Source organism: Pristis pectinata, chromosome 5 (assembly GCF_009764475.1).
Source record: "Pristis pectinata isolate sPriPec2 chromosome 5, sPriPec2.1.pri, whole genome shotgun sequence".
NCBI classification, from domain to species: domain Eukaryota; kingdom Metazoa; phylum Chordata; class Chondrichthyes; order Rhinopristiformes; family Pristidae; genus Pristis; species Pristis pectinata.
This window is the reverse complement of record NC_067409.1, coordinates 100875606-101019784: the sequence shown is the minus strand read 5'-3', so window position 1 is coordinate 101019784 and position 144179 is coordinate 100875606. Positions and strand designations below refer to the sequence as shown.

The window sequence follows — 144179 nt, the reverse complement described above, 5'->3', positions numbered from 1 at the left end:
TATCTCATCCCCTGATATTTAATTTGCTGAGTAAGATTTATTACATTTTTTTTCCCTCTGTAGGGAATTCATGTTGTCCTTTCTGCTTGGCTGTAGAAATTTGGATATATCTGCTCATTCCATTTTTGCTTTACGTAGGATCTGTTGATTTGAAAAATATAATTGCAGTAGAATGTGGTTCCACTTTAGTGGGGGGAAAATCCTATGCTATTTAATAAAATATATAATTTGTGTTCTAAGTTTATATCAAGAGCCTGAGTCACAACTGCAAGCCAGGCAGAAATAAAGCTGGGTGTTGTTGTTGCATTGATATTCTTGTAATGCTAGACTGACCTTTATGTTAACAGTGAACATCATGGAAAGCTTGGTCAGACACGAGCAACGCAGCTTGGGGATGAAGGCAGAGCAAAAAATTTAGGAAGCGAACAGTTGGATTGTGGAATTAAACAGATAAGGAACTACCAGCAAAGTGAAGAGCCTGTCAATATAACTGTAAAAGCTGTTGAACAGGTCTTCAAAGAACCAGATTCATCAGAGCTGAAAGATAACCTCTTCAACAATGAAGTAGCTATTGCTACAAATACTGATGCGCATGTGGGCTACAGTCAGGAAGGAAATGATGGGTATGTTGCAAATTGTATTTTACTTCTCCATTTACCAGGGTACAAACCTCTGAAAACTTTCCATGTTGACTCCAAATAGAGGTAATCTTTTTGAATAACACAGCATTGAATTCAATGAACATTCTTGTTTATGGTAAAACAAATATATAAAACAAAGTCTTGATACATCTTGAACTCTATCTTAATGGTAACTGTTTGCAAGTTTCCTTGGCAGATGAAAATGGATCAGCAATGAGTCTGTGCTGCAAGGAGAAGAAGCGTAATCATTCTTTCTTCATGAATGTATTCATTCTTCATGTTTACAGTTAATGCTAAACCTGTTGCATTTTGTTTTAATTTGCTGTGCAGTGGAATGGTTCCTGACATTCATTTGATTTCCCACACTTTGGAATATTGCTGTCCTGTCTTGACTGTCAACTAACTTGATGTACAAGTGACTACCCCTGATCTTCATTTGATATAGATACAAATAGTATTTTGAGAAAAAAATTGACAATGCATTTATTAACAACGAATGGTTACTAATGCACAGAAATTGTTTACAACATGCAGTGAGTTCCAAAGTGGGAGCAGATGGGAAAAGAAATAGCATTTGTGTGCTGCATATCTCTGTTCTATGGATGGAAAGTGACAGAAAACATTTCCAGTTGAGGGAATGAAAAGAGAAAGCGAACGGAAAATCTTCTCTGCTGTTATGAATGTTCAGTAAAGATTTCCATTTATTCATGGAACAGGGAAAGTTGACCCTCGAAATTGTGGTAGGAGTAAGTTATGGTCATCGTGAATTGAAATCTTGAACATGTGTTCTAGTTGAGGTAGAAACATACCAGGAAATAGGGAATGAGGAAAACTGAAGGACTGAGGCTTTGAAGAAGGGATTTGTTTGGTTTTTCCCCCTCATTCTCACTTTCTCGTTCATGGAAACACCTGGTATTTGTACCTATTCTCAATAGCTGTGATACAAATCACAAATTGGGATTCTCAAGCTTTTAAAGATGTATATAATAATATTTATACTAGTTTTGTCATGTGATTCAATTCATGGTCCATAGTCACATGGGAGATGCTTTGTGGTCAGAACATCGATCAAACCTATTTTTTAAAAAAATCACTGAATTTTCTTTTTGTTTGAACCATTTCACCAGTAAATCAGGTGCTGCTGAGCTGCTGATGGCTCTCCTATATTGCTCTCCTTCCCTCAGCACTGCAGATATTAGTAGCAGAAAAAACAAAAAGCCTCAAAAGGGTCTTCTGATCATCGTGTCTCCCTTGCCCTTCCCACTCCCCACTAGTTTGGCTAACATCTGTCAGGGCTCTACAATAGTCACTCGTATCTGTGATGTTTGCCAATTCACTATATCTCATTTTTGCTGAGTGGCAAGAGTACAAAGAAAGAATAATTGACAGGTGGGATATGACTATTGGTGTTTCACAACCATTCAACGTGTTTATCTCCTCATGTAACTAGTTTACAGAGGGCAGTGAATCCAAGATTTCCTATGATACAAGGGAGTCAGCAATGTAAACAGTATAGTTTGAACAATTAAGCTGAATTAGGCTGCAGAAATTAGTAGGTAAGCAAATGAACAAAACTGTGGCAAATAAAAGGATCTGGACCTTGGCAGCTAATAGCGATGAGGAGGCGTACAGGAGTGAGATAGATCGGCGGGTTGAGTGGTGTCACAACAACAACCTCACTCAACATTAATGAGACCAAGTAATTGATTGTGGACTTCAAGAAGGGGAAGTCAGGAGAATACACACCAGACCTCATTGGTGGGGGGGGGAGGTGGTCAGTCTTGGAAAGGGTGAGCAAATTCAAGTTCCTGGGCATTAACATCTTGGAGCATCTATCTTGGGCCTAACATATTGGTGCAATCACAAAGAAGGCATGACAGTGGCTTTACTTCATTAGGCGCTTGAGATTTGGTATGTCACCAAAGACTTGAAAATTTCTATAGATGTATGGTGGAGAGCATTCTGACTGGTTGCATCACTGCCTGGTATGGAGTATCCAATGCTCAGGATCAAATGAGGCTGCGGAGGGTTGTAGACTCAGCCAGCTCCACCACTGGCACAATCCTCCCTGCCATCGAGGACATCTTCCAGAGGTGGTGCCTCAAGAAGGTGGCATCATCATTAAGGACCCTCACCATCCGGGACATGCCACCTTCGCGTTACTACCATTGGGGAGGAGGTATAGGAGCCTGAAGACCCACATTCGTTTCGGGAACAACTTTTTTTCCCTCCACCGTCAGATTTCTGGATGGTCCATGAACACTACCTTGTTATTCCTCTTTTGCACTATTTATTTTTGTAACTTATAGTATTTTTATGTCTGTCTTGCACTGTACTGCTGCTGCAAAACAACAAATTTCATGACATATGTCAGTGATAATGAACTGATTCTGAGCTGATAGGAGTGGAAGTACTAAGAGATCTAAAGACCACTACATTTTTGTAGATTGTTAAAATGTCATGGAAATGTACAAACAAAAATCAAGAAAGCTAATGGAATACTGACCTCTATCTCTGACCTTGAATATTCAAGGGTGTGGAAAGTTATGCTACAGCTGTACAAAGCCTTGGTTAGAGCAAGTTATGAGCATTTTAAACTGGATTATATATCTTTATATGAAGGGAATGCAGTTTTATCAGATCGATAATCAAAAACACTGCAGATGTTGAAAATTGGAAATAAAAACAGAAAATGCTGGAAACTTGGCAGATTTGGTGGTTTCTGACAGTCTCAGACCTGAAATGTTAACTGTTTTTGCACTGATGCTGCCTGAGCTGCTCAGTGTTTCCAGCATTTTCTGTTTTTATCAGAACACTGCCTAGTTTTCAAGTGTTAAAGTTGAAGAATTTGGAAGGTTAAGGGATGATTTGATCGATGTTTTAGAGATAGTAAGGAAAACTGGAGAGAATCTATCCCTGTTAAGAGGGAGAAGCAAGGAAAAGGGAGTTATGATAACAATTGGGGCCAGATCTTTTGGGAGTGAAGTTAGAAAACGCCTCTAAGTAACAGGTGGTTGAAGTTTGGAACTTTGGTTAGGAAAACATTCACAGGATTTAAATGCAAGTCCTAGCATCAACTGACATTTGCAAATTTATTAAGGGTTATGAAGGAACATGAAGTTAGGTTACAGACTGGCAGTGAGCTTTTTGAATAATGGGCACTTTATACTTCTAGCTTTGTACAGCCTGTTTGGCTCATCCAATTTACTGTGCATATGATAACCATTTTGTAAGTATGCAGGACTGCAAATAGAGAATATGTGGTGCATAGATTAAAGGTTTTGTTTTATTAAGCTACCTTTTGAACGGGATTGGGTCTAACGGTAACTGAGGCAATGTAACTTATTCTAAGCTCTTTGAGCTATCTAATTGTACCAGATCATATTTGATTTCCTTAAGCACTTTTTATTTACAATGAAACCCTACATTTTATGAACTGAAAGCAAAATAGCAGTTTAACCCTTTTTGTTCTTAAGTGGTGATTTTAGTTAAGTATTCACTTTGAAAGATGCATAACTAGTTAACCTGTCTTTACTTGCTACCCATCCAACTCTAGTTTATATTTTTCTGTTGCTTGTTTAATTTTGTTTACCATGTTTTACTTTGAAGCTCTACCTTAAAAGAATAAATTTCCAAAGGTAGTAAATTAAAACACAGAAATGTAACCAAAATTTTTAGCCAAAAAAAACACCAGCATCTTTGATAACTCCACTAATTACCTAAATATGTTCCTTTCTTTCAACGTTGGTGTTTGGAATAAGCACCTTGCGCAAAAAAAAAACCTTTTTTTGCGCAATGTTATGGTAGCTGTTCCTTCTATAAAAGACGCATTGTCCATTAGTACTTTTTATTCAGTGTTTTCTGTAGAATTATCATATTTTCAGGGATCCCTAAAGTTCCTAGAATCATTACAGCAAAGGGGATGGCCATTTGGCTCTTCAAGCACAAATTTTCTATAGTCCAATCAGTCCCATACTTCAGCTCTTTCCCTACAGCTCTGCAAATATTATTCCCTCATGTATTGATCAGACACCTTTTTGAAAGTGATGATTGAATCTGCTTCCCCTATCTTTTTGGGCAGTGAATTCCAGACAATGACTACCTGCTGTACATGAATATCTTCCCTCATGTCGCCCCAGGTTCTCTTGCTAGTCACCTTTAAATGTATAATCTCTGGTTCAAAGCTGTTCGGAAAATGGAAACTGTTTCCCTTTACTCACTTTATTTAGACTTCTGATGACTTTGAACACCTATCATGTCTCTTTTCAACTTTCTCTGTTCTTGGGAGAACAATCTCTTCAGTCTATCCACATTATTTAAAGTCTCTCATTCTTGGTAACCTACTACTGAATTTTTTTTCCCTGCATTTTACAGAAAGATCTTCCAATCCCCCTTATAATATAGTGGCCAGAATTGGACATGATGTTTGTGGCTCAGCTATTATTTTGTAGTTGTTCAACATGACCTTCTGGTTTATACTATATACCTTTTTATAAAAGGCCAGGATTCTGTATGCTCTTTAAGTATTTTTTCCTCTGTGCTGCTATCTTCAAAGAGTTGTACAGATCTGCACCCGGTTCTGTTTTCCTGAAGCCACTTTAGTACTTTTTTATATTATTGCTCTGCCTCATTTCTTCCTAATGAAATGCATCAGACTTCTGTGTGAAGTTTTGTGTAGTTTTTTTTCCCAGCCTGTCTATGGCTCATTGAAGTCAATCGAAGGCTGCATGATGAAAGCCACACACAGTTTTGATTCATCTCCAGATTTTGAAATGGTGCTCTGTGCACCCATGTCCTGTTTTAAACAATTGTTTGGCCACAGCTGGAGTACCACAGCCAATCCAAGACATTATTATGTTACACGAAAAACTTTTGGGGAACACGACGGAATACCTAGCTTGCATATAGGGCACCCAGGCAACATTAGAAATGGGGGAGGGAGGGTACAGAAAATGCATATCTTATATAGCTGATTAATGAATCTTTCAAGCTATGTAATTAAAATGCCACTGAATATGGAACAAATTATTTGATCTTCTCTTGTAGAGAGGAAGACCTTTACCGTGATGAAGATGAAATAGAGAAAGATAAATCTCAAAGGCTGCTTGATGAAAGCCAGTTTGCAGGTAATCTTGTTTCTTGCAATGAACTGCTTCCCCCACAATTATTATTTTTTTTTTTGCTGCAAATTTCCTTGTCCCAATTAATTTAGCAAGAATCGAAAATCATAGAACATTACAACACAGTATAGGCCCTTCAGCCCACGATGTTGTGCCGACATTTTATCCTGCTCTAAGATCAATCTAACCATTCACTCCCACATACCCCTTCACTTTTCTACAATTCATGTGCCAAATGTATCTGCCTCTACCAGCACCCCGGCAGCGTGTTTCACGCACCCACCACTCTGTATAAAAAAAAAACTTGTCTCTGATATTTTCCCACTGTACTTTTCTCCAATCACCTTAAAAATTATGTCCCCTCATGTTAGCCATTTCCACCCTGGGAAAAAGTCTCTGGCTGTCCACTTAATCTATGCCTTCTAATCAGCTTGTACTCCACTATCAAGTCACCTATCATTCTCCTTCGCTCCAAAGAGAAAAGAATCTAGCTCTCTCAACCTATCCTCATAAGACATGCTCTCCATTCCTGGCAATATCCTGGTAAATATCCTCTGCACCCTTTCTAAAGTTTCCACATCCTTCCTATAATGAGGCGACCAGAACTGAACACAATACTCCAAGTGTGGTCTAACCAGGGCTTTATAGAACTGCAACATTATCTAATAGCTCTTGAACTCAGTCCCCTGACTAATGAAGGCCAACACGCCATATGCCTTCTTAACAACCCTATCAACTTGCATGGCAACTTTGAGGGATCTATGGACTTGAACTCTAAGATCCCTCTGTTCCTCCACACTGCTAAGAATTCTGCCAATTCTTCCTTCAAATTCAACCTTCCAAATTGAATCACTTCACACTTTTCTGGGTTGATCTCCATCTACCACTTCTCAGCCCAGCTTTGCATCCTATCAATGCCCCCTTGTAACTCTGGACAACATTCTACACTATTCACAACACTACCAACCTTCATGTCATCTGCAAACTTACTAATCTACCCTTCCACTTCCTCATCCAAGTCTTTTATAAAAATCACAAAGAGCAGGGGTCCCAGAACAGGTCCCTGCAGAACACCACTGGTCACTGACCTCCAAGCAAAATACAGTCCATCTACAACCATCCTCTGCCTTCTATGGACAAGCCAATTCTGAATCCACATAGCCAAGTTTCCCTGGATCCCATGCCTCCTGACTTTCTGAATGAGCCTTCAGTAAGGAACCTTATCAAACGCTTTACTAAAAGTCCATGTACACCACATCCACTGCTCTACCCTCATCAATGTGTCTTGACACATCCTCAAAGGATTCTGTCAGGCTCATGAGGTATGACCTACCCCTCAAAAAGCCATGCTGACTATCCCTAATCAGACTATGCTTCTCCAAATGCTCATAATTCGTGTCCCTAAGAATCTTTTCCAATAATTTGCCCACCGCTGAAGTAAGACTCACTGGTCTATAATTTCCAGGGTTATCCATACTCCCTTTCTTGAACAAAGGAATAACATTTGCCACCATCCAATCATCTGGTACTACTCCTGTGGCCAGTGAGGACGCAAAGATCATCACCAAAGGCGCAGCAATCTCTTCCCTCACTTCCCGTAATAACCTTGGATATATCCCATCTGGCCCCGGTGACTTATCTATCCTAATGTTTTTCAAAAGTTCCAGCACATCCTCTTTCCTGATGTTGACATGCTCTACCATATTAGCCTGTCGTATGCCATCCTCACAAATGTCAAGGTCTCTCTCACTGGTGAATACTGAAGCAAAGTATTCATTAAGGACCTCCCCTACCTCTTCCAACTCCAGGCACATGTTTCCTCTTTTATCCCCGATCAGTCCTACCCGCACTCTAGTCATCCTCCTATTCTTCACATATGTCTAGAATGACTTAGGGTTTTCCTTAATCCTACTTGCCAAGGCCTTCTCATACCCCCTTCTAGTTCTCCTAAGTCCATTCTTAATCTCCCTCCTGGCTACCTCTCCAGAGCCCTGTCTGATCCTTGCTTTCTGAACCTTGGCTTTTTTCTTCCTCTTGACAAGATATTCTATATCTCGTGTCAACCATGGTTCCTTCACTCTGCCATCCTTACCCTGCCTCAATGGGACAAACCTATCCAGAAGCCTATGCAAGTGATCTCCAAACAACCTCCACATTTCCATTGTACATTTCCCTGTGTACATCTGCTCCCAATCTACACTCCCAAATTCCTGCCTAATAGCATCATAATTCCCCCTCTTTCCCCCCCCACCCCAATTAAATACTTTCCCATACCATCTGCTCCTATCTCTCTCCAAAGCAAGGGTAAAGGTCAGGGAGTTGTCACTGTCTCCGAAATGCTCACCCACCGAGAGATCTGATACCTGACCAGGTTCATTGCCTAGTACCAGATCCAGAATGGCCTTAGCCATTCTACATGTTGTTGTGTCAGGAATTCTTCCTGGACACACGTAACAAATTCCACCCCATCCAAACCTTTTACATTAAGGAGGTGCCAATCAATATTAGGGAAGTTGAAATCACCCATGACAACAACTGTGGTTTTTTTTCTGCACCTTCACTTTTTTTCACATTGGCTTTAATTTTACTAAGATGCCTTAATGCCACACTAGTCAAATGTTGCCCTGATGTTGAGGGCAGTCATTGTCACTACATCCCTGGACTTGAGCTCTTTTGTCGATTTTTGCACCAAGCTGTAATGAGAATCTCAGCTAATTGGTTGAAGTGGAATCCAACTGAATATTTGTAAGCAAATTATTGGTGAATAAATGAAGCTTTATTAACTCTTTTCAACGACTTTCATTATACTGATTGTTTGGATGATATTTAAAAGGATGGGAATTGTCCTGTTTTGTCGGGCAGAGTTGATGTGGGCTATTTTCCTCATTTTAATGAATATACTTGTGTTGTAACTGTCCTGGAGTTTAGCTAGAAGTGCATCTCGTTCAAGAGCTCAACACTGGGTTGTTGCTGAGTTTTTGCTTTGTTTCTTGACCTTTGGTGTATCCAGTGCTATTTCTTTGTACCATGTGGGATGAATCAAATTAGCTTCTGTGATGGGGGAGGGGGACTTGAAGAGGTGTCATTATTTTGGTGCAGTGGAAGAGATTTTTATGGTGGTAATTAACTGAGCTTGGTGTGTCTTGGTGGACAGAATAAACTGGTATTTTTCAGTTTTGCGTTGACATCTTTTGGAATAAAATGAAACACTTTGGCTTAAGAGAACAGTCAATAATGAGGCTGCTTCTTCAACATAGCTAGGGTGTTGTCAGGGCCTGCAGCCTTTACTGTGCCCAATGTGGTCCTTGGATTTGCTCTGAAGTTTATATTGTCTAGATATTGGAATCTATGATGATGAGACCCTTGGCGTTCAATTTCCCCTAATGTTTTTATTCTACCTTGGGAGATCTGATACTTGAGATTTTTGTAGTGAGAATACACCTCACAAAAATAACGCTTCCAATTACAGAAGATGAGTATTTTGACAAAGTGATTGCACAGGACATTGTAATGCTTTTTTAAAAATAAAAGAAGAAAATTTCCTGACATTCAGCCTTTTTGTGTCTTTAGGGTTTCCCAAAGTGCTTAACATGCAATTATGTACAGACAAAAGCTATATTTGCATTGTAATAAAGTGGTTAGTTAATCTTGTTTGAGGGGTGCATGGTGATGAGCTCACAGGATAGAATGCTGTATTCTTAAACATTCAGCTAGAGGTGTGTAGAGATTCAATTCAAGGTAACAGCCAAAAGGTGGCACCTCAAAGATGGAAGTCTCAGCCTGGTTTGACTGCTTGACCTGAAGGAGGATTTGGTTATGGGGGTTAGTCATGGATATGTGTTACATGCTGAGGATTTAGTAGACGTGATACTGTGTTCTTTGTAAGATTATCACATTTCTGATTTGGTATTCCAGTTCATGTATTTTACTGAGGAGAGATGACTTTCTCTCAAATGGCTTTTTCTTACAGTGGGTGCCACAGAGAGATCCACTATTGAACCCAACATGGCCATTTTGGAGTATTGTGCCAGAGAGTGGAAAGGAAACACAGCAAAAGCACAGCTGATGAGAAAGGTGGATAACAACTAGTTTTTATATAAATGTCTTTGTTTTCAGGATATTTTTGTCCATCACAAAATCTGCTCTGAGTTTCTGACTGTTTCTCCTGGCCACTGTCTGAAGTTGAACCACATGATTTGCAAACAAATTGCTGTATTTGAACTACTGAGCATTCAATTATATATGCAGTCTGCCTGTGGCTTAGTTTATTTTCAGCTAAATCCATCGCCAATCTCTATTACTTCACTCCAATACTGTTGTTTCTACCACACTCCAAAAGGAATTGATCTGCTGCTGTTTCTCATACCTTGTGCCATTCCATTCACCGATGTCATCACTGATGTGCACGTTCCAGCTACGAGAGCAGCTCAATTATTACATTCTTATTGTTTCCAAGCCCCTCTGTACATAGCCTTGCCCTCCCTGTATCTGTAATAATACTCAGGCCAACAGCTATCCAAGATCTTGGTCCTGCTCCACTTCTAAACTCTAGTATATCTCCTGTTTTAATTGCTCCACCATTAGTGACTGTGACTTCAACTGACTGAGTGCTAAGCTCCACCTTTCTTCTGTAAAACTACCCCTTTGCTCAAACTTCTGTGTGTCTCAAACTTTGAAATCTAATACCAAATTATGCTCATACTGCACTGGTGAAGTAATTTCAGATGTTTTGTACTATTAGCAGAACCATATCAATGCAAGATGTATTTTTCCACAATCAGCTTGGGTTGTTATGATGCAGAGTGTTTTGAAGATTTTGTGAACCTATGAGATTATGCCTTGGGGAAACTCCTCAATGGTCCTCTTGAATGATAGTCTGAGTTTGCTGAGTAAATTTTCTCATGGGTATTTTGCCATTGGTGTTATTAAAAAAATTTATAGTATTTTTCTAGTGTGTAATGCGATGGTTACTGCATTCAGCAGATTCACATTCTCTGAACTCTGTGTGTGCAGGTGTTCCTGCTGTGCTCCAGGAACTAGACATTGTTGCCTAGTGATCCTGCTAATCAACCCTTTGAATATGCTCATGTAATTCAAATTTGCCTTTCAAAACCAGGAACGAACGTGAAGTTAAAACAAAAAATTGGGACTTTTATTTTAAACAGGCCTATGAAGCTGTATGTGAAAATTTCAATTCTATACGTAGAGTTCGTGGTGATAATTACTGTGCTCTGAGAGCCACACTATTTCAAGCATTGAATAATGTTGAACAACTTCCCTGCCTGCAACAGGATGATCTAGACCAGGTATTTCTGCATATACAATTATAATTCTGTCTATCTCTTCACTTTTTCTGTGTCCTGAGCTGGAATTTTTCTGAAATGAAGTTATTGTTATGTAATTAGAGTTTTGTGTTTTATCATATGAAATTAGATTTGAAAGCACACTGGTTGATGAATGAAAGATTTGAAATACCCTTTTAGATTCATAGAATTTACTCAGTATTACAATATTGCGGGGAACCATCTGCGCCGACATTTTCACTAAGCAATCCCACTACTCTGCTCTTGTCTCTATCCATGCAATAATTTTGTCCAAATATTTGAAAGTTAAGATTAAATCTGTGTCTGGTATCCTTCACGCAGTGTACCCAAATCCTAACCACTCATTAAGGAAAATCACATTTTTATTTTTAATGTGTGCTCTACTCCTTTTTGTCTCCTGTTTATTGGCCCTTCTGCTACTGGAAACAGTGTCTCCAAATTTGCTTTTATGATTTTCTTATTTTAAGTTTTATTCATTCACTAAATGTGGATGTTGCTGGCAGTATTACCATTTATTGTCCATCACTAATTGCTTCAGAATTCTGGCAGTTAGAAGTCAACTGCATCAGTAGGGCTGGAGTCAAACATAGCGTAAACCAGGCCAGATTAGCAGATGTCCTTCCTGAGCCACATTAGGATAGGATAAGATATCTTTATTAGTCACATGTACATCGAAACGCACAGTGAAATGCATCTTGTTGCATGGAGTGTTCTGGGGGCAGCCCGCAAGTGTCACCACGCTTCCGGCACCATATAGTATGCCCACAACTTCCTAACCTGTATGTCTTTGGAACGTAGGAGGAAACCAGAGCGCCTGGAGGAAACCCACGCAAACACTGGGAGAATGTACAAACTCCTTACAGACAGTGGCCAGAATTGAACCCGGGTCGCTGGTGCTGTAATAACGTTACACTAACCGCTACCTACCATGCCTGCCCAATCAATATTAACTTAGATTTCAGTCCTGCAACATTTTAATTACTAAGGAGAGGGCAAATGGGGCTGATGTGATTGCTCCTCTGGGAGTTGGCATGGATCTGATTGGCCTCCTGTCACATAATAAATAAGAAAGAAAGTTGGTCCCATTCACGTGCTCTTTCCCAAAAGCTCTGCAAATTAATTTTCCTCGGTGTCTATCCAATTCCCTTTTTGAATTCCTTGATTAACTGTTTCCACAAGCAATGTTCCAGATCATAATTATATTCTACATTAAAGAAAAATTGCTCATCTACCTGTATCCCTTGCCAGTCATTTAAAACAGTGTCTCCTGGACTTAAACCACCCACAAATGGGAGCAGATTCCCTCTACCTGTCCTAACTAAAGCTATTATGATCTCTTGTACCTCCTACCGAATCTCTTCCCAAAATTCTTTCTCCAAAGAGAGCAACCTTAGCTTTTTGGTTTAACCTTGCAGCTGAAATACCTCATCTTGAAACCATTCCAGTAAATCTTTTCTGTGACTCCTTTTGGGTTCTTCCAATCCTTCCTAAAGTGTGGTGACTTGGTTTTAACACAAGTTCAGTGTAACTTTCCTGTTTCTGAACACCATGTCTCTAATGAAGTCGGGGTTTCTGTATGTTTTACTTGCTGTTCTCCTGCCATGCCCTTCCACTTTCATGGATTTAACGTGCAGATACACTTCCCTTTAGAACTGTGCAATTTTATTTTGTGCTTTCTCTTCTTATTATTTGTGTCAAAATGTATCACTTTACACTTTTCTGTAATACATTTCATCTGTCACCTTACTGCCCATTCCCTTAGCCTATGTCCTCTTACAGTCTGTTACTATCCCTTTTTTAACTGCTGAACACGATTCCAAGTTTTGGCATCTGAAATTTTTTTTTAAATTTGGCGTTGCGCACGCACATCAGAATTGCTGATATCTATCAGTAGGAGTTATGGTCTGAGCAGCAATCCTTTGAGGAGCATCAACTGTCATCCTCCAACCTGAGAAACAGCCATTCATCACAATTCTTTGCTTTCTAATCCTTGAACTAATTTATTCATACTGCTGCTGAGCCATTGTGAGTGGTAAAGTAGGAATGTGAGGAATAATGAGGATGCCAAGAGACTTCAAGGGAATGTAGATAAACTCAGTGAGTGGGTAATAACAGAGTACAGTGTGGAAAAATGTGAAGTTATCCACTTGAGTAGAAAAATGAGAAATGCTGTCTTTGTGTAAACTGTGAAAGTCTAGGACATGCTAATGTTCAAGGGGACTCTGGTGTTCTTTTGCACATCAGTGAAAACTAATGTGCATGTGCAGCAGACAGTTAGGAAGGCAAATGTTTTGTTGGCTTTTATTGCAAGAGGATTTGGGTACAACAGTAATGATGTCTTACTACAATTATAAGGGCCTTGATGAGACCATATCTGGAGCATTGTGTGCAGTTTTAATCTTGCCAAAAAATGAATTTATACTTTCATTACACTATGCTGTGTAGAGAAAAGATTCACCAGACTGAGTGCTGGGATGGCTGGTCATGTAAGAGGAGTTTGAGTAGGTTAGATCTCTTCAGAAACAGAAAAAGAAGTAGCTCTCTTCTCTAGAGTTTTAAAGAATGGGGGGGGGGGGGGTAATCTCATTGAAACATCTAAAATTCTTAGAGGGCTAGAATGAGGAGAGGATGTCTCCACCGGCTGAGGAGTCCAGAACCAACCCACAAGTCATTGCATTCAAAACTGAGCTCGATAGACTTCCAGATATTAAAGGATGTGGGGATTATGCAAGAAAGTGGCGTCTGCGATATTTTTAAGTGTCCTATTTCTAATGTTCAATAAGCCTCTGCTTTGCTAATCGGCCTTTTATGTGGGACTTTAACATATTCTGAAAGTTGTATAAATGGTTACTGTATTCCTTTCATCAACTCCTTTGCTAGATTGGATGGGGGCGAGAGACGTTTATGTGAATCTTGCTGCAGGAGTGAACAAATGTTGATTTCATTCAACTTGATATCTGCTCGTATAAAGATGTGTAAGATTGTGGATGGCCTGGAACATATCCCTTGACATATAGGGGTTGACCTATGAGATTAAGCATACTAGGCCTCTAAACTCAAAGTAGAAGAATGTGAGAGAAACTCGTAGAAACATAACATTCTGAAGGAGATTGACAAGGTAGATGCAGGGATGATGCTTCGCTTGGTTGGGATGTCTGCAAACAATGATCACTGTGTCAGAATAGTGGGACAGCCATTTGTTACTGATAGGAGAAGAAATTTCTTTCCCCAGCAGGTAGAGAATCTTTTGGAATTCTCAGGGGACCATGGAGACCCAGTCATTGAGTATATTTGTGGCAGATCAATAGGTTTTCAAATATTAAGGGAGTTGAGGGATATGGAGTTCAAGGGATATTAGTGCAGGTGAATGGTAAAAGATCAGCCATGATATTAATGAATTTTGAATAAGGTGTGGAATGGCCTACACCTATCTCTTACATTCTTGAGAGTAGCAGGAGTTTGGAGCTCGCTGCCTGGAAGGATGGTACAGGCAGAAAACCACATCACATTCAGAAAACTATTTGAATGAGCATTTGAAGTGTAATAACCCACAAATCTTTGGATTGGGAGCTGGAAAGTCGCATTAGCTAGCAGGCACGTGATGGCCTGTGTGATATCCAATGCTGTCATCTTCTTTGATTCTATGATGGTGCTTTTGCTAGAATATCTAAATCATTTGAAAATGATATTGAAATTGAAATAACTAATTATTGTTTAATTGCAAGACTCTGTAGTAATTCAGTAACTCTCTTTTCCAGCTTCCAGATAAGCTCATTGAGACAAGCTATGTCTGGATTAATCAGTGGCATTTTGGCATTGAAGACTCTGGGAATGAAAATCCTGTAAAAGTCCTGAAGGGATATTTGACAGCACTGAAGGAAAAGGTGCATTTTGTTGTCAATTCATGCAGTAGGATACAAGCTCAATGTTAACTAAAATTTTAAAATGTCTGTCACCATTGCTGTTACAAATGCCTATATTAATAAAAACACTTGAAAGTTAATGGACAGCTCCAAAAGTTTGACAGTTCACAAGTTAAACTAAATAATTAAGATGGCACTGTAGTGCAGCAGACTATGCTGCTGCCGCACAGAAACCCGGGTTTGATTCTGACCTCCAGTGTTGCTTGTGGAGTTTGCTCTCTCTCCCCGAGACCATATAGGTTTCTCCAGAGTCCTCTGGTTTCCTTCCATTTTCCAATGATTTGCTGATGGGTTAATTGGTGACTCTAAATTACCTTGACTGTAGGTGGGTTGCAAAAGAATTGGGGGAAATTGATGGGCATGCAAGAGGGAATGGATTATGGGGAAATATGTGGGAGAGCGGGACTGATGGGTATGCTCAGAGCTAGCATAGACTCAATGCGCTGAATGGCTTCTTCCTATTTTGTAAGGAACTAAGTTTAAATTGACTCTTAATGTTCATCGTTCCCCTGGAATGGGGTTTCGTAATTTCCTGCAAGAAAACTTTTAACAGGAGGTTGGCAGGGATGTTGGTAAAATGTCCATATGCATTCATTCCTGAGGTGTCTGCCAGTATTACAGTTGGAGATGTGAAGAATATCCATGGAAGTTCTAACCCAGTGTGGCACTCCTTGACTCAAGGGAGAATTTCTTGGCATTTAAATCCTGGATGGAAGCTGTGCTTAGCCTATGTTCCACACCCCCCATGAACAAATTCTTCATTTAAAGAGTTTATATAAGGTACATATTAGGTGTGTGCCCCTCCATGATGTGCTGGAGAAAAATATTTTGGTTTTGGTGGCCACTTTTGCTCACGGATGCTAATTAATTCAATGTAATGCCAACCTTCAGAACAAGTCCAAAGCGATACTACAATTTAGCAACCAAAATTTCAACGTTTTGCTGTTTTCAGGAGACAGTCAACAAAACTATGTCCACTAAATGCCTCCTGCAGTCAAGAATATTCATAAGCAGTTAAATGCAGGGGTAGCCAAACAGTGAGGGAAGATAATCAGAGAGCAATAGAAATGGATTAGGATGAGAAAAGCTCCATTTTTGAGCTGTCTTAAATTGGAGAGCTTATTTTCCTCTTGGTCACCTGTTTCAAAGGACAAATAAGAGTTTGTGCCTATGTTTCACCGTCCCGACCCCAACTCCACCACTTGCCTCTAGAATTGGTCAACTCTCCATTTGCAGTGTGTTTGTATTTCGCATTGCTGCATCGGACACCTAGCTGAAAATTATTGTGGAGAGAGGTGCAGTGTTGAATGGTGCAAGGTTTGTCCATTCATTCTTTTCATTATTACTGGCAGGAAGAGAAAAATCAAAGTCATCCTTGGCAATATTAGGCAATTCAGCCCCTTGGCCGTGTTCTGCCATTCAGTTATAATGTGGCCTTTCACCCCAGACTTGATCTACCCACCTTGCTTCTGTGATCCTTAATGCTTGTGTTTGAATTTTCAATTGATCCAGCCTCAGTGATGTTTTGATGGAGAGTTTTTCCAGATTTGCACTATTCTTTGCAGAGGTGAAAATAAACTGCTCCAAGTCAGTTTGGCATAGTCAATTTTAAAAAGTGGCTAACGTGATTGCAAATGGATTAACTTGGCAGTGACTGCATCTGCTAGTAAATGAAGTTACTTTTACCCGTGTCTTTTTGTGAAGAAATGCTTCTTGACACCACTCCTGGGAACTTAGCTCCAATTTCTGATGACAGATCTTCTTCAACTTGAAACATTAACTCTGTTTCTTTCCACCAGGATACTATCTGACCTGCTGAGTGCTTCCGACACTTTTTTTATTTATCCATCTCTGATTTTGAGCATGTGCAGTTTTTGATTTTTCTAATTTTCATATCACATCTACTTTTTCTGACATTTCCATCAGAGTAACTTTTCTCTAATACCATGTTATTCCTTTAATTATCTATGGCATTTTTAGATCGTGCTATAATCAATATATTTGAGGAATTACAAACCTATGCAATCTGTTATCCATAATTTAAATCTCTTTTGGCCCACAAGTAAGGTCGAGGGCAGTGCTGTTTACGCCTTCCTGCTTTCTGTTTGTGTCCTTGAATCCCGGTTGTGAACAGTGTGGAGATATCAAACAGGACCAGGATTTTAAACATCAATGATGCCAATCTTATCATTTGTTAATGAAATGGTAAAACTAAATTACATGAAAACCAAATAATTTTTTTTAAAAAAGTGAGGTTGGAAATACTCCAGCAGGTCAAACAACAACTGGAGAGAGAATTATTCTGCATTGCACCTCCTCTTGTGGTTTGTTATCTTGCACTATCACCTTTGTTTTTTGCCATTTGATCTCTGCTGCCCTCCCTATTACAGACCTTTTCTGATTCTCCCTCCCCATCTCCCTCAATTGCTTAACTGTTCCCGGTTTTAATACAAGGCCATCAACCTGATATTGACCCTGTTTCTCTGCCTGACTGCAATTGCTGAGTATTGCAGGTGTTTCCTGTATTGTTTCAACTGAATTATTAAGTTGTAGTTATTCATCATAACGTTCATTAATGTAATGTGTTCTTGTGCATTAGTGTAGCTACCAATAGGATGCCTGTGAGACAAGGGGAGAGGAAGTGGTAGCTGAGGCCCTTTAAGGGAAAACCATCTTGGTGAGAACCAGATCAGGTTTGAGGTGACGCTGGGAGTCACCAATGTTATGATGTGCTTCACAGATGAATTCTTGAGTGAATTTTTTTCTACCATGTGGCTGTTTAATGGACTTTGTTGAATTGATGCTGCAGTATACTGAGAGACAAATGCTTATTTTGTGCTTTTTTTGTTGTTGTTTTCAAAAGTTCATGCATGTTTTTAAGCAAAGCTTCCATGAGACCTAAGACACAATGGTTAGTATGTTAATATATGTTAATATATTAACATATTTTAATACTTCAGCAAAATTCTGTTCTATCACCTCCTAGATAAACAATTCAGAAATTTTAATTTGTGTGAGATACAGAACTGAGTTCAGTGTGTTTTTTATATATACAACCAAAAATACAGGTAAAATCGCATTAGGCATTGTTTGAGCAATCCTGATTTACTAGTTTATCAGCAGTAGCATGGCTTTGGTAAAGGTTTCATGGTTGAATAATATTTACCTAATGGATCTGAAGGGCCTTGTGTACTCTTAACAGTTGTGAATTTTTAACACTTATAAACATTGCATGTGTTTTTGAAAAATGTTCTATCCAACTTTGATGATTCAATGGTAGATGAGGAAGTAAGTTTGTGAGGAGAACACCAGATGAGTGTAAAGTGATGCATTTACATGGGCAAAAATATGGAATATAATGTGTGGAAAGCTTTCAATTTTGGTAGGAAGAATAAAAAGGCAGAATATTATTTTGGAAGCCATGCAATTTTTGCATAGTGATATTTGGAATGATCTGAGTATCCTCATACAAGGAACAATTAGGAAAGTAAATAGTTTTTTTTTATTGCAACAAGGATAGACTACAAAAATAGATGGTCTTGCTTCAGCTGTTTAGGACTTTGGTGTGATGACACTTGGGGTAAGCTTGCTGCTTACAGTTTTGGTTCCTTAAAAGGACATGTTCCTTCGAGGCAGTGTCAGGAAGGTTCACCTGATTGATTTTTTTTTTGGGAGGAAGGGTTGTTTTATGCAGAGCAGTTTAGCCTCTGCTTTCTGGAATTTGGGAGAGTGGGAGGTGATTTCATAAGAATGTAAGATTCTGAGGGAACTTACCAGGATAGATGCACCCCTAATGGGGTACTCCAGAATTGGGGGGGGGGGGGGGGGGGGGGGAGGGGTACATGCTCCTCCATTTAAAACAGATGAAGCTGAAAATCTCTGAAATTCTGCACTCGAGAGCTGTCAACGGAGACTCATTAGGTATATTCAAGGCTCAGGTAGATTTTTGGACTATATGGAAATTAAAGAAAATTAGAGGTGGAGGTCAACAATTGGACAGTCATGTTCTTACAGAACAAATTTGAGCATTTGGCTTACTGTCCCTTCTCATATGTAATTATTGTGCATGTGTATAATTTGCTATTAATTTTAAAATGTTGACAACTGGAATTTGCAAAACTATCTGATAGCAGAATGGATGTGTTGTAACTCTAACTTTCCTCTCTGCCTTGCCCCACCTCCACCATTAGTATATGCATTTATGTGAAATGAATTCTGGGGAAGAAAGAGAGGCTGCCTGTGAAGAGCTGTTCAGAACTGATACAGAGGAATACAGGATGTACGAAGCTGTGAAAATCATGATGTTGGCTAAGGCTATTGAACTTGACTGCGATAAAGTGCAAGAAAAAGAAGTCCCTCTCTTCTGCTGGCTGATGTTTGCTCGTGATACTTCTACTGACCCTTACCAGTTCATGAAAAATCACTTGAATCATGTTGGCAACACTGGTGGATTGGATCAGGTAAGAGATTACAATAACCATCTTGAAATAATACCAAAAACTCGAAGTTCTACTTCATCAGGAGTCCAAAATTGCCATTTCACTCCTCAGTTTTCATGAGTGCTTGTTCACTCTGTACTTCAGAGCACAGTGACACCAGTCCCTTTCATTTCATTAAAATGCCATCTTATTTTCTTATTGGCTATGCACAAAACAAACTGAATGTGGACATTGAACTGTGATGTACCTCAATTAAGCTCCAAGCAGATGGAAGTAGATTTGGTCATCAAATAAAATTTTGTGGAAGGTTAAGCCCACTTAAATGGTGGGCTCTTGGAATTTGGGTTTCTGCCCAAAAAAAATTAGTTTACATTTATTAATTATTTTATCCTTAATATAAAGGTGCTCTTAGCACAAACAGGCATTTACTACCTAACTCTTAGCTTAGGAAGCTGACTGATTGCCAGGTCAGTAGGCAACTGATGAGCCACATTGGTGAGGGGCTGGAATTCATGTAAATGTGATGACTCGATGATAAGATATCTTTATTAGTCACATGTACATCGAAACACACAGTGAAATGCATCTTTTGCGTAGTGTGTTCTGGGGGCAGCCTGCAAGTGTCACTACACTTCCGGCACCAACACAGCATGCCCACAACTTCCTAACCCGTACGTCTTTGGAGTGTGGGAGGAAATCTGAGCACGTTTACTTGTCTACATGAGAGCCAGTTAGTTCCTTGCAACACTCCTGGTACACTCTTATTAAATGCATGTTCCAAAAGCCAAGTTCAACTTTTCATTGCTTGGTTGGAAATTTGAACTCCTGTTCTCTGGTTTAATTAGCTGGCACCACAGCCAGTACTCTGAGCCTGCTTTTGAAGTTTTGGAAGTTAAATAAACTGTTGAATTTCAGCTAGCATTCCAAAGGAATTCTGAACATATGCTTTGTGATTTTAACTTCTATGCTAATTTAGAACAACACTTTTTTTTCCCTATTTTGGTACAAGTAATCATTGAATGTCTCCTTTTGTGTTAGTCTTGAGCTTGGTATTAAGTAGCATCTTCCTCAGCTGGCTCAACTGAAACAAAAATTTTTAAGGAATGAAGAGCATTTTATTCATGGCTCTAGATTGCTGGCACCTCAAGTGTTATTGCACTGTACCTTACAAAAAGTTGATCTTCAATAGTTGGATATCTTTGTTCACTATTTTGTACCAGTAGTGATCTTGTGAAAAGCTTTGAGGACCAGGAAGTTGACATAAGGAAGTGCACAAGTGCAAACTGTCAATGTGAAGTGCAGGCTATACATCACATTTGTGCCAATTTAATAGTAATTGTGAGATTACTTTAGAATCCTCAGGAATAGAAGATTAATCTGGGAGAATTGGTAACTCTGGACAAGCACAATGATTGCAGGACTTTTGTCCAAGAGAAATTGGCTTCATGCAGCGTGTGCATCACTATAGTGATGAAGTTAAGCATACATGGGTTTCTATTTGCTACCCAAAGGTACACTTGTACCTCACAGCACTGTTAAGTTTAAGAGTTGTAGCAAACTCAAAGCTGGCTGGGTGCAAGTGGAGGGTGTGCTTCATCCTCTGTGCGTGGGATCAGGCGGATGTCAGTCAATGTTTCTGTTTTGGCATATAGCCTTAAAAACTGTCTTCTGTTTCTGGGTAAGAGTCAACGTTTGCAATCTGCAGTGCAACGGACTTCATGTCATTTTTATGGGAAATCCGTGCCATTGTACGGATCTGTTGTGCAAGCACTTGCCAGCAGCCTTGCCTTTGCTTGCAGCGCAGTAACTGGTCATTAACTGCTGCCATAACTGGAAGCAGGGATTCTCACAAGATCATTCACTCCAGACCATAAGAAATAGTCAGGAATTAGCCTTTTGGCTCCTCAAATCTGTTTTGCCATTCAGTTACATCACGGCTGCACTGATCTTGACCTTTCCTGCCTTCTCTCCATAATCTGTGACCTGAAAATCTAGTTCTAATTTCTGCCATGGCTGTGTTGTATGTGCTCACTGGGGAAGGAAAAGGATGGATGATTCTACTATACCTTTCTCCCTTTTTGCTCACAGCATTGCCCAGAAGGTTTATGATTTATTCCTGGAGACTTCTGGGGAAAATATGGAAAGCTGTTAACTATAATCATCTGTTCTGAATTCTGGAGGCAAGTCTATTCATGGAGGTCTGACTGGGGTCTTAAGAACTAAAACTCTGTTTACTTTTATTTATTGTTCTGACAAACTGAGGGGCTATCTCTTAACGTTTTATGAGCCCGTACCCACTCCTCCTCATCACCCTCTTTCACAGCACCAGTCTTTATTCTTTATACTCTAAAATGTACCATTTCTCAATGGACTTCATCAGCTACTTGTCAGCCCATTTCCCCCAGTTTGTCTCAGTCACTAGCTGTTTTGTGTTGAGTCAGAAGGTGTTAGGTGCATCCCACTCCAGATATTTGAGCACAAAATTCTAAACTTGAAATTCTAATGCAGAGCTGAGAGAGTGCATACTATTGGGAGTGCTTTATTTTGGGTATGATGTTAAATTGAGGTGCTGTGTGCACTTTCTCGTGGGCATAAAAGATTCCATAGCACTCTTTCAAAGAACAGAGGAAGTTACCCTGATGACATGACCAATATTTATCCCTCGATTGGGATAACTAAACCATGACTGGTTTAGCTATCCCGATAATTAACTAAACATGTGGGAGCATGCTTTGGACAAGTTGATTGCCATATTTCCTTAAATATTTCACAATATGTCACAATTAAAAAGGGAAATGAAAGGTGCTAAAGAAATGCAAGTGTGTCTTTTTATATTTGTATCTCATTGCAATTCCCTTTTTGATTTTCTGAAGAATTAGCTTTACCCCAAATTTGGTGTAATCTGAAAACATTGACACCTCTCTAAGACATTGGGCTAGAAATGGCTTATTTACCCAACTCAACTTGGAGTGGATCAATGCTTTATCCAGAGCGGAAACAACTTATTTTTCACTTTTTTGGCATCTAGGCATTGCTGGCAAGACCAGCATTGATTGCCCTTCAGAAGTTAATAGTGAGGTGTAACATAGAACATTACAGCACAGCACAGTACAGGCCCTTCAGCCCACAATGTTGTGCCGACATTTTATCCTGCTCTAAGATCCATCTAACCCTTCCCTCCCACATAGCCCTCCATTTCGCTATCGTTCATGTGTCTATCTAAGAGTCTCTTAAATGTCCCTAATGAATCTGCCCCCACATCCTCTGCCGGCAATGCGTTTCTCTCACTCACCACTGTATGTGTGTGTGTGTGTGTGTGTGTTATATACACATAATATATATAAATATATAATGTGTGTGTGTGTGTATATATATATATATTACACACACACACACACACACACACACACACACAGATATAGATATATATATAAATAAAAAATGTACTCCTGACATCCCCCTTATACCTTCCTCCAATCACCTTAAAACTATGTCCCCTCGTGTTAGCCATTGTTGCTCTGGGAAAAAGGTCTCTAACTGTCCACTTGATCTATGCCTCTTATCATCTTGTACACCTCTATCAACTCACTTCTCATCCTCCCTCTCTCCAAAGAGAAGAGCCCTAGTTCACTCAACCTATCCTCATAAGACATGCTCTCCAATCCAGGCAGCATCCTGGTAAATCTCCTCTGCATCCTCTCTAAAGCTTCCACATCCTTCTTATAATGAGGCGACCAGAACTGAACACAATACACAAAACTTTGAACTATTGCTATCCTTTTTCCAAAGGTACTCCCACAGTGCTGAAATGTTTGTTTTAAAGCATCAGTTGACATTCAGAGAGAGCACCAAGTATCTGATGTCTAATGTCACACAATTGCACCCAGGGTATCTGAAATTCACCCGAATTCATTCCTCATCCCTAAAGGTAATGGGATAAGTAAAGCAGTGTAGTCTGGGTTGATTTAGGTTCACTGACCCTTGCAGTACTAGAAGCATACAGAAGATTCAGGTGAGTTTAGGGCAAGGGAGTGTGAAGGTGTGCAGTATCGGTCTATGGATGCATATCTTTCCTTCTGCAATGCCTGGGAATTGTAATTCTTTGAAGACACTTGCACTGGTATTCCTAAAGGATTTCATTCCTATCCACCAATTTTATAATGGCAAAAGTGTTTCCTTGCCCAGTGTTTAAAGTTTGACATTTTAGGTTGTATAAATAGTAGAGGATTTAGGTAGAGACAAGAGACAAGAGAAAAGATCCATTTTACACATTCTGCTGACTGGCTGATTTTTTTTTCTTGATGGCAGTAGAAACCTTGTTAATCTTGGAGGCTTTTTAACCAGATTTTCCTACTGCACATTCACCACTTGCCTCATAGAGGGCAGTGCTGCATAGAGGAGTAAATAGGCAAAAGTAACACCATATATCTGGCTTGGCACTTCCTCCATGAGTCATTTGTGAAGGAGCGAGAGTAACTCGTCAGTAACTGGCCACCCACACCAGATGGCAGTATTGCAAATTGCTGCAAGTTTCTGAAAGTGCCTTTGTAACCTCTGAAATTAATTTGCATCACTTGTTTTCTGCATAGAACGTAAATGTTCGATCCTTTTCAGAATTTAACTTGTTAAACAACATTAACAGATTTGCAAAATTCACCGATTTTATGATTCAATGCTAAATTGTCCAATGCAATAATTTTGATGTTTTAAGTAATATAAATAGCAGAGAATTATTAGAAAGCTGTTGAAATTTCCAACTCTGCTGTGTTGAATTTATTGTCATTTCTGTTAATACAAATATTGAGTTCTTGGAATATGGGACTATTTACCCATGAGCCATTTTAATGTTTACACAAGAACAAAAGAAAATAGGATCAGGAGTAGGCCAGCTGTCCCCTCAAGCCTGCCCTACTATTCATTATGTTTGTAGCCAATCTCTCCCTGGCCTCAACCCTGTGCCAGATCCTCGGGGCCCCTCAATTCCCCAATCTTACAAATATCTACCTCCTTTTTAATTACCTCCTGACTGCACAGTCCTCTGGGTTGCAGAATTCCAGAGATTTACCATCCTCTGTGGGTGGAATTTCCGAAGCACCTTGGTTTTAAGTATTTTCCCCATATCTTGTGACTGTGCCTTCTTGTTTGAGACACTCCAGCTAATGGAAACATCTCAACACCTACCTTATCAAGCCCACCTTAAATGTTTCAATAAGCTCACATCTTTTTTCTAAACTTCAGAGTATGCAAATCTAGGATTGAAACGAGGAGAAATTTGTTGACACAAAGGGTTGCAAAGCTTTTGAATTCTCTGAACAGAAGGGCGGTAGGTGTTCGGTTGTTGAGTGTTTTCAATACTGGCACTGATAAATTTTTGGACCCTAGTGGAATCAAGGATATGGGGATAGTGTGGCAAAGTGTACTTGAGACATCAGATCAGCTGTGTTACTGAATGGCAGAGTAGGCTCAAGAGGTCATGCATTCCTACTTCTGTTTTTGTGTTCTAATGTGGTGAGTCATGAGGCATGTGGGTTTAGTTACATGAGTAATTAAGTCTTGCTGCAATTGTCAAGGGTCTTTGAGAAAGCACCTGGAGTAATGTGTACAGTTTTGGTCTTTGTCAAAGAAAGGGTGTAATTGCCATTGATGGAGTGCAACAAAGATTCAGTAGTCTAGTTGCAGAATGGTAGGTTTGTTGTATGAAGAGTGGAGGATCAGTCATGATCTTGATGAATAACAGGATGTGCTCATGGCCGACTCCTGTTCCTATTTTTTTTGTTCTTGTTCTGTCATACAGCAAGGCTCATTCACATGACAAAAGTCCAGGCAACAAAAGGGAATCCAACTACCCACCTCTGATAGTCAATGGCATTACCAACATCATTATCCTAGGGGTCAACATTAGCCAGAAGCTCAACTGGACCACCAAATAAATACCATGGCTACAAGAATAGTTTAGATGCAGGGTATCCTCCAGTGAGTGACTCGCCTCCTGACACCCCAAGGCACAAATCGTGAATGTAATGGAATTTTCTCCACCTTGCCTGGACATGTGCAGTGCCAACAGTTCATAAGAAGCTCAACACCATCCAGAATAAAACAGCCCGCTTGATGGTCAACTATCTTAAACAACTGTTCTCTCTGCCACCAGTGTACAGTAGCTGCAGTGTGTAGCATCTACAAAATGCACTATAGTTATTGCCAAGGATACTCCCAAACCCACATCCTCTACCACCAAGGTACATGGGAATGCCACCACCCACAGGTTCTGCTCCAAGCTGGACACTATTCCAACTTTGACATGTTAACACTGGTCTCTCATGATTACTGGGTCTAAATTCTGGAAACTCCTACCCAACAGCCCTGTGCAGAATCTTCACCAGAAGAACTTAAACCATTCAAGAATATAGCTCAACCCTATCCACTGATGGATAATTAAGGATAGGCAATAAATGCTGGCCAGCCAGTGATGCCCAGCTTCTGAAAATGAATGTATAAATGTGCTTGTTAATATTTTCAATGACTGATTTTATCAGGAGCAACATGATGGGTTAGAATATTGCTTCTGATTTTTAAATGCAACAACTTCATCAAAATTTCCAGTACCTTTGTCTGTTCCTCATTTATTTTTGTTACTTTACTCGCTCATTGTTAATCCTCACAGAAACAGGAATTTGTAAGCTTTCCTTGAAATACGGTTCAGGGCCTTCATCTATCTTGTAGGTGTGATGGGGCTCATGTGTAGGTTCTAGATATAAGTAACCTGGAAAAATGTTTTGGTTGCATAAATAATGGGTACCTTTTTAATCAGCTTGACATTTGACTTGAGTTATCAGTCAATGTGTTGAGTTATCGTATTCAACATTAAGTAGCTGTTAACAAACCATTTTTTTTAAACTCAGGTGGAAATGTTTCTTCTGGGATACTCCTTACAGTTGACTATCAGAGTTTTCAGGCTCTACAAATTTGGAACTGATGAGTTTATCACCTACTATCCTGATGATCACAAGGATGACTGGCCAATGGTTACTCTAATAACAGAGGATGACAGACATTATAATGTACCTGTGAAAGATACTCAAGTGACCACTTTATAAGGTGAATTTTATGGGACTTAACTGCCAATTTATATCCCGAAAGCAATCGTAACTTGAAGTTCTTCTGATATTTTTAAGATGCATAACTTGAAGCTTAAGAATTTATCAAACATTAATATAAAAGGTTGAGTATATGATTTATAGGCATGAGAGAATGCAGAACAAATTTGAGTGGGCACAGTTGCTGTTCCAGACTTTGTGTCCTGTTGATATTTTGTAAAATTATTGATTTGTACATAAATGGGGAAAAACTGCCTTCGTAATGCTTGGACATGCTATAAATAAACATTAATTGCAAGTGTCACTATCGAGATGTCTAATGATTTAATTTATAAACCTCCCGAGTACTTGAATGGCTGCAGATTTGGCATTTCTACCTTGAGATCATATTGCAACTTCTTTGGTGTACTCGAACATTGCTCTGTGCCGCAAAAAATCATGAAATTGGTCGATAATGAGTCCGCCGGGATTAGTTTTTTTTTGATCCAGAAAGAAGCACTAAAAGGCAATGGCACTACTCTCGAGGGGACCTGTTCTCAATATCAGATGGGTGTCATTCTTTAAAGATGCACTCCCCATGGTGGCCAGATATCAAAATGTGGCTGCCATGGAAAATCTAGAAGCTGCAGGTGAGAGAACGAGAGAGAGAACGAGAGAACCTAGAATCACAAAAGGGGACGTTAAAGAACTGGTAAAGGAGATGCATGCCAGAAGCAAGGTCCCATGTGCTGGGAGTACTGGAGACGCCAAAAGGCCTTCAGAAGAATGGCCTCAAAGGAGATGACTACTCATGCAACGGAGCAACATTGCACAAAATTTGATGGCCTTTCAAGATGTGTCAGGGTGAGTCACGGTCCACTAAGCTTACTGTTCTTTCATAAAGACACTTTTCTATGTTCACAATGATTATTATGTGCACCACAAGTTCTCTCAAACCCATCCACCTTCCAACATTTAGTCCCAGCAACCTCCTCCACAGGTCAAGCCTCCAAATTTGGAATCGTGAAAAGGGATTCAATGTTTTTCCTTTCCATTTAGGCTAAAACAGCAAGGACCAGGAGGGAGGTCACCCAAACAGGAGGTATCACTCCTGAGTGCAATGCCTCACCAGAATGGAGGAGACAGCTCTCCACCTTCTGTGGATGGAGAAGCTATTGAGACACAAACCATCTCAGGAGTCAAGGTTGTATTAAATCTTCCAAGTGTGTTCTGTAACAATGTTTCATTGTGATTAATACACTCCCTTTTGTATCGATCAATCATATACGTAAATCTTCATCACCATGTACGCTAGTAATGTTATGTTTCATCACCTTAAGGTATGTTTTGGGTGCAGCTTGTACCTACATTTCTCTTCTGGTTTGCCTTCCCAGGCTTTGACGAGAGGGAGGCCCCTTATTTTCCTCCTCACCACAGCCTGACGATACTGAGCAGAAAGAACGTAAGATGCAGGAAGGAAGAGTAGAGCAAAAGGAGGAAGCTGATGTTGAACAGTGCGTCATTGTGTCTGAAACCCTCCAGAACCACCTTGGGGACCGGCACTGCGAGAGCTGAGCAAATAAGGTTAGAGGGATGAACATAACGGGAAATACTCCAGGTATTGATGGTGTGCAGTCTGGTGTGAGGCGTTGGGTATCTGGTGCAGGGTCTGACTTGAGGGAAGGTCAGTTCATCCGTTCTGCACCAGGAGATGGACAAGGATTTTGATTGGGATGCTTTCATGATACATGTTGCTAGGCAGAGTGCAGGAGGTGACAAGCAGTGTGGACAGTGTCTGCCTCCCGGTTCCTGCAGGAGGTTGTGTGGAGCCAGGAGCCTCGGGTCATGTACTCTTCACTGCAAAGACTTGGTGAGAATCCCATTATACAGCAGTTCCTTCAATTTGTTCTTTCAATTATCTTTGTTGCATCCAATCAATAGATCAATACAGGCCCAGAAAACCCAGTATTGCAATTCTTTTTCTTGCAAACTAAATTAAACCCAGCTGACTTAATAACATTTACCTCAAGGTCAGTGTAATTACAAAAACATTTGAATTTTTAAGTTGTCTCATTTTCTATTATATGGGTCACTTTAAGTGTGCAATGTCGTCAGCAAATGCTAACAATGTACACGTAATTGATTTGCCTTTTGGAATAACCTTTGTTGTCGAAGTGGGAAGGAGGGTATGGAGGATCACCCTGTTTCAGAGTTGTTTTGGTAAATTCTTGTCTTTAGGTCACTGAGTGGGAACATAAATGTCACCAGTAAAATTGATATGATGCATACAGATCGCACGGTGACCAAGTGATTATGGCAATTGGCTTTTGTCCAACTGAATCAAAGGTCTTGGCTGAATCTAAAATAAAACAACTGCCAGATTGCTTCTCTTCTTTTATGCACCTTTAATTATATTGTTCAGGAAGGTTATGTTCTTATTGGAACCTTTAAATGTCAAGAGTTCAAAGTAATTGCTATCGATAATCTCCTTGATGCTATTTTTGTGAAAGTATGCAATAAAATTAAGCCAACTATCCTTTTCCTCTACACTGCACAACTTTGCCTAATGGCTCATTTTAACATTCTCAAGGGTCTTTCCATACAGTAATATCAGTATGAGCTTGGACAATATTTGGCATCACATTTACTCATGTCATCTAATTTTATTTTATCTGGGCCTGGGGACACTTTTTGAAAAAGCTACCAGAATCTTCCCTGATTTTGGCTTATCAATAGGTTTAAGTATCTCCTCATTGCTTACTTGCCTTAAATATGAACTAACTATATTAGTATCTAAATTATTATTGCTTATAGTAAGTTTCAATTTATAATAATGCTCCAGTTGCCAGAATGGATAAACTAAACTTTCCTCCCTGCAATCAAAATTGTCTTATTAATTGCTCTTTATTTGTATGAGATTTGTGCTGCCCTATATTGCCTTTTATTGGCATTAATTCAAGCACTAAGTTGAACTAAAACGGGCTCTATGCATTCTGTTATCATTTTTTAAAAGATCACTTGTTGAATATTGATCAAGCTGAAGTGTAAAACACTTGCCTGTTAATGCCTGCAGTTCCAGCAAGGAAATTGCATTTTGTGCAGAGGTTGGAGAGCTTTAAGCAAAGTGGTATTCATCAGCAAACACTGAGACGCTGTGCCAAGACATTTAAGTAATAGGAATGTGTTGTAAGCAATAGCAGGACAGGACTACCTGCAGAGTAACACCTGATAGACTTTTGTCATCTGGGTGCTCTTGGCTATTTCATTGCTAGAAATATGAGGGTGGTAATAAATAAATGGAATATGGTGAGTTTCATTTGTTCTGCAGGTAAACAATGATCATGGAAGATGTTCATGAGATTCGTTCGTCTATAAGTAAATCCTTCTTTGGCCATCCAGACATTACCTCTTCCTTATGCTCCCTCATATGCAAGATGATAAAGCTCCTGTTCTGCAGGAATATTCCTGTTGAGACTTCATCCTCTTCCTCCTTTTGGCTGAGCTTCTGGTTTGTAGCCCTGATGCTGCAGGTCCATTAGCTGCTCTTCCCCATGCAATGACTCTCGTCTCCTGTTGACCACATTATGCAGCATACTACAGTGGAATCTCCAGAGTAATTTGCATACTGGACTGATGAAAACACTTAAGTCTCATTTTTGGGAGACAGATGGCATTTTGAATTGCCGTTTCTTGTTCTAGAGCTGTCATTTGTAGGGATACTCGGCTGGAGCCCTGGGGATGCAAACAGTGGTGAATAGCTGTAGCAGTAGAAGCTAGCCCTTATCCATCCTTCAAGGCAGTGCAGGATCCTTAAGTGTGAAGGAGTTGTGGGAACTGCACAAAACATGGTATTGACCACAAAGTTGTTTCCATAATCAGCGATAACCTATAGTGTTTAGGGAGTTAGAGTCCTTTTTATTTATGGAGAGATCAAGGTAGGTGACTGGCTTGAAGAATTGGGTGTGGGGGGTGTCTGTGTTAATGGGCAAGTGAGAGACTATAAAATTGATGGGCCAAATGGCCTCCTATATCATAAGGAAGTGTGAAACTAGATAGATTGAAGTTAATGGCTGTCTGCACCGTGGAAGCCAGCAATACTGGCAAATCCCAGTGCATAAGATGTTGCCATGTTCTAACTAAAATCGATAAAGCTGTTCCACTGCGTTGCAAAGCTGCCTTACACTATAGTAAACAGTAAATATGGCATTTTGGTTGGCCTGGACAAGTTGGGCTAGAGGCCCTGTTTCTGTGCTGTGTAACTCCAACATTATGGCAGTGAACAATGACTGTCTCATACAATCCAGAAGCCAGGAAACTGAGAATTACCATTGCCTTGAATGCCACAGAGACAGCATGTAAGCATCTAGTGAATGTTTCTCTTTCAGCAGTTTGGAACAGTAATGAGCATTCCCGGCTTGTACGAGAACACTCCAAGGGACTCGGAAAGTGTTTCAGGAGCCTGCAGTCAGCTCTGGAGCAATCTTGTAAGGTGCCCTTTAAATTTTGGTAAAATGAAGCATTGTACTATTTGTTCTCCTGCCCGCAGTTCATTTGTGGTCGTCTTATGGAGCTTTGAGCTCTTGTTTATATCAGAAAGGATGACAGTGTGAGTGTATGGTGATTACTCTCATTAGATGTGCAGTAGATGCTGGGAGAAAGTCAAACTCGGTATTGTGGATCACAGCTGGAAATCCCTGCTCCATTTCTGTGGATTTGGGGATGATCACTAACCTACTTAAACCAGGTAAAATCAATTTTGGATTGCATAGAGCTAGTTTAAAAAAAAAAGCCACATGATCCAATTTGTAGATGTTCCTTTCTCTATTATCCTTAAAGTTTTAATGTTTACCTCGCTATTCTACTTGCTGACCTCCATTGTTCAAGGTTATCTTTCTGAGTTGCTTTAGATACTTTTTGAAATACACTGTTATTTTCTAACAGTAAACTTTTGAGAAGATGGTCTGTTTTGATGTCCCATTGTGCAAGCTAAGATTACTATGGCATGTACAATATGTGAATTCCACTTAAAGGCTATTACATTTAAAGATCTCTTCAGTAATCCCTAACATTTGTTTCTGCAATTCTATTCACTGATGTTACTCAGGTTCCTGATTTAATCCTTTGATTTATGGTGTGATCTTCTGAGATCTTTTGAAGGGTATTTAACAAAGTTAGCAAATGAATTTAAAGGAATGGTTAAGATCTTGGCTGAAGAACAGAAAACAGATTGTTGGAATAATGTTCACAAAGGGATGTACAGAATGAGGTGTTATAAGGGCTTGAAGTTAAGTATACAGTTGTCTAATTTATCTGAGTAAGTCAGTCAAAACAAGAAGATAAGGTTAGGGAAGAAGAAACAGAGGAATAATACAACCTATTGCTCAAAGGAAAATATTTACCCCGGGAAAGCATTGATAACCAGCAAGTCTCTCTGGTAACCATTACTCTTATAACATGTGAAAGGTGGTTAGCTTTCAATAAAGGGGGACTTTCTTTTGTGAAAAGAATTCAGATATTTGTCTAACATTGAATATTAAAATTACATACAGCTTCTCATTGACTATATGTCAAAATTAGTAATACATCGCTGTGAATCTTCTGGTTAAATTTAGGTGCTCTTTAGTCATCAGGAGATGAAAAAAGAAAAACAAATGGTGCGGTCAATTTGCATAGACTGGAGATAACACAGAAATTGCATCCAAACTCTTATTGCTGCAATCTGTATTTTAAATTGGAAGTGAAAGATCTGCTTCCTTTCCAACAGAGAAGGCACCTCTTTGATTTACAGATAGCCAAAAATTCATGCATGTTATTCTGGTTTAGTTCATTATCTGTAGTTCAGTTACGTCTGTCCTTTGAATGTTGTATTTTATGTTGGACAGTTATAACAATGATTATCACAGCAGTTGGATGCACTTTGAAATCGCTGAACTTGTCTATGTGAGACTGGGAATTATTTTTTTCTTGATTTCCCAATTTGCGTCAAACAACTTGCCCCTCACACCTTCAGTTTCCTTTGTTTAGATGATTAATACAATATTCTATCATTATTGTAACTAATTCCATGGCCTCTTTTACAACAAGATTAATAATTTAAGATCTAGTACAATTAAGGGTTGTCTGTCTGTTCCCTGATCAGTTCCTCAAGGTACTGATCCAGAAATCCATCTCGCGTACATTCCAGGAAATCATACTCTTCATGACTCACTGTCCACTACACCTCCAATCTTAGTGTCATCCGCAAATTTACTAATCCAATTTACCACATTATCTTCTAGATCATTGATATATACAACAAACAACAGTGGCCCCAACACAGATCCCTGAGGCACACCACTAGTAAATCATACTCTCCTTAGCCACGGGTGCGGTGCCAGTGGACTGGAGGATAGCTCATGTTGTTCCATTGTTTAAGAAAGGCCCGAAGAGTAAACCAGTGAGGCCAGTGAGCCTGACATCAGTAGTGGGTAAATTATTGGAAGGTGTTCTGAGAGATAGGACTTCTAAGTATTTGGACAGCCAAGGATTGATTAAGGATAGTCAACATGGCGCTGTGCGTGGTAGATTGTGTTTAACGAATCTTGTGGAGTTTTTTTGAGGTCACTAAAAGTAGATGAAGGTAAGGCTGTGGATGTTGTCTACATGGACTTTAGTAAGGCCCTTGACAAGGTCCCACATGGGAGATTAGTTCAGAAGGTTCAGTCAATGGGTATCCATGGAAAGGCTGTAAACTGGATTTGAAATTGGCTGAGTGGGAGAAGACAGAGAGTGGTTGTAGATAGTTGTTTCTCAGATTGGAGGCCTGTGACTAGTGGTGTGCCTCAGGGATCTGTGTTGGGGCCACTGTTGTTTGTTGTATCTATCAATGATCTAGAAGATAATGTGGTAAATTGGATTAGTAAATTTGCGGATGACATTAAGATTGGAGGCGTAGTGGACAGTGAGGAAGGCTTTCAAAGCTTGCAGAGGGATCTGGACCAACTGGAAAAATGGTCCAGAAAATGGCAGATGGAATTTAATGCAGACAAGTGTGAGGTGTTGCATTTTGGAAGGACAAATCAAGGGAGGACATACACAGTTAATGGTAGGGTACTGAGGAGTGCGGAGGAACAAAGGGATCTGGGACTTAAGATACATAATTCCTTGAAAGTGGCGTCACAGGTAGACAGGGTTGTAAAAAAGGCTTTTGGCATCCTGGCATTTATAAATCAAAGTATTGAGTATAGGAGTTGGAATGTTATGGTGAGCTTGTATAAGACATTGGTGAGGCCAAATTTGGAGTATTGTGTGCAGTTCTGATCGCCAAACTACAGGAAGGATGTCAGTAAGATTTAAAGAGTGCAGAGGAGATTTACAAGAATGTTGCCAGGTCTTCAGGAGTTGAGTTACAGGGAAAGATTGAGCATGTTAGGACTTTATTCCTTGGAGCGGAGAAGAATGAGGGGAGATATGATAGAGGTTTATAGAATGATGAGGGGCATAAACAGAGTTAATGCAAGTAGGCTCTTTCCACCTAGATTAGGAGAGAGAAGTACGAGAGGACATGGCTTTAGGGTGAAAGGGGAAAGGCTTAGGGGGAACATTAGAGGGAACTTCTTCACTCAGAGCGGTGGGAGTGTGGAATGGGCTGCCATCTGATGTGGTAAATGCGGGCTCGCTCTTTTAAGAGTAAATTGGATAGATACATGGACGAGAGCGGTATGGGCTGGGGGCGGGTAAATGGGACTAGCAGAATAATGTTTCGGCACAGACTAGAAGGGCCAAATGGCCTGTTTTTCTGTGCTGTAGTTTTCTATGGTTTCTATTGTTTTCACTAATTTGATCTACCCAGTCTACATAGATTAAACTCTCTGGATATTACTGTATTTCCATTTCTATAGGCACTGCTAATTTCCTTATTTTACTGTGTCCTAATTACAACCACAATCTCAAAGCTTTTCAGAGCTCCAACTTGTGTTTCCTGTCCCCTGCTGCTGCTGCTCCGCCCCACCCAGACCAAAGCTAATTCTCTGCCACAATCTGCCAAGCAGTGTTGTTTTGAAATCTTGTTGATGTATCCAGAATAGATCTTTTAATTGAGCTTTTCAGCCAAAGGCCTTTTAACTATTTAAAAATCCTACATTGTTTTTGGGATTAGGAAAGGAGACACAAATATACACAAGGGGACGAATTACCCCAAATACAGCCTGTAAATTACCATTGGCAATAACAGTTATAAACATTTAAGTAAATTCCATGATATTGATGAAAGAATGTCCTTTTTTATCTTGCTGTTAAATCAGCAAATACCTTCACTAAAATAGTGGGCAATCAACTTATTACTAACTTAGCTCAAGTTGATAGGGTTGTTAAGAAGGTGTATTGGCCTTCATTAGTCAGGGGATTGAGTTCAAGAGCCTCAAGGTAATGTTGCAGCTCTATAAAACCCTCGTTAGACCACACTTGGACTATTGTGTTCAGTTCTGGTGGCCTCACTATAGGAAAGATGTGGAAGCTTTAGAAAAGGTGTAGAGGAGATTTACCAGGATGCTACCTGGATTGAAGAGTACGTCCGATGCGGATAGCTTGAGCAAGCTAGGGCTTTTGTGTGAACACGGAGAGTGAACCCGAGGAAAGCACCTGGCCCAGATGGTGTCCCAGGCCACGTGCTCAGATCTTGTGCTGATTAACTGGCAGAGGTACTTGCGGACATATTCAACTTCTCCCTGCTTCAATCTCAGGTTCCCTCCTGTTTTAAGAAGACCACTATCATGCCGGTACCAAAGAAAAGCAAGGTAACATGCCTCAATGACTACCGACCAGTGGCTCTGACATCCACCATCATGAAGTGCTTTGAGAGGTTGGTCATGGCACATATCAACTCCAGCCTACCAGACAACCTGGACCCATTGCAATTCGCCTATCGGCGAAACAGGTCTACAGCAGATGCCATCTCCCCGGCCCTACACTCAGCTCTGGAGCATCTGGACAGTAAAGACACATGCGTTAGACTATTGTTTATTGACTACAGCTCTGCTTTCAATACAATAATTCTAAGCAAGCTTGTCACCAAACTCTGAGACCTAGGACTCAACACCTCCCTCTGTAACTGAATCCTTGACTTTAACAAACAGACCGCAATCAGTGAGGATAGGCAACAATACCTCCGGCATGATTATTCTCAACACTGATGCCCCACAAGGCTGCGTCCTCAGCCTTCTACTCCCTATCCACTCACGACTGTGTGGCCAGATTCTGCTCTAACTCCATCTACAAGTTTTGCAGATGATACCACCGTTGTAGGCCGTATCTCAAACAGCGATGAGTTGGAGTACCGGAAGGAGATAGAGAGCTTAGTGGAATGGTGTCATTGACAACAACCTTTCCCTCAATGTCAACAAAAGAGCTAATCATTGACTTCAGGAAAGGGGGCGGTGTACATGCACCTGTCTACATCAATGGTGCTGAAGTCGAGAGGGTTGACAGCTTCAAGTTCCTGGGAGTGAACGTCACCAACAACCTGTCCTGGTCAAATCACGTAGATGTCACGGCCAAGAAAGCTCACCAGTGCCTCTACTTCCTCAGGAGGCTAAAGAAATTTGGTTTGTCCCCTTTGACTCTCGCCAGCTTTTACCGATGCACCATAGAAAGCATCCTATCTGGATGTATCATGACCACAAGAAGCTGCAGAGAGTTGTGGACATAGCCCAGCCCATCACGGACACCTACCTCCCCTCCTTGGACTCTGACTTTACCTCTCATTGTCTTGGTGTAGCAGCCAGCATAATCAAAGACCCCACCCACCCAGGACATTCTCTTCAAGCTTTTCACTGGATCTCGGTACAAGTGACAATAATAAACCAATACCAATTTTTTCTTTGGAGCAAAGTAGGACAAGAGGTAACCTGATAGAGTTGTACAAGATGATTAGAGGCATAGAGTGAGTGGACAGCCAGAGACATTTTCCCATGGTGGAAATGGCTAACACAAGGGGCATAATTTTAAGGTGATTGGAGGAAAGTACAAGGGGGATATCAGAGGTAAGTTTTCTTGTACAGAGAGTGGTGAGTGCTTAGAACGCACTGCCAGAGGCAGATACATTAGGGGCATTTAAGACTCTCTTAGATAAGCACATAGATGACAGAAAAATGGAGAGGTATGTGGGAGGGAATGGTTAGATTGATCTTAGAGTAGGTTAAAAGGTCAGCACAACATTGTGTACTGTGCTGTAATGTTCTATATTTATGCCTTTGTGCTAAGAAGAATTTTCCTTAATTTTTATAGAATTTAATTAATGTGATGTTTACAATAATAAAAAAAAATTGCTGTCCAGGAACCAATAAACCCAGGAAGGTTTTGGGCTGTTATTGGGAGTTCCAAATAGAACCACTAATGTTCAGCCACTCCCAGACAAAACGGGTCCCGGCTTAGGCAGACCTGCAGCAGTATGGGACATGTTGAGTAACGTATGCTGGCTCACCTGTTACTCAGCACCGCTGCCAGACTTCTAAGTGGAATCCAGAATTGGAGCTCAGTTCCGTTAGGATTACCCAGAGTAATGCTGGGGAAATCTGGCACTATAGCCAGATAGACCTAACATTGGAGCAGAAACAGCATTCATTTGAAAGGGGATACCCATCCTTGCAGATTAGTTGAATTGATTAAATGTCTCTCCACAAAGCCTTTGAGTTTTGATGGGAAGCGACACTCTGCCCACAGCTTTTGAGAGGCAATGTTCTTGGTGCAGAACCTCATTGGTACACTGCTTGAGGCCTATTCACTGAAGTCTCCTGGATCCAGATGGTCACCTTGTTCAATCCTCCACATTCAGCCTAGCTAAATGAAAACAGGGACCACAACTGTGTTTAGGCAGTGGGCTGAATCCAGCTCAAATGGAATCATTGCAATTTGATTGAAATTATCTATTGGAAAACTACTGGAAAGTCCCAAGAGAAAAAAAGAATAGGAAACGTGCAGGTAAGTACTGATAGGCTGAGGTAGATGCTATTATAATCATATTGAACAAGACAAAATGAATTGAAGCAATTGGTGCTCTATTATTTGTAAATAACTACTTAATCAATATTACAGCATTAATCATTTTAATAATCACTTTGAATTGATCTATTTACACGTGAAAACATCCCTGTTATAGGTTTTGCCACTTGCCACTTATTTCCCAAACAATAACGTTATTGGGAAAATTGGCCAATTTCAGCAATGTATCTGATAACCCAAATATTTATAGAGACTTTTTTTGCCGCATTCCATTTGGCATATTCTGATGGTGGGGTGGACTGCATGTTAAATCTTGAATGTATTATTTTATAAATGTCAAATTGTTTCATACGGCACTATGAAACCAATCAACATGAGAAAAGAATTTAATTGAGTCGCCAACTGAATAAGCACAAGATCATAAGTTCAAAATAATGGATTCAAATCTAATTAATACCATGGAAAAATATACATACATTATATATAGAAAGAAAGAACATTCTGTATTTGGTGTATTAAAATTACACTGATATATTAAATGGAGCATGTGTGGCACTTTAAATTAATGGAAACTTAATTTTGGTAAAACATTTCACTGCTTGATGAGATTTAAAGCATGTTGCAGAACCAATTTGGCTATTAAAGAGAACAGGTTTTCACTCATTTACACATAACATTCATAACTTCTTTTACACAATATTTCATCTAACAATTTAGCAACAATAATGCTGAGAGTCACGTCAAAATTTCAAAAAACATGGTTACCTGGGGCCATTTTTTTCTTTAAAGTTGGATAGAAGAATATTGTGACCATGAATGCTTGAAACTCTCAGTACATCATGAACACATGCTGCACTAATTCAAAAAATTTCTCTCTCCTCTCTGGCCAAATCACTGCTCTCAAGCCATTTTACACCTTTCATTAATAGGTGAATCATTTAGTAGATATTTAAGGTAAAATGTAACTATTGCTGTATATCTACCCAAATTACATCACTTTTATTTCTGCTTGCAAGTGTTTATTAAACATATTCATGAATCGCATTGATTTACTAAAGGGTCACTGATTTCCTTTTCGCCCTAAGCGTTTCTGCTCAAGGAATCTGCTGAAATTTTGGATTTTTTGCACCCAATCATATCATTGAGCACTTTCTGGCCAAAATTCCTCTATTGTGTCCCAACAGCACATTTCTTTGCTAATCTTGTCTCCAAAAGACAACTACTGGGGCTCTCAAAGAAATTGCCATTTCAAAGACAAGTTAAAGGTTATCACGATATGGTTGAACAGGCCTTGAGACTGTCCAATTAATATTAAAGGTGTTTCATCTGTGTAACCTCTTCATTATATTTATCAATGAAGCAATTGAGATGTATAACAATTAGATTAAAATAATGACCTGTAAAATGAACTTCAATGCATTAGAACAAAGGTTGATTATGTGAAGTTAATTGATAGCTTTTTGAATGGTTTATCAGGCTTGTTTATTGATGAGCAGATTTAAAGCCAGGCTCCTATAACTCCTGACATAAATGCAGAGGAAAGAAATGTCACTTAAACAATGAAGCATTTATAGAATTATGGCCAAGTCTGTGCTGGTGACACTCTTCCAGAGAAGCCAACCAAGCACTGATCTGCAGCACAGTCACTATGAATGTTTGTAAGAAATAACCATTCCTCAACATGTAAACCTTTGCTCTAACAAGCTGCAATGAAAGAAATGTAAAATTTATTTGAATTTACTGATTCCCACTTTACAATATACAATGTTCTGAATCAGTTCACATACTGAAGTGTGAGTACCAAACTTGTGTACTTTTAAGTTGTCAAATTTCATACCACTTTAAAATATATTTTTTCAAGTATTGACTTTGTACCTTTTTAATGTTACGAGTTTAGGAAATTCAAGTCATGTCTGTTTTTATTGTTAATTTCTCTACTTTTTAGCATTTTACTTGCATCACCACCACACACACACCATTATCTTCAAATTCTGTTATCAAACTCTTTTTGGTATTAAAAAAATAATCTTGATATGTTTTTAACCTTTTTACTAAGTTGTGTACTTTGTGGCTATGGTGCCTTAAACTCCACCGCGAGCAGCAACATTATGGCAGTAAATCACATGGGCCACTAGAAATCTAACTGCAAATAAACATTTGAAATTAAAGTAATATTTAAGCAATTAAATAAAGTTAAAATCCCAAATATACACCGTTGCATTTCAAGGATATTGATGGAAAACAGGACGGCAGGATAGCCAACAAAAGAGGTGAAAGATGCTTTGGTTGCAGATGTGTTGCTAATACCATTGGGAAGAAGGGTGTCAGCCAAGCCAAAGGTGGAAGACTTTCTGGATGTTTTGAAGTTGTTTTCCTCCATGTATTAGCAGAAATGGAACAGCACTGTGCACAAGGAGACCCTTCCTTGTCCGAATCTGTCTGATGGTGCAAACAATTCCACAGCACGATTTAGAAGATGTCTTTGGTAATAGACACTTCTGGGGAAAATAAAATGGAAGAGGGAGAAGAAATGGAGGGCATAACGTTGTACCAGAGTGATTGCTGCAGTATGCAAATCTGGCTCACTCATCTTCATCCAATTCCACAACCTCAGACATTTCCTCAGGGACAACTGCATAATTCATTGCAGAGTCCTCCCCTTCAGCTGCTGCTGTATCCAGAGTTCTCTTCTTTTTCTGTAACGACAACACAATTTTAGCTTTACAGTCTACATTTCAACAGTTTCCTAATCTGACGAGGCGTTTCATTTTTTTTTTAACTTGTGCTTTGTCTAACCCCATACTGCTCTATGATACAGGGCTGGTAACCTCCTGGACTGAAATACCGAGGATCAGAAAATCACTCCTGGGCAGACACTGAGCCTGCATACGACCCTTCCAATGGCACAGGGAGCAGCAGTTACTTTGAGCTATACCTCTCTTTACTGGAGAGTACATTGTTTTTTTTGCATTGGCCAGATCATTCAGCTTTCCATGATCCATTTGTCCAATTAACCAAAAAAAGGTATTCACAGAATTTTTTTTCTAAAGGGGGGGATGGTGGGAGGGAAGGTGAAGGTTGTCTTGCAATTGGGCCAGGGTCATGGCTCAGTCGCCAAAATGGGTTAGAACATTACAGCACGGTACAGGCCCTTCAGCCCACGATGTTGGGGAAGTGAGAATCAGACATGTGCTTGGGGGAGGCAAGAGTTAGCTCACAATTAAGAGCGTGTCTAAAGTCCATCTCGTACCTTAGGTTGGACTGACAGTCCAGTCATGCTTCGGATAGAATGGTTGGTATTGCAGTCTGATGGTGAGCATTGGCTCTGTTAGTTGGGTGAGTGCTGGTCTCTCAATTGTGGACAAGGTTCAGGCTGGCTGTCGGGTTGGGAACATGGGTCAATCTCTCTAATGGAGCAGGGGCCCAAGGATTCAAATTCTGACTGGGAATGAGTGTGTCAAGTTTGTGATCAGGATGAGGAGCAAGTTTTGCAATCAGTTTAGAGTCAGGATTGGGCTTGTGATGAAATACAAGGTTCAGTTGTGATCTGGATAGTGGGGCTGATGAGGACGTGTTACACAGACTGAGGATTTGCTATCCATTGAGCTGATAAAGTGGACTCGTGATCAAGATGAAGGAAGTGCAATAATCAGGTTGAGGGGGTCAGACTTGAGATCTTTATTAGTCACATGTACATCGAAACACACAGTGAAATGCATCTTTTTGCATAGTGTTCTGGGGGCAGTCCGCAAGTGTCACCACGCTTCCGGCACCAACATAGCATGCCCACAACTTCCTAACCTGCACACCTGGAATGTGGGAGGAAACCAGAGCACCCAAAGGAAACCCACACAAGTCACTGGGAGAACGTACAAACTCCTTACAAACAGTGGCCAGATTTGAACCCGGGTCGCTGGCACTGTAAAGCGTTATGTTATGGAGGAGGGGTCACAACAACTGGGCTAACAGTTTGGAGGTGAGAGTTAGGTGATTAGAAGGGACTAGTAAGGGTTGGTCTCGTGTCAGGTAGTGAAGTATGGCTCTCTACTGGGCACTCAAGCTGGTTGGTGTAAGGATTAGTCTTGTAGTTGTGTTAGAGCAAATGTCAAGCTCATATGCAGGTAACACATAGGCTTGTAATTGGGAGTAACGAGGTTGGTCAAGATCAGGTTGAAGGGCAAGAGCTGGACTCGCAGTTGGGTTGATGTGTGGACGTTGAGCGCTCAATCTGGATGACTTGATTTCATTTGTTTTCCATAAGGCTTACAATTGGTTTTGGGTGGGGGCATGTGCTCAGCTCATGTTTGATTTTGGGGATGAATGTGATTGAATTGCAAGAGACATTCTTGGATGGAGGGTGGAGTCAAGGTGGGTATTGGTCTCATGATTGGGTGTGAGGGCTGCTCATGCAATGAGGATTTGGGAATGGGGTTGGGGACACCAGCAGCAGTGTCAAGAATCAAACTTGTGCTCAAGTTGGGGATGAGAATCAGGCTTGCGATTGTGTGTGTGTGTGGGGGGGGGGGGGGGGGGGGGGGGGGGAGGGTGGTGGAAGATGAGATTTACCATCAAGAGGGGAGAATCAAAAGTCAGACGCAATCAGATGATGAAGATTGACTCTTTATCAGCCTCACAATCTGCTATGAGTGTCGATCATTATTGAGGACAAGAATCCCACTCAATCTGGCAGAGGCAAGGGCCAGGCTAATAATAAGTTTGGAAGAGGGAGTCGTTTGGGGCAAGAACTGGGGCCACAAGTGCCAACATTCAAGCTAATCTGGGAAACCAGAGATGTTTTGGAAATTGGGTCAGAAGTTAAGGTTGAGCTTGTGATTTGTTTTCGGCAGTGCTCAGGTAATCAGTGTGGGGTTGGTGGAGTGACCAGGTGAAAAGGGTCGTTTGGAGCAAGAGTGGCCTTGTGATCTGATTTTGGAGGGAGAGTTTAGCATCAGTCTGTGACTTGATGGTAGGTGTGGGGCATGAGAGTTGGGATTGCAGTCTGGTTGAGGGTTAAATATGGAAGGGCCAAGAATTGGACTCAATAGGAGAAGTGAGAGTCAGCTCTCCATACTGGCTTTCTGGTTGGGTGTGTCAGTTTTGTTATCAGGGAACGCGAGGGTTCCACTTGAGGTCACAACTGGTTAGTTACAAGGGTTTGGTCATTTAAAATGGAGGTGTGTTTGAACTTCTTTTCAGAGGATGGTGAATCTCTGAAATTCTCTACTCCAGAGGGTTGTGAAGGTGGAGGTAGATAAATATTTGAAAGGTTATGGTTAAGTAGGGTGAGGGTCCACCTATTGACTGGCTTGAGACAGTTGGAGGTAATGACAATATTAGGTGGGATACCGGTGGCACAGAGGGACAATCATTTTGAGTAAATAAGTAATTTAAAGTGGGTATTACCCGACCTAGGTTTGTTGCACTGAATTCCATGGTCAGGGACCTGATCAGGCAAGTCCACATTGGCAAAACATGCACAATTTATGTGGAAACTCAACCTGAATCATTCATCATTTGGCATTCTTTGGGTAGATTTTTGTTTCATGAGGAAATAGTAAGAAGTGGTTTAATGAAGGAAAATATTTTAAACATACAAGCTTATTTTAAAATGTTTGTCTTATCAATGCTGTAATGACATACGGTGTAAAGATTGATAAAGCAAAACCAGTATGTATTAACATTCTGTAAGATTGAAAAGCAAAGCATTATGGTCAGTTAAGTCACTAACAATGCAAACTGCAAAAGATTGTGCTAAAACAGAATTGTTTAAAACTTGAAGACTCTGAAGGTCAGGTCACTAATTACGACTATAGTAATCAAGGATAAAATAAGTACATTAAATCTACCTGAAACTTGCTAACAAAAGATAGGGCTCAAAGTATTTTTGGCAAGCCACTGAATAAGATGGTGGGAAGGAGAACAAGGAGTTGAAACATCCAAAAGACAGTTTCAGTGAAACTAAATATCCCTGATATGGAATGTGAAACGATTAACATGAGAGTCCAGGCCAAGAGTGAGCAAAGGTGAGGAAAAACTCAATTGACAAGAAGTATTATTGAAGTGACACAAAGTAGCCTATTACCATATAGAATTGAAGGGGAGAAAATGTATTTTTTTTAAAAAATCAGTTAGAAATAGGAAACATAAGCACAGGGAAGAGAAGCTGCAGTCATCCAGAAGGTGAGCCTTTCTGATTTCAAGGAACAGAATGTGATGATCATCTTTGTTAAGTATTACTACTCTGTATTGGAAGCAAATAATTTAGTAAATCGGTTGCATTTATAACCAATATACAAATACCCACAGTGGTTTGTTACAGTCTTAAGTCCCTTAGATTAAGAATCTTGAAAGAAAACCTAGAGTTAAGAAATGTTCACACTAACCCATTTGATTATGGTGTTATAAATGCATCAATTTTATTCTGTAGTATATCATCTGCCAATTAAAGCATGTGTAAACAATAGGTTAACAAATTGATCTCTTAACATTTCATGCCAGTGTTTTGAATGTGTGCACCAAATCATGTTCAACTAAAAAGTGGCAATTGGTTTTTAGTTCATTTTGGTTGAAGGATTAATATTTACCAGCATATGGAAAGAATTTTTTTGTATAGTGCCGCGGAATGTTTAACACCACCCAGCACATGACTCACGGAGGTGTCATAAATGAAGTGCATCTTAAACTGAAGTTGGGAACTTTTGGTTAGAGTGAAAAGTCAATGCAGAGAAGGAAAGAGCAACAGATAATCTGTTGGAGGAACTCGGCTGGTTGGAGCAGCATCTTGGAGGAGGGGGGGTGGGAGGAGAGGAATTGTCAACATTTCAGGCTGAAACCCTGTATCAGGACTTGAAGTTGTGCCTTTGCTTCATTATTTGTTAGAGGTTCACAAAAGCTTGAAGTAGTATTTGGAATTTCATTTTTTTGTACTAAAAACAATGCTGGAAATATTCTGCAGATCAGGCAGCATTTTTTTAATGTACTTTTTTTTAAAAAAACTCTTAGAACAGTCTAAAATGCAGAAAATAATATTGATGTGAAATGACACTGCAGGTTATCCATCTGTGAACAAGAAGTCAGAGTGCATGTTGAGACTCTCCCTCTGAGGAAGAGTGAGGAGCATTTGGCCAACTTGTTCCAATCGTTGGCCACATCCCAGAGTTGTAGGGTCAGAACAGGGTTGGTGGTGACTGATTTAGTACACAAGCTAAGGGGGAGGGCATATTATTTATATTAATAAGGAATTTGTACTTGAATATCAGTACATAACTATTAATAAAACAACCTGATACACTAAAGCACAGAATAACTTAATGAGTGACAGTACAGTGTATAAAAACTTGCTTCACTCATGAGTGATGCAATACTGAAGTTGATTTGTGGATGGAGTATTTTTACTTGCCTGTTAATTACAGAGAAGCCACTGTCTAATCAATTATGTACAATAATCATTGAGGAAAAAATTGTCTCAACTGGTTAAGAAATATTTCCTCCACAAATGTGCTTTTCAGATTTTAAAATAAAATGTTTAGATATAAAAAATATTGATGGTGTTTGGTTCCAACTCTGGTATCAAAGCAGTTTAGTAATGAGTGACCTGTACATCCTGTTTAATGGGCTTTGGAAAATGCAAGTATAATAAAGGGAATTTTCATGGCTTGTTCTTTGGATAATAGAGAATGCCACAGCAATCATCAACTTCTCCAAGACGCACAGATCTTTGAGGATGATAAAAAGTGAACCTAATCATCTAAGTAGCTCAGTGATCAGTAATGGGAAATTTATGTGCATCGCATTGAACTGAATCATTGATGTGCAAATTTAATTAACAATGGATGTTCTCTTTTAACCTATTCAGAGTTGTTTTAACTTTCATCATTGGACAACGGACAGGCAATAATGAATTGGTAGTCCATTTTCCAGACACCCAATTCCATTGAAGTTGATTTGGTACCACACATTCTTCATCTGAAAGGAGTTAAAATAACCTTTAAAAGGTCTCTCGAGCTGTATTGGACTGCATCATCAGGGCCTATTTTGGCTTCAAGTGTGAGCACAGTATCAAAATGAAGCAGCTATGAAATGATGTGTAAGAAAAAAGATGTACCTCTTGGCGATAAACATAACAAGATGCTATTGCTACCATGGCAGATTCTCCTAGGAAACCAGCAAGAAGTGAACCAACCCCTAAAGAAGCTCCATGGACTCTGAGGAGAAACAGAAACACTTCTATAAGTGAGTTATATTAGCATTGTTGCAAAAAGATAGTAATTCAGATATTTCATTACTGGTTGAAGTGCAAAACTGCTTATTACATTATGTAACCCAATTGGTTTAATATTGTTTATTACTAAAGGCTATTGATTACTACATCATGATTTTTTTTTACTAGATACTTCAAAATAATTGAGATAATTTAAAATAAAGCGGACCTGCTACCTCTTGAGGGAGTTTACCTGGTCAGTGATTAGTTCACAGAAAAGAGAACCCTTTCATAAGAACAGAAGTTACTGGCAGACAAAATAATCTGACATTTCCTGACCAAGTATTCCTAGCACTTTGGAGACACAGGAAATTCTGCAGATGCTGGAATCTGGAGCAATACACAAAAAGTGCTGGAGGAACTCAGCAGGTCAGGCAGCATCTATGGAGGGTAATAAGCAGTCGACTCTCCTCCATCTGACAGAACTGGTACTCACCCTAGCACTTTGTTTCTTTTCCATATTTTCAACTGCTGAAGTATTTTACCTTTGGGGCCACCATTATCACTTGAGTCAGTGACTTTCAGTATTTTGCTATTGTATTATCTCATGGGTAATCGCATTAAACTTCTCCCTGGCATTTTAAGGAAAGGTAAACTTGTCACAAAAATACAACATAGATTTCAGTTTAATAATCCAGGGAGAATAAGGGTGAGTAAAAGTAGTACACAGTAGAAATGAAAAAGAAAATCACAGGGGCAAAATAAGAATAGGGAAGAAACTAACAAAGACCTCTAGATTCCCTTTTAAGTTTATTAAGTGGGGAAGTGTTGCCCTGAAGAGCAGCATGGCTGATTAGCGGGAGAAAAAAAAACTGGAAATCACCAAGGGCAAAGGCATGGCTGAGTTAAAGTAAGTGTGTTAAGGTTTAACACATGAAGACATCGCTAAGGCTTAAGCAACAAGGATATTGTCAGGATACTAGATGAGAATAATGTATCAGCACTAAATGCGTATGTCATCCTGTTGGATACAATATCATGTAGGTTACTGGGGGAATAGCAATGATTTATTTAGCCCTGTTAAAAAGTATGTTACATTGCATCATTTTAACTTCCACCTTTTCCACCGTTGCTTGCTCTAGCCAAATGCAATTTCAACCCTCCTTAGAGGTGGTGGCAGAAGACTGGAGGTAAATAATAAATAAAATAAATAATACATTCCTGTTATTTACAGTCCATCCAGTTTAGCATTGATCATGGGAAAATTTTTAGAAACAACTGGAGAGAAAATTAAAAGCCCTTTGAATATGGATTAATAAAGGATTTGCAGCAAAACTGAACAGCAGATTATTTAAGTAAATTCATTAAGTTTTTGGATAAAGTAACAGAGCATGAGTGCAGGCATCCGCCCTTACCCATATATCAGGCAAATGAACTTTCAAATTTAACAGTGCTGAATAAGTTGACAAATAACAAAAATAGAAAAGCAGCTAAGCAATTTAAAATGATTGTTCATTATTGTATTTTGTACTGATTTATAGTATCCAGTTTCACAACCACTCTATTTCTGATATACATAAATAACTTGAGCTGCATGGCATAATTTGGGTTTTAGCAGGTGACCCAAAACTTAGAAGTACAGTAAATTGTAAAGTGGATGGAAATAGAAGACACAGATAGGCTGAAATAGGTGGATACATAGCAGATGAAATTGTTATGTAGTTGATAGAATGAGGAGAGAATAAAGACTAAATTGTACAAGTTTTAAAGGGGATGCAAAAAGATTCCTCGGGGTGTTTCTGCAAAAATCTTAAATGACAGGACACGAGAGTTGGAACATGAGGCACAAGAACACAATACACATGAGAAAATAGGAGCAGGAGTAGGCCACCAGGCTCCTTGCATCTGCCCTGCCATTCAATGGTCATGGCTGATGTAAACTGGCCTCAACTCCTCCTCTTCTGTGACAGTTCCTCATAACCCTTAATTCCTCAACTTTTCAAATACTTAGCCATCTCCATCTTAACGCTAATGATCTGGCCACCACAACCTCTCAGTTAATTCCAGAGATTCATTGTCCCCTGAGAAAAGGAATGTCTACACGTCTCAGTTTTAAATAATCAGCCTCATATTTTGTAGCTATGTCTCCTTGTTTATGACTCTCCCAAATACCAAAGTGATGTTAAACTAATAGTTAAGTCTTATAGCTGAAGTATTATACATTATCCTGGACACCACATTATAGGAAAGATGTGAAAACACTGGAGAAGCTAGAGAGAAGATTTACTGCAATAGTTCCAAGAACAATGGATTACAGATAATGAGAATAGGTTGGAGCAGCTGCTGTTGTCACAACTTGCTATAGATCAACACTGGTTGATGGACCACCGTTGTAGGCCGTATCTCAAACAGCGATGAGTCAGAGTACAGAAAGGAGATAGCGAGCTTAGTGGAATGGTGTCATGACAGCAACCTTTCCCCTCAATGTCAACAAAACTAACGAGCTGGTCATTGACTTCAGGAAAGGGGGCGGTGTACATGCACCTGTCTACATCAACAGTGCTGAGGTCGAGAGGGTTGACAGCTTCAAGTTCCTGGGAGTGAACATCACCAACAACCTGTCCTGGACAAACCACGTAGATGCCACGGCTGAGAAAGCTCACCAGTGCCTCTACTTCCTCAGGAGGCTAAAGAAATTTGGTTTGTCCCCTTTGACTCTCACCAACTTTTACCGATGCACCATAGAAAGCATCCTATCAGGATGTATCACAGCTTGGTATGGCAACTGCTCTGCCCAAGACCGTAAGAAGCTGAAGAGAGTTGTGGACTCAGCCCATCGCATCACAGTCTCCCCCACCTTGGACTCCTCTGTCTTTACCTCTCGTTGTCTTGGTGTAGCAGCCAGCATAATCAAAGACCCCACCCACCCGGACATTCTCTCTTCTCTCCTCTTCCAGCTGGTAGAAGATACAGGAGCCTGAGGGCATGTACCACCAGACTTAAGGACAGCTTCTATCCCACTGTGATAAGACTATTAAATGGTTCCCTTAATCAATGAGATGGACTATGACCTCATGATCTACCTTGTTGTGACCTTGCACCTTCTCTGTTGCTGTGACACTTTACTCTGTACTGTTATTGTTTCTTTTACCTGTACTAACTCAATGTAACTGCACTCTGTAATGAATCGACCTCGGTACAAGTGACAATAATAAACCAATACCAATACATGCTGGTTTTGTTATTCTTGAAGTATAGGCCTAGGAGATTTGATGGATGAGTTTAAAATCAAAGGTTTAATTGAAATAATAGTTACCCTGTGCCACCCCCCCCCCCCTCAAATAGGTGCATAGTCAAAACCAGAGGGCATTGATGAAAGATGACTGCCCAAAGGCAAAACATGAATTAAAACTTTCACACAAGAAATTGTTAGGAATGTTAGTCTTCAGAGGTTTTGTAATACTGACGAGTCAAGTGTACAATATTCAATTTTGTGCAAATGACTGAGAGAAACTTGCATTGGAATGAGGGGAGAAAAAGATTCCTCCCAAGTGGAAAAGGTTAGACAATCTTAAGATGCATCTTTCTGATCATGTGGTTAAATGCTGCATTTGGCAAGGTTAAAAACAATGGGGCTGGGTGGAACACACACAAAGGCAGCTGTCATTGAGATATTTTATCTACCAACTTGAATGACAACTTGGGCAGACTCCTTTCTGATAGAACATTCCAACCACTTAATTTTCTTGTAATTATTATAATCATGAACAAGAAACTCTCCATACAAAGAACCAGGTAAAGTCCCAGAGAAATGTTTAAAGTGGGATGGAAGGCATGGACCTTTTCAAAATAAAAGCAGAAGAAGTGGAACCAAAGAACACAATTTAGAATGATATACTTGAGAAAAAATATTCCACTCAAGTTGTAAACTGAATGACCTACCATGCAAGAGAACAAAGGCAGGGACATTCAAAAATATAATTCGGCACAATCAAGGTAGTTGACTTCTCATTTCTGGCGCAGAGAAGACCCAACTGTTACTTACAAAATCAATTTGGAAAGTTACCCACAACCCAAGCTTTTCAGCACAATTCACTCAATATTGCAATTCTCATGCACTTACAGCACTCATCTCCATAGGACTCCTTACACGTGGATAGTGAACGTTATAGTACAAAGGTGGCAACAAAAAACCAAGAGAGAGAGGTGGGGATATTTTATTAACTATAGTCACCATCCCAGGTTCACCTTAACATCTAACTATTACAAACAGAGATGCAGAGGTTTAGGGAAAGAGTTGTCGCAGCTGAATGGAGAAGGTGTGCAGCAATGTCAAGGGCAAAGTGACAAGTGGAGGAAAACAAAGGTGTAAATTTTTGAAACATCAAAGATAAATTCCATACATTCACGTGGGGCAAGGTTGTAAAATTTAACAAGGTACGATAGTGGTGTCTAAGAGGCTGTTGGATAGACAAACAAATATGCAGGGAATGGAGGGATATGGATTGTGTATTAGGCAGAAGAGATTTAGTTTAATTTGGCATTGTGGGCCAAAGGGCCTGTTCCAGTGCTGTACAGTTCTATGTTCTAAGTTGATGAGAGAATAGCTGCAGCATTTGGAAAGAGCTGGGTGATTTGTGGACAACTTGGGAAGGAGAGCACTGCATACACTAACATGTAACCATCAACTCCAGCAACAAGAACTTGCAGAATTACGGCTACATTATTCAGCATTAGATTGAAGCTATGTCATTTTTGTGACTCAGAAACAGCATGTTTACACAAACCATTTCCAATAACTCTAATAAATAACTGCAATATAGCCATAAATTCTGCCTGCAAAAATGCTTCTGGGAAGTTGCCAATAATTTATCTGTTGGTTAAAGTACTAAAAGATGCATAGGTTGGTGACAAGGTACCTTTGTCTCTTAGTCAAAGATATGTAAATCACAACTAGTGCACAAGAGATTTTCCTGATCTGTACTTGTGGTGGGTCAATGCTCTAACTATCAAGCTCTAATGTTTTCCTTTGTCAATGAAGAAAAGCAACTAAACAAATTTCATCAAGTTAAAAGCAAAACTTATCAAAATCAGATACCTAAAAGTAGTCTGCATGAGAACTGATAATGCTTATAGTAAGAAAAATTTATGTGAATGTGGACCTTGATCCCATCCTTCCCAAAGAAACTTGCAGCTGAATTTTACCCTTTATCAATTACAAGTTGTGAATAACAAATTGGGTTTGCCTGCTGATTAATTTCAAATATTGTGCACTCTAATAATAATTTGCTCTTTTCACCTTGTATCATACAAACATGCACTTTGATAATGATTTGCTCGTTTTATTATCTAGCCCAATGAGAAAGGCAATAATTTCAGTGTAAAGCATATATGAAGACAGCCAGGTAGCTCACTCAGCTATGAACTTCAATTCCACTGAAAGACAGATATACAATTCTGATGAAGTGCCTTTTAACAGAACCCTACATTCGATAAATTGTCAGTTAGAACTCTTTAACTTGGGATGTTAACATTGGTTTTAGTCACCAGAAGTGTTAAAAATCACTTCAGAGGTCAGTAAGAGGAAATAATTACAAATTCAACTATAACTAATGCAAGTATAATTGCCCAGCTTAAATGAACATTCTTGAGAATTTCTACTGCTGTGACTCTGCATGAACCTCTCTTCTAAATACACAGTAAGCCCTACTGGCAGAAATAATGCTAACATGACCTTCAATGAAAGACGGGCATACTTCCATCCAAGAAACACTTTATAGTGAATAAATATTTTTAAAAATATTGTAATATAGGAAATCAGTTAGCTGATTTGCACACAACAAAGTATTGCAAACAGCTATTTTATAACCATCAAATCTGTTGGTTGAGGTTTAAGTATTGGCCAGGACAACCAGATATATTTGCCTTGCTTTATGTCCACCTGAGAAGTCAGACTGGACCTCAGTGTTTCATCTTGCCCTTGAAAGTAAAGCAGTCACTCAGTACCAGATTTTGTGAACAGCCCAGTTCTAGGGCTGTCAGAAACAAGAGGGAAAGCTGACTCGTGGGCAAGGGGAACACTACCAACCAAGACACTGAAGATGGGCAATGAGCCAAAAAGTAGCAAATCCAATTCACTGCACGATTATGCATTTTGGATTATGCATTTCAGAACTGCAATACATAATATGAATAGATGTAGCTTGGTGCTGAAAAGAAGAGAGCTATCTGGGTGAGAGTGCAACCAACTAAGCCATGACTAACATTAGACATGATGCAAGTATTAGTACAGCAGATAATTTTCTATTCATCACAACATCAATGTCCATCTAAGAATGGTTTTCTAATCATAGGCACAACTGATACTCACCCCATATAAGGCAGCACGATCAAACTTGTAATGAGAAGCACTATCCTTAGGACTGAACTGGGTGCCAGCACAAAAGTCTTCTTCAAGGTCATCAGCCAGCCAGTTAGGTGTGCTCGTATAGTCACTGTGCAAGAAAGAATGAGTAATTAATGAAACAATGTGATACACGTCATTTTCTTTATTAATGCATAGTGAACAATTTCACTTTAGTTTCGTGCAGTTAAAAAGAAAATCTATTTCTGCAACACACTGAGGTTTGGATCAATGCAGGTGTATTCAAAATACAGAGTACGAGTTAAAATCAAAATAAAATGATATGATGCTTTTTTTCAAGGGCTAAATGTACTTTAAGATTAAGGAACTGAAAACCCTCTACAGTGAATGGGCAGTGAAGCAGAAATCCCACTGTACTTTGTTCTAATCCCACCCGTGACTGCAAAGAGAAAGAGCAAGAGTGGGAGAGCAGAGATGATGGGGAGAGATAAACAGTGTGGATGCTCTGTGCCACAAATTTCATAAAATTATACACTTTTGTAGAATGATTTATTCAAACGGAAATCAGTTGTTCTTCCAATAGTCACTGAGCAACCCTCAGTAAATTGTGTGTGATTATTTTGGGGTGAATTTCACACAAATCACTGTATTAAGTTAGATAGTAACACAAAATTTTATATGTAACAGATTTTCACAGAGCATGTCACAGGCAAACCTTTCAAATCAAAAAGGCTTCCACACTGGAGTCAAAGCATTTCAGTACAAAGCTGATCGGCTGGAATGCCATGAGCTCCTCCCAGTACATACATGTTGCCCACCTGTCATGCACTCCTCCACCTCCTGGATGTACTTTTTCTGGATAATCCCCCCCACCCACAGCAGAGAAGACATTCAATATGTGAGTTTTGTTACATAATATCTTAACATTTTCCTAGCGAGCAAAGGCTTTGGGCAACCCAGTGCAGTAATGAATCAAACAAACAGGCTTTGACTGCCAATTTATGCTGAATTAGCTGACATATTTGGTTTTGCAACAACCCTTAAATCAGGAGCAATACCAATACACTTGGGAGGGAGGCAAGGCGAGATGTAAACCCAGTCTTAATGACTCTCAAAATTAAATAACAACTATTATTGATTGCCTCAATTCAGAAAAAAAGGCCAGTTGTCCATGTGAGGTAATTGATACCACCAAAATGGAATTGCACATAATTCAGTCTTTTTGAAATAGCTCTCCAATCATATTTCATGAGGAAAGACAAATCAGTGCTGCCCACTTTTGGCAAACATTCTTATTGCTGATACATTCTTTTTATAATTTATGCAATTGCACTTCCAGTCCCAGAATGATTAGGATTCTGTGGGCTTGGTGGCATGCTTTATTCTCATCTCTCGAGGTTTGTTTTAAACAAAGTGGATGATGATATTTTCCTTTGGGTAGCTGAAAGATGATGAATATTTGCGCAATTTCAACTATCCTAGTGGACGTGGATTCATTGAATAAAGTAGTTTGGTAAAGTCAAGATAAAAATAGGCAACCATTAAAACTGCCCGTCCCAATGCATGACAGTGAAATTGCCTGTCCTGAAACCCTGCATTGCCCCACCACCCCCAATACTGTCCCTGCCATGATTCATTTCAGCTTCCAGTCTTCCATCCATCCCCATGAGCCTGAGCCCAGGTCTGTTGAGGCCTGTGTCATTTTCATTTGGCCATTTGAAAGCAATAATTTTTGGTGCTGAAGAGTTCAAGTTCAAGTTTTCAGGGAAGGGTCAAAGACTGAAATAGATTGCCACCCCACTAATACACCCAGCTTGCACACCCAGTAGGGTGTATTAGAATCTCTAGGCTTCTGTAACATCACATGGAAATTAGTCTGATCCAAATTTAGAAGCTTAGTAGACTTTTCCACTTCCTCCTCCTGTTAACCGCATTGAACTTGCTTGTAATGATTGCGATATGAAATATGCTTACACAACGTTAATCTTTTCACCAACTCTGGCTCATTAACAAATCTAATTGTTCCTGTTCCATGGAGAGTCTCACATTATGTTTTTGCAGAAAACTATCCCAAATACATTCCAGAAATTCATTATCTTTCACAAATCTGCTCATGTGAATCTATCTGAAAATGAAAGTGTCCCACGAAAACCATTCTGCTTTTATGTGCTCTGCCACTTCAGAAATGCTAACATAAAAGATGAAACCAAGTTCCTGCTAGATTCTGAAAATTGCTTTCTATTATATATAGTTCTACCCATAAATTCTTCCCTATTCTTCTTTCCTCCCATCAGAGCCACTCACATCATTTAAATAACTTTCATCCTGAATTGTCAGAGCTATTCATCACCACCTTTCTCGGAGACCTGGTATATTCAGTTCTCAGTCCTGATCACTTTGTATACATGCTGTGTCATTACCTCTTTGTTGGATTTGCACTTGCAATTGATTCAATTTATTCCTAGTGCTCCATGTGTCTGCATAAATAACTCATATTTGGGTCATATACTCTGTCCTGTCTTTCTATTCTAGTGCTTTACTCTTATTTTTATCTCATGCCTTAATTAGTTTATATTTTTCAATTTTCTCTTGATAATCAACACCACATTATTAGTCTACCCTCTTCCATTTGACTTGTTTTATTAATACAGTGTTTCCCCTGAGCAACTACCCCCTCTCCAACTCCAACATTTGCTAATTTAAAGTTATTGTGACCACTCTACTTTTAATCCTTCTGCTTGAACTCTTGACCCGGCTTGGTTCTGGTGGAGACAGCCCCAAAAGGTCAATTCCTTCTGTCCCAATCCTGTCGCCAGTATCTTATGAAATGGGTCTCTGGATGTGTTCATCTAATCTTTTTAATCCCCATACTCATGTAAAAATCCAGAGGTTATGAATCCTGTTTGATAATTTAGCTCCTGGCAATTTCCATACAGGAAATTTATGGGCCATAAAATGGAACACAATAAGTAGGTTCCCCCTCTCCCTCACTAATTCCTTTTCAAGTCAATTCAAGATAACACTAATCCTCACACCATACAATGATGGGACTCTTCAGTCCTGTTTACAGAGGTTGCTATCACTCCCTCTAATTATGGAGTCCTTTACAGGCACCACAGTACACTTTCCCTCTTCCTTCAACCTTCTGGGCAGCCCCTAGCTCCCAAAAGCATTCTGGTTGTCCTTCTAACAGTTTTTATCCTCATGTATACAGTTAACTTGTGTGGATAGACATTTTCTAAATAACTTGGGTTCCTTCACTTTGTAAGATGGTTGTTTTTGCTCCAGTTTTGTCTTTTGTGATGGGTTCTGTCATCACTGATCTCATGCAGCCTCTCTTTACCATTAGTTGCTGCTTAATTATTTACCACCTTGGCACCCCATTTTCAGGCACATTTGTTGTGGCTACTGGCTAGCTCTTCCGTACTCCTGAGGATTGGTCCCTTTGTTTGATTTGAAATTAACCCTATAATTTTCAGAGCTATGTGATGTATTGCCAATTTTTTTACTTTTCTGTTTGCCTTTCCCTTGACGTATTCACATCTTTCTACCTCATGCTTAGCCCACTGCTCTACTCTCTCTACACTCGACTGTGTTGCCAAGCACAGCTCAAACACCATCCATAAATTTGCTGATGGTAGAATCTCAGATGGCGAATGAGGGTGCGTACAGGAGTGACATAGATCAGCTGGTTGAGTGGTGTCGCAACAACCACCTCGCAGCAAGACTTGTGGACTCATTGTGGACTTCAGGAAGGGGAAGTCGGGAGAACACACACCTGTCCTCATTGAGGGGTCAGCGGTGGAAAGGGTGAGCAGCTTCAAGTTCCTGGGTGTCAACATCTCAGAGGATCTATCCTAAGCCCAGCTCATTGATGCAATCATGAAGAAGGCATGCCAGCAGCTCTACTTTATTAGGAGTTTGAGGAGATTTGGTATTTCACTTAAGATTCTTGCAAATTTCTACAGCTCTGCGGTGGAGAGCATTCTGACTGGATACATCATAGCTTGGTACGGAGACTTCAATGCACGGGATTGCAAGAGGCTGCAGAGGGTTATAGACTCAAGCCATCACAGACCCAACCCTCCCCACCACGGAGGACATCTTCAAGAGACGGTGCCTCAAGAAGGCGGCATCCATCAGCAAGGACCCTCACCATCCATGACATGCCCTCTTCTCATTACTACCGTCAGGGAGGTGGTACAGGGGCCTGAAGACCCACACTCAATATTTCAGGAACAACTTCTTTCCCTCCGCCATCAGACTTCTGAAGGATGCATGAACCCATGAATACCACCACATTATTTTTTTTGCACTATTTATTTTTGTAATTTATACATTTTTGTGTCTTTGCACTGTACTGCTGCCACAAAACAACAAATTTCACATCATATGTCAGTGATAATAAATCTGATTCTGATTTTATCAAAGTTTTCAACTGTGGTTTTGGTGAGACCTCAGCTTTAGACCAATAGCTTAGACCAATAGCTTAAAAGGCCCGGCATAACAATCCAGAGGCACGAATTTGATTCCCACCATCACAGCTGGGAATTTTAAATATGCTTAATTAAATAATCTGGAATGTTGTAAATTTTACCTCATTTATCAATAGCCTGAAAGGTAGGTAGTTTGCAAATCTTGCCTCAGCAATACTTACAAACTTGATTGAGTTTTTTTTGACGAGGTGACAAAGGAGCTTGATGAGGGTAAGGCAGTGGACATTATCTACATTGACTTTAGTAAGGCATTTGATAAAGTCCCTCATGGTAGGTTGATTCAGAAGATAAAGGTGCACAAGATCCAGAATGAATTACAAGTTTTGATTTGGAACTGGCTTGCCCATAGAAGACAGAGAGTAAGAGTGGAAGGCTGTTATTCTGGCTGGAGGTCCATGACCAGTGGTGTTCCACAAATATATACACGACTTGGTTGAAAATGTAGATGGGTGGATTAGCAAGTTTGCAGATAACACTAAGGCTGATGGAGTTGTGGACAGTTTAAAGGACCATCAAAGAATATAGCAAGAATTGATCAGTTACAGATATGGGCAGAGAAGTGGCAGATGGAGTTTAATCTGGGCAAGTGAGAGGTGTTGCACTTTGGGAAGTCAAATGAAAGGAGAAAGTATACAGTTAATGGTAGGTCCCTTAATAGCATCGAAGTACAGAGGGATCTTGGGGTTCTAGTCCATAGTTCACTGAAAATGGCTACACAAGTGGATATGGTGATAAAGGTGGTGTATGGCATGCTTGCTTTCATTGGTAGGGGTGTTGAGCATAAGGAAGTCATGCTGCAGCTATATGAAACTGTACGTATACTGCATCTGGAGTATTGCATTCCATTCTGGTCATCCCATTATAGGAAGGGTGTGAAGGCTTTGGAGAGGGTTCAGAACAGGTTTACCAGGATACTGCCTGGATTAAAAGGTCGAGCTACAAGGAGAGGTTGACAAACTTGGGTTGCTTTCTCTGGAATGTCAGAGACTGAGGGGAAACCTGATAGGGGTTTATAAATTTGAGAGGCATAGATAGGGTAGACACTCAGAATCTTTTTCCCAGGGTAGAAATGTAAAGTACCAGAAGACATCCATTTAAGGTGAGAGGAGAAATGTTTAAGGGAGATGTGCGGGGCAAGTTTTTTTTTTAAAAGCTAACAAAGTGCGCTAGGTGCCTGGAACAGAGGATATGCGGGAGGGGGGGACTTGTTAGATGTTTTTAAAATTATGAGAGGCATGGATAGGGTACAGAGTCAGAATCTTTTCCCCGGGGTAGAAATATCCAACACCGGAGGACATGGTTTTAAGGTTGGGGGGGGGGGGAATGGCGGGGAGTTTTTTTTGAAACGCAGAGTGGTAGGTGCCTAGAATAAGTTACTGGGGTAGTTGTGGAAGCAGGCAGTCTGGTGGAGTTTAAGAGGCTTTCAGTTAGACACATGAACATGGAGGGATAAGGATAATACACAGGAAGAGAACATTTAATATAAATTGGCATCAAGATCGGCACAACATTGTGGGCCGAATGGCCTGTCCATTGCTATACTGTTCTATGTAATGCTCTAGGCTATGTGTGACCCCTAGTCCACACCAACATGGTTAACGACCCTCTGAAATGGCCTGAAATTTCCACTTCCACAGCATTTCTTTGTTATTATTGTCACATGTACCGAGATACAGTAAAAAAAATGTTTTGCAATGCCACCCACGTAGATCATTCCGAACACAAATACACTGAGGGAGTACAAAGGGAAAAGCAATAACAGAATGCAGAATACTGTGTTACAGTTACAGAGAAAGTGCAGTGCACGTAGACAAATAAGGTGCAAGGGCCACAATGAGGTAGACTGAGAGGTCAAGAGTTCATCTTTACGTACAAGAGGTCCATTCAAGTGTCTTATAACAGTGGGAGAGAAGCTGTGCTGGGAATAAAATTTGGCTGGAGAAGTTCAAACATGAAAATTTATTAAATACACTGTATGTGTAGAACTGGAAGAACCAACACATTCAAAGACTTTGGAGAGGAAAGGATTTGGAAGTGATACTAGTCTGCAAGGTCAGTGGGTTGAGGAGGAGGAAGACATTTATGACAAACTTGAAGGGAGGTGGGACTGTAACAGAGGGGAAGAGAATGAGTAACAACATCAGCTAATCTGGGAAACCGGAACCGGAGTTGGACAATGGGCTTGAGCGAGTAAGAGATGGGGCTCAGTGAAAAGAAAATGAAATTGGAGAGACACTAAAGGAAGCTTGGAGATCGGGAATGGGACTGGTGTAATTTGCAAAGTTTGCCTAACCCAGCTAATGCAATCAATTCACTTAACTTGAGAAAGAGCTAGTATGAGTACGAGGATACATCTTCAGCTGGGTCAAGGCATTTAGGCTGGGTAATAATGCTCCTTTAAGTAATGTCACAGCATGCTCTTACCCTAGTTAGAGGCCTGTACCAGTGTCCAAGCCCTTGGTAGTCATGAACCATGTATGCATGGTAAAATTTCACAAGTGATATTAATTAAACATTGCATACAAATTTACAATACTACACCTGTGGCATGGTGCAGTTTGCCACATCAGTGCCATGTGTGTGCTTGGCCAATGGTTTTCTAGTAATGTTTAATCATATGATTCATAAAAAATGTTTGCATGCCAGCATGCTCCTGGAAATAATGACTGGTTTTGACTAGGGATATCTTTATGAATCCAACCAGATTAATTAACAGTTGAAGCAACAATCTACTTTAAACATTCAAGTCTGTACCCCTTGGATTTAAAACAGCAGAGATACAGGCTGGAATTTACATTTACATAGTGTTTTTAATTTATTCATATTCTCTCAGAGTACTTTGCATAAGCAGTCAGTAATATTTGAATTTTAATATCATATTTCCACTGGCACAATCAGCAAAGCTTAAAATATGTCTCCAGTTTTATGAAAGACTTTAGACACAAGCTACTTTTGTTCATCTTGGCAGCTAATACACTACAATTATACTGTGAGCCTGATTCTAAGCTGGCAGTACTTTGGAATTATGAGCAGATCCAGATCACAGATAGTCATATAAAAGCTATACACCTGCAGTTTGTTTTCTTATCCAGCAAAGATCTAAAACTAGAATGTATGCATTGTATAATACAAGGACACCCACTGCACAAACTAGCTTTTAATTGGAAAAAGGTGCCAAAGTGATCTCAGAGTAGCTAAGTATTTGTCAGAGGGCTTTTTCTTGCCTGTTCATTACCCAAATCAACTAAATTTACTAATTTTATTCACCTCTATGAAAGGATGTTAATATCCAGTGTAAAAACTGTCCATTTTTTGTTTTTTAAATGATGCAAAATATTATTTTATTCACTTGGCAATGATTAAGATCTGGCATTGAATGTTCCAACAAGAGTCAGAGAGATCAGCACGGGAACAGCCCTTTAGCCCACCATCCCATTTATACTAACCCCATTTTTGTTTTGTTCTCTCCAAATTGTCATCAAATTCCACCCCCCCCCCCCCCCCCCCCAAGACTCTACCACTCACCAACACATGCAGGACAATTTATAGTGGTCAATTAACTTAACAACCTGCACATTTTTGGGATGTGGGAGGAAACCGGAGCACCCAGAGAAAATCCACAGTGACAGGGAGAACATGTGCGCTCAATATAGACTGTAGCCAAAGTTGGAATTGAACCGGAGCAAAAGTCACAAATACTATTAACCTTTGATATTGCTCCCTCCATTTTTAAAATAATTAAAATTCAGAAAATACAGTTTGGGAAATGTAACCACCATTGTTTCTTGAGGAGCACCTGGATCATCTCTGGCATGCAATCAACTTTTGACTATATACCTTTTCATCACAGAAATTTTGAATGAACTTTCAGGATCGAGGAGTTGTATGAATAAAGTGGAGTTCTTTAAATGTCTTCTCATCTTCATTCAAGATTCCTCTTACAAATCCTGAATACTCATGTGGAAGCAGTTTTATGTCAATAAGGAGGCCAGAAAAGAAAGGGATGTTTAGTGACTATTTTTCTCTGTACTTCCCTCACCAAGTAAAGTTGCTAAAGTAAGGCACTCATTTGAACCAACAATTGCAGCCTTTCCTGAGAAATACAGTGCCAGTGAGAATACCTTCTAGTCAATCAATAACAACATCTCTTGAACGTTGAGGCGTCAAGTTTAAAAAAAAGCTTCATACCTGGGAAAGGGAAGAAAGAAAAGATTCGCAATGGAATCACGCAGAGCTCAGCAAAAGCCAAATTCACACCTATCAGGTTAACCAGAATTTTCTCTGACAGATGTGGAGTCCAGAACACTACAAAGCACAGCTGGGAAAATAAGAGAAATTTAAGTTAGAAAATAGCACAATGCAGCTAAACAGTTATCTGAATACTAAGATCTGATCACAACTAGCCAATAAATTCAGAACCTCAATTTGAGGTTAAGGTCAAACTTTTCAAAGTCTGCCCACATCATTATTAAGATAGCACACCTGGCAGAAAGTTCCTCAGAAAGAGACTGTTCTGGCTGCGATATTCTGATTGGCTTCCAGTAGTGCAAAACCCCTGAGAAAATTACTGTCATTACATTGATTTTTTTTTAACCGATAGCAAGTATACTAGTTCACGTCAACAAAACTAGAAAGAAGAGCAACAGGGATTGTGTTATATGGAAATATTAGAAAAAAATTTATCCTTCCAATAATGAAAGGAGGCGACTCAGAAGTGGTTTGGTAGAGCTAATGAAAACATTTACTGTATAGAAATTGTAAATCAGGAAGAATCAGCTTTAAATCTATGGTGAGAATTTAGCTTTTTCCCTGATGTGGCTAGCTGCTACATATAGGCAGTGAATTTATTCTGTAATACGTTGGCTGAGCTTGGTAGACTTCTATTTTTTGGTGAGACATGAAGATGCTAAATCTTTTAGTTCCAAATCATATTTTTGCAGAAAGCTACTCTGAACACACTCCAGAAATTCACTCTCCTTCAGATATAAACTAACTGCTTATCCCAGTCTATGAAAGGGTTAACATCCCTAATGAAACTTTTAGTTACATGCTTATCTAACTTTTGCATTTAAGAATTCTGGCACTTCACAGCCCTACCCTCAATTTCCAATGGATCGTTTCTTAATTCTGCTCCTGAAGTCTTCTCTGCCTCATTACCTGCTTGTAAACTTTCTCAACATTGAAATGATTTTGTCTATCATTAAAACTATTGCTCTCGTCAACCACTTTCCCTACCTTACATCTAGATGTTTTAACTTAATATTTAATTTCCAGTCTTATCTCAGTCATGAAAGCCACTTCATAGCAAAGTTGAACTAGCACTTGCAAGTCAATTTGTTTCTTATTCTCCATAGGTTGGGAGCTAGTTCCATAGTGCGATGTTTTTGTAATATTAAGCATGTGAATTCTGAGGTTTGTAAGTCACAAAATCGCAAAACATGTAAACTTTGCATTTTATGAGCCCAAGGTACTTCCAATTTCTGCACCTGATAATGCATGCAAGATGTCTGGTACGGATTTTACACGGATGATATCAATTGAACTCACATGAAGCACCTCCAGCTGAATCTGGATAATATTTTTCTGATTAAGGAACATCAGGAGACACTTACAGACAACTAGGTTTTCTTGGTGCTCCCTCCTCTCTGCCACAGTGGTATGTGTACTGTATGTGCATACCTGGGGTTGCATTTGTCTGCTTGAGCTAGAAGGTTCAGAACAGTAATCTTGAAAAATAAATTAACTCCCATATTCAAATTTTTGGCTTTTTTTTTCCCCACACGGAGAGTGGTGTGTGCCTGGAATGCGCTGCCAGGGGTAGTGGTGGAGGAGGCAAATACAATAGAGGCATGTAAGAGGCTCTTGGGTAGGCACATGAATGTGCAGAAAATGGAGGGATATTAATGGACTCAACCTCTCAATCTACCTGACTGCACTCTCTCTGTAACTGTAACACTTTATTCCACATGTTGTTATTGGTTTCCCTTACTACCTCAATGCACTGTTGTAATGAAATGATCTGTATTGACGGCATGCAAAGTTTTTCACTGTACCTCGGTACATGTGACAATAATAAACCAATTTATGGACATTGTCTGGGTACATTGGTCAAATTCAAGAGATAACTAGATAAGCATATGGAGGAATTTAAAACAGAGGGACATGTGGGAGGAAGGGGTTAGATAGTTTTAGGTGAGGTTTAACAGTCGGCACAACATTGTGGACCGAAGGGCCTGTATTGTGCTGTACTGTTCTATGAGTCTATGATAAGGGATTAATTTAGTTAGGCATTTAATTACTAGTTTAATTAGTTCAGCACAACATCGTGGGCTGAAGGGCCTGTTCCTGTGCTGTACTGTTCTATGTTCAAGAAGAGATTAAAAAGTGATTGAAACACTCAGATTACAAATTACTTATGAAGTATATTCCATTAATGGACTGCTATCATGGCACTGTGCCAATATAATGGTTACTGAAGGTGGGCCTGAAGTCCCTCCCGTCTGTCCAGAACTACAATTTCCATTCCTAGTAGAGAAGAGATAAAGGTTACAAGGCCAGCGATGGTTCTCTTCAGATTGGAGCAAGCAAAGGAGAGTGAGAATGATGTGTGTACTGTCGCTGGATAAGTACCTAGCAATTTAGCTATCTCAGGAATCCATCCATCTGCTCAGTACAGAGGCAAGGAGTTTGTAGATCAGTGAATATAGGCCATGAACAGTTGATTCAGATGATTTCACTGCACCAGCTTAGTTTCAGATTGTGGGAAGAAATTCTTTTTTTAAGATTGTTTGGTGTTATTCAGCTTCAAGTGACAGTGGCATTACACATGCGAAACAAAATATATGGTACAATTTTAAATTGTGATATGAAAATTGGATATTTCAGAAAGAAAACAAGATTTATGCAAGCCAAGAAGACCATTGTGGTTTAGAAATATTTTTCTATTATAGAACATTCTACCAGTTTATTCATTCTCAGTTTGTGGGATGGAATACTGGCCAAATATGAAGTGGGTAAAAAACGATGCCATAGACATTCAAAACTCCCAGTAGTGTCCCCAAAGATGTAATCGATGTTATGTCTACTTCAGCTACTATATTGGTGGCAGTCTGCCTTCCTAAACCTCTGCAGTCTGTGTAGTGAAGGTGATTGCAACAAAGCTTCTTTCCTCGGGGAGTGGGGGTGGAGATTTGGTCAATATAACTGGTTCACCAGTGGTTTTATGACCATTTACAAAACTGTGTGCGCTGTGGATTGGGATCTATATATAACAAATTTCAGAAATCCTGACCGTGGCAAGAATGACACCACCGTATCTCAGCTGAATGGACAAAGTACACAAAAATGTATCAGAATATATTTTATGGAATTTAGGCAGAGTTATGATAATAAAGGTAAAATAAAGAAAGAAATCAAATTATCCCATCCACTAGATTTTCCTGATTAAGCTAGACATGCGCAACATTATATCCAATTTTCAGGGGGAGGATGGGCACAAAGGAACTGTGGATAACATTGAGATTTAACATGCCATCTGGAGTCAATTAATGGAACAATACACCAAGCACAGAGATGGAAATCAGATAATTTAGTGGGCTCCATTATCTATATTTCTCATTTGGGAAAACGTATCACAGTCAGAGGATTAGCCTTGGTTTCGTAAAACACTGGATAGCATCTGGTTAAAAAAACGTGGTACATAGCCAGCAGACCAGGAATGTGCCAGCTTCAAATAGCAGCCTATTAAGCTTAGTTAAGAAAATGGTTGCAAGATCATAAAAATAGTCTTTGCTACAAAATGGAAAACAAACCATTTAGCCTCTCTTATACTTGACCTTTGTTGGTAAACAAAAAAAGCAAACCTTGCATACACGTATGTACATTGATGAGAACAGTATTAGACTTGGCTTTATGATCAGAAGTCTGTTTTTGTCACACATGAATCAGCACTTCCAGGAATAAGACATTTCCAAGTAAAGACAGGACTAAAGTGAAGAATGCACTGAATAAAATTTACTTTTTGATGTCTTTCCTGAAATAAAATTGAAAGCAATCATGGTTTGCCAGATGAAGCTGCAGTATAAATAATGACATTTTACTAATTGTGCATCGAGAAAAATTATATTTAGTGCAGTAGGAGCTGCTTGAAAATGACTAATTTAATTGGATAATGAACAACATTTAATTTCTACAGGGTGATGAAATAAATAATTCTCCCACAGCAGAATTTTTGTGTTATTGGATTGATAAATACATTTCTCATGTGGCTTTTCAGTATCCTGTAAATTAAAGCTTGCCTGAGAACAAGTGCGGTTAAAGAGAAACATGCTTGTCTAACTACTCATGTTCATCAATTCAACACTTTGGTTGTAGATTAGAGTTAAAATATATGTGGATATACAAATAATAATTTAGCCTGCACCATGTCACTTAGAGTCAAATTATTTCAATTGTTGCTGAAGAACAAATGTAAACAAGTAACAGAGAGGATCAAACTAAAGCTGTACACAATCCGTAGCCTGCAGAGCTTGTACAACCCATTGCTGTTTTTACAGCCTGCAATGCACCAGTTAATGGGTTTATATTATTTTTTAAACTTCAATAAAGTGTTGCTGGACTATATTAATGAGTTTACCATGTTTTATAGAGGAATTAATATATAAATACAGAGATCAAAAGATGTGCATTGGTATTTAAAACAGGATTTTAAAATGGAAAATATTCTCCACTTCCACACCACTCCCCCAATCATAACCATAACTCAGGAACAAATCATTCCTGGCACCTTCCAAACCTTCTCCAAAGCCCCTGATCATAGCACAGGCACCAGGCCTAAGGCCTCCTGCCCTCCCAACTACCACAGAGAAAGAAAAGTAGAAAAAGTGTTTTAGAAGTGGTTGGACTTTTGCCTCAATTAACACAAATTGTAAATAATACGTTGAGACCTACAAACATATGATTACGATCTTAATTGCACTTTAAAATTATAATTTATTCGCTGGCAAAAACTTGAAGTGTAATTTGCATTTGGATTGCTTTAATCAGCACTTTATTTTTGCAGATTGTACCAAAGAAAAATAGCCTGTTAACCCAGGCTCTGTTCCTCAACCCCAACTTCCTTTCCACTACTGACAGGAACCCTCAATTATATTTGCACAATTTTGTTTTGCATCTCTGCTCCTGCTCCTTCTCCCATCCAGAAGGATAGAATCCCCCTTTTCTCACCTCTCAGTTTAGCAGCTTCTACATTCAACATAATCTCTCTATAATCTCCAAAACTTCCAATGTGCTTCACCACAAGGACATTGTCCCTTCCCTTCCTCTATCAGTATATCAGTATTCTGAAAGGACAGTTCACTCTGGGGTGCTCAATTCATTCCTCCGTCTCCATCAATATCCATTCTTCTTCTCACAGCGCCTTCCCATGTAACCATGAGATGCCACATCTGTCCTTTTATCTCCTCCTTTTAACTATCAAAACCCCCCAAACACTTACTCCAATTTAGTATACTGCATGGGATGTGGACTCCCCAACATTGGGGAAACGATTTTCAGATCAGCTGGGTTGTTGAACACCTTTGTTCAGTTGCAGTTTCCAAATATATTTCACTTTAATTCTCCACCCCACTCCTGTTATTTACTTCTATCATTTCTGTCTTACATTATTCCAGTGATGCTCAACATAGGCTTGTGGAACAACATTCTGTTTCTTCTTCTTCTGGTAATTTCAGATAATTAATTAACCTTTTCCATTTATATCATCTCCCAGCTGACTTTTTGTTATTCGTTATCCTATACCACTCTCTTTCATGCTCCTTTATCGTGCCTTTTGCCATTTAATCTCCCATTTGATCATGGGCCTTTCCATCCCTCCTCCCTATCCCTGCTTTTTAAGTTTCATCTCTAATTTTTCCTAGCTCTGATGAAACATTCTTGATCTAAAATTATTTCACTCTCTCCACAGATGCTGCTTGAACTGCTGGTCATTTCCACCATTCTGATTTCACTTCAGGTTCTGCTCTTGCATTTGTATGATGTCAGTAAATTTGTCAATTATGAATCATTTAAGACAATAGGATTATCAAACAAAATCTCTAAACAACAGACAAAATCTGTGTTCAAAGAAACCAAACACAGGTAATTTTGAAAGATAATGCATGGCTGACATATTTACTCATATCTATGAAGCTTGCTGGCAGTTTACTAACTCTGAAGGTGGTCTCAGTAACCTTAAGTTCAGAAAAGATTTTAAAACAAGTCATTCTTTGCCTTACTCCCAAATGTCTTTGCCCCATTGTTCAAGCCTCTGCAAAACAGTCTCTCAGCATCTTATCAGTTACTTCCTCTCAAAATCTGAAGGTTTATCCAAATGAAATGTTTCTCTTCACAGATGATACCCGACTTGCTGAGTATTTCCAGCATTTCCTATTTTCATTTTGGATATGTTACCTTCTTCCTCTTCATCTAAATAATATAATTAGCATTAATATAAATTGTGCATAGTTGAGATGCTGTACTGATCCCTAAGGAGTCACGCTATTAACAGTCTACTAACCTGAAAATAAGCCTTCTATTCCATCTGTTTATCTGTCACATAGCCAATCCTTTATCAGTGCTAATATGGTACCACCATCCTTTGATCCCCTATTTTATGTACAAAATTCTGCATTTCATCAGAAAAACAAAATGTCATCACATTTTTCAGCACCCTAAGCAGATTTCGAATGTCTCATCCTCATGCTTACTTGACTTTGCTCTATCTCCATTCTATGGTAAAGAGTGGTTTAAAAAAAAGGAAGTCATAAGTAAGCCAGGGGTTGCCTAGTTTATCCTGTGATTCACTGAGCTGACATATCAGCTCAGCAACATGGAGATGAATCTCATTATGTGAATAAGTTTCTCCTCCTTTGTCAGCAGATTTAGAGAATCGTAACTTCATACAATGATGCATGCCTGCTATGCCTGCAAAGGCTCTTTGATAAAGCTATTCAATTCTGAGAACAATAGAAGGGGAGCTTGAGAAGCAGGCACTAGCTACACAGTCTCTCAAGCCTGCTCCACCATTCAATTTCAAAACCAATTTTGTACCTTGCTCACTTTGCCATCTGATATCTATTTCCTTCAATTACCCTCGTGTTCAAATCTATTGATCACAGCCTTGAACATACCAACATGTGAGCCTCCACAACTCTGTGGTGCGGAGTTATCAAGATTCACAACTCTGTAAGTAAAGACGTTTTTCTTCATCTCACTCTTAACGTCCTGATACTTTGCCCCCTTGTTCAAGTGTCTGGAGCTAGAAGAAACTACCTCTCAGCATCTTATCAGTTACTCCCTAAAATTCTTAAAGGTTATCAATTTGAAAGTTTTCACTCTCTTCATACGTGCTGTCTGACCTGCTAAGTATTTCCAGCACTTTCTGTTTTTATTTTGCATGTTACCCTGTCTTTCTATTAGTATGAATTGTGCATAGTTGAGATCCAGTATGATCACTAACAAGCCACGCCATGAACAGTCTACCAACCTGAAAATAACCCTTCTCTTCCTTCTGTTTTCTGTCATAGAACCAATCTTTTATCTGTGCTGATATGTTGTCACCATCCTGTGATTCCTTATTCTACTGACAAAATTCTGCATTTCGTCAGAAAAACAAAATGTCATCACATTTTCCAGCACTCTCAGCAGATTTCAAATAACCAATCCTTCTTTCCATGCCAACGTTACCCCAACCCTGTGAACAGCATGGAAACAGGCCCTTCGGCCCAACTCTCCATGCTGATCAAGTTGTCCGTTTGAGCTAGTCCCATTTGCCTGCATTTGGCCCATATCCATCTAAACCTTGCCCTCCATGCACCTGTCTAAATGTATTTTAAAAGTTGTAATATTACCCACTTCTACAAATTCCTCTGACAGCTCATCCCATATACCCACCCCCTCTTTGTGAAAAAGTTGCCCATCAGGTTCCTTTTAAATCTTTCCTCTCTCACCTTAAACCTATGCTTTCTCATTTTAGACTCCCCTACCCTGGGAAAAAGACCGTGACCATTCACCATATCCAAGCCCCTCTTGTTTTATAAACCTCTATAAGGTCACCCCTCAGCCTCCTTCGCTAAAGGGAAAAAAAGCACCAACCTATCCAGCCTCTCCTTATAACTCAAACCCTTCAGTCCCAATAACATCCCCATGAATCTTTCCTGCACCCTTTCCAGCTTAATGACATCCTTTCTATAGCTGGGTGACGAGAACTGCATGCAATACTCATTAGTTGATGTAACAAACTTTTGTCTGGTAACTTCTCAAATTAGTTTCATTCCCCTGTTCTTTCCCTATTTATCAAGTTTGCTTTGAAATGTTACTATTGAATCAGCTTCCACAATGTTTGCAGATGGTTCCTTCCAAACTAGAGTAACTTGCTAAATAAAGGTTTCCTTAGGTCACCTTTTGTTCTTTTGCCAGTCACCTTAAATCTCCATCCTTTGATTACAACCCTTGTGCTACTGACAACAGAATTTCCTTATTTATTCCATCAAGACAATTCATGATTTCTACTAAATCTTCACTCAGCCTTCTTTGCTCTAAGGAGAATTCCTATCTCGCTACAGAACTGTTATCCCTCCTACCTTCCAGTAAATTTCTGCACCCTCTCTAAAACCTTGACTTCTACCCTCTCTGAAACCTTGACTTCTTTCTTAAAATCTAACGGAACAGAATACTCCAGCTGTCTGACTAGTGTTTTAGAAGTCTGAATAGAACATCGTTTTTGTAGTCTCGTCTGTTAATAAATTCACAAATACTCATGCTCTTTATCAACTTGTCCTACCATGCTCAAAGATTGTGTAAGTCTACCACAGCTGTTCCAAGGGTTCCTTTAAAAGTGAACTATTTAAGTTCACATTGCCTCTAATTCTACCTAACAAATTATCACATTTATTTGAAATTAAAATGTTGTCTTTTGTGTATATGCACTTGTCTGTTCTTTGCACCTGTATCAGTACTATGCATCTTATTGTTTACCACGTTTCTAAGTTTTACTCATCTGAAAGCTTAGAAATTATGTTTTGCATATCCAAGTCTACATCATTAATATATATCAAAAGTTGCAGTGGTCATGGTGCTAACATCTGAGGAAATCCATTACAAATCTCTCTCTAGCCAGAACAGTAACTGTTCACCATTATTTTGGTGCTTTATCCTTTAGCCAAATCTGTGGGCAAGCTGCTGTACCTCTTTAATCCCATGCGTTTTAATTTTGTTAACATCTATTATGTGGCATATTGTCAAGCAATTATTGATCACTATTTACAAGCACATTAAGCACTCTGTCCTTTATTCACTGCCTCTGTTACTTCAAGAGTTCAATCATGTTAGTCAAACGTGACTTGCCTTTAGCAGGTCCACGGACTTTCACTTTCCACCTATATTGTAGGCTCTAAGATTCCTCACCACAATCATTAGGCTGACTTGCTTGTTGTACATTAGTTTTATCCTTGTCAAAGTTTTTCAATAAGAGCCATATATTTGCAATCGCTTTGTGCTCAATTCATAGGCAATTTCTTAGTTTCCTTTTTTAAATAACGGAGGATATAGCCATCTGGAGCAAGTGACATTTCTGCTAACAACATTTTAGGTTCCTTCTCTTTATGAAGGAAAAGCATGTTACATTTATAAAGCACCTTTCACGTTCCTTTCAAGGAATCCCAAAGGACTTTAAAACCAGAGAAACAAAGGACTGCAGATGCTGGAATCTAGATGAAAAACACGATGATGCAGGAGGAACTCAGCAGGCCAGGCAGCATCCGTGGAGAAAAGCAGGCGGTCAACATTTCAGGTCAGGACCCTTCAGGACTGAAGACTTTAGAACCAATTAAGTTCGTTAAGTTACAAAATTATAATGCTGGACACGACAGCCAATTTGTACAAGCAAACACCCACAAATATGAATGTAATAATGAGATATTTGAGTGATGCTGATTTAGTGATAATTACTGGTTTGGACTCTGTCTTTACCTGTCGTTGTCTTGGTGAAGCAGCCAGCATAATCAAAGACCCCACCCACCCGGGACACTCTCTCCTCTCCTATCGGGTAGAAGATACAGGAGCCTGAGGGCACGGACCACCAGACTTAAGGACAGCTTCTACCCCACTGTGATAAGGCTATGGAACGGTTCCCTTAATCAATGAGATGGACTATGACCTCACGATCTACCTTGTTGTGACCTTGCACCTTATTGCACTGCACTTTCTCTGTAGCTGTGACACTTTGCACTGTTATTGTTTTTACCTGTACTACATCAATGCACTCTGTACTAACTCAGTGTAACTGCACTGTGTAATGAATTGACCTGTACGATCAGTATGCAAGACAAGTTTTTCCACTGTACCTCGGTACAAGTGACAATAATAAACCAATACAACACAGCAGTGATAACTCCTCTGCTCTTCCTTGAAATGGTGCTGCAGGATCTTTTACATCCAATTGAGTGTGCTCTTGGCAGGCCACCTCAATGTCTCTGTGAACTTGAGATCATCCAAAACTCTGATGGCCATAAGCTAGTATAGACCGATTTTCACCCATTACCATTATGCTCAATGACCCCTAGTTAAGCAATACTCCAGTCATACAACTCTCAGAGATAATTGGCCTCCTCTGATTCTGGACACTAGTACATCTCTGATTTTAATTATTCCACTACTGACAGCAGGGCTTTCAACTGCCGAGGCACAAAGCTCTGGATTTTTCTCCTGAATCCTCTCTACCCATTTTTGCTCCTTAAAGATAGTCCTTCAAGCCTACCACCTTGACCAAACCTCCTCACATGAACTAGCATCAATTTATTTTGAGTTCTTGTGAGAACTTTGGGATATTTTGCTATGTTGAAGATCCAATACAGATAGAAGTATATGTATATGTCAGTGAATATAAAAAATGTGGTAGTTCACCTTAAACCTATGCCCACTGAGGGCATAAACGTATCAGTGATGCACTTAATTTACTACTGGTTTGCCTAATGATACAAACAAGTTCATGAGCAATAGGAGCAGATGTAAACTATATCTTCTCCATTCAACAAAATCACAGCTGCTCTGCTCTTGGCCTCAACCCCATCACCCTTAATTTTTCTACACTCCATATTTATGACCCTCAGAAGAAATTCCCTCTCATCTCCATCATAAATGGGAGGACTTTTTCCTGAAAATATGCATTATATTTCTGGATTTCTCACCACAGGGAACATCCTCTCAGTATCCAAAGTCCCCTCAGAATCTTACATGTTTCAATGAAATCACCAATCACCCTTCTAAACTCTAATGAGTGTAGATCCAACTGCTTAATCATTCCTGTCAACAGAACCCCTTACAATTTAGTGACCCTTCTTCTGAACAGCCTCCAGAACAAGTATATCCTCTTTAAATAAGCAGATCATAACTGTACACAGTAGTTAAGGCATAATTTCACCAATGCTCTATGCAGTAATAGTGAGAGTTAACTATTTTTATAATGCACCTCCTTTGCAATAAAGGCCAACATTCTATTTGCATTTCCAATTACTTGATAAATTCTTGTAATCTTCTGTTGTTTCTCATTTGTTTTGCATTATTAGCAACTGACAATATTTACAACTGATTTTAAAATTTCAGCCTAAACTTTCAACAGAGTACGCATGCCCATTGTTTACATCCCAGGAAAAAATGGAATTTATTGAACAAAATCAAATTAATTATTAAACACTATCAAATTAACTTTGCTCCAGAGGCTTTGTACTTACAGTGACGGAGATAGCCAAGCAGGTAAAAGTAAATCTCTTGATATGTGACTTATTGATGATGTTTCCAAGTTTATTGCTGGGGTTGTTCTGTAATAATTTTTAATATATTAGTTGTTGATTTCATAAAAGTAAAATATTTTTTAAAAAACTGTCAAAAGCTTCAAAAGGGTTTAATAGTTGGTAACTTATAAGCAATTTGAGCTGTCAGTTTTTAACCATGCCTGAACATTTTGTCACAGAATTCTGGATGAATTATTCATTTTTATAAATATTTTCCCAAATAAATGATGAGTTGACCTTGCATTGTTGACAACAACAATCTCAATAAAGATGGCAGTTTTAAGAATTGGTACATGGATTTCGTTTTAAATATTTTTCATGTATCATAATCAGCATCAATTATCATTTTCAGATAAGAATTCCACATTTGTACTGCCCTCTATTCCCACAGACTTCTTAAATATTTTTCAGTACTTATCTAAGACATTTTAATGATCTTTATAGATCCACAGACCTCTTTCATTTCCAGTGTTTCCAGCTTTTAACAAATCACAAAGTACATTGGTCAGTAATTCATTCTTTCCTATACAAGCACACCCAAACCTTGCTGCCCCCTTACACCACATCATTACAATTCAGAGCAGCTACTAATCAATGACAACTTCTGTGAACATGTCTGTGTGCTATGATCACATAATGCTCCACCCCCATCCCTAATTAGCTCACAGTTAAAATAATTATTGCACCAATACTGGAAACTCGTATGTTAATTGATGTCAGGGATGTACATTGTTGTACACTGTACCACAGTATTTCTGGAAGTGCCTGTACTGTGCACAGTTCAAATGGCTGTGGGTGAAGGAGACTGGCCCCAGTTTCACAGACATGACATTGTGGATGAGTTTGAGAGGAAGAAGCATGTGTTCTTTGCCACGGGTGCCTGGAGGCTTCAATCCAAAATGAAAAAGAGGTGGTGGGAGCAGGCAGCTGAAATTATCGAATGCAAGGTTTATGCACATGGAAGCAGTGTGGGAAGAAACTTCACATCACTCACTTTGTCAAGGCGAGTGCTTTGAGCCTTACAATGTAGCCTTGAAATACACATGATTCACATCAGCAGCACTCAACAGTGCAATCCTTGAGGACCAACCCACCCTGCTACATCTTTCACTGTCATGCTCCCAGCAGCAGCCCAAGTCTGATGGGCCTTTGAGTAATCAAGGAGCAAGCCTTAATCCTCTAACATCACTGTGTAGACCTGCAGGGCTTCATGTGTATGTGCACCATAAGCAATTACTGAAGTTCTGTGTGTGCTCACAACAATAATGGAGTTTCCTATAAAGTCCTACTGTGTGGAGCTTAAAAGCTTCATGCTCGACAATGGAACTTTTAAGCTACAATCCTTAAAATAAGACAACTCTGGAAATTTTAGATTTAAAAACAAGCAATTTATAAATACTGCTAATATTATTTCCAAATCACATGAACCTATAAAATCGAAGTGGGGTCTATAGACAGATAGAACTCTTTTATTAAGTACATTAAGACTGAATATGCATTTGGCATTAACTGGCTGAAAAGTGGTAACATCTAAAGAATCATCAACATCCATGTTGTACATATATCTAAACCAGGTTCTTGAGAACCACACAGTGACACAAGGATATTTCCTTGTAATCCTTATTCAACTGTTCCAACATTTGTTGTGTTTAGCATTACCTTGTCAAAAGCAGGGTAAACGGCTCGAAGCTCAGTCAACCAGCCATAAGGCATGTGACCAACAGGATATGTTGCTGTCAGAACTGCAACGGCCTTAAAAGAGGAAAGAAAACAGAAATAAATGTTAATAAACTCACAAAAATCTATATGTATGATTTTCTTGTTATATAGGGAATCATTTTTGATTTGGCCATGAACATTTAACTGATAATTGCAGATTAACTAGCTGTTATACACATTGCCTGATTTTTCCATATAATGACTTTCTTGTTCCTGGATTTCATATGGAAAGTAATGAAGGAATTTGCTTTGGAATGTTGACCATTAGTTGCCCATTAATAATTGCATGGACTGCAGGTTAGTTGATATTATCGGTATCAAATAGATTTTGAAGGAGTTGCAGCTAAAAAGCCAAATCAGATTTGCTGCAAGTTTCTCCAAAGGCAATTCTTTGCTTTCCATGGCGGTTGATTGCAGTTCATTTTACAGCACAAGATTAGTCTGCCGCTGTCTCCAGTTAAAGCATAATCTCACACTGTCAGGTGCAGGAATGTTTGCCATGCCTTGGTCCCTTTGCAAGGGAAATAAAGGCGGCTCATGACATTTTCTCCTGTTGAACAGTATACTTCCTTTTAAAATAGCAAGTACAATTTTTTGTGCTTGAGTACAGACCATTTTATCTGCAATTGTGGCCACATAAAGCCACCAATGCATACTCTTTTCATGTGTACAGTGCCTCCAATTACCAGAAAATCGCCTACTTTAGGGAAAGTACCATGAATACCATGAAAAATTGGGCCCAATTATTCCTATTTTCCTGCAGTTTTCCCTTTTGTTCTCCATTTTGAAATAGTTATCCAATTAATTTTTTTTCCTCAATGTGCATTTACAAAAGAAAAATCAAAGTTAAGTTTAAATCTTTGCTGGCCACAAGTGAGGTACCAGATGACTGAATGACATCAAATGTGGTACTTTTATTCAAGAAGGGCCACAGTGATAAACCTGTTCATTACAAGCCAGTGAGTCTAATGTCAGTGGTGGGGAAATAATTCAAAAAAGTTCTGAGGAACAGGATTAATCTTCATTTGGAAGGACAGGGCTTGATCAGGGACAGATCAGGGATAGTCAGCACAGCTTTCTTGGTGAGTGATCCTGTCTGACTAATTTGAATGAGTTTTTTTTTGAAGAAGTAACAAAACATATTGATGAGGGCAGTGCTGGTCCAAAAGATTAGAGCTCATGGGATTCAATACAAGTTGGCGTATTGGATCTATAGTCAGCTTGGAGACAGAAGGTGATGTTAGAGGATTCCTTTGTGATTGGAAGCCTATGATCAGCGGTGTACCATAGAGATGGGTATTGAAACCCTCACTGTTTGTCATATAAATTAACAATTTATATATAAACATAGGAGATACGTATGGTAAGTTTACAGATGACATAAAAATTTGTGGTGTTGATAGTGAAGAGAATAGTTTTAGGCCACGGAATGATATTGATCAGTTGCTAAATTCAGCTAAGCAATAGCAGATGCAATTTTATCCAGGTAGATGTAAGGTGATGCATTTTGGGAGGTCTGATAAAGGTAAGATATATACCATAAATGATTGGGCTTTGGTGAGTATTGATGAATAAAGGGACCATGGTGTACAAGTTCAAAAATATCCAAAGGTGGCAGCACAAGCAGATGTTGGTGGAGAAGGCATACTGGATGCTAGCCTTCATTAGCCAGAGCAATAGAATAGAAGAGCATGGAGTTCATGGCTCAACTTTGTAAAACATAGGTCACAATTGGAATATTGTGTAAAGTTTTGTTTGCCACATTATAGGAAGGATGTGAATATACTGAAGAGGGTGCAGAAGATATTTACCAGGATATTGCCTGAGATAGAACATTTCAGTTATGAGGGGAGACTGGATAGGCTGGGTTTGTTTTCTCTGGAATGGAGGGCGGCGAGGGGGGACTTGACTGCAGTATATAAAATTATGAGGGGCATTAAGAAAATGGATAGTGAGAAACTTTTCCCCATAAGACATCTAAAACTAAAGGGAATAGGTTTAAGGTAAGAAGTAAGAGGTTCAGAGGGAATTGAGGAAAAAAATACTCACCCAGAGGGTGGATGCAATCTGGAACACATTGCCTGAGAAGGTGACAGAGGCAGAGACGCTCATAACATTTAAGAAATATATGGATAAGCACTTGAATTGCCAAGGCATAGAAAGCTACCCACTAAGTACTCATAAATAGGATTAGTATAGATGGGTACTTGATGGTCATTGTGCACATAGAAGGCTGAAGAGCCTGTTTTTGTGCTGTATGACTCCATGACTGAAAATGAATTAACAATTACAAGGGAATAATGGGAAGACCTGTATTTTCTAAGATAATACCATAAACTGGCTTTCATTTATAAATGTGATATCTACATTATTTGAAATTGTTAATCACATATTTGAATAGCACAATGACGATGTTAAAATTGATTACAGGGGATGCAGATGTCATGAATGGTTGATGAATCTTTTTGTTAAGTTTGGTAAGAGATTAATGGACCAAGGAGCTGTGCATCATTTATGTCACAATAATAATATGTGCAAGCGACATCAATGTTATGAATTAAAGAATTTCAGTTTGCTTACTCAAGTACAAAATGGTTTGTTTATTGCTTTTTCCACAAAGATGGTCATTGTTCAAGTGAACACTCCAATAAAACATCTTGGTTTCAAATGAAAACCAAAGCTTTTTATTTCTAATGCTTTAATAAATAAAGACTGAACTATTATTAACCAATACATTATCAATCTCTTTTTAAGAGAAATGGAATTACATAATTACAATAAGGCAAAATGGATGGAGATTGCACTTGAAACCACCAGCATGAAATACAAGGCTCCTTGGTGCACCACCACAAATCAAGGAACCACAGGATGGCAGTGGTGGGCGTGGTGGAGGAGAAGGCGAGGGGGTGCTTGATATAAATATACCCAATGTACGATTTGCACATTGTCCCTGTAGATCGGAATTCTGAACTTACAGTGTAAAAACTGGATGGCAACAAACAGTTTTTTTTATTAATGCACTAAAACAAACTCACCTCTGTGGCTGTTGGACTGCCTCCCAGATCGCGAGACACGAACAAATTTACAATGGGTCTGCTGATTCGTTGAGTAGCTAGTATCAAGGCCAAAGGCCACCAGAAAGCCAGCATCTTTTTTATTGTAGCCTCACCCTACAGAATGAGAAGACTAAGTTCAGATCTAATGCAGAAGTCCAAAGACAACAATCAAACAGCAGTGAATTTAAGTCCATTTCTGTTACTCTGGACCCAAGACAATCCTTTTTTTTATCTATTATTTTCTCATTCCCCCTTTTAGGCCTTCCACTTCCTCTTACCTTATAATTCTACCTTTTATTTTTCCCTTTGCGCATTGCATCATAACACCAATACACTTCATAGAACACATTTGAAAATTTTTCTCAGAACAATATGCCATGGACTACAGAGAGAAAAGATTATTTCAGAAGTTTTGCAAACTGCAACGTTAATTGGTAATCTCCCACGAAAGAATTCTCTAGGACAGGGTAAGAAATAATACAATGAAACTGTAAACTAAAGCTGAGAGGAGTTTGAGAGTGATATACTCAGATCCAGAGAGTTATAAGCTTACAATCGATTAAACATTTTGGAGAAGTGAGATGGCTAAGATGTTAGAAAATTAGATTAAAACATATGATTGTTTATAAGTAAAGTAAATATTCCATTATTCTCAATGACTATTCATTTGAATGAAAAATAGGAAAAAATCTGCAGGAAAATTGTTCAATTCTTGATTTACCCAAGAGATTTAGAATGGTGTTAGATGAAAAGAGCCTTATAACTTTGCAAAGAGTAACAAGACTTGGAAGGTTTTAAGAACCGAAAGACAGTCAAAAAGGGAAAGAAGATTTTATAAAGTACATAAGAATAAACATAGCTTCTGCAACTCATTAACAAGGAGAATAGGGAAGTAGACATCAGTCTTTGAGAGACAGGAGTAATTATAATGAGGAATAAGGAAATGGCCTCTACGTTAAACAACTATTTTGTACATCTTCAAAGTAAACATTAAAAATTCTAGGAAATACCAATGATATAAAGGAAGTGAGGAATTTAATGTACTCATTGTTGGTAATTAAGAGCACTGTGGAAATTAGTGCAATTAAAAGCCAACAAATCCTATGGATCTCCTGCCACTAAAAGCGAAGGCAGCAGAGATGGTGATAGTGATCTTCTTGAATTTTTTGCATTCTGGATAACTACCACTTGACAGGAAAGGAGAGGGATGCGTGGCCCACAATCTGATGCTAATAGTAACATTATTAATAATAAATCCATTATTAAGGAAATACTAGCAGAACACTTGAAAAATTATACATACAAAGAGGTAGAGTCAACATTTTTTATGAAAGGGAAAACCCATTGGGAAAAATCTGATGGTTTCTGGAGATAGTAGGATAAATGAGGGGCAAAGAGAAATGTAATGTACTTGGATTTTTAAAAAGGACTTGATATAGAAGTCACATGGAATTTTGTCACATAACGGAAGAGCTCACTAGGGAAGTGGTAATAAATTAGTATGGATAAAGGACTAGTTAATTATAAGAAAGCAGAAGAATAAATGGATCATTTTCAGACTAGTAAGTCGTTCATTACTTGGGGGTTGGGTTGAAGAGGACAAAAGGTTTAAAATTCATTCTAGGTCTGGTGTTAAATATATAATATGATAGCAGATCTGCCTTGTACTCATGAAATTAGCTTCAATGTAATTGATCACTTCCATATTAGCCTCAGTGAACAGGAATGAATTTCAACCCCTTTCAAATAGTCTGCAAAGGAACAGTTAGCTACAGGTAGAATAGCTATGGAGTCTACATAATATCACTCTAGCAGGAAGTAGGGAAATTGAATCAATGTTTTAAAATGATGAGAAACTTTTAAATGGTGTTCCTTGGGACTTCAGTGTCCTGGTTCATGAAATGATGTCAACATGCAGGTATATGAAGCAATTAGGTTGGTCATGGCAGATTGACCCTTACTGCAAGAGATCTGGAGTACAAAAGTAAGTCTAGAAGCTGAAAGGTGGCAGGTTAAGCAGTTCATTGGTGGCCAATGACCACTTTGTTTCAGAGCTTGCTACTCAGAAGGCTCACGACATATGATGCTAAAACTGTTTTACACTGTTGACAGGCTATACAGAACAGCCATTATAGGGGACATGAAGGAAATAACAATGCTAGAGCTAGAATTGTGGGACCTAGGAAAGAGGCCTAGAATATGGGGCCAAATCAGTAGGTAGAGGGGTTTTGGCCACATGGTTGACAGAGGAATTGAGATGAAGGTTCATACCAAGATTATTCACAACTCTGGAATTTTCTGACCTGAGGCTTAGCTTCTAAAATGCATCATTTCCATCACAAAGACTTCCATTTCTGATAACATACAAGTTCCCCCTCCAGTCATTCACTGTAGTCTTTATCCATACTATTATCCACTCTTGGCTCAATTATTCCAGTTCAATGTAAATTTCAATTCCTCCTAAAATCTGCTGCATGTATCCATACCAAAGTCTTGTTCACCCATGCCCACACCGGCTTGTGATCCAGATGTCCACAAATCTAAAATTTGCTTCCTTGACTTTAAATCGCCTCATTTTCTAGGTGCCCTATTTCTCTGCAATCTTCCAACTTATTTTTTGTACATTTCTCTTTACACTCAACCAATAGATTTGTCCCTTCTGTCACACAGACTCTCTCATCCTGAAATTCTGTCCCTAAAACCCAATCTTCCTGCTTTCTTTCCTTAGAGACTTTCATTAAAAGACACCTTTTTGAATAAACTTTTGGTCACTTCCCTACTTGCCTCCTATAATTCTTCCTTGGTCTTAGTGTCCAAATTTTATCCTTGTGGTTCCATGAAATGCCTTGGCATGATTTTTAAGATGTTGCGTAAATACAAAGTACTACTTTATAAGCTATGATTGTTAACCAATTAAGTTTTTGCGCTCAGTCTTAAAATGACTATGAGCTTTGACAGTCAACTGTTCTGGACTGATATTTTCATGCTCTTAGCAAGCCAATACAATGTGGGAGCTAATCTCTAAGCACTCTGAATGCATCACCCAACTGACAAGCTACAAACCCAAAATGGATTTGGCCATGAGTTTCACCAAGGCTTGCTGACTTAAGCTGTGCTGCTTAGATCAAGTGTGTGTTGGCTTGACTCTAAGCCACGGGAAGTGAGCCATATCTAAACTGCCAGATGCCAGTTACAAACAAATACTGGTAGTAGATAATGTAGACACACCTCAAGAGCAAAATGGAGAAATTATGCCACATATTGTAAAACAAATGAAAAATTGGTGCATTAAAAATATGACAAATTTGACAAATTCCAGTTGTGTGCATCCTTTGAATCTAATTAGAGGCGCAATGTTCTCATATTAACGTGCGAGGTCGCTTACTGCCACTTATCCCGTGATTCCTTTGATCTTAAACTGTTCAAAATCTTTCCTTTTTGTTAGCTCATTGACCTTAACATTTACCCCCATTTCAGGTCCACTTCTTTCAGGAATGATATCATGCACATTCTTATAGTATCCAAGGCCCACCATGGTAAAACGGACCATCACTCCCATGTACAAGGCCAGAATTGGAATCAGGAGGGGCTCTGTACATTCCAAATGACTGTGAAGCAAAATGGATACAAATACAATCTGGAAAAAAAAAAGAGGTAAATTAGATTAGCCAAACCTCTGTTTATAATTTGCCTATATAGATCAATTTACAGATTTCAGTCACTGAACCAATAAGATGATATACTAAAAAAAATCTAGAATTGTTGCCTCAACAAAAGGTAGTTAACTCTGAAAAACATGAAATCAAGGAAATGTGTCTAATCAAAACTAAGCAACCAAGATTCTACAAAGGAAACTGTACACGGATACATTTGGTCAATGATAAATTAAGTTTAATACTAATTGAATGCTGCACAGATACAATAAACATTAATAAATAGGAAAATGAAAAATGAATTACTGGCTGTCTCATCATTTACTCTGTTCAAGCACAAAAAGCATCAATAATTTGGTAAAAAGAATGGTAGTGGTATTGCAAACTTAAACCAGGCACAGCTTATATCAACGCTGTGCAAGCTTGGTCACTCCCAGAAGGCTGCCTACAGCATCATGGCCTTTGGACAATGGAGAGAACAAGGTTAATTTGCATTACTAGAGGGACAAGCAATGCAGAATAAATGACGATTTCAGGGAAAATTTAGAATCATCTAAAAGAATACTTTAAAGTAAATGTGGACTGACAGACGTGCTATGTCAATGGGATGACAGTGCAGAGGATCATTAGCTACAGATTTAGAGCAGGCCAAAAAGTACTTTGTTGTAGCAAAAATAATCACAGTTTGAGCCAGCTATCAGCAAAGATGATAGAGGTCACAACACTGGACTCTTTAAAAGGTACATTTTATAACAGTAAGTTCATAAACTTGATATTCTGGTGAGACAAATCAGATTGACCTTCATCCAAATTGCTAGAAATCAATCAGATTCAGATCCTTTCATATCTTTATAAGCAGCGTCAGCATCTCTTATCCAAATAATCCATCAAATCTGCTTTTCATGCTCTTTTAAAGAAATATTTCAACAACCCACTGTGAAATCCCTCTCCGTACCAATTCCAAGTTCTATATTTTTCTGTTATGTTATTGGCAATATCATTTTTATTAAAAACTTTAGTAAAACTTTAAGTTTGGATGATGATGAGGATCAGAAGCTTACATTAAATATTTATCATGTAATATTGATTATTTGATCATAATTATGTCTACATTCAGATATTAAGACTATAAATTACAGGATGGATCTTAGGTAAAATATTGACATGAAACCAACACTCCTATATTGCCTGAAATTTATCTCCATTCTGTTGTTTCTGGGCATCTACAAATGGTGCATTTCCTCTTTCATGTTTCCACTGTGTAATATTCTCACAAATCACCTGTTGCATCCTAAAACTATAACTGAATTACATGGAATATATTTTTTGGAGCACAATTTTCCAGATTACTTTAATTCAGTAAAATATAATTGAAACATTTCTTTCTATATGGATCTCAGGACATCATGAAGGAATTGCAGGAAATGTGGTAAAGTATTAAATATTCAGCAGTAAATGTTTAGATGCAGTTAGAGTCTTTGTACTTTCTTCCATTTCCCCACCATCATTAAGGGTACAAATTAATTTACCTGAGCAATGACATCTGATACGGAGGCGCAGCCCACCAGTAAACTGTATTTGTGCTTCAAAAGAATGCCAGCATGGGTCCATGCCTAACAAAAAAAATAATGAAATTGAATTCACTCACATTGCTGTCCTCTTACTGCCCAGGCACCTGTCAATTTAACTTAAATTCACCCTGACAACACTGGTGATTCTCCCTGTGGGAACATTGGCCCCAGTTCTTCTGAAGAGCGGCCCATCTACTTTCAACAGGCCTCTCCTGCCCAAGAACTTCTGCAATGCCTCAAAAATCCAAGTCTTCAACCTTGAACTACATCCATTGGGAGCAACCCAGAGACTACCATCCTGCTTTTTTCACTTTTACCTTAGCTCCTGAAAATCTGACCACAGAATCAACATATATCAGGACTCTGGCCCTTCCCTTCTTTATGTCGAGAGCAGCAATCATCCTGTCAAGTCTCGGTGTGTTTCCTTCTCATTGCTGTGGGAAATTGTGTTGAATTGTTGTTGTGTCTCCCTTCCACGGTGGGGCTGTTAAAACTGAATTATTGCCTTCTCTTGCCAATTTTGTACCCTGGTGTTCACATTTCTCTAAAATATTTGCATTCTGGAGTCTAAACATTGTTCAAGCTTTAAACATTCAATTGGCAGTGACATCTACTGAACTTGATATGGATACTCACAGACAGATGCTGAAGCCACATGGTTTCCAGGTGGGCTAGCACTGCCTCAATTATTGCCCCTCTGGCCAGGGGTGGAGCCAGTGTTCTAGGATCCTTAAGTGAATCTCCAGACAGGGGCCAGAGAGAGTCCACACTTTGTCGCCATCAGTTGACATGTTTCTCCTCCATCTCTCCTCCTCCTGCACCTGTTGGAAGTTTGCTGGTAAAAGCTGAGCCCTAACTGGCAAGCTTCAATAAACTGTAAACTTGGAAAGATCAGCCATCTGTGCCTGAAACATTCTGAAAATTAGAGTGATGCTGACCTTCACTTCTCCAGCTACAGCCCTCCAAGGAAGAGGTGTTGCAGGAGTGCCATCAGTAGACGGCAGATCTCAATCACTGTTGACTGAAAATCTCAGCTTTTGGATAATTTGCTAGAGGAAGGTTTGAGCCTAGTACATTCTTCCTGGATAGGATGTGCAGACATGACACCTTCCCCTCATCCCCCTTCTCCTGCAGGAACCACTAACACGGAGCCCCCTTTCCATAGTTTCTGCCTGTACTTCACACCCAGCAAGATCTCCACTGATGCACTCACAATAGAGTTAACAATTGGAGAAACAACCTCTGCATTCATCGGAAATTGCCAGTGAAGCCTCTGAACGACTCCTCCAGAAAGTTGATTATTTCTTTAAATAAAACAGTGCATGAGGATGCAGTTGAAAGCATGTTCTTAGAAGATAGCCACCCCGTTTTCCTAACCAAATATGTTACAAATAGGGTGTGGGATGGTGGCACTAGTAGGAGTGGGGGAATCTTTCATAAAGAATATGAGGGAATTACCAACAAGCACTATGAATGCTGTTCTAAGCACATGTAGGGGCAGCACAGTGGTTAGTGCTGATGCTTCACAGCTTCAGAGACCCAGCTTTGATAATAATCCTGGGTTCTGTGTGAAGTCTGCATGTTCTCTTTGTGACCATGTGAGTTTCCTCTGGGTGTTCCAATTTCCTCCCACAGTTAGGTTAAACTGGCACTGTAATTGCCCCCTAGTGTGTAGGTGAGTAGTAGGAGAATCGGGGAGGGTGGTACTGGTAAGACGAAAGATGGGATTAGTGTAGGTGGGCTGTTGATGCCAGCCTAGATATAGTGGACCACGTCATAGTACTAATGCTTGCGTGACATGCGTGCTGAAGCATAGAAATTTTGCACTATACAGCAGAATTTCTAGCAAAAATTTTCAGGTGGATTTTATTTAAACCATACATACAGACTATGATCAAATCAATCACCATTGACAATGGCAAAGCAATATCCACTTATGCAAAGTTATACTGTTCAGAGCAAAAGGAGTCATTTTTTTCTATTATTTGTGTTTTACAGAGATGGGAGAGTATTGGGTATGGAAAGAAGCAGGTAAGACTTCTCCCACCGCAAATTACAACTGCACACAAGATCCTGGGCAGCACGGGCTATAGAACAGACCTTGTGACTACTGTGCTCATTGCCAAGTCAGCAGAGAAACTTGCGTGGGATCCTGACTGCAGGTAGCCTGGGCTGAAGTGGTGGGCTTGCAGAGGATGAGAAATTTAGGAGCAGGATAGGTCGGAGTTTCAACTTGAGAGGGGAAGGAAAATAAAATTGGAAAATTAATGGAAGTTGGGGGTGGAGCAAATGTTTGTGAATGGACATTAGTGGCTGTGGAGTAAGGGTTAGGGGTAAGTAAACAACAGCAGAGAATTATGAAGATATGAAATCGGTGTTGTGTCATACAGCACAGAAGTGGGCCCTTCAGCCCACCATGCCCATGCTAGCCTTTTGCCCATCTACAATCCCAGCCACACTAAACCGATGCCCTCTTGCTTAGATTCTATCAATGTCTCTCATAATTTTATCTAGCTTTTTAAGGTTGAAAGTAGAACTGTCATTCATTCAAAAACTGCTCTGTGATAGAGTTTCTAGGCCACTGTGTCTTCGTGGTCTAGAAATTCTATCGCATAGTGCACTTTGCTAGAATTAAGGCCACCAGAGCAGGACAGTGGCACAACAGTTACTCTAATGCTTCTAGTTATGAGGACTAGGGTTAGATCCAGACCTTAGGTGCTGCCTGTGGGGAGTTTGCATGTTCTCCCCATGGCCATGTTGACTTCCCCTGGGTACCCTGATTTCTTCTCAAATCCCAAAGACATTCTGGTTGGTAGGTTAACTAGCTGCTGCAAATTGTCCATAATGCAGGTGGGTGGCAGGAGAATTGGGGTGGAGTTGATGTGCACATGACAGAGAACAGGTTATCGGGAAGTAATGAGTAAATGGGATTTTTCAGTCAGCTGACAAAGATTCTATGGGCCAAATGGCCTCTTTCAATACCATGAGAACATGAAAATATGAAACGTATCTTCCATACGAGTTTGTCTTGTAATTACTTACAGTGCCCCATACAGGTTTACTTCTACATTTTTAAATTAAATCACAAATTAATTAAACTTAACTAACTTGTCTGTATAACAGCACCTCCTGATGAAGGTGCATAATGGGATAATAACTTCTCTTCATTATTAAGTTAGTCTATTTGTGAAATGTATGCTTAGAAATACTGCAGCCATTTCAAGTAGGTATTGTAAATCTCATATAGCTCAAGACTCTTCCACAAATTTGTTAATAGCATCTAAATGATAAATTACATAGTACAATTCTTTCCTTGCTTTGGGCAAGCAACTGCAATATATTATGTAAAGTTAAAATACAAATTTCACTAAACACTGGATAATGACAACTGCGACACAAGAGATTCTCAACTGCTCAGTTAATTATTATCTCTTTAGTTAGAGGAGGATGGTCCCCCAGGTGTATTTTTTCCCCTTGCACCTGTATTGTGATGTACTGGAACTAATGGAGCACAATACATTCTGTCTGTCCATGGACAAGTACAACCAGTTAACACTGTCCCCTTCAGATTGTATTTTAATGCAAGGCAGTACAAACAGAAAGGAATTAATGTAGTATTCATACCTTAGAAAGCTGTACAGTGGGAATATAGAAACAAATCAGGAGTTATGTAGATTGTGGCTTTAACAACATACAGGGAAAATAATGAACAGAGTCTAAAGCTGGAAGTATGATAACAGCATTGAGATCTATAATACAAAAGACAACTTTATACAAAAGTCATTTAAATTGCTTAAATGGTGGTAATGGTGGCACACAAATCAGAAGAATTTACAATGCAAATCGATCTGGAAGAAAGAATTCATCAGTGAGACTATAGTCAATGTAACTAAAACCACCAAAATAAGCATTACCCTCAACTGTTATTGATGTTTGGTTATTATATATGTCAGCACCAGTGGATATAAATTTTTGCACTTAACTAACATCAAACCCCTATATCCAGTGTTACCATTTTGGAAGGAATTAGATATTTGGCACTCAGATAAGGCAGAAGGGGCACAAATGCTGCAAATCATCTGGAGTTTTACGTAACAAATCTGGCATCCATTAAGAGTGACTCCAATCTATTTGTTTCTTTTAATAATTGTAAAGAACTGTACAATAAGGACTTTACAATTAAAATATTGTAAAGTCCTTCATCTGAATCGGATATTTTCCCAGATTCCAAAATTGATGAAGGATTGATTTCTACAGGAACACGTCACCTGCATTTGAGAGAGCATTTCAGCAATACCACCTCCTTTTCACCCATACCCATTTTAGATTATTGGTGGAACTAATAGCCTGCCAACTCTTTCTAATCATTTTGCCGGTTGCACAGAACTTCTCACTAAATAGTGAAGCAAGGTCAAGGTATGCCTGTTACTCTCATTTCCACCATTTTGCTAAGAATGCAACATAACTATGACACAAGGTGATTTTTATTTTATCCATACAAGTTTCCACTACGTCTTTGGAAAAGCTTGTTAGCTTAAGCCCTAGACCAGGTGCTTGAGATCAAGGACTATAACTCGTTGCAGTACTTAAGATGGAGATGAACTGTTTGAGGTGTTATTAAGCTGGGGGAGTGAAGGCCTGACCCTGGTCTCCAGCTGGGACAATGGTGCCCATCTCAGGGCTCCAGTCAGGACACTGGACACATGCCCCTTGACTCTGCTGCACGACAAACTGGGAAGTCAGACAATCACTTGGAAGGTCTGAGTTTAATAACTGAATGCCTGGAATTCCACCAAAAGTACTAAATTGTACATCCCCGATATTCGGTCTCGGGATGTTTGCTGTAAAAATGAAAATCATTCACAAATCCAAGTTTTATTTTCAATAACCCAAGATGATTATTCCAGCAGAATTTTGGGATTGGAATATTAACAATTAAATCCAATATATCAGTGTGGCACCATATATATCTCACAGAGATACTTAATACTGTGTGCAATGGATGGACAAAAGTAGGGTATCATGTATACATGTTCAGCGCCTGGGCAGTGTTTCATAACTGAATGGAGTTACAATGAAATAATAGTTAAGAGACAGATGTCCTTACTACCATCAGAAACCTGTCCAGCAGGCCAGCTGGGGACTTTGTACTGCGCTCAATGTGACATGAGTCTGAAATGGGGATACTTTGACCAGTTAGATAGCACATTTTACACTCACTATTCATAGAACATTTCAGCACTGTACAGGCCCTTCAGCCACAATGTTGTGCTGACATTTTATCCCACTCTAAGATCTATCTAACCCTTCCCTCCCACATAGCCCCCCATTTCTCTATCATTCATGTGGCTATCTAAGAGTCTCTTAAATGTCCCTAATGTATCTACCTCCACAACCTCTGCCAGCAGTGCGTTCCACACACCCACCACTCTGTGTAAAAAAAACTTACCCCTGACATCCCCCTTATACCTTCCTCCAATCATCTTAAAGTTATGTCCCCACATGTTAGCCATTGTCACACTGGGGAAAAAGTCTCTGACTGTCCACTCGATCTATGCCTCTTATCATCTTGTACACCTCTATCAAGTCACCTCTCATCCTCCTTCTCTCCAAAGAGAAAAGCCCTAGCTCACTCAACCTATCCTCATAAGATATGCTCTCCAATCCAGGCAATATCTTAGTAAATCTCCTCTGCACCCTCTCCAAAGTTTCGACATCCTTCCTATAATGAGGTGACCAGAACAGAACACAATACTCCAAGTGTGGTCTAACCAGAGTTCTATAGAGCTGCAACATTACCTGGCGGCTCTTGAACTCAATACCCCGACTAATGAAGGCCAACACACCATATGCCTTCTTAACAATCCCATCGACCTGCGCGGCAACCTTGAGAGAGCTATGGACACGGACCCCTAGATCCCTGTGTTCCTCCACACTGCTAAGAGTCCTACCATTAACCTTGTATTCTGCCTTCAAATTCAATCTTCCAAAATGTATGCACATGCTACTTGTATGCACATGCACACACAACTTGTAGCACTTCACAATAATATGTCTTTTTTCTACTTGGAGCCTATCCTCCTCAGAGCAGACATAGAACATAAAACACAACAGCACAGTACAGGCCCTTCAGCCCACAATGTTGCGCCGACATTTTACCCTGCTCTAAGATCCATCTAACCCTTCCCTCCCACATAGCCCCCCCATTTTTCTATCACTCGTGTGTCCATCTAAGAGTCTCTTAAATGTCCCTAACGTATCTGCCCCCACAACCTCTGCCGGCAGTGCGTTCCATGCACCCACCACTCTCTGTGTAAAAAAGCTTACCCCTGACATCCCCCTTATATTTTCCTCCAATCACCTTCAAATTTATCTCCCCTCATGTTAGCCATTGTCGCCGTGGGAAAAAGTCTCTGACTGTCCACTCAATCTATGCCTCTTATCATCTTGTACACAAGATATATTTTCTGAAATTACTTCCATTTCGATCAGTGCTGCCATGGTGTTCTTAGTTACCTGTTATCAGCAAGGTAAACTAATAAGCCATCTTTCAGATGCAGCACTGTACAAATATATTTTGAATAGATGAATCTACATTGCTCTGCCTCATGAAGATGTTCAAACACTTTCTGGTTATCTGATGTCGGCAAGTTGAGTTTATTACAAAGCTTCCTGAATAAAAATAACTTTAAAAAATCAGTGGTGGGATAATCCAAACATGTGGAGATTACCTATTAATAAAAGTTTGACGCAACATCAGGAGGTAATTTTTCATAAAGTAAAACTAGCTTTTTTAAAACCTGCTGGTATAGTGAGGTTCATTTAAAATTTCAAAACTGACATCGAAAGGAATTCTCTTTTTAATAGGGCCCAGGAATTTTGGGCTATGGATCCAAGGTAGTTGGAGTTGAGATTAAGACCAGTCATGATACAACTGAATAACTCAGCAGGTTTAAGGGGATGAATTGCAAACTTCTGTTTCTGTATTTCAGTGTGATTTCATTTTTCCCTATTGTCACAGAAAACTCAGCCAGCCCCTACTACTTAACATATGTTCATTTTTTCCAAAATAAATATTGCCAAAACAAAATAATGAATAAGAGATAACCTCATGGCATAATCTAAATACCAAACTGAAACATTTAACTGAAAGCAATGACACAGAGAAAGAAATGAGCCCCAGCAGTAGTGTGTCAACATGTGCCAACTTTACACCAAAAGTAACTTAAGAAATTTCTTTGGTTTGTTGAAGAAATGTGGGACATTATTCATGATCTTATATCTTGTGACAAAGTTTTGAACAGAAAAAGATAATTGGATATTTAGAAATGAATAGCAATGTAAACAGCTTTCAGTTATTAACTGTCTAGCTCTTCATTATCACTTCCCATAGCATAGAAGTTTTTGTTTCACGTTATGATTTGTAGCAAGCGATAAGCCTTAAATAGTTAATGCATGAATAGATGTCCAATATTTGGTTAAGGCAATGTTTTCATGTGATTCAGGACCTAGTTTGTGTAATGATATTGGTATATTATTGTCACTTGTACCGAGGTACAGTGAAAAATTTGTCTTACAAACCGATCTTACAGGTCAATTCATTACACAGTGCAGTTACATTAAGTTAGTACAGAGTACATTGATGTAGTACAGGTAAAAAAAACAATAACAGTACAGAGTAAAGTGTCACAGCTACAGAGAAAGTGCAGTGCAATAAGGTGCAAGGTCACAACAAGGTAGATCGTGAGGTCATAGTCCATCTCATTGTATAAGGGAACTGTTCAATAGTCTTATCACAGTGGGGTAGAAGCTGTCCTCAAGTCTGGTGGTATGTGCCCTCAGGCTCCTGTATCTTCTACCCGATGGAAGAGGAGAGGAGAGAGAACGTCCCAGGTGGGTGTGTAACTAGCAATATTTTACAAGTTCCCAGAGCCAAAATATTTTTTTTTTAAACCTCTTTTTCTTTCCAGCAATCTGTAAAATAAGGACTCTAAGACCTCTGCAGACCTGCGTTTTCTACATTTGATCAACATTAACAGGCTCTTAAGACGATAAGAAATAAAGCAAGCAGTAGAACATGGCCACTTCACCATTGAAAAGGGTCAGGACTGATCATCTCCATAGCACTTTCCTTCCCAAACTCCACATCCTTTGATTCCCTTAATATCTAAAAATCTATCAATCTCTTTCTTGAACCTCCAGAGCCCTCTTGGCAGAAAATTTCAAAGATTCATTACTCTTTGATTAAGAAATTTCTCATTTCTATTCTGAATGACCATTCCCTGATATTAAAACCCATGGTCAGACTGCTACTGTAGAAAACAGAAGTCCAGGAAACAGAGTTACTGATCACTTAAAAACCAACACCACAACTCATTTACCAATGAATCCAGCATCGGGAAGGCAGCCAAGTAGAGGAAAGCCTTTCTTGTTTTACTTCCCACAGAATCATCCACATGATGTAATTTGTTGATGATATAATATCCCAGATCGGTGTGTGCTGAAAATAGAACAGACGAAATAAGGGCAAAGTTATCACACCTAACATCGAACTTACTGTCCAAGTTCTGGGGCCATTCACCATGCCCCCTTTTTTAAAAATAATATTTTTAAGCATTTCACCAGCAGCAAAGTCTATCAATTAAATTAACTGTTTTAAACTATATATTGGCTTAAATGTATCAACCTATTTTGACCTTATCTCTAAACTGTCATACTACTACCTGACATCCACCACTGAATAAGCTGAGCCTTTTCAGATAAACATTGGGAATACTGAAGCAAAACTTTGATCTGACCATTAACTCTTCTCTATCAGCGGTAAATTCTTGAAGTGACTTCAGAGAATTTACAGTTTTGTTTATATTTGACCTTGCAATGAGCTCCGGGACATATATTTTTGTATTTTAACAGTGTGGTATTAGCTGATTCCCCCTTTGCCTTAGTTTGCCTATGAAACTCTCAGGTCTGCCTTTGTGACCTCCATACTTGACTATCCAGCACTCCCCTCAGAGGTCTCCCTTGTTCTCCGCTCTGTAAAACTGTGGCTATCCTAAACTCCACAGCCCCTTTCCTAATTTGCACTACCCCATTTACCCTTCAGTTGCCAGCTGAACGTTTACACAGCCTTCTGATTTAACTAAAACTTGATCTTAAAATTCATAGTCATACAGCACAGAAACAGGCCATTTGGCCCACCATGACAATGCTGATCCATCTACAGCAATCCCATTTACCAGCACTTCGTCCGTAGCCTTCTATGCTTTGATAATTCAAGTGACCATCTAGAAACTGCTTAAGTGCTGTGAGAGTACTTGCATCTACGTCCCACTCAAGGCAATGGGTGCCAGGTTCTAACTACTGTTTGGGTGAAAAAAAAAATTTCCTCAGATCCCCTCTAAACCTCTTTCCCATTACCCCAAGTCTATGTCCTCTAGTTTTTGACACTGTTTCCTGTGTATGCCCACTTATAATTTTGCATACCTCAATCAGGTCCTACCCAGAAACACTCAGCAGGTCAGGCAGCATCTGTGAAAAGGGAAACAGAGTTAACGTTTCAGGGTCTTTGACCTGAAACCGTTTCTCATCCCACAGATGAGGCCTGACCTGCTAAGTATTTCCAGCACTTTGTTTTTATTTTACTCCTCAAGGTCTTCTCTTCTCTCAGGGAAACAATCTCAATTTCTCCAGTTTAACCCTTTAATTGTCATCTCATCTCTAGTATCATCCTAGGAGATTTTTCTGAACCCTTCCCCAAAGAATTAACATCCTTCCTAAAGTGCACATGGACACACTACTCCTCTGGACAAAACTGTATGTTTCCTGGTCTTCATAATGTATGTTTCTACTCATAAAACCCAGGATCCCACTTGAAGTATTAATTAATATGTCAACCGGTTTTATTACCTTCAAAATACTTATGTCCAAAAATCACCAAGTCTTATGTCTCTTGTGCCTCCACAAGTCCACTGAAGTGGTGCTATTTAATATTTAATATTTACTGCCTTTCCAAATTCTTCCACCTCACATTTCTGAGTGGAATTTCTTCTTCCATTTAATGAAAATAGTTCTGGGGGGAGGGGGGTGGGCACAGAGGGCTTCCTTTCCCCTCCACCCAGAGGGATAAAGAGAAGAGAGAGCATAAGACAGAGAAAAAGGAGAGAAAGAGAGATGCAGAAAGAGGCAGAGAAACAGAAAGAGGAAAAGGAGACCGATAAGCAGGAAAGAGGGATCAAGGAATAGAGAAAGTGCAAAGGAATCAGGAGAGACTGAGGAAGAGAGGGGAAAAAAAGCAAGGAACACGTACAAGAATGATACTGAAATTTATTCAACTGATTGGTGAAAATGTGAAAAATAATTCTGCTTTTATCTTACATGGTGTTTGCCTGAAACCCCATTTGGAAACTGCAGGTTTTGTTTGAATAGTGCATAACCAGAACCAGAACGGAAGAGGGCAAGAGCTGAGAAATTATGGGAAAGGTGAAAACTGTAACATTGTTCTTGGAATCACCTCATCATTTGACTTTGTAATGATTATTTTCTTATTCAAATAAAGTGATTTAAATTTACAATAGACAGCAATTTTTGAACTGATATGTATATTCACAACACACGATGCACACGCAAGGTCTGCAGAATCATAGATGACCCTTCTCATCCCTCCAATGACCTATTTGTCCCACTGCCGTCTGGCAAGCGGTACCAGAGCATCCGGGCCAGAACTACTAGACTGTAAAACAGCTTTCTCCCCCAGGCTGTCAGGCTCCTGAATACTCTGGAGGCAGTTTCAGACAAATGCTGTGTCAAAAGCGCTGGTTTGCACAACGGTGTATAAGAACTTTGGCTGCTGCTGAACATGTTTATAAATTTAGTGCAACACACTGAGTTCTGTATTTTCTTCGTCCAACTCGGTTTTGCACTAACTCTGCACTAAATTTGTATTCTGTATATACTGCTTTTTGCACTTGCACAATTTTTGTGTCTGCATTTATTGTATTTCCTCTGTTCTATGTATGTCCTCTGTTGTGAGAGTCTGGGGGAAACGACATTTCATTCCTCCATGTGTTTTTAGAGCATATGAGTGAATGACAATAAAGTATAAGTTGAACTTGATATTTTCAATCTAGAAAGAGTCTGTAACCTTAGATGTTAAAGGAGCCTCTGATTGCTAAGTAACATGTCCAGAAGTAGCCAATGACATGTACAAATGCCTGACAGTCTAAAAATACTTAGATGTTGCTAAAATGTTAGTTTGATCGAATACACTTAGAAGAGAAATCCTATGCAGCAGAGCAATAACTACTGAAGCTGACAAAATAAGGAAGGAGGAGGAAGAAACACGGAATGATGATGATACAATATAATCTTATGTGCTTTTTGGAGGAAGAAAAGATTGAAGGGAAGAAAATGAATTCGCTGATTTTTTACTGCCTATAGATCTTTCACCAAGAGTTAGTGTGATGAGTCCTGGCTTTAAAGAAGTGAGGATGCCGGAAGGAAAAAGGAGAAATCCTCCTGTATTTGGCCTTTCAAAACTGTCTAATAAAAATTTAAACCATTATATTTGAATAAGAGCATTAATCAATCTAAATTGAGAGACAAAATTGTCTTACAGGAACACTACTACTAAGCTTTGCCTTACCTTGACTTCTCACCCCTTATTCAACTCCTTTGAGGTTACAGTCATGCATTATTCAAACAAAATTTGTAACCTCTAAATTTGCAAACAAATCAGTTTAAACAAATCACGTAAAAGAATAATGTTTAGAAAACTCCAGAAAAATATACAAGATGATTTGCGCATTGATTAAATTAAATCAATAAGATTGTGGAAGAAGAGGTTGAAGGTTACATTTAAACTGTCCATCAGTTGAGAAAGTTGTGGTACAATTTCTGGGAATATGCATATGGGAGGGATATACTAGTCTTATCAACTGAAATCTAAAGGAGAAGAGAAATTGGAAAAGCAAACTAAGCTTCTTAGAAGCAGTTTTAGTACTGATGGATGGGAGGGGACTTCCTCATTTACATAAGAAACGGGAGCAGAGCTGGGCCAGTCAGACCCATGAGCCACCATTCAAGAATTTCACACCTGATCCAAACTTGGCCTCAATAGCACTTTCCTCTGCTTTCTCTATATCCTTTGACTCCCTTATAATTTTAAATGTCTGCCACTCTCTGCCTTGAATATATTTAGTAACTCCCCATCCACAGCTCTCTGGGCTACAGCATTCCATAGATTCAGGACTCAAAGAAATGAGTGACTGCATATTCTGAATCCTTGCCCCTTACTTCTAAATACACCCACTAGGGGAAGCATCCTCTCTGCATCCATTCTGTCGACTCCTCTCAAAATCTTATACTATTCCATAGTCCGAGCATAGGTACAACCTGTTTAACCTCAGCCTCATCATCCCACAAATCAATCTAGTGAATCTTCACTGCATTTCTGCCAATGCAAGCACATCTTTCATTAAATTATGGAGACCAAAACTGTGTATAGCACTCCAGGTTCAAGCTCATCAGCAACGTTAAAGCTGCACCAAAACCGACTTGCTGGCCCCGTGATCAGTTGTGTAGAATAAGAAGCTAAGACCAAGGAAGTTCAGAATAGACAACACTATGAGTGACTTGTCACAAAAAGACAGAAACTAGAAAAGTGCAAGATGGTTCAAAACCAACAACAGTTTAGTGAAGTCATTCACTCCCACTGTCTGGAGAGGTGAGAACAGGAGTTTAATGGTAACAGTAGTGGTAGCAGTGATGATTTTTCTTGCATGACTGCATAAGTGATTTGTGGTTGGTTCTACTAAACAGTGGTGACATGCTGTTGTACTTCAATATATAATCTAGTTATTTGCACCAGATTAAAAGGATAATCTGTCTGGAGTAATGACAGTTCATCACATCATACAGACTCACTTATAGAGCGCAGCCATAAAAGAGTTATGATAAACAATTGAACCATTATGTAACCTAAAGAAAAAAATAATAATTTACGAATGTAATTTAGCAGGGCATTGTGGGTACTGTATAAATCTGAAAGAGTAATAGTCTAGTATTTTGCATTTGAAATCAATACTTTTCAGTGTAGTTTCTACATTTAGACCTCAGACTTATCCCACATACAAGATGTTGAGAGACACATGCAATAAGTGTTAATGAGAGAGAAAATGGATATCTAATGCAGCTCCTTTCTTTACTCTTTATGCCTTATGGTATAGAATAAAACTAAATGCAGATAATTCTCCACAAATGCAAGGGGGGAATACATCTATGTCTGTTTTGACCCTCTGAGTGCACACCTCAAACTGTGTTATCTCCTCCCTTCCCCAGCTTTTCTTCAGCTCTAGCACTGTACTGCATAATAAAATCTGATACTTTATTGCATGATGTAATAATGATGAAGGTTGGTAAATGTGAGGGGCACAGATATCCTTCCCATTGAAAATATTTTCAGTCTTGGAGCACAATGCTAGCAGTGTTACCAAATACCACAGCAACTCAACTTCAGAAGTAAGTAAAAAAAAGCATCTCACTTTGCCAAGTCACATTCCATCTTCAGGATGAACCTAAAATGCCTGATGAAAGTTTCTCCTTAACACTTCTTGAGGAAGATACAAGTGGAATGAATTTAACCACAAACCTTTGGTATTCATCTTCTGCAATGAGTGTGCTACCAAAGGCTTTGCCCTTTTAATTTTACAATTTTTATAACAATAAATCTTTAATTACATTTTAATTTTTGTATGTTTTATTTACTCAGAATCAAGTTCTAGGAAATAACATTAGCGTCATCTGCTTTAAAACACATTTCCAGTCTTGGATCAAAGGATCAAAAGCTGAGAAATCTGCTGGACAATGGTGTACCGGTGCATAAAAGCTCAAGCATCTGATAATTATCTGCCAAATGGATCAAGTAACATGCACCTAATTTTTGCCACATTAGTGAAGGCAAAAGATTACCTATTAGAATGTGAAAGATGGCAGCCACAGTGCCAGCTGTGACCATGCAGAGGACAGCCTTGATCCTATCCCGCCTACTGTGAACAAATACCAGGCCCACATTCTTAAAGTCGCTCATTGGCCCGGTGAAGAACTTCATAAGGGAGTAGGCCAGCCCATAGCTGGCAAGCATCTCGATGGCATCCTCCTTTACAGCTGCTATACCCCTGTTCAATGCCTATTCAGAAATGACAGGAGATGGAAAAAAAAAGCAATTATTATAAAGTCCATAAAAGTGCATTTTAAAATGTACATTCAGTGAATTTTAACATTAGTAAAATAAAACAAAGTTAAAATAAAACAGGGTGGAAAATGTAGCATTCACCTGCAATGTTAGATGCAACTGATGCACAGAATAAACAGTCAGATAAAGATTTCAGTTTTGTTCAAGTTTCATGATGAACCAAACACTTGTATCCCAGACTGAAGCAGCACAAGAATCAGCTCTCGGACAGGCTGCAATTAGTTGTGGTTACAACAATGGGACATTTGAATGACATCAATCAAGGGCTTATATTAACCTCCTTCCTGAAGCTGACAGCCTCTTTGTTGGTGACACAAAATTCTCATCAACTTCCTACAGTATTTGATTTAACATAGTCTACCTCGACACTACTTTTCTGTGAATATTCCCACATTCCTTGATTCTTTGAATGTTCAGAAATCAGTTCCCGTTTTGAATGCAATCGATGGCTGAGCCCCACAGCCTACAGAGGATAGAGAATTCCAAAGACTCATCAACATCCAACCGACGAAATTTATCTTCATTTAATCCTAAATAGTCTACCTCATTTTGAGATCCTTGGTTCTAGATGCTATAACCAGGGAAACATCTTATTAGTATCTAGCCAATCAAGAGCTCTAAGAATGTTTTAAAATGAGGTTACCTCTCATTCTTCCAAACTCTGGAGAACTCATCCCGTCATGATATGACATGTGATAAGCATAGATAGGGTGAATGCACAGTCTTCTTCCCCCAGAGTTGGGGAATCAAGAACTGGAGGGCATAGGTTTAAAATGAGAAGGGAGAGATTTAATAGGATCCTGAGGGGCAACCTTTTAACCCAGAGGATAACCCGTGCATGGAATAAGCAACCAGAGGTTGTAGCAGGCACAATTACAACATTTAAGTGAAATTTAGATAGGTACATGGATAGGAAAGGGATATGGGCCAAACGCAGGCAAATGGCTTAGCTTGGCATCTTGGTCGGCATGGACTAGTTGGGCCTAAGGGCCTGTTTCCATGCCATATGACTCCATGACCTGCCATCACATGAACAAGTCTGGTGACTCTTAACTGCACATTCTCTGTAGTAAGTGTGCCTTCCTTAGGAAAGGACACCAGAACTGCACACAATGCTTTGGGTATTGTCCAAGTTCATACAAGTTGTACTTAAATCTTCAAACAATACAGGCCAACGCATTATTTACATTCCTAATTGCCTACTGCAACCTAAATGTTAGCTTTCAATGACTTATGTACAAGGAACATCAACAGTTCCCACTCTCTCACCACTGAAAAAATATTCAGCATTTCTGCATTTTCTTATGAAGTGCAAAACATCACATTTTTCCACATTGTCCTCCATCTGCAATGTTGTTGGCCACTTACTAAGCTTCTCCATATCCCCTTCACACCTCGCTGCATCATTGGTGCTCACACTCGCACCTAGGTTTGTGTCATAGGCAAACTTGAAAATGTTATATTTGGACCTTCGATGCAAATAGTTGATGTAGATTGTGACAAGTGGGGGCCCCAAGTATATATTCCTGAGAGTAGCCCACTAGTAACATCCTGCCAACCTGGGTCAGACTGGTTGTTTTACTACTCTCTGCAGTGACTTTACAAATGATTAACTTTAAGTGCTACGATTTCACACACAAGACCAGAGCGAATATATTTGTCTAGAAATTGCTTCTACAGCAAGGTGTATGTTTTCACACCAGTGCCTGTAAATAGCACATTTAGCTGCTGGTTTTGTGATGAGCTAACACACATTCTGTTTGAAGGCCCACCTCTAGAGATTTGGTGTATAGTGTTTTTTTTGTGTGTTGCATCATTATGGAGTGGTAGTCTGGTTAAGTCCCAGGTCCAGAGAGAAGCAAGTGAGCGTCGCCTGGGAGGGTCAAGGATCAGGATAGATCAATCGGTAGAGGGATTATGGTGAGGTCCAGATTGGTTGGGGGGGCTGGTGGGATGTGAGGGAAAGGATTCAATCAACACTTCAAAAGGTGGAACTGATAGTCAGGAAAACATGATTGACTTTGGATTCAGGGGTGGGTTCTGGTGGTTGAGAAGTTGTTAGTTCAGGTTGCCAGATGGGTGGGTGGGATGTGGAGGAGGTCAGAGACCTTGGAGAAAGAAATAGACACAGAGAAACTGAAAGATAGCTTGTTAACTATCTACTTGGAAGGGACCTTTCCAAGGAAGGTTCCATTGCTGGATGGGTGTCAGTTTGTAGGCACCTGTTTCTCTACAAATGCCCTGCAGAAAATGTAAACATCCAAACCACACATGAAACTTACAGAAGTGGTATCCAGCATTGTGTTGAGTATCTGGATATATATACACACACGCATATGAACACACACACACAAACTTACAGCCATTGATCAACTCACCACAAATTCCCCATTTCCAATGTTTGATTTTTCCACTGATAATGGATTGTAAGGAGCAAGAAAACAGAGCACTACTGTTTTCTAAGCAATTATAGTTTTTAACTCATTGTATTTTATCACTGAAGGGTGGTTTTACTACTCCATTTTGCTTATTCTCATCAAATACAAGGGTTTGGAGAATGCAATTGCCTATTTTTCCTGTGGAGAGAAGTACCTAAGTGATTCAAAGTTAAAGTGCCAATTGATGTTGCCCAGAGCATCAGACACAAGGCAGTGTCTGTAAACCTCTAGTGCAAGAGGAGTGAGCTGGCAGCAAAATACATGAATCATTGAGCCTTGTACAAGCAAGGTCAGAGTGCAGAAAATTAATCAGTGGAAGATACAAGCTTTAGAAACACTGAGGTTAACCTCAAATCCCATACTTGTCTAGGGTCTACAGTTACTTAAAACAATTTCTCATCTCAACTTTCACCCTGACCTTTACCCACATCAACAGATGTTTGATCTAATGCAGCACAAGCTACAAGATGAATTTTGCTGTGAACAGAATTGTTGCTGTGATCAGCGACCCATAACACTTAATGCACATCAAGCACCAAGGCAACACAGCACCTTGGAGGAGTCTTCTTTCTTTAGCACAAAAACATGGTGCAAGAACATGTGCAAATTTAAAATATGCAGCAATTTGCCCTCCTAATGACTTCATTAAGCACATGATATGTAACCAACATCGTGAACCTGGATCATGCAAGAGATAGACGATTATTGCAAAAGGATTTGTACAGGAGTATGAATAGCTTACTACAATTATATCTGCCTTGGTGAGGCCACACCTGGAGTACGGGAACAATTTTGTCCTAAATTTTAAATTTTATTTATAGTGTGGTAACAGGCCCTTCCGGCCCAACAAGTCCGCGCTGCCCATTTTAAACCCAAATTAACCTACCCGTACATCTTTGCAATGTGGGAGGAAACCAGAGCACCTGGAGGAAACCCACGCAGACACGGGAGAACGTACAAACTCCTTACAGACAGCGGCGGGAATCGAACCCCGATCGCTGGCACTGTTATGGCGTCGCGCTAACCGCTACGCTACTGTGCCTATTTGCTGTAGAGGGTGCAGCAAAGACTCACCAGACTGATTCCTATGAATGCCGGGTCTGTCTTGAGCAGAGGTTGAGTAGGTTAGACCTCTGTTCTCTCGAATCCAGAAGAATGAGGGTTCTAAGGGTAACTGCAGAGATGTTACAGCCACTGGCTGAGGAGAATAGAAGCACAGTTCACAGTCTCAAAATAAAACATAGTGTGACACAATGGCATAACCAGTGGAGGTGAAGCCATTGTGTCGTTACTCATTAAAATGAGATTAGTGTAAATGGGTGCTTGGTCCGCACAGATTGGTGGGCTGAGTGGCCTGTTTCTGTCCATGGATAGATTTTTGGACACGAAGACAATTGAGAGATAAAGGATTAGGCAGGAATGGAGACTTGTTTCCATGTTGTAAAGGATAAGCCATTTAGGACCGAGACAGAGATATTAGAAGAATCAAGGAATATGGAGAAAGGGCACAAAATGGAGATGAGGTAGAAATTCAATCTGTTGAATGCTGGAGCTGCTTGAGGAGGCAAATAATCTACTCCAACTTCTATATTTTACATTCTTATGCCTGTTTCTTAATGAGAAAGTGATCACTAATTCTCAGCATCGCCTGAAGCCACTGTAATGCTTTATGGTTGCATGATCTCCTGGTACAGCTACAAGGGATATTCCATTTGCCAGGGTGCAAACCTCTAGTGACAGCAACCTAAACAATCTGGTCAATGAGCTTGAGAGTAGAAGGAAGTGTTTTAAACTTGGGGTGCTAGGAGGATCCCACCTTCACCCCATTCCTCAAACGTTCAGAAATGAAGCAACATTAGCGGAGATATAGTCATAGAGATTAACAGCAGGAGTAAGAGCTATCACTGTCCCCGTTCCAGAAAATAAAAAATCCATGACCTTGCTGGCCTGACCGTGGTTAGTACTATAACCTACAAACACGGCATCAGCCCTTACAATAACACTCAGCAATATTGCAACATTCACACGCAATCCACAGCTGAAAAGCTATGCCATTACGAAAGGCATCACGTTATTTGCATCCACTTCCCAAACACAAACCTCTGCTGCAAAGTTCACACACTCCATTCCATTCTCCCAATTCCTGTGTCTCCATCACATTTGCTCTGATGACAAGACATTCTGCACAGTTGCCTCTGAAATATCTTCCATCTTGCTCAACTGTGGTTTCTCCTTTACCACAGTGGATAGAGCATTTGATATCTTCTCATCTACTTCTCAACCTCCAATCCAGAGAGGATTCTTGCTCTCTCCACAGACAGGACAAATGATCCTCACTTCCACTCCACCAGCTTCTGCATTCAAAGAATCATCCATCACAATAGCTGCAAGCTCCAAAAAGATTCCACCGCCAGACACATATTCCCCTCCCCTCCCCTTCAGCAATTCAAGGAATCACTACTTTTGTGACTCCCTGGTCCACTTTTCCCTACCCCACCAACCACTCCACATTATATGGTACTTTCCCCATGCAACCACAAGAGATGCAACACCTGTCCTTTCACCTATTCCCTTCCCACCATCCAGGGACCTAAACAGTCTTTCCAGATGAAGCAGTGATTCACTTGCAACCTTATGTACTGCATTCTGTGTTCACAATGTGACCATCCCTATACTGGAGAAACTAAACACAGATTGGGTGATCATTTTGCAGAACACCTACTTTCAGCCTACAGGAGTGACCCTGAGCTTCCAGTTTCCTGACACTTCAATTCCCCATCTTACTCCCACTCTGACATCTGCCTGTGGCCCCCTGCACTTTTACAATGAGGCCCAACATAAGCTTAAGGAACAACATCTCCTCTTGTTGCAGTCACGTTGCAGTCTTCCAGACTCAATAATTGGAATTGGTTTATTACTGTCACAGCTACCAAGGTACAATGAAAAACTTGTCTTGCCTACTGTTCCTACAGATCAATTCATTAAACAGTGCATTGAGGTAGTACAAGGTGAAACGGTAACAGAATGCAGAATAAGGTGTAACCGCTACAGAGAAAGTGCAGTGCGGATAGACAATAAGGTCATAACGAGGTAGATTGTGAGGTCAAGAGTCCAGCTTCAGGTAACGCGCTGTGTCTTCGTCTGTATTAGAGCTGGCCATTTTTGCCCGCCATCCGTCTGTGGTTTTGGCTCAGTATTTCTCATTCTATTGGTATAGTCTGGCATGTTGGGCATGTCCTACATCCTTGCTATTAGCAACATATAACACAGAAAAAGCAGCACAAATCTGATTCTGACTGGAACATCAACACGTTTGGTCTCACCCTATCAGATATTTCCTTTGCTCCACTCATCATTCTGCTCAAGCTAGTTTTCAGTGGCAGAGAAATGTCCACTTTCTCTACTGCTGAAAGCCAACTGGGTTTCTCTCTTTCCCAGTTCTGACAAAGGGTCTTGAACCTGAGACATTAATTCTGTTTCTCTTTCCACAGATGCTGCCTAACCTTGTGGTTTTATTTCAGGATTTCAAGCATCTGCGTTTTTTAAATTTTCATTCACACGCCTCACTGGTGATTTATACACATTGATTTAGCTTTCCCACTCCCACACAAAATGTGCTGTGCTCACTCACTCACTAATGCAGGAACACTCATGCACTCACTACTTCACCACAAAAGTTATCTCCAATAAACACGAGTTGCTCGCTGATATTATTTTCTTCTGAATCAGCAGCAGGCAATAAAACCTAGAGAGGGCTGCATCCAGACAAAGTCAAACCTGATGCATCTGGAGGTATGTTCACTGCCAACTATGGAACCAGATGATACTGAGCACATTACCAATCTGCCCTTTCAGATCACTTCTCCACCATAAGACACGTGTTAGATACCAATTCCAAAACATACTGGTGAATACCAAGCAAAACACAGCACACATCCTCAATGTTGATTCCTTTGGACAAAATCTTACTTATGATGTTTGAGAGAGAGGCACAAATAAATCTTTACAAAGACAACTGTTGATGGCAATGTGGAAATATACAGTGTAACGATAAGAGTGTGTGCAACATTTAGAACAAGGATCTTCAGAAATAAAACATAATTTAAGAAATCCGAGAGAAACAAAAGACTGCAGATGCTGGAATCTAGATGAAAAACACGATGATGCTGGACGAACTCAGCAGGCCAGGCAACATCCGTGGAGAGAAACAGGCAATCAACGTTTCAGGTCAGGACCCTTCTTCAGGACTGAAGATAGGAAAGGGGGAAGCCCAATATATAGGAGGGAAAAGCAGAGCAATGATAGGAGGACAAAAGAGGGGTGGCGGGGTGGACACGGTGGTGATTGGTAGATGCAGGTAAGAGATGGTGATAGGCAGGTGCGGGGGAGGAGGGGAGAGTGGATCCACTGGGTATGGGTCAAAGGTAAGGAGAGAAAGGAAAAAAAGGGAGGGTGGGGATTACTTAACGTGGGAGAATTCAATGTTCATGCAGTTAGGCTGCAAGGTTCCAAGACGGAAAATGAGGTGCTGTTCCTCCAATTTGCACTTGGAATTCTCCTGGTAGTGGAGGAGGCGGCCGAGGATATCAGTGATAGTATGTGGGGGGGGGGGGGGTAATTGATGTGACTGGTAATGGGGAGATGTAGATCGTAGTTATGGACAGAGGACAGGTGTTCTGCGAAACGGTCACCTAGTCTGCGTTTGGTCTCACCAATGTAGAGGAGGTCACACTTGGAGCACCGAATACAGTAGACGATATTAAGGGAGGTGCAGGTGAATCTCTGTCTCACCTGAAAGGACTGTTTGTGTACCTGAATGAAGGTGATGCAGGGGCAGGTGTAGGTGTTTCACCTATGGTGGGGGCAGTGGAAAGTTCCCAGGGTAGGGGTAGGAGTGGGAGTGGGATGGGAAGGGGCAGGAGGCGGAAGGAGTGAACTAGGGAGTTGTGGATAGAGCGGTCCCTGCGAAAGGCAGAAAGGGGTGGGGAGGGGAAGATATGCTTGGTGGTGGGGTCCCGTTGGAGATGGTGGAAGTGGCAGAGAATGTGTTTCATCCTTGCAAGAGACAGGGTGGGAGGCACGGAGTGCGTATCCTCATACCTAGACACTATCCTGTCCCCCCCGGTCCAAGCCCTTCCCAACTACGTCCGTAACACATCACATGCTCTCCAACTCTTCTATGGCTTTAAGTTCTCTGGCACGCACAACCTCATCTTCACCATGGATGTCTAGTCCCTAGAAACCTCCATTCCCCATCATGACGGCCTCACCGCCTTCCGCTTCTTTCTTGACTGGAGACAGAACCGGTCCCCTTCTGCTAACACTCTCCTCTGCCTGGCTGAACTTGCCCTCACCCTAAACAACTTCACTTGATTCCTCTCACTTTCTACAGACCAAGGGCCTAGCTATGGGCACTCGTGTGGGCCCCAGCTATGCCTGCCTCTTCATTGGCTATGTTGAACCGTCTCTGTTCCAAGCCTACACCGGCCCCATTCCTCAACACTTTCTCTGCTATATCGATGACTGCATTGGTGCCACCTCTTGTACCCATGCAGAACTCGACAGTTTCATAAATTTTGCCACTAATTTTCACCCATCTCTCCAATTCACCTGGACTATCTCTGACATCTCTCTCTCCTTCCTCGATCTTTCCGTCTCCATCTCAGGAGATTCCTTATCCACCGACATCTTCTACAAACCCACTGATGCCCACAGCTACCTCGACTACGGCTCCTCCCACCCTGTCTCTTACAAGGATGTTATCCCTTTTTCTCAATTTCTCCGCCTCCACCGCATCTGCTCCCATGATGAGGCTTTCCACTCCAGGACATCCGAGATGTCCAACATCTTTTCTCACCGGGGCTTCCCCCGACTGTGGTCGAGAGAGCCTGCACCCATATCTCTGCCATTTCCCGCACCTCTGCTCTCACCTCCACCCCTCCCAGACCCAACAGGGATAGGGTTCCCCTTGTCCTCACATTTCATCCCACCAGCCTACCTATCCAACACATTCTCTGCCACTTCTGCCATCTCCAACAGGACCCCACTACCAAGCACATCTTTCCCTCCCCATCCCTTTCCGCCTTTGCAGGGACCGTTCTCTCCGTGACTCCCTAGTTCACTCCTCCCCCACTCCCCATCCTGCTCCCACCCCGGGAACTTTTAACTGCTTCTGCCATAGGTGCAACACCTGCCCCTACACCACCTCCATTCAGGTACCCAAATAGTCCTTTCAGGTGAGACAGAGATTCACTTGCACCTCCCTTAATATCATCTACTGTATTCGGTGCTCCAAGTGTGGCCTCCTCTACATTGGTGAGACCAAACGCAGACTAGGTGACCGTTTCGCAGAACACCTGTGCTCTGTCCATAATCACGATCCGCATCTCCCTGTTGCCAGTCACTTCAACTCCCCCTCCCACACTATCACTGATATGTCAGTCCTCTGCCTCCTCCATTGCCAGGAGAATTCCAAGCGCAAAGTGGAGGAACAGCACCTCATTTTCCATCTTGGAATCTTGCAGCCTAATGGCATGAACATTGAATTCTCCCACTTTAAGTAATCCCCAAACCCCTTCCTCACAACACCACCCCACCCCCCCACCATGCTTCTTCTCTTTTTTCCTAGCCTCTCTCCCTTTTTTTAAACCCTTTTTTCCTTTCTCTCCTTACGTTTCTTTCATTTTCAATCTTTTTATTAGTTTTCAAATTGATACAGATTAATATATAACATCAATGTTTGTACATGTAATACAAAGAGATCAGGAGAACAATCATGGCATAGATAATCAAAGAACAATAAAATATAAAAAAGAAATCTGTAGATCCCATGATCTCTTAGTAAATGAATATAATATAAAAGAAAAAGATTAATATATAGACACACACGTACATAAAAAAGAAAAAAATCCCCAAACCAATAAGAAAAATTATAAACAATATATCAGACCAAACTAAACAAAAAAATTTCAAAAAAAAGACTGGACTGAAATTTCTCAGTAGAAACAGAGCAATATTATGTCGTCAATTCCGTTCCTCTAAATTGGAAAGTTATTGAAAGGGGATCTATATCATGTGAAAGTATTGAATAAATGGACTCCAAATATCTTCAAATTTAAGCGAAGGATCAACAGTACCACTCCTAATTTTTTCCAAGTTTAAACATGATATAGTTTGAGAGAACCATTGAAAAGTAGTAGGGGGTATTGGATCCTTCCATTTAAGCAAAATGGATCATTGGGCCATTAACGTAACAAAGGCAATCATCTTTATCTCCTTACGTTTGACCCATCCCCCGATGGATCTGCTTTCCCCTCCTCCCCCACACCTGCCTATCACTGTCTCTTACCTGCATCTACCAATCACTATCTTGTGCCCCCTACCCACCTCCCCTCTTTTGTCCCCCCGTCACTGCTCTGCTTTTCCCTCCTGTAGACTGGGCTTCCCCTTTTCCTATCTTCAATCCTGAAGAAGGGTCCTGACCTGAAACATTGACCGCCTGCTTTTCTCCACAGATGCTGCCTGGCCTGCTGAGCTCCCCCACGATCAGAGTATTTTTCATTATAAAAAAAAATCCAACTATCTTAAGATATCTTTATTAGTCACATGTACATCGATACACAAAAGATGCATTTCACTGTGTTGAGTGTTCTGGGGTAGCCCGCAAGTGACGCCATGCTTGCGGCGCCAACATAGCATGCCCACAACTTCCTAACCCGTATGTCTTGGGCTTAATAAATAAAATGTTACAGTATGATGTTTACAGGATAAGTGACAAATCATTTAGGAGAGAGGAGACATTTCTTCACTGAAATAATTGTAAATGTTTGGAATCTGTACTTCGGAAGGCCGATGAAAACTCATGTATATTCAAAGTTGAGAGATTTTTGGCCAAAAGAAACTACGGGATCTGAGAATTAGGCAGCAAAAGAGATCAAATGGAGTCTTTCTGAATGTCACAGTAGACTTAAAGAGCCATATGGACACCTGGGGGAAACTGCGCAGTCACAGGGAAAATGTGCAAATTCCACATAGACAGCACTGGAGGTACGAATAGAATTAGATTGTGGAATTGTGATACAGCAATACCTGCAGCACCAAGGAACCAGAAATGGTGGAGTAGAGATCTGGATGGTTGTGGCAATAAATGCAATCACAGATATATGCAAGGATTTGAAAAGAATGAGAACCTGAATATTTGTGTTATAAGATTTATACAGCATGGAAACAGGCCCTTTGCCCAAACCGGTCCATGCCAACCAAGGTGCCCATCTAAGCTAGTCCCATTTACCTGTGTTTGGCCCATATCCCTCTCAACCTTTCCTATCCACGTACCTGTCCAAGTGCCTTTTAAATGTTGTTAATGTACCTGCCTCAACCACTTCCTCTGACAGCTCATTCCATATACTGACCACTCTCTGGGTGAAAAGGTTGCCCTGCAGGTTTCTATTAAATCACTCCCCTCACACCATCAACCTATGCCCTCTGGTTCTTGATTCCCCAGCCCTGCGAAAAAGACTGTGTGCATTCATCCTATCTATGCCCCTCATGATTTTATTCAGCTCTATAAGACTATAAGATCACCCCTCATTTTCCTACACTCCAATGAATAAATTCCTAGTCTGCTCAATCTCTCTCAATAACTCAGTTCCTCGAGTCTTGGCAACATTCTTGTAAATCTTTTCTGGACTCTTCAGCTTAATGGCATCTTTCCTGTAGCAGGGTGATCAAACTGAACACAGTACCCCAAATGCTGCCTCACCAATATCTTGTACAACTATAACATAACATCCCAACTTCTATACACTTGTCTGATAGATTAGGAGCAAATGAAGGTCAGCAAGTTTGGGTGCAGTGAGTGAATGAGACTTGGTGTAAATTAGGATATGCACAGCAGAACTTTGGATGCCCTCATATTTGTGGCAGTGGAAAATAAGATCCAGCCAGAAGAGCTGGAAGTGGTCAATCTACAGATGAGGGAGGCTGATGAACCAGCCTCCCCTCCAAGGACTCTGTCTATACCTCTCGCTGCCCTGGTGAAGCATCCAGCATAATCAAACACCCTACCCACCCGGGTCACTCTCTCTTCTCCCATCAAGCAGAATATACAGGAGCCTGAGGGCACATACCACCAGGTTCAAGGACAGCTTCTACCCCACTGTGCTAAGACTATTGAACCTCACAATCTCACAATGGACTCTTGACCTCACAATCGACTCTTGACCTCACAATCTACCTTGTTTGACTTTGCACCTTATTGTCTACCTGCACTGCACTTCCCTGTAGCTGTGTCACTTTACTCTGTATTCTGTTATTGTTTTTACCCTGTACTACCTCAATGCACTGTGTAATGAATTGATCTGTACGATCAGTATGCAAGACAAGTTTTTCACTCTACCTCGGTGCAAGTGACAATAATAAACCAATACCAATAAAGATGACAAATGCATGAACGAGGATTTCAGCAATGGATGACCTGAGGTCAGGCAGAGTTGGGCAATGTAATGCAGGCGATAGCTTCCTTTCTAACTTATGCAACTTTCAGGATGTGGGTATCACTGGCAAAGTCAGTATTTATTGACTAACTCTGAATGTTTTTGAAAAGAACTTGGTGAGCTACCTTCTTAAACTGCTGCGTTCCTTCTGGTGAAGGTACTCCCACAATGCTAATGGTTATAGTGTTCCAGGATTTTTACACAGCTGTAATTAAGGAACAGTGAAATACTCCCTTATCACGATGTGAGAGACTTGGTAGAGTGCTCCCATGCAAACTGCTGTTTTTGTCCTTGGTGGCGGTCCTGGGTTCAGGAAGTGTTGTTGGAGTAGCTTGGGTGCTGCAAAATCAACAGATATGGTAACAAAGTAGTTGTCTGAATGGTTGAAACCGCTTCTTGGGATCAAATGTGTCATCAATATTATAACTCAAGTGAATCAGCCTCACAGAGATGTCAGTGTAGGGATGGAGTCAGTAGCTCAGAAATCGAGTTTGTAGTGGATAGGAAAAACAATACATTTGACCTTTCCAATATTTAATTGGGGGGCGGGGAGTGGAGAGAAGGGGGAAGGGGGAAGAGGAATTCTACTTATTGGAGATGCAGTAATGCAGATATTTTAGATATTAGGTATTTATTTATTAGTCACATGTACATCGAAACACACAGTGAAATGCATCTTTTGGCGTTACTGAGAATGTGCTGGGGGCAGCCTGCAAGTGTCGCTACTCTTCCAGCGCCAACATAGCATGCCCACAGCTCCTAACCTGTACGTCTTTGGAATGCGGGAGGAAACCAGAGCACCCGGAGGAAAGCCACACAGACACACAGGGAGAACGTATTAGAGAAAGATCCGAGTTAAGGATCAGAAGAAAATTTCAATAAAATTTGGGCCAGTGGCCTAGGTGATGGAAAGCAGTCATTATCAATCACAGTGGAGGGGAGAAAAAAACACTCAGATGTTGCTGGAGGTGTAGGGAGAGGGACAGAAGAATATCATGGAAGGGAGTAATTTTGGCAGAAGACAAGTGAACGATAGTGCTTAATTTGTGAAGCTTGTGTTTGTCATTATCAATCAAATTTGTCTCCCTTGGATTTAGTTGAGCAGTGCTAAGAAATGCACATAAGGAAGGGTCAAGGCAAAAGAGTGTAATTGTTTTACTTCTGATTAGTCAATGAGGGTTTGATTAAATAGAAACGGTGGAGGCAAAGGAAGGCCAGAGGATAAACAATAGAGAATTTGCAAGTAAATGAAGGGAGGGTGAGGTTTTCTCCAAGATCAGAGACAGAAATGGAGGTGGAGGAAGGGAAAAATGGATGGAGGTTGTTACAGGTGATCAAATATGTCCTCAAAGTTCTATATTATTCAGGTTTCAATGGCAAGATATTAATATTTTATCAAATGTACTGGAGCTGTGTGTTCCTTTCCTGGCTATAATTCAATGTTGATCAGTAATGTGAAGCCAAGTTATATTAAATTCTGAATAATTTAGGTGGTTATCAGTTACGATAGAAGTGATGCTTAATAGTAGCTGGGAAAAAAAAAGAAATTGTGCTAAACCTGTAATTCATTTGATTGTTTACCAACTTGGTGTCTTTTATCATACTCTAATTCAAGTATGATGGGAACTGATTACCCAAACATTAACTGTAGTCCTCTCATTTGCTCCAGCATTAAAATAAAGAGGTTATCTTTAACCATGATGCGTGCAACACTAATATGTCCGTAACGATGACAATTTGGTCAGATATCTTGGGCAATGTACTTGAACGATAATGCCCAGGCATAATAATAGGGGCGCATTAAACAGTCGCCCCAACAACCTTTTGGAAATTCAGTAGCATTTGAAGCCCAAGGTGTCAGGTGCTACTGAACGGATAATACGAAAGCCTTTCCCTCAGACACTACATGAGTGCAGCAAACGTAGAGAAAATCAGTGAAGTCAGGGGTCACAAGCAGATCTGGAAGCAGTGGGGAGAAAGGCTCAGGGGTGCTGAGAGGCAAAGCCTGTGATCACTAGTCTTGGAGCTGAATGTGCACGTTGTTCAAGTAGTCAGGTGCTTGGTGGGCGGACGGGTAGGGAATCGTTGAGCAAGGGTCACAAACTTAGAGGTGGTGAGTGAGTGTAGCAAACTGCTGTGTGGCAGGGTGGAGACTGAGGGAGTGTGGGGACTCAATGGAAAGGTGATACAGAAATAAGATAAAGGAAATCCACCTGAATCAGATGCTTCACACCTAGTTGAAACGGAGTCCTGGGCAGCACAGTGGTGCTTCAAGTAGAGACGATACCGCACAGCGCCAGAGACATAGGTTCAATCCTGGCATACAGTTTGTTGCATTAATTGGCCACTGTAAATTGCCCATTGTGTGTCAGTGAGTGGTAGAATCTCGAGGGGGTGGAGGTGGGGTTGTGTTATTGATGTAGGATTAGCGTAAATAGACAGTGGACTCTGTGGGGTGAAGGGCCCCTGTTTCTGTGCTGTATTTCTTTATGAGTCAATGACTGTCAGAGGGCTACCCTGAAGCCATTCAAATTAGGCCCCACAGATGCTGTGAATGAGTTCTTCTGCAGATGGCGCAGGACAGTCCAAATCAAATGTAAATCCTGTAAGTGGTGTCTAGATTAGCACTGCCTACCATTGGATACAGATTTGCATGTGCACAGTTCTTCAAATTAGGTGGCAGATACAAATTTGGCCAGATGTGCCCTAAATCCTCAATTTGCATTCACAGTTTTGTTAACCTTAGGAACCAGATTGTGTAGCACACTGAAACTGTGTTATATCAGAAATTGAACGAGGGTTAATCATGCCAATGATCACTGTGGGGCAAGGTCAAGCCCAAATGCAACCTTCCAAACTCTGGCCACAGTACTACCTACACTCTGATAAGACACAAGATATCCTTACTAGTCACATGTACATCGAAACACACAGTAAAATGCATCTTTTGCGTAGGGCGTTCTGGGGGCAGCTCGCAAGTGTCGCCACGCTTCCGGCGCCAACATAGCACGCCCACAACTTCCTAACCCATATGTCATTGGAATGTGGGAGAAAACCGGACCACCCAGGTTGCTGGCGCTGTAATAATGTTACGCTATCCGCTACACTACCATGCCTGAATATCTGTCATCCAGCTTCCAGACTGACTGAAAATTAAGACTAGAGAAACCTGATTAAAAAGTCCAAAGGCAAAGGCGAGTTTATTGTCATATGCACGAGTACATGTATGCACAGGGTCAATGAAAAGCTTACTTGCAGCATCACAGGCACATAGAAATCATACAAGCAACATTCACAAGAAAAATATAAATTAAACATAAATTATACACAATGTTTACAAGAAAGAACACAATTAGAACAAAAAAAAGTCTGTTTTAGTGCAAAGTGATCAAAGCGGTCTTAGTGCTGCTAAACTCTAATGATTAGGGTTGTGCTGGTTGGTTCAAAAACCGAGACATTGACAAACAAGAAGAACAAAAAACATTGATGGAAAATGATGTGATTATTGGATTTGCAATTCAGTGGTTAAGAATTCACACCAAAATGTAAAACAGTGTCAATAATTGAACAGCTAACAGAAGAATTTCATGATAAGGATAATCATGATTGCCATCATCTTCAGTCAGAAGTACCAAATGGATGATTCATCCCAAGATCCCCAGCCCAGCTTTTCCAGTTCAAATATCAATATTGACATTTGTTTTTATTCCATTCAAGGTCAGCATCTATTGCATCCATGACTGTCTTCAAACTTGCTAGGCCACTTCAGGAAGTAGTTAAGAAACAAATACTTTACTGTGGGTTTGGAGTCTCATACAAGTTGGAACACTTTTTCTTTCCTAAACCACACTGCTGAACAAGAAGTTTTTTTTTCCCCTCCAGCAGTCTCAAAGTTACATGATTATAATCAATGAAACTAGCCTTTTAATTCTGTGGTTGCAATTGAAATTATGTCTCTGGATCATCAATTCAGCCCTCCACATTGCCAATTCTGCTATTTAATCAATATGCTTCCATAGCTCTCAAGTGTGATTGGACAGTGGGGAAAATTACCTCAGTATGTCATGTCCACAAAAAGCAGGATAATCAAATATGCATAACTACCATCATATCAGTCTAGTTTTAGTCAACAGAAAATGGTGCAAGTGTTGTGAAACACCACAACTTTCTCACAGTTCAATTTGGGTTTCTCCTGGACCACTCAGCAGTAAACCTGGCATCCTCAGGACATTGGTGGTGCTGACTGACAGACTTCTTTGGCATTTTGGATATTACAGGCAGACTGTGTTACAGGCTGGGGGCGGGGGGGTGGGGCAGGGGGCAGGGGAAGCGGGGGTGAGGTTTGTGTTCCTAGAAATAGTCGATTAATAAATTTCCCAATGAACTGGGTGAGTTTAAAGGCACCATAGTAAAAACAGGCCGCTGGTGACTTTAAAAGGAACATGGGAAATGGAGTCCAAGTCAGTTTAAAGGGAGGACGGAGAACAACCAGCTGAGCTAAATGCCGAACCATCAGGATTCCTGAACAATAGGATAGCAGATTATTGAAGTTTTATTGCCCTTCTTCAAATATACTGAAGTCAATGGGGATCAAGGGAAAAATTTTCTATTTACCGGAGACATAATCAGCAGAGAAAAATGGTTGTGTTTTTTATTGACCAATCATCCTTGGCAGGGCCCTAGGTACAACCATCTTCAGGCACTTCATCAATGACTTTCCTTTCACCAAATGGTCAGAATGGAAGTCCCAAAGTGCTGGCCTCACCAGTCTTTTCCCAACAGTATCAACTGCAGATCGGAGGCAAGGTAAGTTTGGAGTCACAGGGGTCAGCACCAAGTTTGAATGATCTGCCACTGGTTGGAAATTCTGAGCCATTGGTTTTGACCTCCCATAACTCCCTGTGGAAGGGCAAATAGCAAGTCCAAGAAAGATAGCTGGGGGGGGGGGGGGGGGGGGGGGGGGGGAGGGGAGCAGGGAAGAAAGCCAAGATCAAGAACTGCAGGCCGGCTAGCCTTACATCAGTGGTTGGGAAAACATTGGAATCCATTACATGGGAGTGTCACTGGCAAGGCCAGCATACATTGTATTGTCCATCCCTTGTTGTCCTTGGCAAGTTGATGCAAAGCTGCCTTCTTCATGCTGCATATTATTTGCTGAGCAAACTGCCGATGTACTGTAGGCTAGAGGATTCAGGACTTTGCCCCAGAGATGAAGAAGGAATGGCAATACTTCTAAAATCAGACTGGCTTACGACTAGGAGAAGGGCTTGCAGGAGTTGGTATTCTCACACATCAGCTCCCCATGTATTTCTACACAGAAGAGATTGAGAGTTTGGAAATTGTTCCTGAAGAAGGTTTTGCTGCAGTGCATCTTGTAAATGGTACACACTGAGGCAAAGGAGTCACTAAATATTTCAGGTGGCTGATGGAATGGACACCAATCAAGAGGCTGCTTTATCCAGGGAGCTGGTGAGATTCAATAGCTTTTCAAGCTGCACTTATCCAGATCAGGAAAGTATATTCAATCACACTCCTGATTTATGCCTTGCTCATGGTTGAAAGACTTTGAGAAATCAGATTGCGAGTCACCTACTGTAGTGAAATCATAAAGATTTACAATACAGGAGGCAGCCACATGGCCCATGCTGTTCATACATACCAAGGATGTTCAGGTTAACCCCATTTCCCAGCTCCTGGTTTATAGCCCTGCAGTTATGGATCTTCAAATGCTCATCTAAGGATATTTTAAATGTTATGGCGAGGGTCCATCATCAAGGACCCTCACCACCTGGGACATGCACTCTTCATATTACTACCATCGAGGAGAAGGTACAGGAGCCTGGAAACACACACTCAACTTTTCAGTAACAGCTTCTTCCCCTCCACCATCAGGTTTCTGAACAATCCATGAACACTACCTCATTATTCCTCTTTTGCACTATTTATTTTTATAACTTATAGTAATTTTTAATGTCTTTATGTCTTGTACTGTACTGCTGCTGCAAAACAACTAATTTCATGACATATATCAGTGATAATAAACCTGATTCTGATGAGGGTTTCAAAGCCTCCGCCATGTAATCAATGAACTAATTTTTTTCTTAACACTTCTCTAATTCTTCTAAATTTCAACCCTCCTTCCTCCCTCAATTAAATCTTCCTCAGTCTCCTTTGTTCCAAAGAAAGCAATCCCAGCCTTGACCATCTCAGTTGTTAACTTTAAAAATAAACAAAAATGCTGGAAACATTCAGGAGATCCAGCAGCATCTGTGGAAAGACAAACAGAGTTAACATTTCAGGTCCAAGACAAAGGGTCTCAGAGCTGAATTATTAACTTTCTCCTTCCAACGATGCTGCATGGCCCACTGTTTCCAGCATTTTCCGTTTCATTTCAGATTTCCAGCATCTACAGTTTTATTGATTTTCACCTCATAACTGTAATTCTGCAGTCTTGCCAATATCCTTGTAAGTCTACTATGCATCCTCTGGAGTCCTATCACATCCATTCTCCAGCACGGTGACCAGATGTGAACACAGTACTCCAGCTGTGGGCTGATGAATGTTTTTATACAGTTCTAACAGATTCTCTCTCCTCTTGTATTCTATGATTTGTCAAACAAAGGCAAGAATCCCAGCCAACTTCAGGGATATGTGGGCATGCACTTCAAGATCCCTCTAGTTCTCTGCATTTCTTGGTACACTATTATTTAAACACATACACCCATGCTTTGCTTGGCCTCCTTCAATGCATTACTTCTTTGAATTTAATTTCATTTGCCACTTTTGTGCCCCAAACCAACCTATTCCTTGTAAACCTTAACATGTGGGCATTGGGGTGGGGTTGGTGGCAAAGGTAAATTACTGACTTTAGATCTTGGCCGCACATGCCCGCATGCATAATTTACTGCAGATTGCAATTAATCTTATCGTAATTTCTGTTCAAGAGCAGCATTACCCCAAGCAGAACATTTTGCCTTCTGCTATGCACTGTTCCAATGCATGTAGAGCAAAGGCAAACACTTGCCGTGTTTGTATTGTGAGCTTCACAGTTTTTCTGATTCATCATTATCTAGAATTTCTGTATATAAAAATTGTAATGGAAAAGAGTACAATTCATACATTTACAATATTTGGGCTTAATACATGTGTGGGACTACCAGCCCCACACAGATTCTGAAGAACAATGATCCCAAATTTTTATATTCCATATTCTATGCCTTATATTACCTGTGCTAAGGTTGGAGATGATTGAGACCTGTGCGTTGTTTGAGTAGGAGGTGGTTACAGAGTGATGGGAAGGATTGACTGATGCCTGTGCTGAGATCAAGGGGCAGGATGGTGGAAGGAATAATTGAGGTGTGCGCTGTGAGGGGTTTGGGAGCAGGGGCAGTTGGTGATGGGGGTGGAAACGTTTGGGAAAGAATGGCTTGCTAAGGTCAATGGGATGAGGGAGAAGAAAAGAACAATGAAGGCCAGTAACAAGATTGGACGAGGCTGGAAAAGGGAGAACGAACATGACCTGCAATGCAGACCCCAATCCAGCGTTGCAATAAGGTAAAATAAGGTATCTTTATTAGTCACATGTACATCGAAACACACAGTGAAATGCAGCTTTTGCATAGAATGTTCTGGGGCAGCCCGCAACTGTCGCCACGCTTCCGGCACCAACATAGCATGCCCACAACTTCCTTACCCATACATCTTTGGAATGTGGGAGAAAACCGGAGCACCCGGAGGAAACCCACGCAGACAAGGGGAGAACGTACAAACTCCTTACAGACAGCAGCCGGAATTGAACCCGGGTCGCTGGTGCTGTAAAGTGTTACGTTAACTGCTACGCTACCGTGCCTAGTTATCCCTGAACTGCCTAAAGTGGTCACTTTTGGTTGCCCATTATCTTAGGCCCAAAAGGAATGACACACAGGAAAAGATGTTATCCTGTGCATCACTGACATGGAAATTGTGTCAGAGATAATGTAGGAAAGCACCCGCTTGAATTTCATGTGGCACGGTAAGACCTGGAAATGGCCATTATCACATTTCATTCCAGAAAATAAACATTTTTCATTAGGATAATATTGAAATACAAAAATGTATTTAAATTTCTATGTATAAAATAAAGCAAATTCACTTGTGCTGCTGACATAAATGTTTATTCACTGAGTCACTTGTGATCCCAGTAATGCAGAGCAATCCATGTTCTGTCATTTGAGCTGTTAGTATCTGGGCTGCTTTCCGATCAAGGTTTCACTTCCAAAATAGTTACTGTGTTGGAGTTCAAAACACAGGCTGCACTCTCTCCCAGTGACTTAGTGGAAGCAGAAGCCTTATACAATACTAAGCAACATAGATCAGTGGGTCCCAGTTTCAGTTAGTGCCAAGTTAGCTAGATTTGTCAGGATAGCATTAACAAAGTTTGAATTGGTAGCTAATAAGCTAAGCCTCCCAATCTTAAAATGGTTTCTTCTGCTAATAAATATGAACAGATGTTGAATAAGTGCAAGATTGTGCTCAGATACCTTGTCATCTTGAGGTTGATGCCTGATAAGTGACTAGCCCCAATGGAATAACACCATTAAAACTGAAGGCCAAAAATCTCAGAAGTGGGGTAGAAAAGGCATTACAGAATGGGAAATCAACAGAAATTACTGGACCACAAAAAGAAATTTGCTGGTCTGCCAACAGAAAAGGAATTAAAAAGATAACACCTACCAGTGGAAAGCATTCAAGGAACATTGTAAAAGTCTGTTGCTTAAAAATTGCATTGTGTTGATAGAGGCATGTTAATGGGCCATTATATTGTGGTCAACAACAGCTTCTATCATGGGCCTATTACTGCAAAGTTTTGGCAGTACCCAAGGCCCTATAAAGGCAATGCAATTTCCCAGGAAATCAGGGAAGGATGGAAAGATTGGATGCCAGCCAACAAATAAGCCTAAAGGGTGGGAACAGAGATATTAGGCATCAGGGCAGTGTCAGTGTTGCAGACAGGGAGCAGAGTTGCAAGAATGAGGGGGGAAACCTGGCGACAGAAGGCAAATATGGGACTTAATTTAGCAGGGTTACAGCCTGATACAATGCTGTTAGAACGTGGTCATCCCAAAAATGATTGATCAATGATAAAGCTATTCAGTGCCTTGTCATTGATCACTCGTATCAGATGCAAATGCAAGCTCAAGGCAAAGCCTAGTCAAAATTTCAGAGTGGTGCAAAATGACCTGGAAATATGCCAAAATAACTTGCGCCATGTAATCTAATTGTTTGGTCTCTTTTTATTGAATAAAGAAATCATACATTTATTATTGTCTATTAAATGATTCATCCGAATAGTCATACACCAATCCACTAAGGAGACAGGAGACTGCAGATGCTGGAATCTGGAGCAACAAACAATGTGCTGGAGGAACTCAGCAAGTCGCGCAGCATCTGTGGGAGGAAAGAAATTGTCGACGCCCCGGGTCAAAAGTCCTGATGCAGAGTTTCTCCAGCACATTGTTTGTTGTTACCAATTCATAATGTTCTACTGCTTAATATTTGCATTGCTATCCAGTAGGGCTCTGCATATTCAAGAAGATTATTAACAAACAGACAAGTTCCTTTAGTTTTAAAATCGCACCTTTGGGTATCCCTCCCATGATTCAATAATATGCTGCATATTTTCAGTAAGTCACCTATGGTGGTGATGTCTCCTGTATGTATGATAACAAGCTTACTGGCAAGAAAAAACAAAAACACAAACTGGAGCATAACAACTGCTAGTGGTTTTGTGCTAACATGGTTCAAATGATAAAAGAAAGTTTCACTGAATACTGAGAACATAATAACAAAATTAACAGAAACAGGCTTATCAGCAAAATACTACAAACTTTCTTTTTCCAGACAGCAGTAATCTATCTTGTCTAAGAATTACAGCAGTAGTTTCCCATGTGGTGGGGGTACTTCCATGGTCCTGCAGAGCTTCAGCATTCAGACACAGCAATGAATAAAGAACAGTGAAATATTTTCAAGTCGGGATGGTGTGCAACTTGGAGAGGACCATGCACGTGGCATCATTCCAATGTACCTGCTGCCCTGGTCATTCCAGGTGGTGGATATTATGGGTTTCAAAGGGACCACACCACAGGATACTTAAACACAGTATTTATGTGGCTGGGCCAGTTGAATTTCTGCTCAATGGTGTTTGTCAGGATGGTGGCATGGGAGACAACATTAGTAGTGGAAGTGAAAATCAATGGTGGCTATTGCCTACCACTAGTGTGGCATGAATTTTACTTGCTGCTTATTGGCTCTTCAGCTTTTACTCAGGGTTTGTTGCACGTAGGAGCTGGAATCTCTTCTACTGGTTGTAGATTCACAACTCTGTCAGGAGTAAGGAGGAAACTGGTTTTTGGGCACCCTTGGTGTGCTCTTCCACACTCCTCACTGAACCAGGGTTGGTCCACTGCCTTAATGATAATGTGTAGTGAAGGATTTGAAAATCCAGGAGTCTACAGACTGTAGTGGAATACAGCTCTGTTGCTACTGATTGTCCACAGCATCACATGGATATCCTGTTGAATCTTGAGTGTCAGATGTTCTGAATCTATCCCATGCAGCTCATTGGTAGTGTCACACACGATGAAGGGTGCCCTTGGTACGAAGGCAAGATTTTGTCTCCACAAGGACAACATGCGGACCACTCTTACAGATGCATCAGCAAATGGTAGATTGGAGAGGAGAGGTGAATATTAAGTTGGCTATCCCTCATGCTGGTCCTCTTACCACCTTCCCACTGAGTTGGTTTTGCTACTGTTTTTCAGGATTCAGCACCACCAGACACTGATCTAGTCAGTGTCTATTAGTGATAGAAACTGAAGCTTCCTAGCCTTGGTAACAGGAGGCAGAGGGTGGTGGTGGAGGGTTGCTTTACTGATTGTAAGTCTTGACCAGTGGTGTTTCATAAGGATCAGTGCTGGGACGCTTGATGTTTGTTATATACATTAACAACTTTGACACAAATTTAAGTATGCAGATGACATGAAAGTATGCAGCAATGTAGATAGCGAAGAGGATTATTTTAAGCTACAGCACGATATTAATCAGTTGGAAAGTTAGTGGAACAATGGCAGATGGAATTTAATCCTGAAAAGTGCAGTGAAGCATTTGTAAGGTCAAATAAGAGTAGGAAATGTGCAATAATTGGTAGACCCATCAAGAGTGTTGATGAATAAAGGGGCCTTGGGATAGGAGTCCATAGATCCCCAAAAGTGGCAACATAGAGAGGGTGATGAAATGGGATATGGGATGCTTGCCCTCATTGGCCATGGTACAGAATATAAGAGCAGGGAGGTCATCTTACAACTTTATAAATTATTGGTTAGGGCATAACTAGAGTATTGTGTGCAGTTCTGGTCACCACAATATAGGAAGGATATGACCTCACTGGAGTTGGTGCTGAGGAGATTCACCAGGATGGTTTGGCTGGGTTTGTTTTCCCTTTAGCTAGGAAACACAGATGAAAAAATTAGGTTGGGGGCGGCGGGGGGGGGGGGGGGGGGTGGTGGGGGAGTGGGATGGACAGGGAAGATGGTAAGAATCTTTCTCTCCTATAGTGGGGATGTCTAAAACAAGAGATCATAGTTAAAAAGGTGAGAGGTAGGAGGTTTAGAGGGGATCTGAGGGGGAATATTTTCCACACAAGGAGTGGTTGGATTCCGGAACACGCTTCCTGAGGTAGTGGTGGAGGCAGGTACTCTCACAACATTTAAGCAGCATCTGGACAAACACCTCAATCACCAAGGCATAGATGGCTACAGACCAAATGCAGGTAAATGGGACAAGTATGGATACATTTTCTGCTTGGCATTGACCTGGTCATGAACAGGGCTGAAGAGCTGCACAATGATATGACTATGAATTTAGCACATTCTATGTCAATGTTTCTTTCAATGCTACTTCCAAGTGTTGTCCAACATAGAGGAGCACCGATTTAACTACTAAGGGCAATGGATGGTAATCATCAGGTGCTTTTCTTTACTGTATCATAGCTACAAATATCAAGAGGACTCCCAGGGACATTCCTTCCTGACACTATACCAGTATGCCACCATCTCTAATGAGTTTGTCCTGCTAGTGGGGCAGATGCATTGATGGAACATGGAGAGGTCAAGCACATTGGCAGAAAGATGGATTTTTTGCCAGTAAAACTATATCAGACTGCTTAACTAGTGGGCCAATTTTTAATACTTATGGACAGCAGAGCCCAGATGTTCACGAGGGGAACTCTGCAGGCTTGATTAGGATGAGGGCACATTTTGTGTGTCCAATTCCAGTAATGCGTCAATGCCAGGTGGCCCATCTGGTTCTCTACAAATTGTGTACACACAAATAGTTTGATACTACTGAGAGGCTTGCAGGACCTTTTCAGGCAGCAACTTAAGAATCAATCACATTGCTCTAGGTTTGGAGTCACACAGCTGGCAGCTTAAGTTAATAAATGTCCTTTCTTGAATGAAAATAGTGAACTGCTTCCTTATGACAATCTGATAGTTTCATGGCTACCATTATTGATACCAGCTTTTTTTTTAAATTATTCCAGATTATTCAAATAACTACATTTAAATTTCTATCGTGGTGGTATCTGAACTAACATCTCTGGATTGTTACTCCAGGCCTTGAAGTATTCATCCAGCAACTTGACCACTAGGGCAGTATTCCCATAAATGGAATAGGGTTCAAGGAAAAGAGCAGAGGAGTGGGACTAATCATTTTATAATGATTTTTTTGTTTTATTGCACATACAGGCTCTATTATAAATAATATATGACATGGCTTTCAACAATCAATGACATCAAGAATATACAAGCAGAACACAAGAATCAAAAGGAATATTAGTGCAAAACAATAAGAGAAATTGTATATGATATACCAACTTCTTCATTAATAGCATTTTTACAGCCTGCAATGAAATTGCAGCGACAACCTTCTACCAGACCAGGGCTAATTCAAACCTATCCTTTAGGTCTCCTCATTTATTAACACCTCACCTACTTTGAGTTTTATTACATTGATATTGCAGTCCTTCTATTTTTATTTTTTTTTAAAAACACTGCAATAGATACCAATATCTACAGTGCATTTCTGTGGTTGGATAGAATTCATAAACAAGTTAAACCATAAACCATGTGTTTACACTTGGCTCAAGCCTCTTGACATTCCAATTTTCTGTACTATCGCGTTCTGTTATGATACAAATGCCTTGATTGGTTGAAGCAGACCAAACAGTGACACTGAGTGAGAAACATGAAAAATTCCAACTTTGGTTGCTGGACTAGGCTTAATTAGAATCATCGGTACTTACAGCGGAAAGAGACAGCTTAGCCTAATACTTCAGTGTTACTTCTTTGCTGAAACAATCCAAATTAATTTCTACTGTCCAACACTCACCCTAAACCTAGCATCTTTTCCTACTTCAAATACTCTGTGAAAGATCATAAAGTTACTGCATGATCAATTTGTTGCAAAATATTCTTTATAGTAACAATTCATTGTGTTAGTCATCTGGGCCTTTGTCTCTATTCATTCTCATATCAATAAATTTCCCCATACAGAAAAAAAAATCAAATTGCTTGATCACTATAGAAGTATTAATAGCTTTATTAAATCTCCACAGACATTTATATTCCAATGGAAATAGTTCAAATAACTCAAATGTCCCTTCATAGCCAAAATCTCTGCCCTGGTATTCCCAATGTAGTCCAATGCACAAACTGCAGCCTAATCAACAACAATGTCATCATCATTTCTTAATTAGATCACAGTCACAGGGAACAAAGGAAAACGTACAACTATAGTTTACTATGTTGATACAAAGATGCAGCAGTTAATGCTGCTGCCTCACAGCTCCAGTCATTTGGGTTTCCTTCTGGATTTCTGGTGCTGTCTGTGTGAAGTTTACAGGATTTAATCCGTGTGCACCAGTTTCCTCCCACATCAAAGATAATAATAATAATTTCATCTGTGTAGGTTTGATTGAAATCTTGTGAACCAAAGTGGCTTTTTGACATGCTTGAATCTCCTCCTTTTACATTGTAGGGAAGATCTGAGCATCATTAAAATTTATACCCGTACCATATCAATTGCTGAGTTTTTTTTTATTTCCATTACTGAACTACCACTCCTGTTCTCCCAACCAGAAGTGTCTGCAAAAGGCCTCCACAGGCCGTCCATTAGGAAATGAACAGCAGTGGCCTGCAGAAATAGAAGCAGCCAAAACCAATAACGTTTATTGCTTTTTGTTCTTGAAGCTGCTTATACTCTTGCCTTCAAACATGATTGCCAAGACTAGTTTCCTGCTGGTATCAATGCTGTCTCAGAATTGTGCTGACATCAAACCAAGCCTGTTATCAGTCACAGTGCTGTAACACCAAAGGAGTGTTTTTCATCAGCTGGTTGTACATTTTCAATTGGTTGGTCAACAATGATTCCAACCATATATATCTGGCATACCAAAGCATTCATAAACCATTGCAACATTAGAATTTCCTGTTAGTAGAAAATTCAACTGTAATAATTCACAAGTTTCATTTTCCACAAAACTGAAAATAATTTTCTTATTCTGGTTCTTGTAAACCATGCAATATTATTCAAGTACTATAGAAAAGCACATAATGAAATTCCAGCTGTCACATCTACACTGGTCCTTTGAAAGTGCAATCATGCTTGATCCTACACCATGCACAATACTCATCCAACCTCTTTTTAACATGATTTATGAAATTATTTTCACCACAACCTTCACAGGTGCATTATTCTAGACCCCAAAAACTTCCTTCTCATTTTATGTCTAGATCTTTTGCCAATGATTTTGAATCTATGACCTCTACTGATTGACCCACTCGCCAGAGAGAATAGTCTTTTCTGTATCAAAACCGCTCATCTTGAAAATATTTATTAGATCACCTGATAATTCCATTTGTTTCCGGGTGAAACTCAATTTTTCCAACTTATCTTTATAACCAAACCTTCTCTTCAATTTTTGTGTGTAGAATCTAGAATTGTACATAGAACACTAGCTGGGGCCTTGCCAGCATTGTCTTCTCTCTTTAATATCTTTGTTTTGTAACCACATCAACCAGATTACTCTCTGAAGACTCTACATTCCTCCTTTCCCAGCATCATGCATTTTAATAGCTCCACCACTGGAAGCTGTGCTTCCAGCTACCAAGGCCTAAATTCCTGCAATTCCCTCTCCAAATTTCTCCCCCCTCACTACGTCTATCACCTCATTTAAAGGAAATTTACATCTTTTATCAGCCATCTACATATCTCTCCTAATCTCTCCCTGTTGCCATGTCTAATTTTGATTGATGATGCTTCTATAACATGCCACAAAATGTTTTACATTAAAGACAATGTGACATGCAAATTATTATGTTTTAGTCTATATATGAATGTGACTAATCTATATGTTTGCTTCAACCACCTCTCAATTTACCCTGCTAATCTCCAATGATTCTCGTGCAAGGACACCAGGTCTCTCTGCTCCTTTACTCTTTTCAAAATCTTGCCATTTAGGGCACACTATCCATCACAATCTCCAGATTGAACTCCATTGGCCACATTACTGTCCCTTTAACTATCCTGTCTTTATTTTCCTGAAGTCTATGCTTGTGTTCTATTATCTATTGTGCTGGCATGTTTTATTTATCTGCTGACATTATAATGGTCTTCCTCACCCAAGTTTAGGATGTTACTAAAACTTGAAAATGATAACAGACCCCCAAAACTAGGTCTTTGGAATCGCCACCGCAAACCATCTTCCCAGGCTAAGGAAATCTAACTATCGCCACCCTCTTTTTCTTGTTACAATGACAATTATGTATCCTTGACCCAACTTGCCCCTAAATCCCACCTTGCCCTGATATTCCAATATTAAAGTATGTAACAGAGCCTGGATTCCATTTGTCTTGGACATCCTTGCTATTCAACCAAGACCTCACTCTGTCAAGTCAATGTGGTATCTAACAGCCACCACATAGCAAAAGAAGTCATGCATCGTCATCTGCCACTACTCCAAGCTGATGTGGAAGTCATCCTTGACCCCAAGGGACTGCATAAATATTAGCAACCATCCAGTACTCCATCACTTCTACTGCATCCAACAAGGACTTCAAGATATTGGTTAATGATTATACTTATCAGCTTCTAACATTTAATATTTTTTTGTCTCTGTATCAACCCTATCAATAACATCCTTTTTAATGAAACATCTGCTTCCTTTGTGACAGATACAAAGTACTCACTTGATATTTTAGCCATGACCCATCTGTATCCAAAGATTTCCTTTGGGTCCTTCATAGGCCCATCTTTTAACCTCCTACCTTCTTAAATTTACATGCTTACAAAATAATTAGGATTAAATATTATTGTTTACTGGACTTACCTTTACCTCCCATTTTATTATGGTCCTCTCACACAAGGCAAATTCAGTCAGTTTCAATATGAGTGAGATCTGCAATTTAAAGCTCACCCTTTAAGATCAAGACAGCAGGACACACTGGATACAGCAAAGGCCCTGACAACATCTTAGCTGGAATGCAGAATTTCTGCTCCAGGCTGCTGCACCTCTAATCATCTCCATTGAAATTATATCAGCACCTACCCAAGAATCTAGAAAATTGCCCATGTAGGTGTCATTTCCATAAAATGCAGCAACATTCCATCTAAGCAGTAACTGCCTCATCGATCTACTATTAAACAGCAGCAAAACTGTGGAATGTGTCATTGACAGAGCTATCATCTGCTCACTATACTGTTCACATTTTCAACTTTCCATCTGTCAAGTCCATTCAGGTCTTGACCTTGCTATGATCTTGGCCCAAATATGATAAAAGAGCTCAATTCCACAGGCGAGGTGAGAGTGAATTCCCTTAGCAACCAAACAGCATTTGATGGAGTGTGATACCAAGCATCCTTAGTAACTCTGATGTCAATGGGAAATCAAGGGGAAAAGTCTCCATCCAGCAGAAAAGAAGGGGATTGTGGTTATTGGAAGCCAATGTACACAACTCCATTGCCATAGGAGTTTGTCAGGTCGGTGTCCTGGGCTCAATCATTTTCAGCTACTTCATGAATGAGCCCTCCATTTTAAAGTCTGAAATGCTGAGGTTTGTTGATGATTGCACTGTGTTCAGCTTCATTTACAGCTCCTCAAATAGGAAGTCATTCCACACTCACATGCAACATAAGCTGAGTAACAGTTAGGCTGGTGTAGATATGTGAGAAATAATATTCACATTATACAAATGCCAAACAATCATCTCCCAAAATTAACTGTCCCAGAATATAACACTGTCAATGTTTTTTTGGCTTACCACCAATCACAAATTTAACTGGACCAGCCAACTAAATACAGTACTAAAACAACAAGGCCACAAAGCTGGGTATACTCTGGCAAGTAACATTTTTTAAACCCAAAGCCTTTGCACCATCTTCAAGTCAGCAGCACAATGAAGTATTTTCTACCTGCCTAGATGAGGGCAGCTCCAACAGCATTCATGGCATTCAATATCAGAAAGACAAAAGCTTTTTTAATTTTTGACGCCTCCACCACACAATGTAGTTCTTACACGAGTGTGTAGTAACTACAAAACACACTGTGACAAAATGCTAATGCTTCTTCAGCAGTACATTCCCAAACTTGTGACTTATATTACCCAGGATATCAAACACAGAAGCTCCACAATCTACCCTTTCTTTCCAAGTAACTTGATTCCTTCAAACTCCTTAATCATTACTAGTTTAAATCCTGGAACGTGTTACCCCACTACACTGTGCGGGGTCTGGAATACCTTCATCACAAGGATTGCTGCAGTTTATGGTGGTGACACACCTCCTCAAGGGAAATTAGATCAGGCAGTAAGTGCTGATCATGTCAGTTATGCCCATATGCCAAGAGAGAAAAAAAACATTAAAGTATGGTTTATAAAGAATCCAAAAGAATTCCTAACAAATGACTCAACCAACTTTGTTTCTAGGGATTAAAAAAAATTTAACATTGACAAAATTTCACAGCCTCGCAAAAACAAGGATCTGGAAGATCTTAGTGACTAGCACTTTACAGTAAACAAACAACCAATTGATATTGTTTGTTTAAATCACCAATGCTCCAAGCATGATTACACTCAATTGGCTGTGACATGAACAGATTATTAATAATTTACATGCTTTCCAAATGTAACCTATTTGTTGACAACATATATTGCACAGCACATCCTTCCCCATCATTGGAAGTATCTACAAGAGGCACTGCTTCAAGAAGGCATCGAAGATCTCCACCATCCAAGCCATGCGATCTTCTTGCAGCTACCATCGGGCAGGAGGTACAGAAGCCTAAAGTCCCACACCACCAGATTCAAGAACAGCTACTTCCCTTCAACCATTGGGTTCTTGAACCAACCAGGAAAACTCTAATCACTACAGTTTGGCAACACTATGACCACTTTGTACTAAAATAGACTTTTTTTTTTGTCTAATTGTGCTTTCTTGTAAAAAATTGTATAATATGTTTATGTTTTTCTTGTGAATGCTGCTTATATGGTGCTATGTGCCTGTGATGCTGCAAGTTTTTCATTGCACCTGTGCATACATGTACTTGTGCATATGACAATAACCTCGACTTTGACTGGTAATTGCACAATCGTTTAAAGTACAGCAAAACACTGATTTTGTTCCACTGTCATTCAGACTGTGGATCAATACTGTTGTGAGGTCATATCTCATAGTCCAGCGTATGCTTTTGGTGTAGACCTAACAACAGGGTTTGTAACAGAACTAGTACACAGACAAACAACAAGAACTGATTGGCTCAGTGCAAGTTTACTGAATCTGCAGTGATCATTATACTAATGTACCAATTAAAGGTTGGCAACATTCTCCCATTGGAAGCATAAAATATCAGAATAGGGACACATATTTAGCAGTAATTTGGCAAACATTTGCTAAACACCTATAAACACTGTAGAGCTCACTTATTGTTGTGAAAAATGCATGGACCTCTCTCATTACTGCCACTGTCAGTTAAGAACTTCCAAACTATAAAAGATTACAGCATGTTATAAAGTCTCAGAGAAATGAAATGGGTATATGTAAAGATATCAGTTTGTGTGTTTACTGGGTACATCACAGGAACATTGATCTCAAACTCTTAAAAAAAACAAAAAACTTAAATCAGATCACAAAGCAAGTAATTCCAATGAAGGACCACATGTGGCCCTTTTTTTTTACTTTAGCTAAAACCCACTACCTTCTCCCACTTCAAATCTAAATGCTTTGGATATGATTTCATGATCCTCACCATCATTACTACAGTGCCTGGAAGTTTATTCCAGCTTCATCACTCTTTCTTGGAAGAATTATTTCTTCATAAAAGTCATAGTTTTAATGATTTACTTCCCACTTAGATTAATCGCACTGTAGGCAAGGTTATGGAGAAAATTTTATTGCTTGCACTCAGGAGTGAGCATTGTCTATAATCACTGCCAGAAGTAGATATGGATACTGTCTCATATGCAGAGCTCAGCCATGGCTAATGATCCACTGCATTTCAAATGCTGAACCAATGTGATTGGTACTTCAGTGATGCTAATGATGGGCATATAGAATATTCCCACTGGACTGTGAAAAACATCTAACTGTGCACAGTTCTGATCTCGATGAAAGGTTAGGCACTGGTGCAAAAAAAAGATCTGCAAGGATGATATCAACACAGAGAGATTATAACTGTTGGGAAAATTTGCACAGGCTGGAAAAGGATATTGTGATAGAATATTTAGAATTATGAATGGATTTTAAAGGGAAGAGTTTGGAAAGAAGATGTCCGTATTTATGAAGGAGCCCAGAACTGGAGACTGTTATCACTAATAAATACAATTAGGGAAACAGGAGGAATTTCGTTAGCTGGATAATGGTCAGAATATGGAACTTGCTACCACAAGTAGCTGAGATGAATTGCATTGATGCATTTAAAGGGAACCTAGATGAGCTCACTAGAGAAAATAAAACAACAAAAGGCAAACAGACAAGGAAGAGGGCAAGAGGAAACCCATGAGGAACATAAATAGTGACAGATCTAGTGGATTCAATGACCAATTTCGGTGCTGTAAATTCTATGTTAACTAACTATTTTACTGTTTAAGAACTGAAACAGCCCCACAATTATTATTTAAGATCAAGCTGACTCAGTGTCTGTCCTCCTGCTACCGCAATGTTAAGCAGGCCAATATTTTAACAAATGATGTGTTGTGTGCATCATACAATAAAATAAAGAATCCATTCAGTGATATAGTGGATGTATAATAGGTTAGAACAAGCAGATAATCTGTGTAGAACCTTTTACATTGCTGAATATGGAAAATGCTTAAAAATTGCAATTAAGATTTTTGTTCTCTTCATAACATCCCTGATGTCTGTGCAAGACCACCAAAGTTGCAATCTTTGCCAACATTTACCATTGTTGCTTTAAAAAGAAACACCATTGTTGCTTTAAAAAGAGACACCGTTGGTCAAAGCCTCCTCCTGAGTGGTTCAGTGTTCCTCCAAAAAGTAGCACTGCATCTTCAGTTATAATTAGACTTTGGCATAGCCAGAGTAGTTACATCACTAATGACCACATCAGAATAAACTAGGACATAATGAGATTAGGATAAAGGCAAAGTTCAGGTCTCATCCATTTCAATTAAAATACATGCATTCAAATTTCTTGGCTGAAGCTACTGGTTATGCCTACAAAGTATGCAATCGTCTCTGGCTAGGCAACCAGAGCAGACAATTCTAACTTCATTTCCAAAATGATATATAGCCTCTTGAATGTAGCGAATCCACAGGTAGATAGCTTAGCGGGAGAAGCCAGAGAGTGGTAGTAGATGGTTGTCTCTCTGACTGGAGGCCTGTGATTAGTGGTGTGCTGCAGGGATCGGTACTGGGCCCGTTGTTGTTTATCATCTATATTAATGATTTAGATGATAATGCGGTTACCTGGATCAGCAAGTTTGCAGATGACACCAAGATTGGGGGCATAGTGGACAGCGAGGAAGGCTATCAAAGCTTGCAGCATGATCTTGACCAGCTAAGTAAATGGACTGAAAAATGGCAGATGGAATTTAATGCAGACAAGTGTGAGGTGATGCAATTTGGGAAGACAAATCAGGGTAAGACTTATACAGTGAATGGTGGGGCTCTGAGGTGTGCAGTAGAACAGGGGGATCTGGGAATACAGATTCATAGTTCCTTGAAAGTGGTGTCACGGGTAGATAGGGTCATAAAGAAAGCTTTTGGCACTTTGGCCTTCATAAATCAGGGCATTGAGTACAGGAGTTGGGATGTTATGTTGAAGTTGTACAAGACATTGGAGTCCGAATTTGGAGTATTGTGTACAGTTTTGGTCACCTAACTATAGGAAGGATATCAGTAAGATTGAAAGAGTGCGGAGAAGATTTAGAAGGATGTTGCTAGGACTTGAAGACCTGAGTTATAGGAAAAGGTTGAATAGGTTAGGACTTTATTCCCTGGAGCGCAGGAGAATGAGGGGAGTTCTTATAGAGGTATACAAAATTATTAGGGGTATAGATAGAATGCATGCAGGCTTCCCCCCCCCCCCCCCCCAAGGTTGGGTGAGACTAGAACTAGGACATAGGTCAAGGGTGAAAGGTAAAATATTTAAAGATAATCTGAGGAGAAACTTCTTCACACAGAGGGTGGTGCGAGTGTAGAATGAGCTGCCAGCGGAAGTGGTAGATGTGAGTTCAATTGTAACAGTTAATAGAGGTTTGGATAGGTAGATAGATGGGAGGGGTTTGAAGGGACATAGTCTGGGTGCAGATAGATGGGACTAGGCAGAAGGTCAGGTCGGCATGGACTAGATGGGCCAAAGGCCCTGTTTCTGTGCTGTAGTACTCTATGACAACACCGAAGAGAGATAGACAAGATAAAAAGGTAACAATCAATAGTTAAGGGAAGTGTGGTTGAAGAGGTAGGTTTCATGGAGCATTTGAAGGCAGAGTTAATGTAAACATGGAAATATTTATAAAGGCTATTTTGATGGTACTGGTCCATAATCTAAAGGGCCGTGTGCTGTACAATGATGTGAAGTGCAAATATGCAGAAACGGTTGAAGGCAGAGGGTAGTAATTGGAAATTTAAAATTAGGGCTGGTTAAGTTTGCAACATAATCTGCATCAAGTATGCGATAAAGTTTTGAAACAGAAAGACATAGTTGTTCGTGAAGACTGGGCAAAACTCAGCTCTCTCACCAAGGGTCCATATGCTTTTGCATTGATTACGGACAGGTTATTCAACCAGAATATCATTAACTCACTGATGTATTCATCTACCATCCACATGCACCTACTTTCCAGCAAAAGCCAACACACAGAGCAGGGAATGGAAATTCTGGTTTATTTTGCTGGCAAAGAAGAGCTCTTAAATGGAACAAAGATCTATAACAGAGCCAGGTATAGACAACTAGCAACTTACTGAGATCTCAAAAATTACATGGGCATTTTCATCATCATCAGATGGCAAATTAACAATCAACTTATTTTAAACAGAGATGGCCCTTAATTTTAGCAAGATATTTTTTACATATTGTGCTGGGGCTCTTTTGTTAACCTGGGTACACTGTGCACATTCAGTACTGCATCACTCTCTGCTTGACATTCCTAATGAGAGAGACAATAATCAGTCAACCATGAGATTGTTTCTACAGATTTTTCTATGATGGTTGCATCAATCTAAACATTTCCCTTAATTATAGCAAGAAAATTAGCCGTGAGCAGCGGTAGACAGATGATTAATAAGCGATGGGCAATACTGGAAACCTTAATAGGAGGGAAGTTGAGATTGAAAGGTCACACACTATCTTCTGGTCACTTGAGGCAAACGAAACACAGGCCTTGGTATTGTGGGATGGGCTGTCCTCTATAACGGGAGCGAGCAAGGAAGGGCAGGCGATGCCAACCATTCCTTGCATCCACGCACCTTGATCAAGTCTACCGCATTTTGTGGTATCCTCGTCCCTCTTCCCACCCCCCCCCCCCCCCCCCCTCCTCCCCCTTGCAGTGATGCACTTATTCCACCAGCCCTTTCATCGTTGCAGACACGAAAACAGGAATCAGTGGCGCGACTGTTGCCCGCCTCCGGTTGGCTTCAGCCGCACACACGGATGATGCGGCGCCCCGCAGACAAGAGGGCCGATGACAGGGAGCGAACAGCTGATCACGATCACCATCCCCGACCCACGACTCGTCCCCACCCCACCCCGCCCGGAACCGGACGCACCCCCGACACAACCCTTGGCCGCCACAAAACCAAACATATTTTGTACACCCCCCACCTACCCCCCCCCCCTTACATTAAACACCTCGTCCTCAGTCAGCAGGCGTTAACTCTGCTGCGCATCATCACAATGCAGACCAGATGTAACACAGAGAGAAAAAAATAAATCCACTGACCTGTTCGCCGAGGTCGACTGCGATGTTGGTGACGGCCAAGGGTACGAGGAAGCGCACCAGCGGCCAGTAGTGGGTGTGGAAGGCGGTGAGTTTGAGCATGGTACCCGCGGACCCGCTTCCTCGGTCCCCGGGGGACGGGTACGTGAGGCTGGGGGTGGGGCAGGGAGCGAAGGAGGGCGGGCAACTCCGCGGAATATATAATAATTAAACAAAAAAACACCCACCAACCCGATTAGATGAGCTGACGGTCCCTTTTTTTCCCGTACAACATTAAAAAGGGCGACCGGCCAGAAGCTTCTGCCATTGTACAGCGCAGTAAACAAGGAGAGGGCGAAAACAAGCGGTCGACAGCATTAGCGGGGAGGCAGCAACAATTGTGATTCACGCACAGAAGCTTCTGCCTGCCGGGCTGCTGGCAGAGTCCAGCAGCAACATGATGAGTGTTGGGATGTCGGTATGTGAGCACGGCTGCAGAGGGAGGGAAGTCACACCGACCGCTGGGAATCCGACTGCCCAGCCCCTCCTCAGCACGTCAGCACCCAGCTACCGGGAGTAAGGCGGCGTGCCCGAGGGTTAATCGCTCATGACCTTGGATCACCTGGGAATAAACTGCCGCCTTTCGGACCCGACTGGGATGCCGCAGCTGCTGGGCGTTCATACAGATAGCTGAACAAATGATTCATTTGTTAGAAAGGCCACCAAAACATCACTGGGGAAAATGTATGAAGACTGTTAGGCAGGGGAGTTGCAAGGGATTGAAATATACTCTGAAAACTTCTGGGAGCAGTTTATGGGACAGTGAGAATATGCCAGGCTGGTTGGATTGCACGCAACAGGGTTGCCAGCTCTGGACTGGGTGTCATTGATTGCATGATGACCAATTGCATAACTTTTGCCGCAAGTCTGCAAATGTTCTTATGACTGTCCTCCAGCGATTGGGGCTCCCTGCAATTGTGTACCTTTTCTGGTTGTTCGACAACAGGCTACATTTATATTAGCACCTTTAACATTACAAAACTTCCCGTAGTATATCAAAAGAAATAATTCTTAAGAACTGGGAAGCTGCTGATAAGTTATGTACAGGTGCAAAGTACACTACAAACAGGAATTACAAAGTGCAAACTGGAAAGACATGTTATCTAAATTTAACCTTCCATTCTTGGCTCCAAATTTAAACTGTGTAAAATCCCAGTTTGATAGTGGGTGTGTTACTGTCGTAATAAACATACATTAAAATGTTTAATTATATTTTAAAGACATGCTTATGACTTGAATCTCATCCAAGTTTCAATCAGTGGCCAGGAATCATTATATTTTGAATTTCGGAGATTTGGGTGAAACATGGGAAGTTAATATGTACGTATGTATAGAAAGCACTTGGGAAGGAAAATGGTACAGTGTACATTGTTGCAAAGGGATAGGAGAACAAGAATAAGTAATTCTTTTTACAAAACTATAAGGCTTTGCTGAGATGCAGCTTTGATCTCTACACCTAAAGAGATAGAACAATGGTTCATCAGATTCATTACTAGGATCAGAGGGTTGCCCTGGGAAGAAATGTTGGGTAAAATAGAACTATGCTATAGAACTATACTCTGGACTTTGGAAAAAAGACAAGTTATTTAATTGGGCTTGATAAGGCTGAAAGGTATTTTCTCCTGACTGGAGAACCAGGGTCTCCTGTCTCAGGGTAGGGAGTTGGAAAGAGATGTGGAGAAATTACACCACTCAGATTATTTGGATTTTTGACATTCCCTCCTTGGGGCAGTGGACAATCTGCTGTTATGTACCCTCCAAGCTGAGTTTGATAGATGTTTGTACTTGAGCTGAATTAATGAATATGGAGACTGTGCTGTCACCTCAACCTAAATTAAAGCCAATGTTCAAAGCATGAAGTTGGAGTCGGGGCCTCATTTACATTAGAATATAGGAACTTCTAAATGATAAAAGGCTAATTTCTTCCAGCTTGTTTTCTATCACTTTAGAAATTACAAGATAGAATGATAACATAATGGCATTCAATCTATGTCAGTCTGTAACAGACATGATGCAAGGAAATTCCAGTGATGCATGGCTGTGGAAAATCCAACCTGTTCCTCCCAAACAAGATACAATTGATCAGAGGTTTAAAAAGAGCCAGAATAGTTATCAGAATTCCTTCAGATATCAGTCCCTAATGTGGGGTCTAGCTGCAGCCATTTAACACTTTTAAAACAAGTCCAAAAGAGATCCATGATCCTTGAGATAACATACAATTCATTGAGCTTTTGTTAAGATTACTATCACCTTCCAGGTGCTAATTTTACTGTTAAACTTGTTCTAGTTCTTTCAAATTTTCTGTTCTCAGCTCTGAGCCTAGTTCTATTCATAGTATAATTATTATCATTATTTTTTGTTTCCACATACATTATTTCATTTTACAATTATTAGTATAACTGTATGCAATATTAACATTAGCATTTTATCAAATTCCAATTTCCTTTAATCTTCTAAAGGATTAACAGTGCATTCTATTTTGGTGTAATCAGCAAATTTAGAAACTTTAGTCCTCTACATTACAAATCGTCTAGATATATGCTCTACTGCAACTAAAGTTCTTTGTGAATGTTATGCTTTTTGAAAGTAAATTAAATTTATAGCAGCAGTCATAATGCTTTAGTTTGACTTCAACCCTACCAAAATTTTCAATTTTACACCAATGAAAGATTTTTTTAAATATAAACTTTTATACTTGAATAAGTAATTCTTATAAACTTTTACAATGAAAATTGGTTATATCCCACTATTGAGCAGATAATTGGCATCATGTTATCAGGATGCAGCTGAACCTGTGGACCTGTGATCCTTGGCCTCAGAATACATTTATACTACACAACACTGCTTGGCTGAGCAGCCATTTACTTGCCATGTCCCCACAAGAAGGCCCACTTTAAATGGATGAATGTTGGGTAAATTAAAATTTAGATCGCAGGTGGTGCAGTTGTGTGGTAATTGGAGAGAGGCTGAGCATGAACTCAAAGGAGGTAGGGAAATAATCCACAGCAGCCTTTGTTGATTTTTTTTACTGATGGAATCTGCTTAGATCACTGAGTAATCCTGAATATGCATCAAAATGCAGTTTCGCATGAGGGCCTAAAACAGGCTTTAGTATCATCATTCATGCATAAACACCATAGCCTCTAAAAATGACTCAATCCAAATTTAGATTGCTTAATGGCGAGATGGGGGTAGGGAAGGGATGCATCACTTTAGTCCTCTACCTTCAAGGGCTCAGAAAGATCCAGTTTCTGTCTATCTATATACCTTGACATAAAAATTATTACACTTAGTTTGCAGGGCATTTCAAAGTGAGCTGCAAAGAGCATAATAATATAGCAGTTAAAAGCAGAAGTAGCGCTTTCTGCTGTGCGATAAACATATTTAAGCTAACGCGTTACCCCAACCCTGTGAACTGTGAATGCATTAGACATATTTAAGCTAACATGTTAGCCCCTGCCCCCAACCCTGTGAACCGTGAATCCTTACTGAATGCCTTCTAAAAATCCAGTTATAATGTACCCACCAGTTCATCTGCCAACCCACCCCCAACATACACACACAAACTATTAGTTACCTAATTGAGGAAAAATACAGGCTAAATTTGTATGACATTTTCTCTTTATAAAACCAGACCAACTTTGAATCACACTGAGATTTCCTCAGTGCCCTGTTACCATGTCCATAATGATGCTGAGCGCAAAGTTCTTTGAACCCATATCCTAAATTCTCCTTGCTCCACTATTTTACGAAGGCCATCCATTCAGTGTTTTTTTAATATTGAAATGTATCACCTTGCATTTATTAACATTGAATTCCATTTGCTACATTTTAAAACATCTCACTTTCCCATTCCATTTTCTTCATAAAGAATAGATTATACCTAATATATTGATTAAACTTGTTGATTGTAACACTATCATCTTTAGGCCTTTATTATGAAAACTGTCCAAAGCTGATTATATTGGCCAATGTACATCCACTGCTCAAATGCTGCATCTACTTAAAATGGATTACCTGATGAATTTTATGCTCATTTGAATTAAATTCAAATTCATGCAAGATTAGTATTAAGTTGATTATTAGTCATGTTACTCTGCCTTCCTACTTACAGACCTGGCTAACGTTTTTTGCTGTATGCTTCACCAAATGAAAATGAAGCACTGTTGTTACTGTCATTAAAATCAATATTTACCATCTAAATGTGCTCCTTAGTACTGGAGCATGACTATCAACCATCAATGGCCTGTCTTGTCTGAAAGAATGGGCACAGTGAGTTCAAACAGAACTTCCACTCTTCCCCACCCCTCCCTATGCATTTAAAGTCGGTTAGATTGTGCCACACATAATCTTCTCCAAGGATTCTGACTGAAATAAAGATAATCTCCAGCAAACATTCTTTCTCCAACAACTGCCAATCTCTTATTGCAGTGTGCTTTTACTTATAAATAAAATTGTAGGGCTAATCTTTGGAGGTTTTCCTAATTTTATGTCCACTAAGTACGACAGCAGGTTGAAACAGAGCTATATAAATATCATTATCCTGATCTAAGACATTTAGAACCCAAGAAAAATAAGCAAAAGCAGATTCAGGAGAGCAGCTTTATCATTACTTATTCTTCTCAGGGAGAGACTGGAAAGGTTTGTTGCAAAACATCAGCTGACTTTCATATAGAAAGGACCAAGGATCCAGCATTTAATTGTTACACAACTGAGCCCAGAGCATCAGAAGTTCACCAAAAGTCACTTCCCAAGAAACTAATTGAAATGAGTCATAAATAATAATCTAATGCAGTTCAACAGTTTCAGTAGCTGAAAATATAGGCAGCATCTTTGGGAAAAGTTAGCTGAAAAATGGGATCTTTTTTATATCACAACCGTTCATTCTAAACATAAGAATGCAGTCACGTTGGCTGTTTCAGGACAATCTAATCTAAGCAAGGGATCTTAAAACAGGGGTGGACGACACTTATTCAATACACCACAAAATAAATCAAGTAGTCACTTCTCATACCGTTGTTTGTGGGAGCTTGCTGTGTGCATATTTGCAACTCCGCTACAACAGTAGTTGTATTTCAAAAGTACTCTTTTGCTGTGAAGCTTATCATGACAAGGTTGGGAGGTGTGACACTTGTACTGTCACTTACTGAGAAGCAGCTGATATACCAATTTAAAGTAGAAAATGCTGGAAACATTCAGCACACATCAGTCAGCATCTGTGGAAAGAGAAAGGGGAATTGATGGGCATGTGAGAATGAGACTGATAGAAATGCTCGACTTATAGTATTGCTTCATACTGCCACCATTTACTGCAGCCATAGGAATCTGCAGACAACAGCAATTAAAGCCAACCTTTCCAAACTTTGGGTATTTGTAAGCATATTTAGCTATATAATGCTGATCAAAGTAAGTTGGGTTTTGGGCTGCAGGATGGTATTGGTTTATTATTGTCACTTGTACCAAAGTACAGTGAAGAACTTGTCTTGCATACCGATCGTACAGGTCAATTCATTACACGGTGCAATTACATGGAGTTAGTAGAGAGTGCATTGAGATAGTACAGGTAAAAACAATAACAGTACAGAGTAAAGTATCACAGCTGCAGTGCAGGTAGACAATAAGGTGCAAGGTCACAACAAGGTAGATTGTGAGGTCAGAGTCCATCTCATTGATTAAGGGAACCGTTCAATAGTCTTATCACTGTCGGATAAAAGCTGTCCTTGAGCCTAGTGGTATGTGCCCCCAGGCTCTTGTATCTTCTGCCTGATGGAAGAGGAGAGAAGAGAGAATGACCCAGGTGGGTGGAGTCTTTGATTATGCTGGCTGCTTCACCAAGGCAGCGAGAGGTAAAGACAGAGTCCTTGGAGGGGAGGCTGGTTTCTGTGATACGCTGGGTTGTGTCCACAACTCTCTGCAATTTCTTGTGGTCCTGGGCAGAGCAGTTGTCATACCAAGCTGTGATGCATCCAGCTGGTGCATCGATAAAAGTTGGTGAGTGTCAAATGGGACATACGAAATTTCTTTAGCCTCCTGAGGAAGTAGAGGCGCTGGTTCTTGACTGCCCAGGAATATTTGGTTATAGTGGGGAATTGTACTATGGGAATATTTGGAGGAATTGTAGTGTGCAAAAACTGAGGTCTTTTGGGGAGGATAAACAAATGAAGATGTTTGACCTCATAGAAATTGTTCTTAAATATTACAAACATACAAAGTAGGAGTAGGCCACTTTCACCTCTTGTCTGTTCTGCCATTTAATAAGATAATAGCACCCGCATTCCTTACTATCTATAGTATTCCTTCACCACTTTGCTTATCAAATATCTATCTAACTCTGCCTTAAAATTATTCAAAGACTCTGCTTCCACCACCATTTAAGGAACAGAATTCCAAAGACTCATGACCCAGTGAGAAATATTTTTCCCCGATATCTATCATAAATGAGTGACCTCTTAATATCCAATAGTGACTCATTAATTCAGGGAAGAGGAAAGGTCAGTCACATGTTCGTCGAGACAATAAAGAAATGGGTCACAGAAGATTGATCAATCATCATCATAATACAGAATAGGTCAACATCACTCTCCACAACAGGATACACTCCAATGGAAAGGACACAGGACAAGATATAATTTTGTTTAGCTCACTTTAAAAGTTAAAATTGAGAAAAGGCAGTTCAAACAGGGTAAATATCACAACAGAAGCTACAAGGGGAAGAGGTTTATTCTGTATATTTGTGTATTGAGACTTGCCAGCAGGTTGGAGATGAGTAAACGGGACATCAGGAAACAGTGAAAATATATATTACCAGGAATTATCTCGTGAAGATTGGTGAGGAGTACCAGAAGGTTCATATAGACCACTTGCTCTTAATGTATAATGCCTGGGTGAACAGCAAAGAAGAAAGCAAGGTTGAAGATATTCCTGAATCCCACAACTAATTAAACCAATATCTCTGATAAAGGGTCAAGATGAGACAACAATATCTGGTGAATCCTGAAGTTCAAAACAAGATACATTAGTTTCACTGCAAGGATCACAGAATATGAAAACTAGTGACTGGTTTAAATTGTAAAATTGAATATGTTAAATCAGTTTTGTTTTTTTTAATATCTGCAGTTGTGAACTTTTTTTTTACTTCAAGGCTGTCAGTCTTTTAAGGATCTTTCCTGTGATGAAGTACTCTCTGGTCTGAAAGAATGCCTATAGAAGGTTCGAGAGTCAGTCTGTGAGAAGCTCTTGAACAAACTGTACACACTTTGAGCTCCTTGTGTATCAACTATAGATGTTTGCAATCGTTTTCATTAGAGGTTAGCAGTCACTGAACTTACATACTTAACATATTTCATTGATTTTCATTGTTTCCCAATGCCTTAAATGTTTCAATTTATTTTTAAACAGTTTTAACAACATTTTTAATACTTTGACTTTGCAGGATTCTATATGTCTGAGGATCCGTGGCAGGACCATGGTTCTAAGGCACTGTGAGGAGACTGGGGGATGTGACAACCTGAGACTTGATACTCTGCTCGAAGTATTACTAAGCACTATTATTTTGAAAACTTCATTGCAAATATCTGACAATACATGCAATTTAGATATTTTTTTCAAAAATTCAGTTCAAATCAAAATGTTTATCACCAACCTGTAGCACAACATTAAATTTTCTGTACTTTCCTATCCTGTTGAACTTATGTACCCTTCCATCCTGAAGAGGTGAGGGAGCTCCTATTATCAGCCTCTTGGAATAGGATACAATTCCTATTCCAAGGCAGCATGTTGCTGTGGATTTGTTTTTAATCCTTTCTCTGCTATGCATTGATAGGACGAGTTAGAAGTGTCATTTCTTCACCTACCATATTCAGTAACTCGTCAGCCTCTAGGAATAGAATGTGTGCTAGTTTATCATCTCATTGTTTTAGATAGGCTAGTGGGATTGGGCAAAACATTTTCATATTATCCATCCAGAATTGGGTTCACCCTGAGAGCATCTTCCGGAAGATTTGGGATTCTAATTATGATGTTATGGTATTGTTTCAGCTAATGCTTGTGCAACAGCCCAGAATGTTTTCACATGTGGGTCCAAAATGCTTATGCTAATTTCTTTGTTTACCCTGGAAAACAATTTAGATGCATGCAACTTTATTTTTTTTATCTTGGTGATATTCCTAGTGGGAGCAAATTGTTTAAATATTCTCAGAGGACTTTACTGGAATGTTAAAGGATAATGCATTTTTAAAAATAAGTATTTATTCAGGTATTTTGGTTAAGTTTAATTAATTCCATCATGCTTGACAAAGGTAGTGAAAACAAGATTTGAAGATTTTAAATTAGATCTGATTGGTATAAACTGGTCCATTCTTGTTAGGCTGCATGTTGTTCTGGTCTGGAACACGACTCACAAGATATGTAAAAACACATCAATACAATCTCAACATTGAGAGGCAATCGTAATATGGTACAGGCTAGGCAAAATGAGATAATTATTTACTCTGCATTAGAATGGACATTTTAAATAGCTGCTATCATGCAAATGTAGACCAGCACTATCACCAGCTTGTTTGTCACATGGACCATTCTCAATTAGTTCTTCTGGTTTAAACAGTTATCAGTGGGTTCTATTTTTTCCATTACTTTCTCCTGTTCAACATTAACTACTGTTGCACTGTCATCATCTGCAAATATTCTAAGAAACCACCAACTTATTAGGACATTTGGAGGCTGAGATCATGGATGTATTTTAATTTTCTGAGCTGCTGAAAACCAGTGTGGAAATCACCAGCACTGGGAGCTCTGACATTTTTGACATTATATTTGGCAAAGTCTTTAACTCGATTGTAGCATTGACATCTCATTTTCAGGTTTCTCCATCAATTAGGCTGACTGAGCGCAATTGAGACATGCATGAGCATAACCTTACTTCAGCTGTAGCACCTCATGGCATATTGCAAGGATCACTTCGGGAATGCCATGCAATCCTTGGAGATCACCAACAGAGTGAAATGCTTGGCTGTGGAAAATAGGGATATGGGCACCTCATCTCTACATGGTGATGGAATTCCATCTGATCTGGCTATATCACATACAATGCTCATCTGCACTTGTAGACAGCAACAAGTGAACAACGATCGTACTTAAAAAGGCTTGCATTGAAAGACTTAAAATATCTTACCTCAAGAGTTTTAATGTGTATCCATAATCTCTTACAGGTATTTCCCCATCCTGCAAGGCTGCAGCAGAAGGAGGTCACTCGTAATGTGAGCAGACACTGATTGCTGTACAAGATCTGTAGTGGAAACTGCTTCAAAATGTTGCAGGCACTGTTCAGCTGGATGCAGATCTTGCACCATGTGTTGCCTGATAATATCTGGAGCAGCAGCAAAGTGTGTGTGAGGGTTAGGGTTGGATGTCTCAGCCACACTGTGCACTCTTGCAAATGAGTGGCAAGGTCTTGCAGGCCTTTGCGTTGAGATTTTCCTCTGTGGGAAGACTGGTTATCTGCAGGGAGCATCATACTCAGCAAACAGGCGAGTTCTCATGGGATCTCAACAAGGCCAAATGTGCTCTGACACCCACCCCTCCCCCATCCAATAGAAGTTGCCTGGAATGGTTCTGAGAGGGATCATGTCTCTGACCCTGACCACTGTGTGGAATACCTAGAGGTTCAAGGCAAGATAGGTCCTAACCAACATGGTTTTGTGAAGGGAAGATCCTGCCTGACCAACCTATTGGAGTTTTTTGCAGAAATCACAGGTAGGGTGGATAAGGGAGAGGCGGTAGATGTTTTGTATTTAGACTTTCAAAAGGCCTTTGACAAGGTGCCGCATAAGAGACTGACTAATAAGGTGACAGGTCATGGAATTACAGGTAGGATAACAGTGTGGGTGGAGCATTGGCTGGTTGGCAGGAAGCAAAGGGTGTGAGTAAAAGGATCTTGTTCTGGTTGGCTACCAGTTACTAGTGGTGTTCCGCAGGGGTCGGTGTTGGGACCGCTTCTTTTTACCTTGTACATTAACGATTTGGATGATGGAGTAAATGGTTTTGTGGCTAAGTTTGCGGATGACACCAAGATAGGTGGAGGAGTGGAGAGTATTGAGGAGACAGGAAGGTTGCAGAGAGACCTAGATAGTTTAGGAGAATGGGCAAGGAAATGGCAGATGAGATTCAATGTTGAGAAATGTGCCATTGTACACTTTGGAAACAGAAATAAACGGGCAGATTATTATCTAGAAAGAGAGAAAATTCAAAGTACAGAAGTACAAAGGGACTTGGGGGTACTCGTGCAGGATACCTTAAACGTTAACCACCAGGTCGGATTGGTGGTAAAGAAAGCGAATGCCATGTTGGCATTCATTTCTAGAGGTATAGTGTATAAAAGTAAGGAAGTGTTGATGAGGCTCTATGGGGCACTAGTGAGGCCTCATTTGGAATACTGTGCACAGTTTTGGGCCCCATATCTTAGGAAAGATGTGCTGATGTTGGAGAGGGTTCAGAGGAGATTTACGAGGATGATTCCCAGAATGAAAGGGCTTATGTATGATGAGCATTTGTCGGCTCTTGGACTGTACTCAGTGGAGTACAGAAGAATGAGAGGGGACCTCAGAGAGACATTTAAAATGTTAGAAGGACTGGACAGTGTAGATGTGGTCAAGCTGTTTCCCTTGGTGGGTGAGTCTAGGACCAGAGGGCACAATCTTAGAATTAGAGGGTACAGGTTTAAAACAGAGATTAGGAGAAATTTCTTTAGCCAGAGGGTGGTGAATTTGTGGAATTCCTTGCCACGTACAGCAGTGGAGGCCAGATCATTGGAGGCGTTTAAGGAAGAGATAGATAGATATCTAAATAGTCAGGGTATCAAGGGATATGGAGATAAGGCCGGAAATTGGGGTTAGGTTTTTTTTGGCCCCCCCCCCAATTTCTCATTTTCTTTTTCTTTGGAGCAGACTCGATGGGCTGAATGGCCTACTTCTGCTCCCTTGTCTTGTGATCTTGTGAGCAACGCAGTGTATGCACACAACTGAGGTTATATTGAAGGTCTCAGGAAGGCACAGATCTCCAATGAGGACAGACAGAGCAGCTTGATGTCATTTGGGGAAGAGTGAAAATCCCACTGATAAACGAGGACATGAACTACATTACAGTGGCTCAGGCACTCAGACGTTGGTGCAACATTACTCTGCTTTGTCCTGACTTTCAACTGCGTAGCACCTTCTTCATTGAGTTACCCAAACAATTTTTCTACCCAATGGTATGTGGTTGTGGCATTTCTTTGGCCTGTGACCAACGGTGGGATATCGCCCAGCTCAGGGTTAACAGAGGGATGGTGCATCGTTTCCAGGGTGCTACATTCTACTGTGCATTAGGCCACAAATGTGCACAAAAGGCCTTTCCCCCATGATCTCCAGTGGAAGAATTTTGGGGATGGGGATAGCAGATCACAAGGAGAAGACTGGAAGGTTGGGGGGCAGGGGCGTGGTGGAGAAAAGAGCGTAGAACCACCTGAAAACATTAGCTCTGACAGTGTAGCTGTTCCTCAGTATTACACTGGAATGCAAGCCTAGATTATGGGGCAGATCTCCAAAAGACCAACAAGTCACCCAGACTCACCAATCACCCACTGGAGGGAGTAATCTTGCATAGTGCAGGGACTTTTTGAACATAATTAGCTAGGTCTGCCACTGAATGACCTTAACAGCCCATGAGGACTTGCCCCCAATCTCAGCAAGAGTCATTTCTTCCCAGCTGTGCAATTGTAGCAGAAGCAACACACAGAATTCAGGAGGAATTCAGCAGGTCAGGGAATCTGTGGCATCTGTGGAGGGAAATGGACAGTCAACATTTTGGGTGGAGACCCTTCATCAGGACTCGAAAGAAAGAGGGAGATAAGAGTGGGGGAGGGGGCAGAGTGAGAGCTCGCAGGTGATTGATGGATCCAGGTGAGGGGAAAGATAGGCAGGTGGGGGAGGGGGAGGGGGAGAGTGGGAATGATATGAGAAGCTAGGAAGTGATAGGTGGAAGTGACAAAGGGCTGAAGATGGAATTTGATAGGAGAGGACAGTGGGCCATGGAATAAAGGGAAGGAGGTGGGGAACCA

The 144179-nt window shown here is 40.1% G+C and overlaps 2 protein-coding genes across 5 annotated transcripts in view; one reads left to right on the top strand and one right to left on the bottom strand.

Moving 5' to 3' along the window:
- Window positions 1-26850, top strand: part of LOC127570317 (uncharacterized) — a 39768-nt gene extending 12918 nt beyond the window's left edge. For 2 of the 3 annotated variants that reach the window (XM_052015756.1, XM_052015757.1), the window contains exons 5-11: window positions 348-623; window positions 5688-5767; window positions 9732-9835; window positions 10927-11067; window positions 14844-14969; window positions 19199-19468; window positions 26347-26839. In XM_052015756.1, coding sequence (XP_051871716.1) covers window positions 348-623; window positions 5688-5767; window positions 9732-9835; window positions 10927-11067; window positions 14844-14969; window positions 19199-19468; window positions 26347-26541 — 1192 coding nt within the window. In that variant the 3' untranslated portion in view covers window positions 26542-26839. Of the gene's footprint in view, window positions 1-347; window positions 624-5687; window positions 5768-9731; window positions 9836-10926; window positions 11068-14843; window positions 14970-19198; window positions 19469-26346 lie in introns of all 3 variants that reach the window. The other variant, XM_052015758.1, reaches the window with a different exon arrangement.
- Window positions 26851-37529: 10679 nt separating this feature from the next.
- On the bottom strand, window positions 37530-132373 carry LOC127570912 (progressive ankylosis protein homolog B-like). 2 transcript variants are annotated; one of them, XM_052016836.1, is made up of 12 exons: window positions 132053-132332; window positions 96349-96565; window positions 90765-90883; window positions 82342-82425; window positions 80626-80796; window positions 77139-77273; window positions 74044-74136; window positions 72325-72411; window positions 60746-60875; window positions 52068-52191; window positions 45602-45701; window positions 37530-40193 (listed from the first exon to the last, which is right to left on the bottom strand). In XM_052016836.1, the coding sequence occupies exons 1-12, from the start codon at window positions 132149-132151 to the stop codon at window positions 40080-40082; spliced, it is 1473 nt and encodes a 490-aa protein (XP_051872796.1). In that variant the 5' UTR covers window positions 132152-132332; the 3' UTR covers window positions 37530-40079. The 2 variants fall into 2 exon arrangements, with proteins under 2 accessions (XP_051872796.1, XP_051872797.1); XM_052016837.1 differs by having other exon boundaries at window positions 37586-40193; window positions 132281-132373.
- Window positions 132374-144179: the final 11806 nt, after the last annotated feature.

Coding starts and splice junctions, on each gene's coding strand:
- LOC127570912 (XM_052016836.1), bottom strand. CDS start 132,151: ATGCTCAAACTCACCGCCTTCCACACCCACTACTGGCCGCTGGTGCGC. Junction 90,884..96,348: donor CATCTTTCACATTCTAATAG/GTAATCTTTTGC, acceptor TTCTATTTTCAG/CACACACCGATCTGGGATAT. Junction 40,194..45,601: donor GTTATGTTTATCGCCAAGAG/GTACATCTTTTT, acceptor TTGTCGTTACAG/AAAAAGAAGAGAACTCTGGA.